Here is a 111,919-nt window from a genome sequence, read left to right on the forward strand (position 1 = left end):
ACTTTTCCCTCTTTGTATTAATCTCTAAATTCTGCACACAGACCCACCTGCTATCTATGCCGGTGTGATGTGAAACCCTGATGAAGACACGTGTGAGAAGACAGAGGGAGGCAAACGGTACTGTTAAAGTTGAAGCTTACGCCAGGTGAAAACTGGTTTGTTAGAGTTGTGTTTCCTCTTGCGCTCTCTGTCATAATCACTTGTTTGATCTGGAGCCAACAGTGTCATAACTCTCCTCGAGTGTCATGTGGGGCATATCTTGCACATTTCTTAACATTTGGAACAAGCCCCACTTTGTTCAACATTTTGACGTTATAATGCTCATCAACCCTCATGGTCTAACTAGTTACCTTTTACAATGGAAAAGACAGGTCCCTGACTAATCATGATGCTGCAAGCTCTTCTTCCCTTCCAGTAAGTCCTCTTTGGCCTCCGAGGATTGTACAAACACCAAATCAGACCTGGGTCAAGAGAGATTTGATGCTTATCACAGTTACTTAAGATTGGTGGGGATAAGAGCAGGTGTCCATGAAAATCTCTTAAGGGTGGTGATCAATCTTTTTACTCATTTATGTATCTTTTATAGTATCTAGGACCAGGCCTGGTCCGTAGCATCCACTGAGTGAGTGAAGGAATGAAAGCTCCAAAAATACCAACCGGGTAAGACTCTATAAAGGAGCTCAGAATGCAGGAGCACTGAAAGCACAAAGGAAGCCAGTGCAGAGAACTGATGGAGAAGATTATTAAGGACCACAGGGATGCAGCTTGCCACTGACCATGAACTAACCACCAGCAAGTGTGAAGACTAAACTTGACATTTCATATAGTGGACTATACAGATCTACCTCCACCACTAGAAATGTGGCCTTTAGCAAGTTTCTATTCTAATGTGTAAAATACAGGATCAAGGTGGGGATGGGGAACAGTTAATATCCAACATTTTCCCAGAGCTTCTCCCAGCACACTGGAACCCTTCACCAAAAGGTCCTATTCCAGCCTCTTTCTCTGGTGGTCTCCCAAGGCCCAGCTTGCTGTGCCCACCACATTGGTGTGTACCACTTCAAAGTCGTCTCCATGGTAGAGCTTCTGCCTGGAATCCCCACTGTGCCACCCCACCTCTCAGCTCTTTAAAGGGATTTTCCTTCCTTTCATCATCCAAGCAGCCAACCAAAGTGCTGATGTTCATCAGTGAAGTCCTGACATACTTTGCATGAAAATAATCCTTTGATTAATCCTTTGAATAATCCTTTGATTAGACCCACTTTTCTGGGTCTACCTAAATCTCAGAAGGGGACCCAGAATCTTCTAACACCCCCCAGAAGATTCTGTTGTGGGTGAGCCAAAGGCCACTTCTTGAGATGACATAGTCTGGATTTTGACCCTAGACAAGTGGTTCTTAACCTGGCAGTTTATGGATTCCCAAGAGACCTGAGGATAGAACTCAGGGGGTCCATGAACTTGGAAGTGGAAAAATACATCTTTATTTTTTATTAGTTCCAGCTATAATTTAGCATTTCCTTTAGTTTTGAATGTAGATAACACACTCAGTAGTATTAGTAGTACCTGTGACTTTGGAACCAATAGAAATCCTTCATATTCTCACAGCATGTTCCTGCTGCTGTAGACACACTGAATTCCATTTATATTCATCACTACTTTGAATTATGATTGTTGTTAGACTTGCCACTAGCTTCTGTTATTTAATCAATTAATAAAGCAGCACATATGTTACTATAGCACTATTTAAAAAAATTTTTTTTTGATAACTGGGGTCCCTGGGTGGCATAGTCTCTTGAGCATCTGACTCTTGGTTCTGGCTCTGGCCGTGATCTTGGGAACGTGAGATGGAGCTCTGGGCTCCATGCTTAGTGCGGAGTCTGCTTGAGACTCTCTCTCTCTCCCTTTGGCATTCCCCCCAGTTCTCTCTTTCTTTCTCCCTCTCTCTAAAATAAATAAATATATCTTTTTTAAAAAAAGATTTTGACAGGAGTGCCTGGGTGGTTCAGTGGGTTAAAGTGTCTGCCTGCGGCTCAGGTCATGGTCTCAGGGTCCTGGGATGGAGCCCTGCCTGCATCCATCGGCTCTCTGCTCAGTGGGGAGCCTGCTTCCGCCTCTTCCTCTGTCTGCCTCTCTGCCTACGTGTGATCTCTCTCTCTGTCAAATAAATAAAATCTTTTTGGGGCGCCTGGGTGGCTCAGTGGGTTAAGCCGCTGCCTTCAGCTCAGGTCATGATCTCAGGGTCCTGGGATCGAGTCCCGCATCGGGCTCTCTGCTCAGCAAGAAGCCTGCTTCCCTCTCTCTCTCTCTCTCTGCCTGCCTCTCCGTCTACTTGTGATCTCTCTCTCTGTCAAATAAATAAATAAATAATCTTAAAAAAAAAAAGAAGAATCTCTAAAAAAAAAATAATAATAAATAAATAAAATCTTTTTAAAAAAGATCTTTTAAAAAATATTTTGATAACTGTACCTTAATACCATCATGTGTATTTTATTTTAAGCATTTAAAATATTATTCAGGGGGCGCCTGGGTGGCTCAGTGCGTTAAAGCCTCTGTCTTCAGCTCAGGTCAATGATCCTAGAGTCCTGGGATCGAGCCCTGCATCGGGCTCTCTGCTCAGCAGGGAGCCTGCTTCCTCCTCTCTCTCTCTCTCCCTACTCGTGTCTGTCAAAAAAAATAAATAAAATTTAAATAAATAAATAAAATATTATTCAGGAAAGGGGGCGTCTACAGGCTCCACCAGACCAATTTTTGTCAAAGTTGTCAAAGGGGTCCTTGGCATAGGAAAAAAAAAAATGGTTAAAAGACCATTTTAGATAGAGCCAGTTACACTAAGGGACCAAAACCAATTTCTGTCACCCTTCTGCTCCCTGCTTTTTCACTATTGCCCCTTCCCAAAAGCCAACTCATTAGTCAGGTGGAGGACCTCACAAGAATTACTGAATTCTCAGGGCTAAAGAAGGAGCTGCCTCCCCATAGGGACTGCATCCTGAAAGTGACCTTGGCAAAGCTTAGGGGAGTCTGGGTTCTACTGAAGCTTCCCTTGGCCTGGAGAATTTGTTTATCTCTTCGTTTTCTCAATCCATCAGAGCCACTTTTCCTAGTTCAAAATCCTCTGTTTTGTCAGTATAAATATTGACTTGAGGGGGTAAGAAAACCATTGTAGATGAACAGAAACTTCCCAGAACAGGTCATGAGATACTCATCAGAAAGAGAAATTCCAGCAGAGAAGGACCATCTCCTGTGCTGTGTGCCAGCACCATCAACCTGACTTGATTTCATACACTGGCTGGCCCAAGAGTAAATAAGGAGGGTATTTCCTTTTGGAAAGAGAAGCAAAAACAAGACCATGCAAGCTGGCAAAATGAGTGCCCTAGGTCACAGGCTGTTTGGGCAGTGCCCACCAGTGTAACCATCCTGTGTTTTATAGACTTCTAAGTAGCTGCTGAAAGCACTATCCAGTTTACAAATGAGGAAGGAGCCTGAAACACAAGCATTCTGGCCCCTGACTCTGTCTACGCTGGTTGCTCTCTAAGAGCTGCCAGGGACCTGCAGAGTTTATCTGTGCCTCCACCGCCAGAAAGGAATCAGCATTCCTGGGGTTGTGGCTTAATGAAAATTAACGACTGGGCGCGTCCTGGGGACTCCCTACCCTTGAAGTCCTAACACCCAGGGCGGGATTTCTAGGTTGGGGGAATGCCCTACCTCCTGGCCTTGGTCAAGACTGGGATTTCTTAGAAGGTTGGGGGGCCGATCAGTGGCCATAAATCTTGGAGAACCTTCGCGGTTTTACAAGGGAGTTTGCGGGGGCTGCTCTTCTCCCTCTCGCCCGCTATTTACAACGCCAAAATCTCCGTGTTAATGGACCTGGGATAATGGTGTTTACTTTACCGCGATAAAGCGCTCGGCTCCCTGGGGGAGCGGCTGTAAAATGTCCTGGAGGTAGAGGGGAAGGGGGGCGCCGTAAAAACGCGCGCTGGAAGGGGCGAGGCACCGGCTTCTCTTCCAGGCGGGCTCTGCCCCTGCACCCGCTAGGCCCGCCTGAGCAGCCCGGGGCTCGCGGGTGAGGAAGGTTCCCACATAAATCACCAGCGCCAGAGTCTCGGGAAAAGGCGCATTTTTCATTGCTGGCTGCAGGGCAACTCCCGACAGCGAACGAGAAACAGAAGTTCTCTTTAGATAAACCGTTTACCGGAGCAAGCGCCCTGGCAGCGCGGTCCACAGAGCACAGGGCAACGTTGGGTCCTGGCGCTGCGCCCCCGCCAGCGGACTACCTTGCATAGGCCCCCAAGAAAACCCAGATCCTCCAAGGGCTGGCCGCACGTCTTCCCAGCGGGGGCGAGAACGTGAGAGCCAAGAAGGAAGAAAAAGGAGAACTTCGGGGTCTGGGGAGCCTGGAGAAGTGGTGCACCCGAAGACCTGAGAGGTCAACTGCGCATTCACCAGCTGTATGATCTTGAGCAAATGACTTTACTTCTCCGCACTCCGGAATCCTGCGTTATACAACGGATATAAGAAGTACTACCTTCCTAGTCTATGTCCAGAATTAAGAAATTATATCAAAAGCGATTTGTATAACTTGTAAAACCAAAATGGTTAAATGTCCATGAGTGAGCCTCGGGGGTTCTGAGAAGCCCCTGGAATTGCTGACAGAGAGCTGCATATGGCCATGCGCATTCTTGTGAGAAGGGGAATCCACAGCTTACCTCAGGTCCCAAACAGGTGCTCCAACCCCAAAAGGCGAAGGACTAGCTCACCAGTCCTGGCGTGTACCGCACGTTAGGGTTCTAGTTCCACGCTGGCTGTGAGCCCTTGCCCAAATTACCTGAACCTCCTGTTTCCTCCTCTGTAAAATGGGATAATAGTTCCTAGGATCGTCGGGAGGATACAAATGCTTGGCATGGTGTCTGGCACATAGTAAATGCTGATTAGATGTTAGATATTTTTACCCATCCACCCTGGCCCTGTAGTAAAGAGGTTTGGCTCTGAAGCCGTGAATCCCAGGCCTGCTCTGTTCAAGCTGAGGGCTACCAGAGCTTCAAAACCTTCCCCGGTCCTGAGTGCCAGCGAGCGTGCCACTTGCCGACTCTCGGACCGCGGCCCTTGCGCGGCGCGGGGTGGGGGCGCAGGCCGTGTTTTGCCCCAGAGTGCTCATTGGGCGTGCGGGTGCGCCCCTGGGGCCCGGTGCGGTGGAGCCTCTCGGGTTTGGGGAGCTGTGCGCTTGCTGGGCGGCCCGCTTTGAAGGCGGCTCTAACCCTGCCGGCCGCCAGGCGCCCGGGGCTCAGCCATAATCCGCGTTTGGAGGCCGAAGCACTAAGCTGGCCGCCACCGACTGGGGGAATCAAAGCGGCCGCCAGTCCTGGTAGCTCCAAGTCTTGTTTACTTGTTGACGTGTACGCACCCAAGCGGGACGACCTCGAGTTTTGAATCAGCCTTGAGAGGAGAGAGCACCCTCCCCCGCCCCGCTTCCCCCCTGCTCTCCCCCTCCCCCCAACACACACCCCGGGAGCAGGCACCTCCAGCCTCCACCCCACCGGAGGCCCAAGCTTCCTATCGCGAGCAGACACGTTTCCTTCCCTCCTAAGGTCAGAGGTCGAGCCCAGGAGGGGCCTGCTCCCTCTCCCCGCGCCTGCCCACCCCGCGCTGCCGTGGGCCGGAGCCCCGCTTCCAGCCGCGCCTTCTCCCCCACCCCCTTCCCAGCTCGCCATCCATTAGTGTAATCCGCTGTCCAAACACTGCGGCCCGGACGGCCAGACGTTGGTGTAAACAGAGCCGGGGGGGGGGGGGGGGGGGACAATTCAAACGATATAAATAAAATAACCATTAATAGCCAAAATTGTTCGATGAGCAGGAGGCCGAGCACCCTCGACTCCGGTCTCGCTCGGGTTTGTGTACACAGCGCGGACACCACGCATCTGTCAGGTAAACCGGAGGTCCTTGTCCCTGCCGAAATCTAAATCCAGCGCAGGTGAGGTCCCCGCAGGCGCGTCAGTGGCCACCCGGCTCCTGACACGCATAGGCCTCCACACGCACGCGGCTTGGGACAGACGCACACGCCCAGAGCGCAGTGTCGCTGGGGCTCGAGGTAACGTAACCGCCAGAGCCGGGCCCCAAACACAGCGCGACCAGGGTTAAGCGGCTCTTCTCCAATAATTCGCGCGCCTAAGTGTCCAGCCAGGGCCCCCAGGCGCCACCCGGCCCCATCCGTGGCTTCGGTGCGCTAGGGGACGCAGAGCTCACACCCAGAAACGGAAAGAGTCAGCCTCCACTAGCCCTGGGGTCAATAATAATAAACTAACATTTATTGAGCTGGGCACCCTGCTAAGTGCTTCACAGAGATAATCTCCTCTAATCCTCAGAGCGACCTACGAGGTAGGTACTTCTAATATTCCCAGTTCTCCAAGTCGGGAAAGCAGAGCTTGGCGTTCAGTTCACCCAGAGACAGAGTGGAGACAGGATTTGAACCCACCACTCTTCTCCCGGAAGCGTCCCGTGCACACCCGAGAGGCACGCATTTGCGCAGATTCCAACGTGCCTGGCTCCAGCGTGCCCCTGGCCCCGCGGGGACGCGGTGATTTTCCAGTGGGAAGTTGCTACTTCTGCAGAGGGCGTGGGCAGAGTAGTCTGAGATGTCGGGACAGAGAAGGAAGGGAGACGCCTGGAAAGCCAGGTAGCCCGTTCTGGGAGCCCAAAAGTTGATGGATCCAAACTCCCAGAGGACCAGGATGCCTGGGCCAGGCTGGGAGGAACTGCTCCCAGACCAGGACCTCCAGGCTAGGGAGTCAGCTCAAGCAGAAGTTCTGCTTGGAGCCAGGAGGCCTCAAAGTCCAGGTTCCTAGAGCTGGGCTGGAGTAGGGGCTTCGCTCCAGCCCACTCAAGCCTTGGAGTCTCAGAATGGCATCTAGCTCACAGGCCTGGCAGGATGGCATCCACCTCTTACCAGCTCTGTGACCTTGGGCGAGTCATTTCATCTTTGTGAACCTCAATTTCCATGGTTCTAAAATGAGGGGGAGAAATAGTAATATCTGCCCTGTGGGGATCTTGTAACAATAGGAAAGAGATCACACACGTGGAATGCTTTGTTCATGTGCAGGAGTTTATCATCATGATTAATATTAACTGCATGCCTGGTGCCTCAGAAGGCAGAGCAGAGGCTCGCTCAGCCCCTCTTCTTTTTGAAAAGAAAGCAAACAAGGATAGGGATGGGGAGAAATGAAGCAGCTCTGAGGGGGTGCTGATAGGGAGAAGAGGAGAGGGGGCTCCCCGCAGCTCAGCCCCACCGCCAAGACGTGCTTATCTTCAAGGCAGCTTCTATTCAATCCCAGGGCCTGGGGGCTGGGGATGACTGCTTGGGCCTCAGGAAGATTTGTGCTGGGGGTGGGCGGTCCACTACCCACGGCAGGAATTCACAAAAGCAAAGAGAACAGTGCCTGGGCAAGCAGTCCCTGCCTGGTGCACAGCCTGGTGACGCTGGGGCTGCCCAGGGAAGGGAGAGGAACAAAGAGAGGGAGCTCGGTGTGAAAGGCAAGGAACTTAACCTTAGGCAAGTTAGTCGCCTTACCTCTTAAGAGCCTCAGTTTCCTACACTCCATATATAAAACAGTGACATTAACGGGGCCATAGACAAGACCTGTTGCAAGAAGCAGAAACAATAACCAGGATGGACACTTAGAAGAGTTTACAACAGGCCTGGTGCCAGTCTCCCCTCTTCATACCCACGACTCTCCCAGCCCCGCCAAGGCAGCTTGCCCGCAGTCTGACAGTTTATGTGTGAGTGTGGAGGCTCTTAATCACTGAGCCTTACTGTGGGCTTGTAGGAAAGCCCTGGATGGTAGCCAATGTTGTCTACAGGACCGCTGCTTATGAGCAGGTTATTGCTGTTACTGTACACGGCAGTATTCTTCTACAGTTACTGCTGCCCCCTCCCAATCCCGAGAGGTAGCAGTCATTAAGTCTTCTGCACAGAGGAGGAAACAGGCTCAGAGAGGATAAGGGACTTGATTGAAGTCACACAGCAGAGTGAAAAGAGTGAAAAGATGAGAAACCAAGCGATTTCCAAGGCCAGATGGTTCTCCCATCCCAAAAGGGAAAAGGAGAGAAGCAGGAGTGCAGGGCATTGGGTTGAGGCCCGGTGGGAGAGGGACGCCCACCCGCCACTGGGGTAGGACCAGGGCAGCTGATTTATTTACATTCCTGTGTGGACACCAATTGGCCAGATCTTTATCTAAACATGATAACAATGACAAGAGTCTTTGGGGATTTGTTTACCGCTGCTAAAAATGATGCATTTGTGGGAGCGGGAAGCTGAGTCTGGGTGTGGGATTTCTTCGCTGCAGCTCTAGAGGGGAAGGAGGGGGAGCGGGGAGGCTAAGAGGAGGCTGTTGCTTCCAAGAGTATATGCTAAAACTCCAGTGATTAAGAGAACTGGTCTCCTTGTTTGGGGACAAACACACACACACACACACACACACATACAGACACACAAAATTTGATTGATAGTTTAATAATGCTTCCCTCCCACCCCAAGTAAGAAAAAGGAGTGCCAGGGAATCCAACTCCCTGATCTCTGCTCAGTGGAGAGGTTCAGAGCCTCTCTCCTTGAGTTAACAACCACCCCGTGTGTCACCCTTGGCATTTACATGTGCTCAGAGCTCTCTAAGTGCTTTCCTTCCATCATTTCTTTAATCCTACTGCAGGCCTATAAAGTCCAAACCATTATTACCTCTATTTGTAGGTGAGAAAACAGCTGCTTAGCAAGGTTAAGGGACTGGTTCAGGGTTACAAGACGACAAAATGACAGGACAGGGCTCCAAACTCCAGGGTCACTGCTTTGGCTCAAGACAGACACAGGAGGTGCGATCATGGTTTAGAGAAAACCACGTCTCCCCCCTACGCCGCACCCCAAACCCAGCTCTCCCTGCAGAAGACCCGTGTCCTAGGCACCATCTCTTACCCACGCATGCTTATGAGGTTTGCATGCCTCCTATTACAATGGGGGAGGAGCATGTAAAGTTTTTAAAAGTCTAAATTACAGAATAATTTCAGTGTGGTTTTATTACTTTCATGAACACACACAGTCATTACAACTCTAGCAATAGAACCTGTGCCCTCTTCTCTGCTGCTGTGGTCCCTGTGGGGCTGCTTAGTACAAGCCTAATTGTAATGATCCCAAAAATTGTCTGGAAATTGTATGGAAATAGTGTGTCTCATAGTCATGGAAGCTAGTTTTATTCTTGGACCATATAAACATTTCTCTCCAAACTTCATGTTGCTACTGGCAATCACATTATTGTGGTGGAAAAAAAAGAAGCGAGAGGGAGAGATTCAGAATGAGTGTCAGTCCAGCCCCCCTGTTTTGCCCACATTCTGAAAAAGCAGAGCCCTAATGTGGACTCTACATGGATGGGCACAGTCCTGAAAGCCTCCTTTCCCATGCCCATCCACACGTGCACACACTGATGTGTTCACACAAGAAAGCACGTTCCTTTTCATCTAAGGAGAAACAGAATTCCATCGAAACATACATGTCAGGACTGTGTCCATCTGTTGGAAACCCGTATTTATCAGAGTGATGCAACTATCATCGACCTCAGAAATGTGCTTGCAGATGGAACGGAAGAGGGTAGAGGTGGCCAGCTGTCTCCTACGCAGCTGGGGAGCCTGAATCACAGGGGAGAAGGCCCCAGACCCTGTCAGTGGCCCCACTGGCCCCATACCCAGCAGCTAGGAAGAGGGTAAAAGATTATAGGTGGGCTGAGAACCCGCTACAGAGTGTTCAGTCCTTGCTGCTGCTGGCCGGGTTGAGCCAGGATCCCAGGCTCTTCTCCCAGATTTGGCTCCTGCATTTTAAGGCAGTCCCTGAAACACATCCCAGCTGGGGTGATCTCAAGGTGCCTAATCGAAAGTGGGGTTGGCAAGAAAGAAACAGGAGGAAAGAACAGTTCAGTTGGATAGCGCTCCTGTGTGGTGGGGGGGGCGGTTGGAGGGGGCCAGCCCTGATCTGGGAGCCCCAATCTGTGCTCTCAAAGGATGTCTGGGGCCCAGACCTTTCTGTTGCCTTCAGCTCTGCTGTGATCCTCTCCAGACCGCCACAATAGTAGGAAACGGAGGCCTGGCAGGATCTGCCTGGAGCGGGGATTTCCATGGGGAGGGTGGCCCAGCCCTGCCACCTGGAGCCCCACAGACCCTCTGCAGAGATTGCTCAGGGTTGGGGGGCCAGAGCAGGGTGCAAGGAGTGTTCTTGTCACAAACGCAAAAGTGCTTGGGCATCTTCAGGTGCAGCTCTGAGGTGGAGCGTGAGAGGCAGAGTGGGAGAGGGGAGAGGGCTCTGGGGCTCAGGAAAGAGGCCATGCTCAACTAGTCTGACCCCCATCCTGTGCAGCCCTCAGGTGCACATATCAAACACCTGCTAGGGCCAGGGACAAAAATGCATGAAGTCTTCAGAGTGGAGGGAGGGTGGGCGCGCCATGAGACAAGATAGGGGGAAAGGAATAGATAGTGAAAAAATAAGAGTGGAAAAGGTAGGGAGGAGTGGACACAGAGTGAGAAAAGAGGCCCAGGATGAGAGGAGGAAGAGGTGAGGGAGAAAGGCGGAGTGAGGAAGGGAAGGGGTAGAGGAATTAGATTTGGGCCAGTGCAAGAGGAAGAAGCCCAAAGGGAAAAGGGTTGGCTGCAAGGGGTGAGAGGCAGACTGCTACGGATGTTCTGGGGTCTCAGGCTCTGAGGTGCTGCGGGGTTTCCGGATCTTGGGGTTCCAGGAGCCTCAAGAGGTAAGAAGCTATTTCTCTTCGCTTGGCAGGAGTGCAGAGAGTTTGAGAGGAGTCCCAGAACCTACAGGCACTTCCAAAGACAGAGGTGAGACCAAGCCTGCGTCTCCCAGGGGTACCTCTCTTTAAGGTCCTGGGCTCTTGGCCCCCAGCCAGAGAGAAGTGAACCCCGGGGCAAAGCCCAGCACTCTGGGCCCCAACCTGCATGGACAAAGTGCTGGGGCTTGGCGACAGGGCACCCAAGTGGAGTGAGGCCCGACAACCTTACAGGTCCCCACAGGCTTGCTGCTGTTGCTGCTGAACTCTTGACCTCCGACCTGACACACCAGAGTCTGCATAGGGCAAAACTGTGAAATTCAGAGGCCAAGAGTTGTGGACCTGGGCCCGGCTCCTCAGGCGAGTAGTGCTAGTGCCTTCGGTCCCTGTGGCTGTGTGCCCTGATGCACTGTGGCTGCCCGGGGGCCTTGGTCCTTTCCGGGTCGGGTCCTTGGCTGGGTCTGGTTCCGAGCAAGGCCAGCACCTGCCCCCCCAACCCCGCCCTGCAACATTCCTGCAGAGTCAGACAAGCTGGAACTCTCACCAGAGCAGTGGGAATTGTTGGGTACCCCCCCCACCTTCAAGAAACCAAGGGCAAGTGGGCAACTAGGCCAGCAGACCTGGATGCCCACTGATGGGGCAAAGCTTCCCCATGGATCTTGGGAATTGCTCTCCCCAGTGCGGACCAAAGACCGGAAGACCGGGACCTCCAGGTTGGACACACTGAAGACGGGATACGACTTCTCTTAAGCCACAAGAATGTGGCAAATATTTCTTTCCAAATGAGAAAAATCTTTTTCCTTCTCAAATGATTTTAAGTTATTTACTCTAAGTGACCTCCAGTGAGATCCGTGTAATGATTTCTATGTCCTAGGAAGCCAGAGTCCGTGGCTTTGTGGTTGAGAGCAGACAGGACTGGGAAGATTGCACTGGAAAGAGTTACGAAGAACCTCTGCTTCTTGGAACTTGATAACCACATTCCCCCGCCCATCCACCCTTACTGCTCAGAGATCTGCACAGAGCAAGCAGGCGCTCTGGTTTAAAAAAATTAATCTGCCAAAGACTGCAGCCGCTCTTCTGAAGTCAGATTATATTTTTAAAGGTCTATAGACATTGAAACTTTGCTACAGGAAGTTAAACTCACGCTAAAAAAAAAAAATAAAATAAAAGTTAAGGAATGCATCTAGAATTCCAGTTTAATCCCCAAGTTAAAACTGTTCCCGCGCACTGCCAAATAGCACACACAGATAGTACAAATAAGTGTCTGCATAGGCATCCTTCATATACGTATTCTTGTTTTTAAAAAATAGTGAATTTTCATTCAACAAAGTTAGGCTTTCTTGTGTGTTTTATCAGCAGAATAGGACTGGTTTTGTTGACAAAGTCTGTATTTACATTGTATTTACATTATCTTGAAATTTTTTTGGAGTGGGGGAGATACACGCAAGATAGATACAGAAGGTCCTCTTCTTGAGAAATCGAAACTCGCTTCCTCAGTAAGGGCCTGCAATTTACAAAGAACTACTTGCATTATTGAACTTGGACTGATTTTCTCCCAGAGAAGGGAAGTGGTGGGTTATTTAGAAAACTCCATTCCAAATACAATCTGGGAGAAATCTAACATTTATACAAACACATGCCAAAAAAAAAAAAAAGCAAAAATGCTCAAAACTCCATTTTAAAATCTCTCTTACAAAATTATCAAAACTTGGAAAAAATTCTTCTCAAGGAATTAGATTATTTTAATGCTTTCTGGGACTGACCTACTTACTTGCCATTTCTTTAAAAGTAGAAAAAGTATTTACCCTTCTCATAAAATACTATTGCCTCTAGATAGCTCAAAAAATTTGGAGACCTTTCCAATATCCTTCAACTAAAAAGCAAACCAAAACATAGACTTATATACCACCACCAACAACAAGAAAATAACAAGAACCTATTTAGTTCTACTGCCAAAGAAGAAATATGTCTTTTTTTTGTAAGATGCCATTGAATGGCATTTCTAGAAGAGCAGTAAAAAATGGAACATCCAATGAAACAAATTTACCTGCAATGTTCTATAGTTTTGGCTAGCTGTGTTCATTGCAGGATTTTTTCTCTACTTCAATAGACAATTACTTCTGACTGTGGTGCTACAGTTAGATTAGAAGCCATGATAACTTACGACTTTTTTTTTTTTTTTTGTGAGTGTGGTTACACAATTAAATGGTCATTTGAATTGTTGGAGGGTAATAACATAAGCAGTGGCACGTATAATGAAAATGATCTGTATCTACCTGTATTTCTACGTGTATTAATTAAGCAATTTTTGCGTAGAGAATAGTAACTTATGGGAACACATCATAGTTTTCAAAGAATAATCACATTTTAATTTGATAATGTATTGCAATGGTTAGCACGGGGCTTTTCTCCAAAAAAGATATAATGTTATGTATCGCTTATGCCTCTAGGCAACATCTCCCCCTCATAGAATTTGCCATCATTTTACTATGATCTTTACGGGAGGAGGGGGATTTGCATAAACGTGTACCGCGACAAAATCCTACCTATGGAGGCAGATACACCCGATTAAAATAACATCAAACGCTTCCTTGGTCGCAGCGATATCTACTTTATCTGACAGTAATTAGCTAAACTGACTGGAACGAAAACCTATTATTAGTGGAGCACAACTCCAGGATTTCAAAGATCCTCTTTTCAGACAAGAGAATGCAAATGCCCCAGAACGCGATCGTAACTAGATACACGTCGAGACCAGATTCCACATTCTGATTAGCGGCTCCCGAGAACCCGGCTGCTGCAGTGTCACTAGCGCCGGGCATTCCTCCGGGACACCGGAGCGCAGCTAGCCGCGCACACTCTCACGGCCGTCCAGGCTGCGCGCGGCAAAGGCAGGCTGCCTCGGTGCGATTGACCTGGTGGGCATCCTTGGTAAGAAACTCCGGGGCAGCGGAACCAAGACGGACCTTAGGGAACCTGAACAACCAGGAGGAGGGTGGCTGGAGGCGACTAAAGCCCCAGCTCGGGTCACAAGGCCAAGATCAGCTCTAGGTAGTGGGCAGAAGTCTCCTGCCCACTAGATCGGCCCTGAGCAGGGTTAGGGGTGTGAAGAGAAAGGGGGACCAGGGCACGCTAGGCCCTTGTGCTGCCCACGCTCTGGACCCTCACGGGCCTCCAGCCACTGGGGCCTGAGCTACGTCCCTGTTGGACGGGGGCTGCCAAGGAGCAACCCGGTCAGGAGCTGCAGAAGAGAACCTCTCAAGCCCAGCCAAGGGTACCCGGCAGGGTAGTGGTGGCAGTGGGTTTGGGGGAGAGCAGACCGTGAGGGCCTGGGACTAGGGAGCAGATAGCTTTCTTCGTACTCAGTCTGGAGGCAACCCTGCGCTCCTGGTAGCAGCGGCGGTTGCGTACTCCCAGCGCCCCTGGCCACGGGTCCTAAGATGAACCCCATTTTAGGGATGGACCTAGAGAAGGCCTAAGAACGAAGTGCTGCAGAGAACCAAGAGAATGTAGCAGAGAGAAACGCAACCTTCTGTTGGAAACTGGGGGAAGGGAGTTTCCGTAGCTTTTGTCCTTTACCATTTTTTTTTCCTCTTAAAATCACTCAAAACAACGAACAAAAAGAACACCACCCAAAGAGGTGGAAGAAATTGAGAACCAGAAACATTCTCCAAGATGGTCTAGCCCGGGGGGGTGGGGAATGGGAATAGAGGAGTGGGGCAGGAGCGCAGCTTCCTTCTTTTAGGCTCGCCTGCCAAAGCGACGCACACCCACTAGGACCCCCACCCCACAGGGCCGCGCACTCACCCCCACCTCACTCTGGATCTTTTGCGCCCGAGGGGTTGCGATCCGCTGCAAAACCAGGCGCCGCCTTCTCTCTGCAGCCCCTGGCCTGGTTTAGAGACGTCGGCCCCGCCTGGGACGTCAATAGTCTCAATGCCGAGAAGACAGGCACCCGGCGCCCCTGCGGCTGAAGAATGGGTGTACCAGCGCAAGGCCCTGCCCACAGAGGGTCTCCCCCACCGCCCGCCGGTCGCCGCCGCCCTAAGTACTCCCGGGTGCACGTGGCCCGCGCCGCATCCCAGCTCCCCGGGCGGCCTCAGAGGCTGACTCCCCGCACCATTTCCGCTCCCTCCTGAACAGCCCCGCCTCTCTCCCCTCCCGCCTTTTTCTCCTTGGCCTTGGGCACCCACAACTCCCAACGGCCGTGGGGCCCGCAGGGCAGTTCTCCACTTGCCCCCACTCCATCCCGTGGGTGCCATGCCCGGAGGCATTGTCCACCAGTCCCCGCACCTTCCACCCTCCCCTGCCAGCTGAGGCCAGTCTCCCCCAGCTCCACCATCCCGGCCGCCAAAAAATGCTTGGGGCGGCCAGGGGCGGATGTCGGGCGCCTCGATTAGGCTGGAACCGGTCTCTGTATTTTTCAAGGCCAGTGTTGCGCCTCGGTCTTTCTGTGGGCCCCACAGTGACCGCTGCTCCTCAGTAGGCGAAGCGTGGTGGCTGGCGAATGCCTACTGTGAGGAAGATGAACCCCAGCAATGTCCAGTTCCCAGAACGTCAGGGGACCCCACAGCTTCGCCCAGAAAACACCTGGGGGCCGCATGAGGGCGCCACATATGGGCTGGAGAAATTAGAAATATGCCTCAGAGGGTAAAAGCCTAGATCCAGGACCCGGGTCTCAATATGCAGAGAAGGCCTCCACAGCTGGCTCGCCTCCCCTGTGGCAGATACCGCTCTCAAGGCCTTACGAGGCCACCCGATGTGTGCAGCACTCCAGCCACTCCATCACCGATGCAGTCACCAAACACTGATGCAGAATGGTGGACTTGCGGTGTACTGAGCACCTAACAAGTGTGGGGCCCGGAGCTAAGCTCCCGGCATGTTTTGTCCTTTATCCCTGGCAACAACCCCTGAAGAAGTATTGGGCTCCTTTTTGTAGACAAAGAAACTGCGGCTTAGAAACACCCCAGGCCACACATCGATTAGGTCAGGATTGGAACCAAGACCTGTCTACCAACCAAGGTCAGTAACAACTCCGTCCTCCAGTCTCTCACATACCTGCTTATTGGGCAGCTGCAAGAGCTACTAGGACAAAGACAACCGGGACCCTGCCCCTCCCCGGGGTGGGGGCATAGTTTACCCCGGGCGACTAGGCCAGCAATATCTAGTACTAGGTGGGAAGTGATAAGTGACACGAATGTCCTTTACTAACATGAGCTGCAAGGTCAGATGCGGGAGAGACGACTTCCGGCTAGACGATCAGGGAGCGCTTCCTTTTGGAGGTGGTACTTGAGCAGAGCCTTGGAGAACAGCTTTCCACTCATGGAGACAAGGGCAGGGAAGGCATTCCAAGTGGAGGGAAGAGCTTGAGCAAAGTCAACAAGTCGGGAACAGACACGTTGCCCATCCATTGGTATACAAAACATTCCGTCTTCTTGGGAATCCAGAGGCCGGTATTTACAGGCCAGGACGTTTTCTTGCCCTGCAGCAGCTGGAAAAACCACGCTCCTGGGCCATCCTTCCTGGCAGTTGGCTCGTGGACAAGAAGCCTCCCAGAACTGGCCCTGGCCAGGAAGATACGGCCAGGCGGGGAGGGAATCGGTAGTTCGGGGACCAGGGGCAGTGCAGCCTCGCCCACAACGACTTGGACTTCGCGACTCTATACTAGTCCTTTATTTCTGGTAGCGCCGCAGCACCCCACTCAGTGGATGTGGGGGGCGTGGTCCACATCAGCCGGAACCAATAGGGAGGGAGGCCGAGGCGAGGGGCCCGCCCCCGACGTGACGCACGACCCCCGGACACAGGCTTCGCAGCCCCGGCCCCAGTCCTTGCAGTGGCTGTAACAAAACCCAGACCCCCAGGTCCCGGCCAATGGAGGCGATTTAGACTGGAGCCGGACCGCGTCTGTCAAAAGCCCGACTCGGCAGCAGCGGCAGAGTCCAGAAGGAGAGCTGGAGCCGCAGCGCTGCTTCCCCGCCCCCGCCGGGATTTATTGAGTATTTGGACTGGACAATTAAGTAGCCCTGATGATGTTACCAAGCCCGGTCACCTCCACCCCTTTCTCAGTCAAAGACATTTTGAATCTGGAGCAGCAGCAGCAACAGCACTTCCACGGCACGCATTTACAGGCGGACTTGGAGCACCACTTTCACTCGGCGCCGTGCATGCTGGCCGCCACCGAGGGGACGCAATTTTCTGACGGAGGAGAGGAAGACGAGGAAGAAGAGGGCGAGAAACTGTCCTATTTGAACTCACTAGCCACAGCCGACGGCCACGGGGGTTCGGGGCTCTGTCCGCAGAGCTATGTCCACACAGTCCTGCGAGACTCGTGTAGCGGGCCTAAGGAACATGAAGAGGAGCCCGAGGTCGTGAGGGACCGGAGCCAAAGTGAGTAGAGGGGGAAAGAGAACGCACCCGCACATCTGGAGCAATGGCGGAGCGCCCGCAAACAGCCCACAAACCTTGCCAGCACTGCTTCCCGCCCCCTTAACCTTTGGCTGGGGTCATGCCTCACCCTGGTCCACGACAGCTCCGCAAAGCACAGGTGCCTGCGAGGGAGCCGGGGCGGAGGGAGAAGGAAGAGGTGACCCCGACAACTACTCCTCCCGGAGAGGAGAGGCGATGCAAGCCCCCAAAAGAAGGGAAAGTAGTTCTTGCTGCCCTGACGCTGATAAGCAACACGGGCTCAGCTGCTGGATTCTGACAACTCACAGCATTTTTGTTCCTCCCAAGACTTAGACAAGAGCTCAAATCTCTTCCTCTTTGACCCTAGGGTGAGACGAGGTCTTTGAGGCCAGACAGACGTCCCCTCTTCTTCAAAAAGATGATCTAGGCAGGTTGTGTTGGCAGGGCGCAGGAACCTTGCTAGAGACAAGCTGGGTGGTTTCCTCACTTCTCTGCTTGGAGTTCAGTATCCCTGGCACCCACAGCACCGGCAGAGAGGGAGGGGATGGTCGGAGAGTGCGTGGGAACACAGTCCATTAGTCGCGTGCATACCGTTCACACCCCCGAGGCACTGGCCTCTTTTGAAAATTCATAATGTTATGCTTTGTGTGAAAAAACGCGCGGAACCTAGTCCTAGATCCCAGCCGCTCATGGGAGGTGAATTGGGTAGGGAGATCGGACAGCTGAATAAAACCCCTAAGGAAGTGTTTGTTTCTGAGGGGAGAATCGAAGAATCTCTTCCCCAAGAGGAGGCTTGATGTGGCAGCAGCCAAGGCCTAGACTCCCGACACTTCGCCTGGGCCTAAAATCGACACGAAACGGTCTAAATCAATCAAATTTCTTTTTCTCTTTAAGATAATACAGACATCGTCACGCATTTAGCAGGAGGTCTGTAGTCTTTTAAAAGCAAAAAAAAAAAAAAAAAAAAAAAAAAAAGTTCCTAAGCAATGCAGGAGGGTCACACTCAAGCATTTCCAAAACAGAAAGATTTATTCACGGAACTCACGCATACGGGCCCCCAACTACCAATATGCTTCACACCTTCCGCTATCCGTAACAGAGTGGAAAGCAGATGAGTTTGCAAACACTCTAGTTACTATGTAGTTGCAAACTTTCATCCCGAGAATCGTCATTAGCACGCCGAGCCCAACATTTACTACTCTCTTTCTCACAGATGCTCAAATTCTAAGCAAACCCGCACTAACTATCCCTCCCCGTGGAACGTGCTTCTGCCCACTAAGGGCGTTCTGAGGGTACTGGGGCTGTCGCAGGGCCCCATGGCGCCTGCGAAAGAAACCACAAACTTTCCAGAAAGCCCAGGCATTTACTACCGCATGCTCCGCGCTGCCACCAAAAGGGCCACAGCGCTCTGGGACAGGAGCCGCGGTAAGGCGGGGAACTGCTAAGGGACGCTGTTGTGCTTCTTCCGCAGAAAGCTGCCAGCTGAAGAAGCCTCTGGAGGCGGCCGGAGACTGTAAGGCGGCGGAGGAGAGCGACAGGCCCAAGCCACGCAGCCGCCGGAAGCCCCGGGTCCTCTTCTCGCAAGCCCAGGTCTTCGAGCTGGAACGCAGGTTCAAGCAGCAGCGGTACCTGTCCGCGCCCGAGCGCGAGCACCTCGCCAGCAGCCTGAAGCTCACGTCCACGCAGGTGAAGATTTGGTTCCAGAATCGCAGGTACAAGTGCAAGAGGCAGCGGCAGGACAAGTCCCTGGAGCTGGGCGCGCACGCGCCCCCGCCGCCGCCGCGCCGCGTGGCCGTGCCGGTGCTGGTGCGGGACGGCAAGCCGTGCGTCACGCCGGGTGCGCAAGCCTACGGCGCGCCCTACAGCGTGGGTGCGGGCGCCTACTCCTACAACAGCTTCCCCGCCTACGGCTATGGGAACTCGGCCGCAGCCGCCGCCGCCGCTGCCGCCGCCGCCGCCGCCGCCGCGGCCTACAGCGGCAGCTACGGCTGTGCGTACCCGGCGGGCGGCGGCGGCGGCGGCAGCGGGGGCGGCGGGGCTACCGCGGCGGCCGCGGCCATGCAGCCCGCCTGCAGCGCGGCCGGAGGCGGCCCCTTTGTGAACGTGAGCAACCTGGGCGGCTTCGCCGGCGGTGGCGGCGCGCAGCCCTTGCACCAGGGTGCCGCGGCCGGGGCTGCGTGCGCGCAGGGCACCTTGCAGGGCATCCGGGCCTGGTAGGGACGCGGCGGCTCACGCGGCGGGCGCCCCACTGCAGCCTGGCACCGCGGGACTGAAGCGCGAGAAAGGCTGGAACCCAGGGCCAGGTCTTCTCGTTAAAAAAACAAACAAACACAACCTCCCTACCCCCCAGTACACATGTTTCGCTCCCCAGGGCCCCGGAACCCAGCTCCGGCGAAGCCTGGGGAAGGGGGCTGCGGGACGAGGAGGAGGCCCGGGACCGGTCGCAGAGACTGTCTCAGAGGCAGAAACTCCGGCTGGGTGCCGGGGAGGACAGTGGCCCGGACTCTGGCCCCGAAGAGGGTGAGAGAGGCTGGGACTCTGGCTGCCGCTTGCTTCTTCCAGAGCAAGAAGGCCGTCTTTCCCCCTCGGCCTTCCCGCGGCCTCCTCGAAATGTCGACAGAAAGCCCAAGGACAAAAAGAAAAAAGAAAAGAAAAAAAAAAAGCATGAAGGAGAGAAAAATGGGTGTCGGGGCTTGAGAATCCCCAAGCCCCACGGACCCCTCTGCCTCTTTTGCGGCCCGGAGCGATTTCTCTTTTCCCTACCGCCTGCCCCCCGCAGCAGATACCTCGGCCTGGATCTCCGGATCGTCACGGTGTAGAACTCTGCGAGAAAAACCGGCGAAACAAGATCAAACATGGGGGGGGGGGTGCGCTGCGGGAGGGGGCTGAACAAATTTGGGAGCTGGTGGCCCGCGGGAGGTGTTACCAGGTTTCCTTTCTGTTTCATATTCTGTATTCAGCACATATAATATACCTATAACTATCCACACGCCGTGTACACACCCGCTGCCATACACTACAGGAGTCAATAAACAAGGTGCAATATTTCCAAACCATTGGCTACAGACTCTGTTTCCCCCCCACCCCCAGAAGTGGAGAGGGATCCTTTAGACAGGGAGGGTAGGGAAGGAGAAGGTGTGTAAGGGAAAGCAATCTTCCCCGGGCGTTCGCAGGCCTGGCCTCTCCTGGGCCAGCCCCGGGGGCTGCAAGTCTTGCGTCCTCTTGGTTTTGTTCATTAAATTTCTCTTTACTCTTGTGGGAGAACAGACCGGAGACTCGGGCCTTTTGAGGTCCCCGGCTTTGTAATCCCCCCAAGTTTTACCAGATGCTTTGGCTAGTGTCTTTGGGCCTGCGTTAGACCAAGACCGAGAGACTCTGCCCCACCTCGGAGGTCGCCAGGGAAAAGGAAACCTCGCCCCCTGGGCCAGCCGGAGGCGGCGCGAAGGCGGCTCCTTCAGCGGCCGCGGCCGAGGCCTCCAGCGCGCCCAGGGGCGCTGCGCCCCGCCGCGGCCGAATTCTCCCCCTCGGCCGCCCTCCCTTCTCCCCCGGCGGCCGCGGCTTTATGCGGCTCCTTGTCACTTGCGGAGAATGCCTGTGCGAGGCCTGTGCTGCCACACGGCCGATTGTGAGCGTGCCAAGGCGGGTGAATGGGGAGGCCTCAGAGCGCCGCGCCATTGTGGGGCCGGGCCTCGCTGAAAGGCGGCTCCGGGCCGGGAAGGTGCGGAAAGAATGGCTTTTTATTGGAGTCCCGAACAAAAGGTGTGGTAGGAAGGCGAAGTCCCCTGCGCGAACAAAAACCCCAGCGCGTCGGGATTGACGTCCCCCCCGAGCTCCCCATTGCTTCTCAGAGCGGGGGCTTTGTGTAGCAGTCTGCTCAACAGAGGGACGGAGAAATGCGCGGGGGTTTTGTTCCCCACTTTTTGTGCGCTGGGGGAGGGAGCGGCAAGGGGGGACGGGGGCTGGGCGGGCAGCCGGGACGGGCGCGCTGATTAGGCCGGCCAGCCGCGGCGCGGAGACGTTCAGCGGGAGTCGGCGGCCTGAATGCAGGGTCATTATTGCTACAAGTTTAGCAATTTCGCCCTTTCTAGGAGGGGGCGGGGGCTGCTAGGCTGCGGCGGGGCCGCCGGGCTGGGGATCTGCAGAGACCCGGAGGAGGAGGAGGAAAAAAGGAAGGGAGGAAAGGAGGGAGGCAGGCAAGGGAATCCTCCCAAACCCGCTGACCGCCCAGGATGAGGCTTGGACGGGACCAAAAGGGCCTAGCGGGAGGCTGGAGAGGCGGCGCCTACGGGGCGAAGACCCTCCCTCTCCTCGCCTCTTCCCAGGCAGAAAAACCCTGGAGTTGAGTGTGAGTTATCGTGCACCAGGTTGCTGGTCTCTCAGCTCCTTGCCGCCAGTTCCCTCCTCTCCTAAGCCTCCGAGGAGCTGGGACAACTCCTCCCACCACCCTTATCACCGCCCTGTCGCCCCAAGTCCCCTTCCTAGCGAGCCCTCTTCTGAAGCTATTATATTCCGGTGAGTTGCTTAGGCTAAGGGCTGGGGAGGGAATTCTCGCTTCCTAAGATGTTTCTCATGGCCTGCAGCCTCTGACCACTGATCCAGCCAGCCAGCCAGCCAGCCAGCCGTAATTTCCAGAACACCTGCTAATACATGTTCACTGGTACTGTTCTGGATGCTGGGGATAGTGGGGGGAAAAAAAAAGGCACCCATGTCCACAGGCTCATGGAGTTTATTTTAATGAGTGTGCCCAGGGACAGGGAGTTAGACAACAAAGAAGTAAATGTAAAAATAAGCAGATAAATTCTAAAAGGGAAATAGAACTAAGGGCTGAAGGGAGGGTTCTTTTGGAGTAGGTGATCAGAGAAAGCCACTTAAGTTGACACCTAAATGACGAAAGGGAAGCCAGTCCAAACAGGCCTTTGCTGTTGCAACCCCATTCCTCCACACTTGCCCTCCCCATGATACGGAATGCCCTTCCACCCCCATCTTTCTGGTGAACTCTTGCTCCCCCTTCAAGGCCAGGCTTCTTTCCTGAACCACCCAAGTGGAGGTAATCCCTCCCACATATATGCCACCAGAGTCTTAGGTACTTTCCAATACCACAACATCGTGTCATGCAAAGATTTATTTGTTTCTCTCCCTCCTCATGAGGTCCTAATGAGGTCATGGGCGACCAGGTTGACATCTTTTGTCCCCTGGGACAGATAACACAGTAAGTAGGAGATCATGCGACCAGAGTCCTTAAGGACCCTCCCCAGCTCATGCAGTGGCCCTGGTGATGTGAAGCTTCGGCACTGGGTGCTGGCTGCAAGGCATGTGCTGAGCTGGACTCTTAGCCCACCTGGGCGGGGCCAAGGCACTGAAATCGCCTGCAGAAGACACACAGCCCATGCAGATTCCAGAGAAAAGTCCTGCCTTTGGTACCCTGCAATGCTGCTGGGGACACAGCTTTCTGCAAGAGATTGTTACCCCTCTCCCTATAGCTCAAAACATAGGAAAGGAGGCTGAGAACTTGGAGATGACCTGATACCCTGGGCACAAAGTTTAGGGGTTGGGAGGGACACAGAGATAGGGAAAAGAGTGAGAACTCAAGCGGGAGGGGAGAAGAGCTGAGATGTGTATGATAAACCTGGGACCTGTAACGGGGACCCAGTTCCACTTCTCCAACTTTCCCTAGCTGAGGGGTATGGTAGGTGACCAAGAGCCTGCCCTGGCACTCCAGGACTGCTCATTTCCAACACTGGATTCCATCACCTGCGCTCTAGGAACCCAAGACTCTGGGAGCAGATGTCCTTGCTCTGCTGGGGGTTTCCTAAGTAAGCAACTCTTTTCCCCCCAGCCTAATCTGTTTCCGGCGGGCCTTGGCCTCTCGATGCTCCCAGCACCAGATCCCCACCTTCCTTGCCCGGCTTCCTCCCGGCCCGCATTAATCTTCCTCCATTCTGCATCCTCTCCTCTTTCGAAAAGAGGTGTGCGACCGTGGTAGAGGAAGCAGACTAGTTCTAGGGATTGGCTTCCACACAGTTCGCGTGTCTTGAGATACTTAAAGCCAGACTGAACCAACTCCCTCCCTGCTCACTACACTTCCCCAGAGCCAGCAGTCTCCGGGTATAAATAGCTCCCATCTCTCGGGCTAAGTTGTCGGCCATCGAAGGGTGAAAACTCTTGACCAACACAGCTACCTCTCTTTGAGCTCCCTCTGCAGGGGAAAAGACACACCCCACCCGCAAGCCCAAATTGCTGGTTCACTGAATAGTTTTGTGAGCCGGGAGGAAGAGTAAAATGCCTTCTAATGATCCGTGAGACTTTGAGCAGGTGAAGTAAGTCACCCCTTTAGCTTCTAGCTTCTGAGCTCTAAGGCAGAGAAGGATAAACCGTATGATTTCAGAAGTCACTTCTGGCTCAAACTCTCCTTATTTCTCTGAATGCATGGATAATCCCTCCCTACCCAGGGACTCTTGCTGGGCTCATGGGTGGGGGGGTACGAGGTGGGGGGGTCAGTGTTACTGGTGAGAGAGGTTAAGGCCAGCAATTTTTTCCTGCATCAGCCTAAGCTTGAGAGGAGTTAAGAGGTTGGCTCAGGAGCCAGCCTTCCTCCATTCTAACCTTAATGCCACCACAACCAGTAGTAGAGAATTTGAGTAAGTTAGGAGCACTCTGAACCTCAGTTTCCTCCTCTGTAAAATGGGTATAACACTTCTCTCATAGGTTTTTTTTTTCTTTTACCTAAGCAAAGCGCACAAATAGTAAGTGTGCAATTAAGTGAGTGTTTATATATGTAAACACTTACAGGACTCAAATTAAATGAGGTGATCCTTGTAAAAGCAACTTAGCACAGTGTCTGGTATGTCTCGGGCCTTGCACCCCTGGCGTTGGCCAGGCCGGCGTTAGCTGCCTTGTATGCAGAGAAGCCCAGGACTCAGTTCTGTCTTTGCAGCGCTCCCAGGTCCGCAGGGGGAGCGCGGCGGGCCCGGGGGATTCGCCACCCCAACACCGCGGGCACGCGTCACCACAGGCAGGCGGAGCTCGGAGAGCTTCGCGGAGGCTTGGACCTTGGAGGCTTCAGGGGAATTCGACTGAAGGAGAAGGTGCAAGGAGGTTCCGGGCGGAGCGGCGACCCTCCTCGGGCTCATCAGTGCAGGAAGAAAGGGTTGGGAGGGGAAACCTAGCCCCTCTCGGGAGAGCTTGCCCGGGGTCCGGCGCCCCGCTGCTCCGGGGCCCAGCCGGCGGGACCCTGGGTCGCGCGCCCCCGCGAGGGTGCGGCGGAAAGGCGGGCGCTTCACCGGAGAACGACGCGTGCGGGGGGCGGGCTGGTTCCGCGCCTCGCTCGCAGCCTCCCGCTCCGGCATTTACAGCTCTGGGCCGCGGAGCGAATTCCTGGGGCGCCTTCTCCCGAACCGACGGCCCGAGCCCCGGGAGGCCGGCGGACTGTCTGCCCGCGGAGTGCGGTGCTCGGCCGCGGCCGGGCCGGGCGCGAAGGGGGAGGATCCTAGGACCTGCGGCGGGCAGCGCAGGTGCCGCGGGGCCGGACACCGCCTCCCAGACAGGCCTGGCGCGGGAGCACACCCGCGAGCCCCGGGAGAGTTTGGCCTCCCCTCGCGGTGGCCGCCTGAACCTGCGGAGCCGGCCGTCCGGACGACACGACGCGATCCGGGCGCCCAGGTAGGACGCACCGGGGAGGGGGTGGTGAGCCCGGAAGGGCTCGGTGGGGAGTGCGGGGGAGGCCTCTGCGGGAGGGGGCACTGATCCCAAGGCCACATTTGCTTTTTTGAAAGGTCGCGCTCTTTCTCAGCCTAGGCTGTAGGTAACAGCGAAGTTTTCTGACGGGGCGTTTAGAAAATGTAACGAAGTATGAAACGCATGCAGAAGGGACGTCAGTGCACCAGCACTGGCTGAATCCTCTAATATTGCCATGAGACCAAATCCCGGTGCAGAAACAGAACATTACTAGCCCCCCCCTCCCCCGCCCCCGCAGGCTCCCTTGTGGTCACTGTCCCCACCGTCAAGGATAACCACTGTTTCTACCAGCACAGATTAGTTTTGCCTGGTTTGGAAAGTTAGATATGCGGAAGCCTGTAGTATGCATGCTTCTACGCCTGACTCCTTTCGTTTGTGACATTTATCGACCTTGCAGCGTGCACTTGGCGATAGCTCACTCTCATTACTTAAGAGTATCTCTTTGTACCAATGTGCGGCAAATGATTTACCCGCTGTGCTGCTGATGGGCCTTTGGGCGGTTTCTAGTGTTGGACTGTTGTGAATGGGGCGACCAAAGACATTCTAGAGCAGCATCCAGCAGAACTTTCTGCAGTGATGGAAATGTTCTCGGTCTGTGCTGGCCAATAAGGTAGCGAGCACGTGAGCTTGAAATGTGCTTGGGTGAGGAATTGGATTTTTAATTTTCTTAAATTGTAATTAAATAGAAAGTCATGCCTGGGGCAGCACAGTTCTAACACGTCTTTTGAGGACTGTAGTCAATGTTTCTATTCAGTTTACACCTAGGAGTGCAATCATTGTGTCGGGGAAATGAACACCAGCTTCCAGAGTGTACTGAGCGGTTGTCTCAAGTTGGAGCATCTATTTTCACCCCCACCGGCTGTAGCACCACGTGTTGCTTAACTCAATATTTTCATTTCTTTTTCATTTTAGCAATTCTGCTGAGCCTGTAGTTAAAATGAGGCTTTTGTTCGCTTTTAAGCAAGATAATGAAAATTGCCACTTATACCATAGTAAAGGTGATGATAATGGTTAGAGGGGTTCTTGGGGACAGAGCATTGGTTATAGGGTCTTAAGTTTACCCTCTATACCACCCCACCCCTGCGTCAGGCCTCCCACCCAGTCAACCTTCTCCCCTGGAAACTGGACCTGGGTTAGCAAGGCATTAGGACATTAGGAAGGGGCTGTGTGTTGGGAGGTGATCCATTTCCCTCAGCTCTTGTTACATTATGCGTCCTTCAGATCAACACCCCTCTCCCTTTACTGTTACTTATTGGAATATCCCATCAGAGGGGATGATGAGATTGCCTGGCAGGCTACAGCCATGGCACAAAAGCCAGATTTTGTGCTGGCTTAGTTTTAGTGTATAGCTTGATTCTGCTTTCTTTCTTTCTTTCTTTATTTTTATTCTGCTTTCTATAAAATGGCATTAATACCACCTCTGCTGCCTCACTGGTTTGCTGAGAAGCAAAGTAAACCCGAGGAGGCAGCAGTGTGTGTGTGTGTGTGTGTGTGTGTGTGTGTGTGTGTGTGTGTCTTTGTAGAAATTCTTTCTAAACCTACGAATTATCATGTGAATTAGGTATTCCTTCTTTACACATGCAGACACTGAGGCTGTGAGACACAGAACCACTCTCCTCTAGGCCACACAGATAGTTAACAGCAGTAACCCCAAGAGGACTTTCCACCTGTGCCACCGAAAACAGTTCTGACGTTTTTCTTAAATTTCCCTTCCGTGGGTAAACAGAGCCCTGGCTGGTACAGATCTTGAAATCCTGGATCAAATTTGATGTCCTCTGTGAAGACTCCCTTTGGACAGAACCAAAGTGATCATTAACCACTTGTGTGTGGCTAGTTAAGCAGAGGAATTGTTTGTTACGTTGTAATAACAGTGAAATTCACTTGGTGTGATACTAGTGAGTTCTTGGAAAGCTGTGTGCAAATAGTCTTTTGCTTGTGGGGAGGGAGAAAAATTGAGTACATTTCAATTTCATCTCTGGAATTTGTTGCCTAAAAGTATCCCAATATTAGTTATTTTATAAGTGAAGGATCCTTTTGAAATATGAATAATAACACAGCATTTGGGGTACCTGGGTGGCTCAGTCGGTTAAGTGTCTGCTTTCAGGCTCAGGTCATGGTCCTGGATCGTGGGATTGAGCCCCACATCAGGCTCCCTGCTCAGTGGGGACCCTGCTTCTCTTTCTTCCTGCCCATGCTCTTTCTCTTGCTTGCTTTCTCTAAGTTATCTTTTTAAAAATGAACACATTTTCTTTGTAAGATTGGGTTTTCAAGTAATAAACGAGCAACTCAAAATCATATATAAGATTCATCAACATTTCACATATATTTCCTCTTTTACTGAGAAGGGTTCTCGTGAAAGTTTCACCTGGACCATCTTGACATCTCAAGTTCTTTGGGAGGTCCACAGATAAGTTCTCTATCCAGTTGAGAAATAAGTAAAAACCCAGTGTCCCTAGTGGCTACTGGTGGATTCATTAGCTCGGGTGGGTTTTACAATCCCTGATCATTCGGTGGGGCTCTCAGAGAAGGGGTTTAAGAATCAAATGGGTTATAGATTAGATGAGCTTCAAAGGTCCCTTTCAGCCATGAGATTCTTTAAATCTGTTATATACCTATAGATCCAGCATAAATTTCAGCTGTGCTGGTGGGAAGCGCCTCAGAAACTGCCAGAGTCCAACCTCTTACTGATGCTGAATCCTGTGGTGCTACATCCCAGGCAAGTAACAGTCTCATGTCTCCTGGATCAACCATGGGCGAGAACCACTCACCCCTCCACTCCCTAAGTGTGAGAAAGTTCTGCCTTATATTCAGATGAAATCTTCCTCCTGTAGCTTCCATCAGAGGCTCCTCCTTTCATTCATCCTTTTTTTTTTTTTTTAAAGTAGTCTTTACACCCAGTCTGGAGCCCAACATGGACCCAACACGGGGCTTGAATTCGTGATCTTGAGATCAGGAGCTGAGCTGAGTTCAAGAGTAGACACTTAAGGAACTGAGCCAGGTGTCCCTTTCAGCTGCTCCTCCTTGTGCCACAGATGTCTACTCCTTCTGCATGGCAGTTCTTCAAGTATCTGAAGCCAGCCATTGGCTCCCATGATTCTCCGTGCGAAACAGCCTCAGTTTCTTTGACTATTCTCTGCTTCCCAGCCATTCTTCAGTGGATTTTCTCTAGCTCGCCCATTTCTTCTGTGCCTGGAAGGTTCTGATACATTCCCTACAGGTGGTCTCCTCCTCATCAGCCTTTGACTACTTCCATCTTCATCTTCCCATATTCTTCTGAGAAAGCTGAGGTCCACTGGGAGGCTCTCTTGCACAGGTCCCACTCTCCTCAATTTATGTTTTAATACCTTAGTCTTCAGAGGAATAAGCATCCATTCCCTCTAAAATAACACTACTCCTTAAAGCCTTGATATATTTTCTTTCTTACTTCTAGAAACGGTGCTTCTTATTTTGAGTTCTGAGATCCCTTCACCCTACAATTCAGTATTATCTGCCTTCCTTTCTTTCACCATGAAACATGTAGCAATCTTGTCATATTATCTTCTCTTAACACTGGTGCCCCTTCCTCAAATATCTTTCCTCCCCATTTTGGGTCAGATTTCTGAATATGTGTCTTCCCCAGCTACTTCCCTTTCCCTCAGTCTACATGATTCTTTCCTCCCAAGTGGTGAGTACTGATCTCACTTAAAAGTGTTTTTGTGGTCAGCTGGTTCAGCTGTTTCCCTGATACCTGGTTCCCTTTTCCAGCACTCCTGAGGAGTTAAACTCCTGCCATTCTCCCTTAATTATCTGAGATTCATTCTACTCAGGCTTGTGCTTTGTTACCTCTCTTCGGTGTTTGGCACAGTGACTTTTTTTCCCTAGAAAGTCTTATTGTGGTTTTGACACTCTGTACTATCCTGATCAATTTCTTTCTCAATGAGTAGTTATCTTCTTCCTCCAGCCCCACTTAATGGAGCCTCCAAGGCTCTTCTGGACACTTGCTGTCCTAAAGCTTGTCTGCCCACACAGCATCAACTATCACTTTTATACTAAGGAGCCCTTAATCTACACCTTTATCTTGGTCTCCCTCTGATGTTTTATTTTCAAATGCCAGGGGGTTATTCAACTTGTACCTGTACCTTTGTTGTCTCAAGGTCATCACCACTCCCCCAAACTACTCACATCTCAACTTTTGCCAGTGGCATCATCTTTCCTTGTTCTCTTCCCTTTGGTTGGAATCAATCAACGAATGAGTTCCCTGAATGTCTCTCTTCACTCAGAGCAGAAAGAGTGGGGAAACCTAATACATTTCAGAGACTAGGCTCTGCATATCCTCACCCATTTAATACAATAACCATCCTGAAAAGTAAGTGCCATCATCTATGTCTTATGGGTTAAGAAATCAAAAGTTGAGAATACAAACATCTTGCTCAAGGACTTGCCCAGTTTTTAAGTGACAGATTTCAGGGTATAAATCAAAATCAAAATCTGATTCCAAAGCCTAAATACGTTACTATAATGACCTCCTAATTTGTCAACTTGTCTTGGGCAGATTGCGGATAAAACTCAACCTCACACCAGCACCCGATTCTTTTTCTTCAAATGCTTCTTCATTAAAGGTACCTATGTCTTCTCAACAGTGCTATGGCTCTTCATTGTGGATAGGATCAAATGGACTTTCAAGACCACTGGTGAACCCTCATTACCATGTCTAATCAATGGAATTTCTCATTATTTGTAAATGATCTACACAGTCTTCTCACTGTACCTCTCCCTGACCCATTTATCTGCCATGCTCATTCCTGGGGACCCTCTGAGCTCTCACCCTTCTTAACTCCAAGTCCATTGTCCCCCAGCTATGAAAGCTTTTCCAGCTATCATGGCTCACAGTGATCACATGTCCCATTATCTTGACATAGACTTAATAGCCTCTGTTGCATAACTCAGTTTTTGATCCAAGTGGTTTTATTTATTGTCTCATTATCTCCATCCTCAATTATACCATAAGCTTCCTGAGGATAAGGGTCATATTTTATGCTTTTTTTCCCATATTGCCTACAGAGATAAATATAAATGAAATAAACATAAATGAAATCGAGGAGAAAATGCTCAGAAGAGTATTAAGGGTAATGTAAGTTAACTATATTATTCTTAAAAATACTGATGAGATAGACATTGGCAAAATTTATTACCTGATTGATATTGGGCACAGGTTCAAACAACAGTCAGCAGAAATTTGAGGGATTCAAGAAATAAAAGTCAAACTCAGAGTGCGGTTTCTTCCTCATCCTGTTTAACAACTCCTTCATGCCCTCTCATCATGAACGTGTGAAAGGAGAGGCACTTACATTTCCCACTAGATGATTGGCTTCAAGGACAAGGAACACTTGTTTGCCTGTTCAGTTATTTTTTTCAGCACCTAGTACAATGCCTAGAACATGCTGAATGTTTGATACACATATGACAAAACAATGAACTGGACATATGATTTGGAGCCGATGCCAGCCTTGTCCTCTTCTTGTTTCCCTGTGTGAGATGAGAGAATGTCAGAGTTAGAAGGATATCAGCCCAACCTCCCCATTTCAAGGGTGAGGAAAAGATCCCAGAGAGGAGGGTGTCTGACCCTAGGTCACTCCTCCTCTTAGATTCTGTCTAATCCAGTGTTTCCCTAATACTGGATTTCACTAACTCCCTCTTTTTCAATGTTCTGTCCCCACACCTATCCCCAGCCCTTCTTCCTCTCTGGCAAGTTTCCTTTCCCACATCCCCTCTCCTAGCTCTGCACTCTGCATGCCCCCATTTTGTGTTTAATGCTGTACAACAGTGTCTCTTGGGAATGTAAACAAAATACCTTCAAGGTTGTGAGCACACACACTTTAATAACATGTGACTGTTTGGGAGGAACACAGCCTCTACCAGGAAGTTACAGTTCAGAATCTCTTCAAGGGCTCTCTCTAGGGCTCAAATACCCTTTCAGAATTTCCGTGAGTCTAGAAACATAGAATTTTTATAATAATATACAATAGTTCAGCTGCCTAAAGTGCCCGGCAGTGTACTAGACAGCCTAGGAGGCTCTTGGCACCTCTGCAACTCCAAGTCATGGTAGGTCCATTTTACAGATGAGTAAACTGAGGCTCGGAGAGGTTTAGAACAACTTGTTTAAGGTTACTCAGCTAGTATCAGAGCAGGGACTTGAATTGATCTACTTACCTTGTCCAGAAAACTCTTTGGGACACACTGACCAACTGTTGGCTGCTTCACTTGGATACCCGCTTCCTCTACCATGGCTGCTCTTGGTAAGGTTCTCATCTATGAACCATCTCCATGCCCTGGCTCCATCACTGATCCCCTGTGCTTACCCTCTCTGGACCCCAGGAGGCAGGTCCTTGCCTGTGCCCTCTAGTGGTTGCAAGGAGATGCACGACCCTTTCAGGCGCTCAGGACCTCTTCAGCACCCTCTGGTGCTGGGGACCCAAGGCCATGTGGAGTTAGACTTCAGAGGTGCCTAAGTCTCCCAGGCTTCGCTGGACCGAGGAAAGAGCTGGATTCTCTGAGTCTTCCACTCCTGCTAGTCCTTTAAGAAAGACCCACTCATGTTTGACAATGGCCAAAATTAGATTAAGAGAGGGACTTGGCATCAGCCCCAAATTCCTCTTCAGAGAGTCAGCAAGAGCAGCTGACTCAGAGTCTGTATAATTGATATCTATTCTTAGTGTCCGCAGTTCTTTGTTCATTGACACTCCTGGGCCTGGTGTGCGAAGTCCCCAAACGTACTTACCTTGTGTGCTCTTGAGTAAGTCTCAGTCTTTGTGAGCAACAGCGCCCATCTGGAAATAGGGAACACCTGCCTCATCTGCCTCATAGGGACGTGATGAGGATCAAGCCAGAGAGCGAATGGAAAATGGGGTTGAGGCTTGAGGTGGTCTATCCTCTTCTCCCACTGCCATCTTGGGGACAGTGGAGCCCGTGTGTGTGGATCCAGCCTCCAGAGCTGCTCACAGTCTCTCAGCATTTCTTCAGATAAATAACAGACTTGCTCTGAATGGATTCTGGGTCACACAGAACCACTGGAGCCTTTGGGCAAATTAGAAAAAGCCATTGCTTCCTCCGAGTGGACATGGCTTTGCCTGGTCCTTGGCTTGGAGGGTAGATATGGGTGTCTCTTGGTCTGGGCACCCTTGTTCAGTGAATAACCCACACAACCAAACATGGGGACTTTGGTACCACAGACATCTCCAAATCCCTCTAGTCCCTGAATAACATGCCACTGAATGGACATGCCGAATGCCTTTACAGGTCACCCAAACAATCTTTGTTTCAGGAAAAATTCAGCAATAAATAGGTGGCGTGGCCTCTAAGCGGGGGAGGGAAAGGCCAGCCTTCTGACTGGCTTCGCTGACATCCTCAAGCGCTGATACACATGCTGCTCCTGTCCCTGCCTCTACAGCCTAGAGAGCTCCTCCCTTAACTGACTGCACTTCCCACGGTGGATTTAAGCCATAAGTCACTAGAAGCTCCAGGCAAAGACCTGGGTTGTGGACAGGGATGAGTTACAGACTTACCCTCGTGGGCAAGCAAGGACAAATAACCCTGTGGCGAAACAGCCCTGGTGAGCAGCAGGCTTATCAAGCTGTTTTCCATTGTTTTCTTCTCCCTCAACTCCTGGCTTCCTCTCCCCTTCTCTCCCCTCCTCTCCCATCTGCCTTCCTCCTCTGTCCTCTGCCTCTTTCTCTCTCAGCCTCTGTGGGTTGCTCAGTCTTCCCTCTCTCCCTTCCTCTTTCTTCCCTCACATCTCCTTTTATCCACTAACAGACTCATGGAATTAAAGAGTGCTCCATAACCTTATATGTTATATTTTTTGTGTTTAAAAATGAGACAACTCTAACCAGTCATAATTCTCTCGCAAAAATAGCAACTATGTTAAATTTAGTTCTTATTTGTATGCAAACAATATTACTTTTTCTGTGCATCAGTGATCTCTGATAAGGAAAAGCCCCCTCCCAACCTCCTGCCACAGACACACATAGTTTCTACAGTACTAGGGAGGGAGGAGGGAGGGAAGCCAGCAAGGAGGAGCTCCTATGATTAGCATCAAGGGGAAGTCCTCAGGATACCAACAACAGGGAAGGTTTATGAGAACACCGAAGGAGATCCGAAGGAGTTCCTCTACTCCACATTTCTTGCTTTGTTTCCAGGCTCTCCCCACCCACACACACCCCGAGTTTTCTAAAGAAGACAGAGATCATGTCAGTGCCCCCCAGATGGAAAAGAGAGGGCTAGAGAAATTACCTGATTTCTCCAAAGTCACACAGTCAGTTCATGGCAAAACTCTGAGTAGAACCTATTGGTTGAACACAACAAAGGTAAAAACACAGGGTATGTGATGTGGGGCTGCTGTAGGAGGGACCAGAATTGGAACAGCTTAATAAGACCCAGATGCCCCTTAAATGGAATTATGACCTCCAGGGAGAAGCTAGATCATTTAACCTACACTCATTTACCAGGTGGACAAAATCAGATTCAACCCCAAAGTCTATAGATTACATGTCAAATTCGCGTTCACACACGATATTTCACTCTAATGGAGGGGCCGGGGATAGGGGCCGTGGACACAGAAGATGATGGGCTCTCCTTTCAGCACTCAGCACACACCCAGCGCCTCCCTCGCTGACATGTTAGACCGCAGCTCCTGTTTCTCTCTGCCCTTCTGCTTCCTCCAAGGACCTCTGCAACAAGCCATGTGACCCCTCGTCCCCGTGAGGCTCTGACATGCAATTAGCAGGCAGCCATGCCGACTAGCTTTGAGTTTATTAAGTCCTGAATTCCCAGAGTACTTTGTTCACTTTCTTTTTTTTTTTTTTTGAACGGCACCGATGGCTTTCTGTATAATCAAAAAAAAATTTTTTTTTATTTTGTTCTAATTAGCCAACAACAAAAAAATGGTATGGAGTGTTTACCATAGCCAAGCGCTATGCTGACCACTAGGAATAGATACAGTACTCCAGGTGCCTTCTCTCCACTTGGTTATAGTGTCATGAGGGTGGGGGTGGGGGGGTGTTCATTTGTAAAGAACACTTCCCTCCCTCTGAGATGGGAAGTGATAACCTGTGGGTTGCACAGTATGCTGTTGGCCCAACATGGAGGGGTTAAGACAGACTTTTGGGAGGAGGTAAGCAAAGTTTTGAGGCATGAATAGGAGTTAGCCAGCATAAGTGAAATAAAGCTGTTTCCATAAAAAGAAAAGTGGGAAGCTGGTGGGAGAGGGGGTTAAAAGATTACTGGGGACAAGTGATGCTCCCTTGTGTCACTATGAATTTTTCCCACATTGAAATCCTCTCTCTGTGCTGTGGGAGAAATAGGTAGATATGCATAGGTTTTGTTTCAACTCTAGGACTTCCTTTGGCTTTAAAGCTTACAGTAAGGGAAGCTCCAGAGGAGACAAGTAAAGGGGAACTGTGTACTATCTGTTCAATTTTTCTGTAAATCTAAAAATTTCCTAAAAACCAAAGTCTTCCAGTTCTTTAAAAACCCTGCATTGGATTACTTAATAAATTTTGGAGGATGGGAGCAGCCAAAGTCATCTTCATTGTCACTGAGAACATGGACCTCCCTGTTCCATGGAGGTCTGACAAGGAGCCTAGCTTTCTTCCCATCCCCATGTCTCCCCAATCCTTGGTGTCAAGGGCACCACCCCTCCCCTGCTAAGGGCAGCCTGATTCGATCACACTTGGTCCCTTTGTCTCCTTCCCCCCACATCTAGAGGGTCACTGAGTTCTGTAGCTAGATTGTACTTTAAGCTCCCTCTGCAATCCATCCTTGCTATATCTCCTAGTCCTCTTCTCTGGAATGAGCCACGACCACTCTCTTTTTCCCAGCCTGGCTTCTTCAGTGGCCTCTTAAGTGGACATCCCACCTGTAGCAGAGTCTGCTCAGGCCCTAACAAAGTACCACAGGTTGGTGGCTTACATAATACAAATATAGTTTTGCACAATTCTGGAGGCTGGAAGTATACGATCGGGATGTTGGCAGGGGTGGTTTCTTCTGAGGCCTTTCTCCCTGTGTCTCCACATGGTCTTCCCTCCTTGCCTGGGTATCTGTGACCTAATCTCCTCTTCTTATAAGGAGACCAGTCATGGTGGATTAAGGCTCACCCTAATGAACTCACTTTAATTTAATAACCCACTAAAGTCGCAATCTGAGGTATCGGGGATTAGCTCTTCCATATATGAATTTGGCGGGGGTGGGGGAACACAAATAAGCACATAATTCTACTTCTATTCTTTTGTCCCTTTCACCATTTTTCAGGCAGCCACCAGAGTGATCTTCTGAAAATGTAAGTCAGACCAAGTTACATACTGCTTAAAAGACTTCTGTGGCTTCCCAGTGTGCTAGAGTGAAATCCAGACTCTTCCCCACGGCCTGCAAGGCATGGTCTGAGCCTCATGACCTCCCCAGACTATCTGTGCCTCTGCCCTTTGCTCATCATGGCACAGCCACAAGACCTTCCTCGAGTTTCTAAAACACAGTACATTCTTTTATCCTCTGCCCGCTCTTCACCTGACTGCCTTCTACTCAGCCTTCAGCTCTCAGAGACGACTGCCCTGCATGCCTGGTATCAAGATGGTGCCCACTGTGATTCTCTCTTCCGGCCCTCAGTTCCTGTGCTCGCCAGCTCTTTGAACAGGATAATGTTATTTCATGGTTTTGTTTCTTCTGTTGGTCTCCTCCACCAGTTTGCCAGCTTCCCGAGGACAAAGACCATTTCTGTTTTGTTCACACCTGTATACTTGTCCTAGCATAGTGCCCCAGAGGAAGTGCCCATCAACAGCTAAGAGAGTGACAGAGCGCATGGGGAGTTAGACTTTATTTTGTAGGCATGGGAAGCTGCCAAAGGATTTTTCACAGGGAAACAACATGGTCAGACACACTAAACTACAGAGATCACTCTGGCTACAGTGGGGAGGGGGAGGGTTAGGAGGATACCCTGGAGTTGGGGAAACTAGTTGAGGGACAACTGCATTAGTCCAAGTGAGAAATGATGAACTAGGATCATGGAAATGGGACAGAAAAGGAGATTGCATTTGTACGAAGTGATGTACAGATGTAAGAGGTGAGGTGGGGAGACTCCAGGATGACTCCTGGTTCTAAGGCTAGGAGAGAAGGTGAATGGGAGTATCTTTCATGAAAACTGAAAGAGGAGAGGAGAGGAGAGAGAATAGGTTGACTGAGAGTGTTGGGGTGTAAATTAGGACACTTACCTCCCTACTTAAAGGCTCCCCTTAAAGAGAGAAACTGTTGATATTCCCCTTTAAAAATGCCTTGCACATACTAGGCTCTCAGTATGGGGATGCCCCCCACCCCTAGGTGGGGACAATGTGTGCAGGCTCTTAGTCACATGCACAATGTCAGTTGTGGAGACACTCACACCTGCCCACAAACCCTAACACCCTGGGGATGCTGGTTCTCCAAATTCCCATGTCACTCATATCCTCCAGCCCTGCTCAGCCTGTTCCATTCCTGATGGCCACTCACCCTTTGCTTGTTTTCAGCCCTGGTAGAAACAAAGCAAGCCCAAAATACACCAGCCAACTGGCAAGTGATGAGTGATTAGCTGGCTGGCTCTAAAAGGCTGGAAGGAGGCAGCCTTTCAGTGCTAAGTGCAGTAACCCTAGCCCTGGGCTGGCTGTAATTCTAGATGGAGGTGGTCTGGGATTGGGTGTGGACAGAGCAGCAAGAACAGACCCTGGAGGTCCTCAGCCGGGCAGCGGGAAGAGAGTGCATCTCTGTGCAGTCCATCGAAAGTATGAAATTAACACTCAAATGGAGATAGAGGAGATGTGCTAGATTATGTGACAGGACGAGTGGTTCTTGTTACTAAGGGAAGGCTCTCTGCCAGGCTGAGCGGACTTTACTTAGTCTTCCTTCATGCTCCTCAGCTAAGATAAGGACCTTATTTACAGGGAGCAAGATTCCCATTTCTTTTTCCTTCACTTTATTTCTGCCAAATATTCTATAGCTCCCTGACTTGGAAGCTCAGTTTCCTCATTGATGAAGTGGGAGTCACATCCCACACCTCAAAGGGTTGTGGTGAGAATCTAAATGAGCTAAAGGATTTAAAGGAATGGCTGGCTTATAGGAGGCATTCCACCACCTGGGCAGTTAGCACATACTAAAACAAGTCTCTATTTTAGAAATACTGGGGGCATTGGAGAAATGCAGTCAGCTCTCAGATGTCTGTGGTCTACAGTGTGATTAGTATTTATGTGCTCATTTAAACCGTGCTCTAGGGAAGGTCAGTGCCTTAATGGAGAATATACAGGAGTGATTAGTTAGTATTTAATCAAATATTCACTGCTGCTGGGAGGGCATCAGCCATTAATATCTCCCATAAGTACCAGAGCATTGTAATTAGCTCAATTGGTGTATTAGGTATTCACTGGGAGAAAAATGCAGCTTGTTAACAATCCCAGTTAGAAAAAAAAATAAAAAATAAAAATAAATAAAATCCCAGTTAGTAGTAAGATTTCATCATTAAAATCAGTCGTATATTGGGATGCCTGGGTGGCTCAGTCGGTTAAGCATCTGCCTTCAGCTCGGGTCATGATCTCAGGGTCCTGGGATTGAGCCCCATGTGGGGCTCCCTGCTCAGGGAGCCTGCCTCTCCCTCTTTCTCTCCCTCTGCATCTGCCCCTGCTTGTGCTCTCTCTCTCACTTTCTCTCTCTTTCAAATAAATAAATAAAATATTTAAAAAATAAAATAAAATCAGTGGTATGGAAGATCTGCACATTGGCTAAGATAGTTTACAGTCACTCTCCACCCTTGGATGGTAGGAAAAAAGAATTTTTTGAGTTCTGTTCATTTCACCTTTCTGGACAGTACCTGAGGCTGCATTCTGACATGGTCCTGTGTCCAGCTGCGATGGCAAAGAATTTGACTAGCTTGAAGCCTTATGGTTAACTTAATTCTGCTTCTAGGTGATGGAATTTGCTAGAACAAGCCATGCCAGGTCTGGTTAGAGCTCCTGAAAGGACAGAGCTGTGATTAGCTTTCAGGATAGATTTTGTGTCTCCTCGCTAATAAAAGTGTGTCTAATGTCCAGGATGTGGTGGGATTGGATCTGAAACTTTCGTGAAGTTGTAGAGGGAGCAGCTGGCTCTCAGTATTCCAGAATGTCTACCATAACAACCGCATAATCTGTGCATAATTAAATTTGTTTAGGTCAGTTTACAACAGCTACTGTAAATATGTATCAGGGCTGAGGATTTCATTTAAACCTCAGAGCAAAGTCGGGAGATAAGTCCTATGATTATTCCTTAAAAAAAAAAAACCACACAAAAAACAGTAAACTCCAGTCCAGAGATCTCAATGTATTGTCCGAGATCACATAGCTAATTAGTAAAGGATCAGGATTTGAACTTAGGACCAGCTGAACCCAGAGACCCAGCACGTAGCCACTGCATGAGACTTTCCAATAGTATTTGAAAGTTTGACTTTGAACAACTTTTCTCCTTCCTCTAACAGGGTCAGTCTACTGAAGGCAGCCCAGACTGGGCATTCATGCCATATTCAGATGGCTCCCATCCCTCAGGAGTCTTTCTTCTTATTGACCAGACTGCTTCCTCATCACCCCATCCGCTGGTCCTGACTGCCCACTGGAGTCACTCGGAAGCCCAATCCTTGGGTCTTGACAGCCCTTCACCTATGTTAGGATGGATTCATGTGTCACTAAGTGTGCTTTCTGTGGGAGGACCTAGGGATGACAGATGCCTTGAGACGTAATGTGGGGTCTTTCCAGATTCTGCAGGTCTCCCCACTGGAAGCTTTGGAACCCAAGAGACTCTCACTTCACAGGAATTTCTTCTGTACTCTGACTAGCTTTCCAGAGTCAAAAAGGAAGATGCAAAACCTCTCTCCCTGTTTACTCTTCTTTTTAATTGAGCTATATTACACAGCTCTTTACATGACTGTTTTGTTTTTAAAAAATTCTTGTTGAAGTACAATTTATATACCATAAAATGTATATATTTTATACATTTTAAATGTACAGTTCAGTGATTTTTAATACATTCACAGAGTTAGGCAACCATCACTACTATCTAATTCCAGAACATTTTCATCACCCCAAAAAGAAACCCCACACCCATTTGCAGGGACTCCCATTCCCCTCTGCCCAACCTCGCAACCACTTTCTATCTGTGGATCTTCCCATTCTGGAAGCTTGAAGGATGTGGTCTTATGTGACCGATTTCCTTCACCTTGCATATAGTTATCAAGGCTCATCCGTGTTGTAGCAGGTGTCAGGATTTCCTTCCTTTTTGTGGCCCAGTGATATTCCTTGCATGGATATACCGCCTTTTGTTCACCCATTCATCAGTTGTTGGACATTTGGGTTGTTTTGAATAACATCGCTGGGGACATTTGGGAACAAACTTATGTGCGCACGTGTTTTCCATCCTCTGGGTCTGTTCCTAGGGGTGGAATTGCTGCTGCACAGCTTTAAGTGTGTGTCCTGAGGTATTTCATGTCAAGTTCTTTTCACACATAGAAGTTTCAGCTTGGGCTTGAGACCGAGGAGAGCAGTCCAGAATCTATCTCACCAACAACAGGGTGGTGGGGTCCAAGTCATCTGGAAAGCCCAGCCAGAATCCAACCAGCAATTCTTTTTCCTCTCTCCCATGCCCCGAGGGGATCAATGATTTCTTTAATTCAAAGATGCCATCTATTTGATATTTCAGAGGGCTAGAGTAGAGGAAGTGGTGGCAGAGAAATTTCTTTGGAAATTGACTGTAAAATACCTCTTGATTTAAAAATGGTAAGTTATGTTTGGAAGGGATTGTTAGACTTGGGGAGATTAATTATAGCCTTAAATTTAAAGGGTACCCTCAGAGTTGAGCCCAGCATTTTTACAGAGGAAGAAAAGAAGGGATCGTTCCTCAGTTTAGACGACAGCCATAGGCCAGCCCTTACTGCTGAGGCTGCCGAGACATAGAAGAGGCTGAAGGCCTTCCCTTGAGCTTCTCTGACACAGCCTCTAGGGACACCCAGTGGAAGAAGAGGTTACTCTGAGCTGCATATGACACTAAAGGTTAGGGATCTGCCTGCCCCTTCATCCTCTGTACATTGGCACCAAGGGGGCTCCACGTCTTTCCATAATGCCACAAATCACTTCACCTCTCTGGGCCCCAGTGTCCTGCTCTGCACGGTCGGGAAAGTGATCCCTTCCCTGCCTGACTCACTTGGTTGTTATTAGGACCAAACGAAATGAGATAACGAGCAGGTAAGCAGTCTTTAAAATGAAGACTACCAGTGGGGTGATAATTCATCGTGGGCCTGGATTCATTTAAACTCATGTATCGATTCATGCCACTGATGGTTTAACCTCAGCTGCGTCTTCCAGGAACTGCCACTACATTTTTATTACCCGTTATATGCTTCTGTTTGTCCTAAATCAGCCTATCTAACTTGAAAAGAGGTGCTTTTTTTTTTTTAAGATTTTATTTATTTATTTGACACAGCGATCACAAGTAGGCAGAGAGGCAGGCAGAGAGAGAGGAGGAAGCAATCTCCCTGCGGAGAAGAGAGCCCGATGCGGGGCTCGATCCCAGGACCCTGGGATCATGACCTGAGCCGAAGGCAGAGGCTTTAACCCACTGAACCACCCAGGCGCCCCTGAAAAGAGGTTTCTTAAGGCTTCCTCCTAATATACTCACTGCCTGCTGCTTCCTGCCTAATACTCACGCCTTCCTGGAACTGCCGTTTTCCCGGCAGCCTCCTTCTAAGGACTGTTTCAACTCGTGTGTGTTTCACTGAGCTCTCAAGGTCAGAACCTCAAGCCGCATGTACCATAGCCTGCTACAGATCAACTAAGCACTCTCCAGTTTGCCTCGAGTGCTCTTTCCAGCAGGGCCCAGCAGGCACCTTCTAAGATAGGAATCTTTCAGCCTTGGGGAAAGATTTAAGAACTTGAGGCAACTTCCTCCAAACATTCACTTGATGTCTCTTTCCACCACCATACGCCAGGCTTAGAAATGAGGCACATATCACTCCTTGATGTTCGAATGCCTTTGTAATTACCCAAGTGGCAAGAAAAGAAACTTGAAAAGTTAAGGGCACAACCCAAACTGTCCATCAGTGGGTGAATGGATACACAAAATGTGGGGCATACATATGATGGAATTTTATTCTACCTTAAAAGGAATGAAGTACCGATTCATGCTACAACATCGATGAACCATGAAGACATTATGCTGAGTGAAATAAGCCAGTCGCACAAACACCATATGATCTAACTTATGTGAGGTACTGAGAAGAGTCACAGTCACAGAGAACGAAAATAGAATAATGGTTACCAAGGGCTGGGGGGAGCAGAGAATAGTAAACACTAAATTTTAGATTATGTTTTGTGTGTGTGTGTGTGTGTGTATGTATATCACAAATTACTTATTCATTTGACTGGTTGATGGACATCTGGCTATTTGGCTTCTTTCCAGTGTTTGACTATTATGAATAAATCCACTAAAAAAAAGTTTAAGGCAGGAACATTTAGAAAGAATACTGTGACCTGGGAATGGGATAAGTTGGGTATCGAAAGCTGCCATGATCTTTCCACCTTTTTCCATGCCACCATAATGGCATCTGTGAACAACCGGGCCCATGCTCTGCTCTCAGAGGCATCAACACTGCTGAGAAGAAAGGCAAACAGCAGGCTCTTATGTGGGCTGTGCTCCAAAGGCATTTCACACTGATGCTAAAGCATGCTTACACTGGTCAATGTGAAACCATTAATTATCACAGAGCTGGTGGAATTGCTGTGAACCTGCACTCAGGTTAAGCAAGTGTGGAGTGATTGACCCCAGATTTGGTACACAAGTCAACGATCTACAAAAATGACAGAACAATTTGCTCTCATCCCATCAGTTTGATTTCACCGTGCTGGTAACTTCAGCTGGCATCAAAGAACAAGAGGAAGCAACACTCAAACACACAGGACAGAAAATCTTGGGATTCCTTTATAGGGATGTAATCCATCCATACAATACAATGCCTCAATGACCAACAACCAAAAAGACTGTTTCTTTACTGCTATAGGTATGCATGGTAAGAAGTCTTAGGTACAAAGAGTGAATAGTTCTGTATGGTGGGATTATGAATAATTTTCTTTCTTTCTTTCTTTTTTTTTAAAGATTTTATTTATTTATTTGACAGAGAGAGATCATAAGTAGGCAGAGAGATAGGCAGAGAGAGAGAGGAGGAAGCAGGCTGCTTGCCAAGAAGAGAGCCCGATGTGGGGCTCGATCCCAGGATCCTGAGATCATGACCTGAGCCGAAGGCAGTGGCTTAACCCACTGAGCCACCCAGGTGCCCCGAATTTTCTTTTTTTTTTTTCAATAATTTTCTTTTTCTTCGTAATTTTATTATTTATGGTACAAAAAGTACCTAAAATTGTTTTCTAGTGTATATCTCTGCTTCCCCCTTGCCATGGTAGAGAACTCAAAGAGATACGGGTTTTTCTTCTAATGATCTTACTGTTTCTTTTCCGTTATGTTTTTATGTGGTTACATGTTGAGAGGAGATGTGGCTCAAAAGTGGAGCCCATGGCCTTGGAAAAGTCCCTTAATCTCTCTGAGCTTCTGTTCCTTTACCCTTTCCATGAGAATAGTGATAATAATAACAACAGTAGTAAGACCTACCTTCCGTTGTACAGAGGAGTGCAGTGTGATACGGAAGCACGGGAAATACAACTGATGTCAGTCAGTCACTCTCCATCACAGAAGGTACTGACGGCATCATCCAGATTTCCACTGGAGGTGGGGTTGAGGGGAATATTTTCTACATCGGCCCCATTCCAGCCAACTATAATGAATTAATTGAAAACTGTTACCTCCACTGCCTTGCATTCCTCACTTTCTCATGCAAATCTTTCATGACTCAAAGGTCCTAGAGAACAGCCACTAGGGGTCATAATTTCACCACTGGGGAGTATGGGTCCAACCTGTTAACCCTCGCGTTTTTCCATCCAAAAGTTATGTATGAATCTAAGTATTAAGGACGCTTTCATATGGAGGGAAACTCAAGGTCACAGGCTCACCCTTCTGCCCCTTTATGGGTCTCCTCCCTTGCCTTCTTTTGTCCTCTCGTAAATGGCACCGGTTTCCCTCCACACAGTGGCAGGGCCTCACGAACTCAGCCAGACATTGCCAGAAAGGAATTTTTTCCCCGTTAGTGGATGGGGTGGCTAAATGTTATATGTTATTTCCAAGCACTGTTCAAGGCTGCTGTGGAGGACTTTTTGGTTTGAAGGACTTTTTTCTTTGCTTTGGCCCAGTTCAGGGTAGCTATCAAGGTCAGTAAACTCTCTGTTTCTTTTCCACCTACCAACTCCTTAGCTGGTGGTCTAAGACTATTTCTCAAAAAAAAAAAAAATCTTTTTTCATTGGGAGATGGACAAGCTTTTCTAATCAATCTATTATTGATGATGATACTTGTAGACAAATTCCTGCTTTGCTTCTCAGACTTAGAAGGCTCACTGCCCCTTCTCTTTCTGAAGCTAAGATTTCTAAAGACTAGCAATTCTCAGACTTGGGTATGATGGAGAATCACGTGGGGGATCGTGTTGAAAGTGCAGATTCCACCACTCCATACCCCTTAGGATAGCTATTATAACACTGAGGAAAAAAACGCAGAAAATGACAAGTGGTGGAGGGTGGAGAACCCTTGTGTCCTGCTGGTGAGAATGGAAAGTGGCAAAGTTGCTGAGGAAAACAGTTATGACAATTCTTTAAAAAAAAAAAAAAAAAATAGAATCACCCCTTGGTCCTGCAAGTCTGCTTCTGGGTGTACCCCCCATAGAATTGAAAGTGGGATTTTGAAGTGATATTTGCACACCCGTGTTCATAGCAGCATTACTGATGGTAGCCAAAAGGTAGAAGCAACCCCAGTGTCCACCGATGGATGAATGGATACACAAAATGTGGTCTATACCCACAGAGGAATGCTATTCCACCTTAAAAAAGGAATGGAATTACGACACATACTACAACACGGATGAACCTTGAAGACATTATGCTGAGTGAAATAAGCCAGTCACAAAAGGACAAATATTGTGTGATTCCAATCATGTGAAATATCAAGAATAGGTAAATTCATAGAGACAGAAAGTAGCATGGGGGTTACGAGGGACTGCTGGAGGGGCGATGGGAGTTGTAGAATTGGTACGGAGTTTTAGTTTGGGATGATGAAAAAATTTTAGAGATGGATGGTAGAGATAGTTAAGTACATTCACGATAGTCTGAATTCACATTATTGTGAGTGTACTCAATGCCACTGAACTATACATGTGGAAACAGCCAAAATGGTAATGTATATGTATATTTTAGCACAACGAGAAAATGTCTTTAATAAAGTTTTAAAGTGCAGGGTTTCGTACTACTGATTCCATAGGTCTGGATTGAAGCTTAGGAATCTGCCTTTTTTTTTTTTTTTTAAAAAACATGGACTTCCTGCCCAGCATAGAGCCCATTGTAGGGCTTGAACTCATGATTCTGAGACTAAGACCAGAACTGAGATCAAGAGTCCAACACTCAACTATCAGAGCCATGCAGGCATCCTGCAGTCTGTCTTTTTTAAGTTGCTGGGGGTTTCGATGCAGGTGGCCATGGAGAAACATTGGCATTCGGTACCCGTGGCTGCATTCATACTTCCGCAAAGCCCTGTATGAAGATTAGCCACCTGGACTTTAAAGTATAGGCTGCCACTTACCGGGATGTGAGAAGCCACTGGAGCTTTCTGGGCTTCAGATTTTTCATCTTTAAAATGGGACTAATAACCCTACCTACCTAATAGGGTCTTTGTAAAAAAAAGAAACTGAGGGGGCGCCTGGGTGGCTCAGTGGGTTAAGCCGCTGCCTTCGGCTCAGGTCATGATCTCAGGGTCCTGGGATCGAGCCCCGCATCGGGCTCTCTGCTCAGCAGGGAGCCTGCTTCCTCCTCTCTCTCTGCCTGCCTCTCTGCCTGCTTGTGATCTGTCTGTCAAATAAATAAATAAATAAAATTAAAAAAAAAAAAAAGAAACTGAGGAGTTGATATGTGCAAAGTGATTTTTTACATGATTCTAACACTTAATGGCAGGGTCTCCTTTTTACATGACTGTGAATATTCTCAAGGACCCAGGAAGCCATTGCAACTTAGTGAGTTTAATTAATGAAGCAGGGTTAGGAATTAGACGCATCTCTGACTCTGCAAAGGGTTTAGTGGTGAGGATCTTATCCCACCAGAAACAATGACATTCTGTCAGGTGGGGGAGGGGGTCATGATACATCTGATAGAGTTCTAGTGATTTTATTTTAAATTACTCAGGTGCATTTAAAAAAAAAAATCTCCTGAAAGAATTCACACTCTGTTAACAGAGGAATAGGATTTGTGGCAGAAGGTAAGGGGGAACTTTCACTTGTCATCCTGTTTGCTTCTGGGTTGTTGTGCTTATTTTATACTGTGAGGCTCTGTATGACTTTTGTACTTGGGGAAAACCGGTTTTTTATTAAGTATGAAAAGTGGCTGCCCTTTCCCATTCAAAACAGGACTGGCAGTAAAAACACAAATACCCATTCAAAATGATATCCCTACTGAATAACACGGCTGATGTTACCTTGTAATTAGCAAATCACAACGCATGTTGACATCCATTGTCTCATTTAATCTGTGGCACAGTTTGGGGAAGTAGGTAATATCTTACCCATTTTACAGCTGAGAAACGAAATGCACGGGAAATGCACGTCCCAGCTGCGTTTCACTCCCTCCTTATCCTCTGAGCGTTGCCCTTGTTTCACTTTGCTGTAGTGCTTCGAGCACTTACTCCCGTCCTACAATAAAATATATTTGGAATTCGTCCACTTGTGGATAACATCCTTCACTGAAATGGCCCAAACTGAAGAGGCTGTTTAGACATGAGATAGGCAAACCTTGCCACACTTGCCAGGTAGGAGCTCGTGCTGTTGTGTTCATTTGCCTCCGGAGGTCGTCATAACAAAATTCCTAAAAGCGAACTATTTCACGCATCTGTGCTTTAACAGAGCCATCATTTTGTTTCGTCCGCTCAGCAGGCAGAAACCGCATGAGATTTTTACTGTGCAGACCCTTCTTTCACAAAAGGCTGCCATGTCAGGTAGTGTTTGAAGAGCTGTAACTGCGTTTCCAGTTTGGGTAGCCTGAACCCCATCATCCAAGAGGAGGTATTCCTGCTGATACATGTGTTGCTCTTAGTGATCAGGAAAATCCGGATGGTTTTGTGTGGTTGCACTGCAGCTGCAAAGGTTTATTTGGATATTTATTGTTTAATGATGGGGATTAGTGGTCACAGGAAAATGCAAGTGTCTTTGAGTTGCCTCAGCCTTTGTTATCCAGGGGTCTCTCCAGGACAGGCTAAATAATTCACACAGCCCAGTTACCACGAAGGCAAAGAACTCCTTGCTCAAAAATTATTAAAAATTTCAAGATGGCAACGTCAGAGCATTAAACCAAGTGCAGGATCCTTTGCGAGTGCACAGGTGGTACATCTGTGAAGCCAGGCCTGGGTCTCTCTTATATTTAAAATGTGTTTACGTATTTGTAGATAAGATATTAAAACATTGAAAATTTTACAAGATATTAAAGTAAGCCTCGGGGCACCTGGGTGGCTTAGTGGGTTAAGCTTCTGACTTTGGCTCAAGTCATGATGTCAGAGTCCTGGGATAGAACCTTGCCTCTAGCTCCGTGCTCAGTGGGGAATCTGCTTGTCCCTTTCCCTGTCTGCCCCTCTCCCGCCACCCAAGATGGCCTTCAGCTCGTGCTCTCTCTCTTTCTCTCAAATAAGTAAATAAAACCTTTAAAGAAATTTAAAAAATAAAACTAAGTCTCTAGAGAAGGGAAATCTCTCTTAGTTGTTTCTTGTATCTTTCCAGAGATTTCTTTTATTTACAAACATACATACAATAGACAATATATTATCTACCCTCCTTCAAGACACATACATACAAATAGTAGCGTTCTTTACACATTGCTCTGCATTTTTTATTTTCTTAAAAATAGATCTTGCAGATCATTCCCGATAACCACATAATTCTTTTCCATGGCCACATAATATTCCATTCCGTATATGTAACAGTTATTTAACTAGTTCCTTTTGATGGATATATAAGTTGCTTTCAATGACCAAAAATGCTGCAACAAAAATCTTTGCAGATCATCTTTTTACATGTGGGAGTGATTCTGTGGACTTGTCAAGTCAAAGGTTATGGTTTGTTTTAAATTTTCATAGATCTTGCCAATTACCCTCTAAAAAGACTGTACAAAGATACACCCTCAGCAATACAGATTTTCATCAGATTTTTGGGTCTTTGCCAATCCCATGGGTGGGACCCAGTGCTTCATTTTAGCCTTGATTTTCACCTCTCTTATTATCAGTGAAACTGAGTATCTTTCACTGAATATCTGGGAGTCAGTCCGTTCTGTGATCTGTCTGTCCTCATGATTTCTTTATTGTAATTGCCCGTTAGTTTTTTTCTTATGACTTGTACAAATGCTTTATCCATTGAGGACATTTGTTCTTGGTTTGTGAGGTATTGAAAATACTTCCCTTGGTTGGTTTTATCTTTTGAACTTTGTTTTGCCATGCAGAGTATTTTTAAAATGTAGTTGAATTTGTCAGATTTTTTTAATGGCTTCTAAATTTTGTATCATACTCAGAAAGACCTCCACTCCCATACTTTCTTCAGGCATTTCTTTCATTTCATTCCTTCACATAAACCTCTACTCCATTTGAAATTTAGTTTGGTATGAAGTGGGGAAATGGGGATCCAGCTTTATTTGTTTTCCAGATGGCTACCTAACTGTCCCAGCAATAGTTGTTGAATAATTCACCTTTTCCAGCACTGATTTGAAGTTCTATCTTTATCTACCGTAAATTCCTATATGTGTTTGTGTCTATTTCTGAACATTTTTATTTCATTTACAAGAATTGTTAAGCATAATGTGTCAAAGAAATTTTTTTTCTTTGGTGTCTGGGTGACTGAGTCAGTTAAGCTTCTGCCTTCAGCTCAGGTCCTGATGTCAGGGCCCTGGGATGGCCTTACTGGGCTCCCTGCTCAGCAGGAAGTCTGTGTCTTCCTCTCCCTCTGCTCCTGCTCCTTCCTTGTGTGCATGCTCTCTCTCTCTCTCTCAACTAAATAAATAAATCTTAAAAAATTTTTTTTTCTAAACCTTTTTCTAGTTTGAGGAGTGGTCATAGAAAGATGTGGCTTGTCCAGAGCCTCTCAATTCAACACAATAATCCCTGGGCTAATATATGTTTACTTTGTAAGTATTTGAAGGAAAAAACATTATTATGATGGTTAAGAACATGGATTTGGAACTCAGATAGATCTGGTTTCAATCTCAGTTCCACACTTAGCTGTGTGACCTTTGGTGAGTTACTTGCCTTAGATTTCCTTGATTACTCGCCTTGATTTCTTCATTTGTAAAACAAATAAATATAGTACCTGTCTCATTGAGGTAGTTGAGAAGTAAATGAATGTCAAGTGCTTAAACCAGTGTCTGATGCATGATAAATTGTTATTGTTGTTGTTTGCCCATAGGGTGATCAACTCATACCTGCTTGCCTGGGGTCCCTGGTTTTATCACTATGAGTCCCAAATCTTGGAAGATCCCTCAGTCCTGAGAAAACTAGGACGTTTTGTCACCCATAACCCTATTGCTCAGTTCGGTGTGTGTTTTTTTTCCTCCATCAAAACCATACTACGCAATATCTACAAGGATTAGCTCAACTTTTATAGATACATCACAAAATGCAATTTTTTTTCATACACATAAAATCCATGCTCTTATCTCATTCCAGTTGAGTGTCCTCCCCCCTCCCCACCCCTCCTGGTCCTGGGGGCTTGTAGACATTCTTTGTCCATCAGAGTCTAATCTGGGATTTCCTCTGGCTTCCACGTGAGCCATGATCAAAGAGCCCCCCTTCCACTGCCAAGAAGGGAAAGGTGTTGGGAGAGAAGTGGGGGGTTGGGGTCAAAATAGGGCTAGACAGAAACACAAGGTACAATGACTCCAGGACATTGGAGTCTGGGAACACTTTGCTTCTAGAATAGAGAAACAGAACAGGATCCCCAGGTTTGACTTGCTAGAATGTAAAAGGACAATTGTCCTCCTCACTGACCATCCTAACTTTAGCACTGTAATAGACTAGTAGGATAGATATCACTGGGAAGGGAGCATGGTATGTGTTTATCAGATCCTGCCACCAACGCCGTGCCTACTCAGAGGAGGTGTCTGGCAGTTTCTGTATCCATCAGGACAAAAGTGTAAGGTGCCTGGCTGGTTGGAGGGAGGAGGAAAGAGGATTGTTTGCATTGAAGAAATCAAGCCTTGGGCTTAATTAGACTAAATTTAACAGTGCAGTGGAGAGAGGTCTGGACCAAAAGTCAAAAAAACTTAAAGCGAAGTTCTCATCCCATCTGTTTCTTGACTAACTCTAACCCCAAGGACACGTGACTTTCACAGAAGCCTGTGAATGTGCCCCATTAAGGCTCACAATACACGGATACCCCCGCATATCTTCCCATGCCCTCCATTTCTCCCTTTATAAAATGAAGGACTAAATTTGAGTCTTTCATTATTCTGTTGACAGTCTCTCTCTCTCTCTCTCTCTCTTTTTTTTAAAATATGTTCTACACCCAGTGTGGGGCTTGAACTCACGACCCCAGGATCAAGAGTCACATGCTCCACTGACTGAGCCAGGCAGGTACCCCCAGTTGACAGTCTTTATGGTTCAGTTCTAAGCACCACACTGGGACAACGGGATCCTGGCACACCAAGTTCCTTCAGTTAAGTGTCGTTTGAGAAAACACCATGTTCTGGGTTTCTTTGACTCCTTCCCTGGAGAGTAAAATGGTAGAAACAAACACGATAACAATGTGGAATCTGTTGTTTCAGCTTTGCCTGCATCCATTAGTCCTTCTTTTGGTGACTGTTCTTTGTTTTGCTTTGGGGAATCACCTTTCCAAATTGGACAAAGTCTGGCCAGTGAAGGCACCCCACCCTCCGCTCGCCGGAGAATGAGCAAGTGGCCCAAGTTCCGCCAGTCAGCTGCCCTCTCTCTGGAATTTGAATCTTGAGCCAAGTGATGTGAAGATTGAAAACAGAGCAGAGACATGCCAAAAATGTACCTTAAAGCAGGGGTTAGCAGACTATGGTTGTGAACCAAATCCAGCTCTATGGCAATATTGATAAAGTTTTATTGGGACACAGACAAAATCATTTATTTACTTGTTGTCTATGACTTTCATGCTACAATGACAAAATTGAGTAGTTACGTTAGAGACTGTCCCACAAAGTCTAAAATATTCACTATCTGGACCTTTGCGGTAAAAGTTTGCTAATCTCAGCTCTAAAGGATTTCCCATTAATTCCGGCTGCCTAAATCCCAGGAGCTATCCTGGTTCCTACCCATTTCAAAGCCTGGTTCTTCAGGTTTTCTAGTGAGCTATTCCATATTTTTCTAAGAAATTTCCTTCCCTCCTTCCTTGCTTTTGCTTAAGTTAGAGCGAGTTTGTTTCTGTTGCTTACAACCAAAGAAGCCAAATTTTTTGGCACTTAAATATGTTTTTAGTTTTAAAAATCATTTAGAGAAATAAATATTTTTCTTTTTAAAGATTTTATTTATTTATTTGACAGACAGAGATCACAAGTAGGCAGAGGCAGGCAGAGAGAGAGGAGGAAGCAATCTCCCTGCCGGGCTGAGAGCCTGATGCAGGGCTCGACCCCAGGACCCTGGGATCATGACCTGAGCCAAAGGCAGAGGCTTTAACCCACTGAACCACCCAGGTGCCTGTAGAGAAATAAATATTTGATTAAATTTTTCTATCTGGCTAAACGTGTCCATTTAATGTAGCACTGATGGGGAGGAACCATATCTCTGTGGAGCAGCACGGGTGTGGCAATGAAAGCAAGTAGTATGAGTATGAATGAGTAGAAAGAGGAGTGGTACTTTAAAAAATAAAATAGAGTATTTGTTTTAAAAATTTTCATTGCTTTGGTTTGTTTAAGCCACAATATTTTAAGTATTTTAAGTTTTCAAATAATGTTAAAGAAAAATATGAGATTTTCATGCTTAGCTGAAGAGAACACAAGCTTATTGGTTTTTTTAAAAGATGGATTTGTTTATTAAGGGGGGGCGTGAGTGGGGGGAGAGGCAGAGACAGAGGAGTGGGGAGAATCTCCAGTCGAATCCCCGTTGACCAGGGTCCACAACGTGCTGCTCAATCTCATCGCCCGTGAGATCAAGACCTGAGCTGAAATCAGGAGTTGGACACTTAACCGATGGAGCCACCCAGGCACCCCAAGTTTATTGTTTCATAGCAGAAATAATAATAACTGAATCAAGGAATGAATTTTGGGTTAGGAATTCAGAATTCTGGGGGCACCTGGGTGGCTCAGTGAGTGGTTGGGTGTCTGCCTTCAGCTCAGGTCATGATCCCAGGGACCTGGAATCAAGCCCAGCAACCCGCTCCCTGCTCAGCAGGAAGCCTGCTTCTCCCTCTCCCTCTGCCTGCTGCTCTGCCTACTTGTGTTCTCTCTCTTCCTGTCAAATAAATAAATAAAATCTTAAAAAAAAAATCCAGAATTCTGGGTCCATATTCTGCCTCCGGGAAGATAGCACTCTGTGTGTGAACATCACCTCCACCTAAGGTGATACTCAGTTGCCTTATGGTATAATTATTGGTGGAAGGAAAGGAGAGTACCATCACAGATCATTTCTGTAACCTGGGCCAAGAACCAGAGCCTGGTTGGTGCCGGTGATTTCAGAAATGAGTCCAGGGCTGATGCTTGCGTGAAGGAAGGAGACTGATCCTCTGGATTTGCAGAGCCCTGGAAAATACCTTCAGTGATGAAAAACATCTCGTTGGATTAGGCGGTCTCCAATAAGTAGGCGGATTATCCAGCTTCCTTCGTTCAGAACTGACTGGACTTGTTGGACGACTTCTTAACTGTCAGGAAGGAAGAGGGAGGGATGTGCATGTTAAATCTAGTGCAAATATGAAGCACGCTGAGTTGGAAGACAAGCTTCTTTCTGTGTATGAGCAGAGGATGACCAGGGGGTGGGAGGGGTTGGGGTTGGGCTGATGGCTAGAGAGGGGAGAAACCCCCAGATTAATTCTGAATGATCACATAGTCATGGGAGCCGGAGAGGCTGGTGGTTTAGGAAGAAGGGATAGAAAAAAAAAATGAAAAGGGAAAGAGATTTGGAAATAATTTCTTCCCTTTACCTTTCCCAGGCTCATAAGCATAGAAATTCTGTGAAACATGTTTGTTGAGCTAGAAGCCACTGTCCCTTGTAAAATTCAAGAGGTCTGTGAACTTGTTGGGGGGATAAAAGTGACATCTTTATTTTCCTTAACATAAAATGAAATCTGGTATTTCCTTCAATTACAAAATGTACATCACAGACCAGCTGTATTGGTGAAGCTGAGACCTGTCGCTAATAGAAATCATGGATGTTTTCATATTATGTTATTGTGTGCAGATCTCATGAAATATTTGTGTCCATCATTATTTTGGAATTATGATAGAAATTAGACTCACCATTAGTCTTGTTCTTTAATGTGCAAAGAAGTATGTATTATTACTATATTACACATTTTTATTTTGATAATTGTATTTCAGTGTAATTGACTTCTTTGGTGGTCCTATATATCTTATTGTATACATTGGAAAGTACGGTTCTGAGAAGGGGTCCTGAGGTTTCACCAGGCTCTAAGGGCTATGTCCCTGGAGCTCTGCTGTAGGGACTGCCCTGTGTGCCCAGCACCTTCCACAGCCCCCATTCCTTCCACTCTCTGATCCAAGCCTTTGAGAAAGCTCTGTAGAAACACGGACGAATGTTTCAGATAACATGCAAAGGGAGTATTTCAGCATGGCTCTAACCAGGTAAAAATACTTGGTCTAGTTCTTGTATGGGAACAAGAACTGGAAAATAATTAACAAAAATGAAACTAGCTCTGTTCACTTTTAAAGTGTTGTTACATTGTCTTTTCAGTACTGTTTGTAAAAAAGAGTGTGATCTCTTTTTTACATAAGTAATATATCTTCTTTGTTGAAAAATTATCAAATGTACATGAGTAAAAAGAAAAAATATCCAATCTTCCTTCGCCAGTTTTTAAAAACCATGCTGGGTTCTACGAAGTGTTTTAAAAAATGATACAGAGCTATATATTCTGACATGGCAAGATTTCTATCATATAGTAAGTGAAAAAGAAAAAATAGTACATAAAACAGAATTCTATTTTTTTTAAAACATATGTGTGAAAATGCCTAGGAGGGCACTGATCCAACAAGCATCGGTGTTTACAATTGGCAATTATGAGCTAATATTAGTCAATACCAGTTTTCTCACAGGAAAGGAAATCCTTCAAGGAGAAGCACAGTGTTGATGCTAGGATTAGCAGCTTCTCGAAGTCCCAGGTATATCCTGTGGCAGCCTGTAGAGCGGCTCCTTGGTCAGATGGCTGGTGTCTGGGGTGGGGGGTGGAGGTCCGCCAGGCACCCCCACAGAGACTCCTGGGCCGGGGCCTCAGCTTCACAGTCTGGAAGCCCCAGAAATTCTAAACACTTCCAGCTGCCTCAGTTAAACCCACCATCAAGGTGGGTCTTCCTGAAGTCGCCCTTCCCACCCCACCCTCCAGGTTCCTTTGATTGGATTCTGATGTTCACAAATTTTCTTGGGACTTTTTTCTTAAGGCTTTATTTTTTTTATTTTTATTTTTAAAAAGATTTTTATTTATTTATTTGAGAGAGAGAGGGAGGGAGAATCTGAAGCCAACTGCACTGAGCCCAGAGCCTGACATGGGGCTCGATCCCACAACTGTGAGATCATGGCCTGAGCTGAAACCAAGAGTCGGATGCTTAACCAACTGAGCCATGGAGGTGCCCTTAAGACTTAATTTTTTTAGAGCAGTTTTAAGTTCACAGCAAAATTAAGAGGAAAGTGAAGAGATTTCCCCCATGCTCCCCTGCCCTCACACGTGCAGAGCCTCTCCCCCTTTATCAACATCTTCTACCAGAGTAGCACTTGTTAGCACTGATGGACCCAGATGGACACAACATACTCACCCAGCGTCCACAGTTTACACTAGGGACAAACGTATAAATGACATGTGTCCACCATTAGAGGATCAGGCAGATTATTTTCACGGCCCTAAAAATCCTCTGTGCTCCACCCAGTCATACCCCCGCCCCCATCTTGGGACATTTTAAAGATGGCAACTCTAATTCCTAAAAACTGGACCCAGTCCCTTTTCATTGTCAGAGTGGGACTGTCAGCCCATTAAACCGAACACACATCCTGCATACCCCAGGGAACTGAGTGAGTCTGGTTGACAAAGGTGCAAATTGATTTCACCTGAGTTTGGCCCCGTAGATGTGGGTGTGCACTTTTAGGCATAACCACTGTGAGCTTAGTTCTCCCAGGCTCCAGGCAGGGCCTGATGAGACTGAGGAGATCCCGTCCCTGGACAGCTGCAACCAGGCTCTCTGGCCCTCAGCAGGACCTGACCTTGGACACAGGACTCGATGGAACACAGCTCTCTCGGCAGGTGTGTAGGACAGAGGAGTTGGGCTGACTATGGTCTGGTGCAGGCTTGTTAGGGCTTGAGAAGGCCACAGAAGCTGCCAGTCCTTTCTCTTAGCTGGGCTTCTCTACAGGCCCACGAGGCCTTGAGGCTGTGCTGTTTTCATTCCTGGCCATTATTCCAGGACAATGGATTTCTTGTCAGCAACAGTATTTCTTTATTCCTGAAAGACATGCTGCCGACAAGAATGTTTCACGAAATCCTTCCCTTCCACCTCTGACCTTCCACGCGAAATATACTGTCTTCCTATTCCCACTGCACCCTTGTGGTGTACCCAGGCCATTGGCATTGCATCAGAAACATCCAAGTCCTGCTTGTCTTATTATTTCCTTAACATTTTCCTTTAAATGTGCTCCCTTTTCTCTCTTTTACTTTTTTATTTTTTTTTTAAATTTCAGCGTAACAGTATTCATTGTTTTTGCACGACACCCAGTGCTCCATGCAATACGTGCCCTCCCTAATACCCACCACCTGGCTCCCCTAACCTCCCACCCCCCGCCCTCCCTTTTCTCTTAAATGAAAAAATTTTGTTAGGAACTAGGTCAGAAATATCTGTGGAATTACAGATTTAATGAGCTGCATTTTTCTGAATATATTAAAATAAATACATAAGTATGGAACAGTTAAACATTTTCCTATGGATCCTCTAAAACCACCCTCCCCAGGTGGCTCCCGCCGGTATATTCCAGCCCAGCCACAAGAAACCCTGGCAAGTCTGTAAATTCTTCAAGAGATGCTTCTGGGTCATCCGTGTCATTACTGTTGACTTCGTTCTCTGAAACCACTCAGTCTGCGTCTGTGGGCCAATGTGGCAGGAAGGAGCAGGTCATTTCACTTGAGGTCCCACCCTGGGAGTGGTGAGTTCCGTGGCGAGGTGCCCTCTTCCACTCAAAGTTAGATTTCCTTCATCTCTGGTCGTGAGAGACCCATTCTCTTACTGATCAACGATGAAAACAGGGTGAGGATTCTAAGCGGCTTTCCTCCCTGAGGCATGATGACCAGACAAGGCCCTGGAAAAGGGGGCCTCAAAGGCGATCGAAGCTGGGGGCAGCTATGCAGAAAGGATGGGCTTGCCTGACTGTCTAATTGAAGGACAGACGTTTGCCTCTTTTCACAAAGTTAACTGCTGGTTAACCGTTTGCCTCTTGTCCACAGAGAATTTGAGGTGTTGTAGGCTGTGAAAACCTGAGGGCTTTGTGGGTCCTACCTCCATCAGTTACCAGCTGTGCAACCCTGGGCAAATCCCTTCATCTGCCTGAACCTCAGTTACTCCCAGTAGAACAGGATTGGTGACATTTAGTCACACTTGCCTTATCTGCTGTCCAGGCTGTGGGGAGGATTAAATGAGCAAAGGAAGGAGTGACTGATCTGAATACTCGAAGGCAGGGTTCGCAACACTGGATGCACTTTGGAATTATGTGGTGGGGAGAGGGGTGACTTAAAAAAAAAAACAACCACCAAAACCAGTGCTGTAAGACCCAAACCCAGAGACTCTGATTGAACTGGTCTGGAGTGGGTCCTGGGTATCTGTACTTTGAAATGCGCTTCCGGTGAGCCTCGTGTGTAGCCAAGGTTGAGAACCACTTCCCTCAACGCATGCCATCCAATACAGAAGCCACTCGCCACAGGTGGTTATTTAAATTTAAATTAGTTTGAATTCACTACAACTTAAAATTCAGTTCCTTACACTAGCCACATTTCAAGTACTCAGTGACCACGTGTAGCTACTGGCTTACCATATTGGACAGTGCAGAGATGGACTATTTCTGTCGTCACAGAGAATTCTGTTGCCTCTTAAAGCATTGCCCATGTACCAGCAGAATCAGCATCACTGGGAGCTTGTTAAGAATGCATACTCTCAGGCCATTGCCCACCCCACTGAATCAGGATCTAGATTTTAATGGAATTGAACAAAATCTTTAGCGTCTTCTTCAAGTCTGTAAAGCACTGCTGTAAAGCATACATTCACTCTTTCAACCAATGTTTATCAAATGCCTGGCATGTGCCTTGTACATGTCAGGTGATGGAGAGTGATTAGGGAAAAAACAGCAGTGTCTGCCATTCCAGCTGGAGGAAACAAATAGTCATTGCGCAAGAAAACCAATAGGCAAATGCAGTTCAGAGGGACAAAAGTAATATAGGAGAATTTGCTAGAGAGGCACTCTAGGGGCAGGGCTGCTACTTTCATTTGGAAGAGAGTGTCAGGGGGCATCTCTCTAAGGACCCCTGAGTGGAGCCTGAGTAACAAGGGGTTGGCCAAGGGAAGATGTAGGGGTGGTATGTTCTGGACAGAGACATCAGCAAGTAAAATGCCTTGAAAGGATATTGCCAGATATAGCAAATAAAAATATAAAGATTTTTTTTTTTAATTTATTTATTTGTCAGAGAGAGAGGGAGAGAGAGCAAGCACAGGCAGACAGAATGGCAGGCAGAGGCAGAGGGAGAAGCAGGCTCCCCGCCAAGCAAGGAGCCCGATGTGGGACTCGATCCCAGGACGCTGGGATCATGACCTGAGCCGAAGGCAGCTGCTTAACCAACTGAGCCACCCAGGCGTCCCAGCAAATAAAAATATAAAACGTTCACTTAAATTTCTGCTAAACCATGAATAAGTTTTAGTTATCTGAAATACTGCATGGGACAGTTTTTTTTTTTTTTTTTTATAGAGTGTATTTGTTTATTTTTGAGAGAGAGAAGAGAGTGAGAGAACACAAGCAGAGGGAGCTGCAAAGGGAAAGAGAGAAGCAGGCTCCCTGCTGAGCAGGGATGCCAGGAACCTGGGATCATGACCTGAGCAGAAGGCACACGCTTAATCTACTGAGCCACCCAGGGGCCCCTGCTTGGGACATACTTATACTAAAAAATGTATGTGTGGTTAACCTGAAATTTGAATTTAACTGAACATCCTATATTTTATGGAGACCCTACCTTAAAGAGGACCAAGGAGGGAGCAGAGTTGGAGGGACAGAGGAGGAGCAAGCGGCTGGAATAGTCAGGGCAGGGTGCCACGAGGAAGGGTGGGAGGGGTAGCAGGGCCCAAATCTTGGGCTACATAAAGGCAAGTTTTAGAAACCAAATGGTCACCAAAGGACTGTACTGACCACTGCTGTTTCTTTCGCTTTGTGTAGTCATTGGCTTTACCTTCCTGCAACCCTATGGTTTCTGGGAAGGGCTTCTTGGAAGATGAACAATTGTCCAGGCTGTCAGGCCTGGGTGGGGCTGGGGGAGACGGCAGACCCCTGGTTGCCCTGCCCAAGCATAGCGTGCAGTATACATTGTTTGGTCTGAGCTTTTAAGTGCTCTTTCCCTGTTTGTTTGTTTAATTCCTGTGCTTTTGTATGTGATCCCCTATAAATCTCCCTCTCCTTAAGGACCATGTTTGACAACTTCATTTCCCCCCAACTGGAGACATTTCCCCTGCTAAGGGTCAAAAAGACTAATTACCCAAAACCGAGTATTGGAGACACCCTCAGGCCACCCATGACCCAGAAGTGCCTGATCCTGGTCATATGAATAGAGGAATTCAGTGAGAGCAGACCTGAGCACAGAAGCAGTGATGTCCTCGAACCCCAACTGTATTCTTATCAGAAAATAAACTCCTGACCCCTTCAACAACAATAAATGTGGAAGAGACCATAAAGGATCTTCCGTTCAGTTTAGTTTACATGTGAGGAAACTGAGGCCCCGGGAGGATCATGATTTGCTGAAGGGTCCCACATAGATGATAGGGCTGGGACGTAAGCTCAGAACTTCCTAAATCTCTGTCCAGTGCTCCCTCCTCCCAAGTTGGGCTTGGTGTGGGGAACTGTGGGAAAGGCAGCAAAACAGCGGCTGACACTCATTGAGTGCTTTAACACTTAGAAAGCCCTTCTCTACATTATCTCCTTCGAGACAGGGACAGTTTCCATTTTGGAAGCAGGGAAGCAGGAGCTCAGAGAGGTTAAGTGACTTGTCCAGGATCACACAGCTGTTAAGTGACAGAACCTGGAGTTAAAATCCAGATGCAGGCTCCTTGGTCTGTTTCCATTATAATGTGGAAAAAAGGAGGAATGAGAGAGCAGCATACTCACCACCAGTATTATCAGAGGTTGAGAGCCGGCAGGTGGGAGGGAAAGGTGGCCTGAGAAATGAGAAAGAAGATTGCTTGCAGGGAGCCTTGGAGGCACATGGCATGCATCATCCCCTTCAACTGTCACATCAGATTTATACTTGAGGAACTGAGGCTTGGAGAGGTTGGTTTGTCGCCCAGCTGGTTAGTAGCAGGGCTGGGACTTTGATCCAGATCTGTCGAATTGAGAGTCTCAGCAGGTCCCTCCTGGGTTTTTGGGGGGCCGGTGAAAGTGCAGGATGAAACAGGACAGCACAGAGAACATGCAAGAAAAAAAAGACCAGGAAGGCTTACAGGGACAATGAATGATCCTTAGGGCGGTGGGGGGGGGGGGGGAGGACAGTGTGTGGGGGGTGTGGAGCCTCTTCCTCCCTCTTGCTTTCCCCTCTACTCTGCATGCAAATATTGTCCCAGAAGCATTAGCTAAATCCCCTCTTTTTAAAGTCTGTAGATTTGCTTGGGGGCTGAACTGCAGCTCTACTTGCGTTGCTAGTCGGTTCTGTCCTTGGAACTGCAGTACTCTGGCCCCCTGGCTTCTCTGGCCACAGCTAACAGGGCCTTTCCCCTGAACTGCCCCCCCACCCTCCAGCTTCCAAAGACCACCAGCATTAGGCAGGAAACAGAGCTGGATTGTCTTGTTTTCATGCAAGAACTTGTTCCATCTTCTCCTGTCTCCCTCCCCCCACCTCCAGGTTCTAATTTTGTTTCCAAAATAATTGTGAGGTTTTTCCCCAGCTGAGGGTCCCTGATTGACTAGTAGTAGGGAAATTCCTACCAAGGCTCCCTTATCTTTTCTAGTCAACCATCCTGCTAGTCTGTTGTTGGAGGCTGGCATCATTAAGTCTTCTCATTTGCCCGGGTACCTAATTCAGTCCTGATGAGGAGTAGGTTCACATTAATCTTTCTGCCCTGAATTGACAATGCAAGGGAGTAAGAGGTAGAATTATTCTGTGGGGCTGTCATCACTAATGTTTCCCTTGTTTAGACATCTTTTGTAGCCGGGGAATCTCTCAAGCCTGGCGTCTAGGACATTCCTCAGAAGCCTCCCCATTAGGCGAGTCACTGGATGACCCTCTTGTCCTCTGGGGGAATGCTGGGAGTCGGCACATCTGCTCCCGGGGCTTGGGGTTCACACGTGGTCAGTGAGCCTGCTGCCCACCAGCCAGCTGCCACGTTGCTTCTCATCATCGCCCTTGGACAGTGTCTGTAAGCCTCAAAAAAATGAATGAAAGTATAAGTCCAAGGGAATATAAAAATGTCAGAAAATGTAGTTAATATTTACTCTGGGCAGTAAAAGGCCAACATTTGGGGCATGGGGGTGGAGGGTCTATGGGGATTCTTCCTATTGTTCTTGCAATATATCTTCTTGATATCTGAAAACATCTGAAAATAAAATGTCTTTTAGATAGATGGACAAAATCCATTTTGCAGCCAGATTGAGTAAGTGAGCAAGAATATGAGGAACAGTGTGGAGCAGAGGCAGGAAGCGAAGTGGTTAAGATGAGGGCCACAGGGTCAGGGCCAATGGCGTTGGTCTGTTGCTTTCCACCCTAAGAGCTGTCATACCTTGAACAGGTTACTTAACCTCTTCAAGTTCCAGTCTTTATCATCTGGAAAATGGGGATGTGAATGTCGACCTCCCTAGAATATCAAATTACGTGAGATAATGCACGTAGGACGATGCCTGAGGCTTAGTAGGGGAGTCACTACATGGTAGGAAGAGGGCAAAAAGAGAAAGTACAAAGTCTTTCCTCATCCAGTCTCAATGATTTCCCAGTCACTGTCTTGTGATCCCCACACCCAATACCAGACACCCACTGCCTGTTGTACTCAGCTCCTGGCTTTGACTGGCTGTTTTCCAGGTGGTGAATTCCCCCAGAATGTTTCCTGACATTTCCAAATGGTCGTCTTAAAGGGCCAGCAGGAAGATGCTTATGGATCCTTCTTAGCTTGTGACCTTGGGGCCATAGTCATTCATTCATTCATTCATTCATTCATTCAACAAATTTCACTGGGTAAGGGTAGTGGGAACTGTGGACCAGCCACTGAAGTTGGCATGGGGATATAGCACAAAACAAAATTGACCTGGTCCTTGACCTCCAGCTGCTTAAATTCTAGGAACTAGCCTTTCCCTATGGTTTTCTCTGGCTCCTCTTCCTGACAACACCCAGTCTTAGTCATTCCAGAACGCAAAACCTCCTTTAGTGCAACACGCAGACAGCTCAGGCTCACAAAGCCACAGGAGGCAGGGCACAATAAGATGTTGGCAGTTACTGGGCCGGATCATTCTTTAGCTGCCCTTGTTGGGAATAATTCGGCCTTGGGAGAAATGCAGGGTAGCCCGTGGTATGAAGCCCAAACTGCCTTCTCTGCCAATACTCAGATGCTGATTGGCTGCCCCACCCACCCGACTTCCATGCCCACTGTACTTTTTAAAGCTAGTCTCTGCCCTAGACTCTCCCTTCCTTCTGTCTGTAGTCCCTATCAGTCTGAAACCCTTTTTCCAAACAGCTTTCCTTTGGTCATCAAATAAGCCCTTCACCCGCCCCCCCACCACCCTGCCCCACCCTCACCCCGCCTCCCCAACCACAGCCCTGCTACCCTTCCAGCACCACAAGAGTTCATGCTTCCGAGGTCTTGGAGACCAGTTAATCACGAAATCAGCATTAGCAAACCTGCCTAGCCTCTCTATCTGGCGATTTTTCCATCCATTTGTTTTACAGGAAAACTGGAGTAACAGTACAGAACAATACAAACTGAAGGAGAAAGAATTTCATCTCTCTTACGCTCTTCTGCATTCATAACTGTTAGTAAACCTCTCATTTATAAAAACTGTTGACCATCAGTGTTCTCGAGAATGTATTGCTATCGTTTCCCTTTAGAACGTTACTTCAATGATATTTATTGAGGACTGCTTATGTTTGATGACCTATAGAGGAAGTCTTATATATTTTTCACAAATAAGACCTACAATGCCAAAAAAATATAACTAAGTATACACTAAAGGAAGGACTCCAGTGAGTTCTGTATGCTGAGATTGGAAGACTCAGTCTCTAAAAGGTGAACTCTGTGTGTGTGTGTGTGTGTGGCCAAGCAGGGGGAAAAAAAAGAGATTTAACAATTACTTTGTGATTTTTTTTTCAATATCATGAAAAATAAGTCTCCATGAAAAAGAAAAAAAAAAGGAGCCCACCCAGGTACTGGACTCAGACACAGTCCAGGTCTTATGCTCCTTTCTACCATGTACTTGCTAGTAGAATTGGTATAAAAATGAAAAGAGAGAATAGATATAAATTGATTACCACAGTGCTTCAATAAATGGTAGCACAGACTGTGACCTGTGTGCCCCCAAACCTATTCTCTTCTCTTAGTAACGTAACCTTGATTTTCATCTGAGCACATAGACTTCCTTGCAGCTAGGTGCAGCCATGGGACTAGACCAATGAGTTCTGAGCAGAAGCATTGCATGCTACTTCCCAGGAAGTCTCCCTAAAGAGAGAAGACAGTCTTCATCATCCTTCCTCTGCCTATTACTGGTCTGGACTCTGACTGTGATGGCTGGTACCCCAACTGCTATATTGGGGCATGAGGAGGAGGACCACACTCTGAGGGTGCCTGGCATTGCAGAGAGCTAAAGAGTTTGAGTCCTTGATGAGCAGGGATCTGCCATTCCAGTTTTGGACTTCCTGAGGATTTCTTTTCATAAAGCATAAATTACTTTTCTCATATCTAAACCATTATTTTTTTAGGTCTTCATTTCCCTAAGTGAAGCTAATCCTAACTAATATACTATAATTATTATTGTCATCATTATTTTATTAGCACTGGCCCACAATCCTGCTCACTCACAGCTTCCTTTTTTAGGCCAGTAGGAACAGCAGTGAATTTTAAAATAGCACAGTGAATTTTGCCTTTGTTCTGGTCTCTGTTGCCAATCTATTCGTGCCTTTAATGTGGGGGCCCCATATCCTCCTGGTCCCCACTTCTTTCCCTCCTCTGTTTCCCTCTCTTTCTAAATTCCTGACTCTGGGTCTTTCCCCACTTTCTATGGCTTTTCTTGAAGAATTCTCACCTGAAGTACCCTAAAAGCAGAGGAGTGTTTGGATTAGGTAGAAAAAAAAGAAAAGCATTCCAGGTGGGAGAAAACATAAGCAAAAGGGAAGAGCAGATGGAGGTCATGGGGGGGTCTAGACAGGAAGTGGCAGTAGGTTTCTGCTGAGGGTGGTAGGAGATGAGATTGAGTTGGGAAAGTTGGAAGGTGGGGAGATGGGACCCTATTATGGAGGGTTCTCAGGGCCCAGTAGAGGAGTCTGGACTTGATCCCAGAGGAAACAGAGAGTCACTACACGTTACTTAGAGGGGGCAGCGACACGAGGCAAGAGATGTTTCCAAAAGAATGAATCTGGCTGAAGTGTGCAAAACAGATTGAAGGCAGGAAGAGCCTGGAGACAGGGAGACCAGTATAAATCTTCCACCCAGTAATCAGATGGCCAAACATTGTCAACAGACTTTGACAGGGGCCGTATGAAACAGCTACATTAAAGTGTAGTGATTTCAGTTAAACAGATGAAGAAGCCTTAAACAAAGTCTTTCCCCAGAACTTCTCACATGGAGAAAACAAGCAAGCGTCCAAACAGTGAAAATTGGTTCAATCCTTTCGGAAAACAGTTTGGCACTATGGATCAAGAGCCTTAAGAATGTTCACACCCTTTGACCCAGTAATGCTACTTTCTGGGAATGCTAGGGAAATAATCCAAACTGGAGACAGAAAAAAAGAATGCATGGAGATCTTAATCACAGCACACTTAATAATAGCAAATAATTAGAAACAATCTAAATGCTCAGCAGTGGAAGGATGGTTTAAGCACACTGTGGTTCTCAGTTACATGTCACTCAGCCATGAACTCCAAGGAGTAAGAAGACCAGACAGATGACATGGAAATGCTTGTGACATCACTCGAGGAAAACAGGATACAAAATATACTGAATGTATATCACACAACAAACACCCCAATTGTAGAAAAGTAGTATTCTGAATTTCTCTTGGTTATTTCATTAAAGTGAGAGGACTATAGATTTTGTTTCTTCTCTCTTTAAAAAATGTTTTCTCTCCCCAATATGCTTTTGTTACATCTATACTTTCAATCATAGGGAATGTCAAGGACAAGTCATACTATTCATTCTTCTCTGAATTGTTTGGCTTGATAAGAATAACTATGTATGACTTTTATGTTTTTTTAAAGAAGTGAGTGATTTTTCAAAAACAAAATATATTGATAAATATGGAGAAGCCTTGAGAAATTCTCTTGTCATCGCAGGCATAGACACTTACATTCATCTTCTCTATGATGTGGTTTAAAAAAAAGGTACAGGCTGTCACGTGTGTGTGCGTGTGCCGGCGGGAGGGTCTGAGTTTGAATCCCACCTTAGCTGGCGACCCTGGCTCCCTCATCTGTGAAATAGGGAATGATGCCTTCCACGCGTAATTACTGAGGAAATGAAGGGAAAGAAAGTACAGAGAAAGAAAGTGAGCGAGATCTCCTTAGCACAGTGCTTTGCACTTTGGAGACCCACAGTAATGGTGGCTTTGAAGACTGAGTGCTGTTCTGTTCTCGGTTCTGCTTTCTGTATCTTGCAGGTGCGTAGCTGTCAGTTTATGGGGTGACTGTCCGTGGAGGGAGACAGAGCTCTGAGCAGTTTCCTCAGCCTCAGTCACCTCATGCCTCTGGGCCGCTGCCACCCTGATGTTTTGACCACCCCGCCCCAGGCAATTTTGCCTCCTTTATCTGCCTTCACAGTGCTTTCCCCTCTGCCAGGACCATGCTTTTGTGACAGTACATAATGACCTGATTGTACAAAAGCAAGTTTATCTTCAAAAGGATGTTTTATCCTCCATATACTCAGCCAGTACATGTTTAAGAATGGTTTTATGTCTTCAGGGTTTAAGGCTGGAACGTAAAGTGGCCTTTGTGTGCTGAGATCATTCTGCTATACCTCCCTTGACCCCAGCTTTGTGCAAGTCCCAGGGTACAGCCCTGTGCAAAGTGGCATGGGTCTGTGGAAGATGACGTACAGTTCTAAAGGGCCACTGAGATTAGAGAGAGAGAGAGAAGGAAGAAGACAAGGTTGACTAGGAGACCACGTGAGGCAGAGCAAATTAATGGCAAAAATGATTTTGGAGGGTGCTAAACAGCACCCTTAATCTCCCCAACATCCTGCTTATGAAACTTTTATACTCAGCCATCTTTTCTAAGTTTCTCAAGGACTACTTAAGTGTGGGAACCCATTTAAAACCTTATGAAAATCCAGGGAGATGATGTTTATTGGCTCTGCATGGTCAGCTAAGCCTGCCGGTCTGTCCAGGGATGCCACGGATTGCCTCCCTGGCGTTCCCAGCATGCCAGGCGCTGATGCTCTGGGAGGGCGGAAGTCCCCTTCCTTCCCCACCCTGCATTCTGTTCTCGAGCCGAGGATGTGGCCAATTTGGGAGTAAAAACACCGTATGTGACTCTTGCAGACATTCTGCCCCTCCCAAAAGAGGGAAACCGAGAGAGATGGAGCACTGGGTGTTATATGCAACTAAACAAGGGGGCCTGGGTGGCTCAGTCATTAAGCATCTGCCTTCAGCTCAGGTCATGACCCCAGGGTCTTGGGATCGAACCCCACATCGGGCTCCCCACTCATCGGAAAGCTTGCTTCTCCCTCTCCCACTCCCCCTGCTTGTGTTCCCTCTCTGGTTGACTCTTTCTCTGTCAAATAAATAAAATCTTAAAAAAAAATGAATCATTAAACAATACAACAAAAACTTATGGTGTACTATATATGCTGGCTAACTGAACACAATAAATAAATGAAATAATATAAATTTAAAACTCAGTACCAAAATTAACAAAAAAGAGAAAGAGAGAGAGAGAGAGAGAGAAAAGAGAGAGATGGTCATTTGAGAGAACAAATGTGGGCTTGGGACCGTCTTCTCTCTGTAGTCCCCCCCACCCCCCAACAGCTGCCCCTGGCCCTTTTTGGCTCAGGGCTTGTTCACTGAGACATCCAGTTTCATTTTTCAGTCAGCAGTGCTGTGTCATGAGCTGACTTAGAAGGAAGGCTGTTGAATTCCCTGCACCAATCACCTACTAGGTGTTTAGTGACATTTGGTGAATAAATGAATGCATTCACACGTGAACTAATGAAACTTTCGCTTATTCCCACACCACTTGTTTTCTTTCTTCCCATGTTCTAGCTCCCACTGGCAGAGGAAGAATTATGGTGATTCGTTACAATGCGTCAGGACGTCTTTCCTGGTTACTGACTTTAAATCTTTTTTTTTTTTAAGATTTTATTTATTTATTTGACAGAGGTCACAAGTAGGCAAGAGAGGCAGGCAGGGAGAGAGAGGAGGAAGCAGACTCTCCGCGGAGCAGAGAGGCCGATGCGGGGCTCGATCCCAGGACCCCGGGATCATGACCTGAGCCGAAAGCAGAGGCTTTAACCCACTGAGCCACCCAGGCGCCCCTCCTGGTTACTGACTTTAAAAAGAATTATGACGGGCGCCTGAGGGTGGCCTGGGGGAGGGGGACAGGGAGAGGGTGGGTGGGTTATGGACACTGGGGAGGGTATGTGCTATGGTGAGTGCTGTGAAGTGTGTAAACCTGGCGATTCACAGACCTATACCCCTGGGGCCAATAATACATTATATGTTTATAAAAAAATTAAAACATTATTTAAAAAATTTAAAAAAAGAATTATGACTTTAAAAGGAAAAAAAAAACAACCCTAGAACATTATTTAAATACAAACAAGAAATCTGAATTCTATAACCGTGTGGAGCAGCACTGCCCAGTAAATGGGAATCCCAGTGCCAAACTGTATGTGATGGGAAAAGTCTATTTTCTTGGAATAAAAAGAGAAAATAAGGAAGGGAGGAGGGCAAGGAGGGAAGGAAGACAGAAAGTAGGAGAAAGGAGCAGAGAAAGATTGAGGAAGAAATGTGAGTTCTGGTCCTTTGGCTCCAGCTTGGCCACTCATGGCTTTGTAACCTTGATCGTCAGTCTTCCCAAATGAGCTGTTAACAGGTCAGTTCTCAGACTTTATGAGCGCATCTCAGTTGTGGTGGTGGTGGTGGTGGGTGGTTTTAAGTCTTTGCCAGGATGGGGGTGAGACAGATATTAAAAATGCAGATTCCTGAGCCCTGCCCTCAAAGACTTTGACTCTGGCCTGGGACCCTATGAAGCAAGCCATTTGGAGAGCTCACTTTGAGAAAACAGGACCCAGTGGTCTGAGAGAGGATGAGACTCTGACTCCTCAAGGGACTGGGACAGTATTCCTCACCTCCTGGGCCAGCCGCTTCAGGGCATGCTCTAGCTCTGGTTCAGATGGGAACGACTTGTTGCTTAAGTGCTCGAGGCAAAGGGAATGGCACTTTAGCCTCTTAGAGACAAGCAGACTCAAGGTCGCTTTTGCTCCCTGAGTTGTCAGCACTTGTTAAACGGGACAGGGATGAATTCAAGTGCACGGGCTCCCTGGATGTACTCACGCGTGTTGGGGAGGGGGAGGACAGGAACAGGACCTCCCACAGAGGGGTGCTTTGTGTACCTTCCCCTGCATGCTCTCATCTCACCTTCAGGGCATAGATTTTCACCTTCCTTTCACTGTCGGGGAAACTGAGGCACAGAGCCTTCTTGCCAGAGCATACGCCGTTCTTCATTGGCACCCTCAGAGGAAGATTTCAGATCTCCTGATTCCTAGTGTAATAATGGTTTCCCCAGTGTACCATGTTGCAGAGAACTAACTGTGTATTTATTAAACGAAAGGACTGAGGAATTATTAGCAATAAGTTTCTAACACTTCTTAGCCAGAACAATGATAAAATTCCAGTGTGGACTGCGATTACTGCTCTAATGAAATTAATGATGAAAATTCCTGGGCGTGCAGCCTGTGCAGTCCAGTCTTGTGGTGAGGGGACGCGGGTGTATATCATATGTATTTGCATACATGGGTTTTTGAAAAGAGATGGCAAGAGATATATGAAATGATAACAGTGATTATGAATAGTGGAATTACAGGTGATTTTTATTTTCTTTATACTTTTTATGTGTTGATTGTATTGGTTATGTTTCTATAATGAGTCTTTTTTTTTTTTTAAGATTTTCTTTATTTATTTGACAAAGAGAGACACAGCGAGATAGGGAACACAAGCAGAGGGAGTGGGAGAGGGAGAAGCAGGCTTCCGGCAGAGCAGGGAGCCCGATGCAGGGCTTGATCCCAGGACCCTGGGATCATGATCTAAGCAGAAGGCAGATGCTCAACCGACTGAGCCACCCAGGTGCCCCAATATAATGAGTCATTTTTAATCAGAAAAAAATATACATTTAACACATCTCTGTTTATAGATACTTGAGAGTTTCCAAGATGCCTTCACAGATTTCTTAGTGGGTTTTGTACTTACTGCATAAAAGTACTATTATTTAATTATCCCCATTTGCAAAGGAAGTAACTTCCCTTGTGTCACACCGCATAGCTTATCAGAGGTGGACTGTGACACAAACCCAGATCCGCCAGCTGATTTTCCCATTTCTTTGCTCCCTAAGACCCTGTGTTTGCTCATTTGTTTGAGTGAGCTCTGGACCCCTGCTACCAGTTCATGCACGAGCCTGTGGTCTTGCCCTCACTTCTCCTCCCTCACGTGGCCTCTGCCTCATACAAGGAACCCCAAAGTGGGTCTTTCCCTGCATTTCCACCTTCGCAATGCTGGGAGAAGCCTTGCAGGCAGACGTCCACACATTGGTGAGATGGATTCTTTTACTCCCCCTGGGGCCTGTTGAGACAGGAGTGTGGGTGCCCCGCTGTGGGGCTCCTGGAGGAAGGCCAGGAGGGAGAGAGAGAGGCGAGTGTCCCTTGCAACACTGAGGAGGCTGAGCCACTCTTGCTGTCTGGAGGGTGACCTGAACCTGGCCCACCACGCTGCCCTGGATGCTTGGTGGCAGAGAGAAGGGAGGAGGTGACACTGAGACCGTGCCGTGCTTCTTGGAGGATGCCACTCCACCTGCCTGGGGTTGGTAAATGGCGCTCCTGGGTGGTGTTGGGTTTCTTTCCTTTCTATAAACAACGAACAGACCCTGGACCACAGAACAATGGACTGAGTCAGGGGAAGAGAAGAGAGCAGTGTGGGGGTGGGAGGGCGGTGTGGGAAGGAGAGGGGCCCGGGCACACATCCAGTCCCAAGGGCAGGCCCTGTGTGACTCGACTGGCCAGATAACTTTTATATGCTTGGTCCCTTTTTTTTTTTTTTTTTTTTTTACTTAAAGATTTTTTTTTTTTAAATTTTATTTATTTGACAGAGATCACAAGTAAGCAGAGAGGCAGGCAGAGAGAAAGAGGAAGGGAAGCAGGCTCCCTGCTGAGCAGAGAGCCCGATGCGGGGCTCGATTCCAGGACCCCGGGATCATGACCTGAGCTGAAGGTAGAGGCTTTAACCCACTGAGCCACCCCAGGCGCCCCAGGTCCCTTATTTTTAAAAATGGCAATGAGGTTCATGGTGTCAAGGATGATTTTTCTTGAAGGATTGTTATAAGGTTCAAATTGATTCACTTGCTCAACCAATTATTTATTATCTGTTTGTTCCAGATCCCGTTTTAGGTGCTGTGGGGAGAGCAGTAACCGAGACAGAAGTGGGCCCGGTCTTCATCTGGGGAGAGAGACAACAAACAGGTAAGTGTAAAATCAAACTTCAGACTGCTGAGTTCAACAAGAGACAGAAAGCTAAGTAGAAGGCATAAAGGTGTCGAGGGAGCTATTTTATTTTATTCCATTCCATTTCATTTCAATTTATTATCTTTCAATCTTTGTCATCTCTACCCCCAGCATGGGGCTCAAACTCACAACCCCAACATCAAGAGGTGCGTGCGCTACTAACCGCACCAGCCAGGCTCCCCAGAAAGCTATTTCAGACAAGGAGTTAGAGGAGGACCTCTCCTAGGAGGGGAGACTGGAGCAGAGGCCAGGAGACACGAGCGAGCGAGCCGGCGGGTATCTGGGGAAGCACATTCAATGCTGAGGGAACAGCAAGGGCCACAGAGTGGGGTTTAAGCATGACAACGGATGTGACAGTCGCAGCCTATAAATGGGAATAGATGAACCCTCCAAAGTGGCCATTTCTCACAGGCCTCTTGACTCTCTGACAACGAACAAAGAGGTGAGCAGTCGCAGAAAGACAAGAATTACACCTGACATTCCACTGGTCCTGGGGTCCTACCCTCACGCACTATCACAGGAATAGGCTAAAAGAAAAAGAGAGTACTTTCTTCATGCTTCCATTAGAGCCAGGAGCATCTTACATTTCATGATCTGTTTATATTCTCTCTCCCCCCAGGGACATGGCTTCCGGGGGCAGGAGTGGCCCTGACTTCTCCGGGATCCTGTGGGGGGGTGGTGAGCCATACAGGCTTGGAAAGCGTGGGTTGGAATCCTGCTTCTGTCATGTACTTGCTGTGTGAGTTCAGGCATGTTTCTTGTCTTTCTGAGCCTTGGTTTCCTCATCTGTGAAGTGGAGGCATTTTTATAGACAACCCATGGGGCTGCCATGAGAATGAATAGGGCCTTGAGTATAGTAAGTACAAAGTTATACATTGTTCATCGACAGTGCCCACGTTCCAGATGCCCGGCATATAGTAAGTGCTCAATGCATTTTGTGGAATGGGAGCTTTAGCGTAAGAAAATGCTGCACGAAGACTTCCATATTCTTCTACAGCTTTTGCCAGGGGATCTGCGGTGCCCCCAGGAGGGACACAGCCATTGTCTTGGAACACCTACCAGACAGGCCAGCAAGCTAAATCTCCGAATTGAACTCCTTGCTCCAGGGCCTGTTTTAGTCTCATTCTCAGATGGAAAACATGTCCAGCCGCTAGCTTGATAAGGACAGATACAGTGCCTGATCTCTGCCTGGAGCTAAAAAGCAGCCCATTTGCTTCCCACCTGGCTCTGGTTGTCTTCCAGCTTCTGCCCATGGGGTATCCCCTCAGCCCTCTCTGGAGCTCCACGTGGGCCTGGTACTCACCCCACCTCGGTGCCATGTTGCAGTCATTTCTGTGACTTGTGGAAAGCAGTCTTAGAATCAGGTGAGCCGGGCAAGTGATAGAGCAGAGATCTGAGGATATGGCCAGATGTAAAACATACCTTACGCTCACCTGTTCCCAAGGTGAGCCCAGCAGCAACCCTCTTGGTTCATAATAACCCGTGTCATTGTGCGGCGTAGAAAAACTGAAACAAGTAGCTCATGGGCCCGGAAAAGAGGATTTGAAGGGAAAGGGGGAGAGCATCTCAAATGGAAGAGTAGGGTGCGCATGTGGCTACAATTGGCTAATGGCAGGAGGCACTGAGAGTGGGAGTAGATTCCGAGGGGCCGGAGGGAACATCTGCAGAACAAGCCCTAGGCAAGTGTCTCCCCAGGGATTTCCTCCTTGCTTGCTCCAGTTCCAAGCAACCGCCAGCATTTTGCTTGCTTTCCTAAGACCCAACCCTGGCATGAAGACATAATGGTGACCTTGAGAGCTTGCCCTCCCTCTGTCTTGTGCAACCTGATGTAATGCAGATGGAATGTGTATCTTCCCCCACTTTTCTGAGTCAGGAGCAGGGGACTGGAGTGGTTATGTCTTCTAAAAGATGGGGAGGTGACCTCATCTTTTAGGTCACCTTGCCCTCACCTCGACTTCCATTCCTTGGGTTCTTTGTCCAGGCAGGCTAGACTCAGCTGAGTGACCCTTGAGTGAGCCACATTACTGACCTTTGGTGAACCAATGCCAGGAATTTGGTGTGTTTAGATGAAGTGGGCTGTAGATCTAGGCCAAAGTGACATTTGACTCTGGAGGGCTCTGTTAATACCTTGTACGTGAACTGAGGGAGAAAGTAAGGTGTAGGGATCCCCAAAATAAGAGTCCAGAGTGTTGGCAGATAGCCCTTGGCTGAGTGGCTGTGAGTGAGGGCCTTCACCTTCTCTAGTGTTTGTTTTTTCTACTATAAAGTGGGGATAATTCCTGATGCACCGAACAGACAGGGTTCTTATGAGATTCACATTTGAGCAAATTTACAGCATGTGATATTGAGTGGTAGAAAGTACGTGGTTTCCCTCATGCGGTGGTTGTGAGACTCAGCCAAGCAGTTAACTCAATGACCAGCACATAATAGCTGCTCAGTAAAGCATTATAAATAATTCTCAGTGTTGCTCATAGAATTCTATATGGGCACATGTGATCTTAGTCCACAGAGCCATATAAAATGTGAGTGGTGATTTTCATTTTTATTATCTGTGTATATGTATCTGTGTTTACACTGCTACCTGTTCCAGTCCAGGCAGATACTTCCCATCCCGGTGATCTTAGTAACACCCCTGCTGTTCTCCTTGCATTTGCAACTCCCCAGTTCAGCCCCACACAGTCTCTCCCTCAAACATCATAACCATCACATTATTCCTCTTGAGGAACAGTGTCTTTTATGGGCATGTGACCTCAGCACCCTCCAGATCGATCTTTGATGCAAACCCCCTTCTCTGCTGGAGGATCAACCATCTCTGCCCCAAACCTCTGCTTATTGTTGAGCTGTCACTGCCAAGTGGAACACCCTCATCTCTTCTCTTATCTTTCCTCAGTTTCAGCCCTTTCACAGCATGTATCAGCTCTTTCCTTTAGGAGACTTCCCCTGGTTTACCCACCCCACAGATCACTCAGCGTGTATGGGCTCAGTTTGTGTTCTATGATTTTGCTGTGGCCTGCCCATGACTTTCTAGACAAGCTTTGAGCCACGTGGCACAGACTAGGTTTATGGTTTCTTCTGGATTCCTGGCTGGCCCTTAGTGGGTTGTCCTTGACACATCTGAGGAGGTTGTCCTTGACCATGAGGCTTGCACCTCATTATCTCCATTCTAGACCGCTCTTTTTTTTTAAAAAGATTTTATTTATTCATTTGAGAAAGAGAGTGAGAGACAGAGAGAGCACAAACAGGGGAAGAGGCAGAGGTAGAGGGAGAAGCAGACTCTCCACTGAGCAGCGAGCCTGATGCAGGGCCCTATCACAGGACCCTGAGATCATGATCTGAGCCAAAGGCAGACACATAACCATCTGAGCCACCCAGGTGCCCCTCCCCCCTTTATTTTTTAAGATTTTATTTATTCATTTGGGGGAGAGAGAGGGAGCAAGGAAGAGAGAGAGAGAGAGAGAGAGAGGGTCCCTCTTTAGCAGCAGAAGTTCCTTGAGGAGCAATGCCACCCTTACATGAAACATCTATGTCAGATGCCAAGGTGAGTTCCTACCTCCCACCACACCCAGGGAAAGCTTTCAACTCATGCCTGCAAATGGTAAACCCTGCCTGACTCACTGCTGTCCTACACAGGTATAATTGCTCTTGTTCTCTAATTTAGCAGGGACCTTGAAACCACCTTGAAACCACCCATGGACCTTGAAACCACCTATGCAAGGAGTGTGTCAGAGCCTTAGGTCAATGTCTCTTCAGCATGCTGAGAATTTTCTCCTGGTTTAGTTTTCTGTGTATACCTATAGATAAATGCTCATGCTAGGTTCCCCTTCCTCCAAGCTACCTCTTGTACTCTGGTTTGGTTCTAGGCCTTCTTTGCAAAGAGCAGTCGTGAGCTCCATGTGCAGGTTTGCTCCCAAATTTCTCTTCCCTCCTTTGGTGTCTCTTCACTTGGCATTTGTGTGTGTCCTTGGCACTTGGCATAGATACAAGATAAATAGAAACTTGTCTTCTTTGGAGAATCTTATAAGCTGGTGAAACTTTCTCCCCCACTGGTAAGAGACTTCTAAAGAGGGCCTGCCCCTGGATTTCTGCTTTCTTCTCTTGCTCCCTAAACATTTTAGGTTAAAGCTCACTTTAAGAATATTTTGAAAGCTGTGGATTTTCTCCCCAGGAAAGGTACACACATATCTAATAGTTTGCATTAAATTGGTAGACCCCCCGACCCCATCAAATCCATCCACAAACCCACAGGCCCTAGGTAAGGAATACTTCTCCTCTTAAAAAGTAATGAACAAGGATGAGAAGAAGGGAAAAAAAAATCCTCAAAACCACCTAAAAATGCGACATAAATAGAAGTGAATGAACCTAACTCTATTTCAAATAAATAATACTACCACACTGAAGGGAGAGTAAACAAACAAACAAAAACCAGTGAATATTGAATTCTAGTTGAAGGACTTTTTCCTATAGTGGTATGGGTTAGCAATCCTAAAAGTTTTTAGTGTGCTATGGAATTGAGCAATTGAATAAATATATTGAGGTTAATGGGAGCCTATTCCTTCTGTTGGAGAAGAGAGTTACAAAGATAAAGAGAAGGAACACTAAAATCAATCTTATGGTAATGAATTAGAATGGGAGATATCTGTATGAGTTCATGGTTGTATGTGTGTACAGATATAGTAATAAGATATCAATATCAACTCATATTTCTTAGTTCTGTCTGCTAAAAGTCTTAGAAGTAGACACTCAGTAGCACTGAGCACAGCTGGCAGCTAGCTCTTGTTTTCTAAATACCTTTCATCAGTAAAAGGAACCAGGACTTCTTGGAGAAATGGCTGGTTTCAGGGCTCAGAGAGAGAAAATACAAGATGAACCTAGATATCATGTTGTTCCAGAAATTAAGGAGGTGCTAAAAAGATAGTAGCAATATGTCAAAAGGACAGAGGAATCAGAAGAGGATCCCACTGGTCAAATCTGGGGCAATCTGAACATTAAATAACAGTAGTTACAATCCCATGGTACATTCTTTGAATAAAATAAGAATCTAGGAACTCATAGCATCCAGAATATATAAAGAACTAACACAACTCAACACCCCAAAAATAAATAATCCAATTTAAAATGGGCAGAAGACACAGATTTCCTCCAAAGAAGACATACAGATCAACAGACACATGAAAAGATGCTCAACATTACTCATCATCAGGGAAATCAAAACTGCAATGAGATATCGCCTCATGCCTGTCAGGATGGCTAGAATCAACAACATAAGAAGAAACAAGTGTTGGGCGCCTGGGTGGCTCAGTGGGTTAAGCCGCTGCCTTCGGCTCAGGTCATGATCTCAGGGTCCTGGGATCGAGTCCCGCATCGGGCTCTCTGCTCAGCAGGGAGCCTGCTTCCCTTCCTCTCTCTCTGCCTGCCTCTCTGTCTACTTGTGATCTCTCTCTCTGTCAAATAAATAAATAAAATCTTTAAAAAAAAAAAAAAGAAGTAACAAGTGTTGGTGAGGATGTGGAGAAAAAGAAGCATTTGTGCACTGGTTGTGGGAATGTAACTGGTTCAGCCAGTATAGAAAATAGTACGGAGGTTCCTCAAAAAGCTAAAAATAGCGGGGCGCCTGGGTGGCTTAGTGGGTTAAAGCCTCTACCTTCAGCTCGGGTCATGATCTCAGAGTCCTGGGATCGAGCCCCGCATTGGGCTCTCTGCTCAGCAGAGGACCTGCTTCCTCCTCTCTCTCTGCCTGCCTCTCTGCTTACTTGTAATCTCTGTCTGTCAAATAAATAAATATCTTTTAAAAAAAAAAAGCTAAAAATAGAACTCTCATATGATTCAGTAATCATGCTAGTGGGTAATTACCCCCCAAAATACAAAAACAGTAATTCAAATGGATACATGCACCCTTATGTTTACTGCAGCATTATTTACAATAGCCAAATTTTGGAAGCAGCCCAAGTATCCATCAATAGATGAAGATAAAGAAGCTCTCTCTCTCTCTCTCACACACACACACACACAGAGGAATATTATTCAGCCATAAAAAGACTGAAAATTTATCATTTGCAACAACATAGGTGGAGCTAGAGAATATAATGCCAAGCAAAATAAATCAGAGAAAGACAAGTACCATATGATTGTACTCATATGTGCAATTCAAGAAACAAAGCTAACAAAGGAAAAGAAAAGTAAGAGTGAGTGAGAGAGAGAGAGACAAACCAAGAAACTCAACTATAGACTCAACTGTAGAGTCTGATGGCTACTGGAGGGGAGGAGGGAGGAATGGGGGAATGGGTGGAGGAGACTAAGAGCACACTTATTGTGATGACCACTGAGTAATGTCTAGAATTGTTGAATCACTATATTGTACACCTGAAACTAATATAACACTGTATGTTAACAATACTTGAATTAAAAATTTTTTAAAAAGAATGTATGAGCTCATACTAATGTAAATAATAAATAAATAAGGGAGAACTCTCTCTCATAGAAGAATATTAACGAGTAAATATAGAAGGAATAATGAAGTTAGAATATCATCCTTGTGCAACCATTAATAATAACCGGCAGAGACAAGAATCATCAGTGGATGCTACAACTTGGAAGTTTGATGAAAAACAGGATATTTACATGAGCAGAAAGCACCTCTCTACAAATTGCTTCCTAGCTACAAAGGGAAAATGATTAATTCTACAGTGGGTTAACCTGGTGAACACAACAGTAAACACTGGGTCAGTTAACAAGACCAGGCAAGAGACAAACTGACCTTATGTGCCTCCTGATATGACGCCCTGAGAAGGAGTTGGTGTCATTTCTATGGTGTATCTGCCAAAACTCCATAGCCTCGATCTAATTGTGAGGACCCATCACACAAACCAAATGCAAGGCCATTCAGCAGAATAACTGGCCTGTAATCTAAATTTGAAAAAAAAAATCGAGTTCATGAGATTAATAAAAAGCTGAGGACCTGATCTCGATTAAAGAAGACTCAAAGAGATATGAACATGTGGTAAGTGATCCTGGATTGGATGCCGGATCAGGGGGAAGAAATAGCTATGAAGTAGGACGTTGTTGGAACAGTTGGTGAAATTTACATATGAACTGTGAGACAGATAATCATTTTGTATCAGTGTTACAGATACACACATATGCACATCTACGTGCCTGTGTACGTACGTATTTCTGCACACACGTTCTCTTGGGCACAGGCTGAAGCTGCATTCACAGCTGGAATTTCTTCTTCAGGCAAACTTCAGTTCTGCTCTTAAGACCTTTCAACTGATTGAATGAGGCCCGCCCAGATTATCTAGGATAATCTTACTTACTTAAAAAAAAAAAAAAAACCACAACGAAAAACTGATGAAATCCACAAATACCTTCACAGCAATGTCTAGATCAGTATTTGACTGAAATACTGGAGACGATGGCCTTGCCGCCTTGTCACCAAAAAACTGCCCATCCCATAGGCCCAGCATCTACCCTGGGACCCCTCCCTGCTCTGTACAGGTTTGTGAAGTGAAATGGTCATTCCTAATGCCAACACCATTTTCCCAGGCAAACCTCAGTGTCTGACCACAACAGTACCTGCATCCCCCTGTCAGCAGGTGGTTTTCAAGCACAGTGCAGGGGATGGTACCAAAGAGGCATGATTCTACAGGTTCCCCAGTCTGGGGAGACGAAACACAGCCAGAGGAGTGCAAGACAACCTACAGGTTCATTCCCATACCAGTGTCTGAACCACCAAGTCCCCTTCATCTTCTTGTAACTACCTTTCCTAGGTTCCTCTTTTCTAGATGATGACAGCTCCTTGGCCAGAGCTCCCGTGTCTAGCTGGCTCCCCGTCCAGATCACCCTAGGCCTGGGCTGCTGGTGGAGTTGTCCTCAGACATGACTTCAGTCATCTCCCTCCCCGCTTAAGAACCGCCAGCGCTCCTCATTAGCTGCCAAGTCAAGTCTGGACACCTCTGCCTGGCTTTCGGGCTTTCCCAGTCTGACCCTCCCTGAGTGCATGACAGCTGTCTGCAGAGTTGTGAAAGGCCGTCAGAGAGAATATGAATTAGTCTGACTCCGTGCTGCTCCAGCAGGCGGAAGGTGATCCTAGGTGCAAACTACGGGGAGACCTGGGTGCCTCAATAGAAAGAATTATTCTCCTTTGTTTTTGGTGTGTGTGGATGTGGGCTGGGGGGATGGGGGGTGAGGCAGTGTGTGGGAGGCTCTGATGACGGGTGAAATATTGTGCACAGCACCCACGGGACTTCTCTATTTACCAGCCTCACGGGGCAGGAAGTCACAAAATACTGCATGTCCGGTCTAAACACCAATCGTGTGACGTTTCTGATGGTCTAGACAGACTATTGTTCAACAGGCCTCCTAAATCAATGAGTGGAGACAACAGGAGGAATATTTTAGATTCTCAAGAAAATACGTATTTGTTCTGATTGCATTGTGTTTGTGTGTTACACTGGGGTTCGAGAGATCAGTGGGAGCCCAGTGATGCAAAGCCCTGTTGGCCATGGTGAGGAATTTGGCAACTGAAGCAGGCCAGCGATGTGATCCTAGAATGGAAGCAGGAGACCATGAAGAATGAGCTTTCTAACAGCAGTGAACTTGGCAGTGATGTCATGGATGGCCTTGAGTGGCAATGAACTCCCAGACACAGGAATGGTGAGTGGGGAACCCCCTCTCAGGGATGCTGCAAAGGGAAGTGGAGCTCCAGGAGGGATGGTGAGCAAGATGACTTCTGAGAACCCTCCCACCTCTGACATTCTCCCGGGCCTCCCGCCCTCCCCTCCAACCCCACATCTCCAGCCAGGATCTCTTCAGCAGCACCACCAAACGGACTCCCCTCCTCAGAACCCTCTCTGTAAGCTAGCCTGCTCCCTTTCTGTCATTCAGATTCTACCTACCCACAGCAGTGCTCTTGACAATAAATTATTACAAGGGCGCAACGAGTGATAGACAGAATAAGCCATTGTACAATGGAATGTTGGGTGGCTATTTATATTGAAGTGTTGGAAGATTTAATAATGTGGAAAGATGGGCACCATATACTATCACGAGAAAGAAGCTGGTTACAGTGTGACCTGAATTTTGAGTGTTAACCAAAAAAACAAACAAACAAAAAAACCAACATAGAAAAAATGCTGGACAATGAATACATCAAATTATTGTCATATTCTATGGGTAATGGGATTGGAGGTATTTTCTCTTTATCTATTTTTAGAAATTGTATAAAATTAGCATGATTTGACTTTTATTGGCTTTTATAAAATTATTTTTTAATTCTATTCATCAAAGCCATGTCTTTCCCAATAACTCTGACCTACACTTACCTTTTTTGTCTCTAAATCTTCTTGTTGGTTCTGTATTATCCACTACATGGCTGTATTCTGTCTTGTGTTATTACAAGACTGTTTCATTCATGTTAGTCTTGTCTCCACAATTAAGAAAAGTTTTCTCTGGCTAACCTGTGACTTCTTTTCTTGCTTTAGCATAGAGGTGGGCTTTGGCATGACTTCTTGCATGGCATGGCATTGTGCATGTGCATTGTGCAAGATCAGTATCTTGGTCCTGGATCCTCAAGGTGCCACATGACCTACATGGCTTTCCAGAGAGGCCCTGGACCTGAGAATAACCCAAAGGCCCACAGCTCTCAAGGGAGTGGAGGCGAAGCTTGGCTTCTGACCCAGGCATTCAGGAACCAAGATTGTTCAACCCTCTCACACTATGCTGTCTCTATCCGCTCTAGTGACTGGATGAAGAGACCTGCAGAAACTAAGGCCCTGTCCAAATTCCAAACCAATGGTCCTCCAACAGGTAGGGCACAGCTGGAGATTGGAAGGTGACTTTTGCGTTCTTTTCTCATTGTTTGCGAATGACACTAGAGCTGAGAGAACCTTCAGTGACTGTCGTTCTTTCAAAAAGTTACCACGTATTCTATTCTTAGAAAATGGTCATATTGACACAGTGCCTACTGTGGTCTGCATACCATGCCGATAGCAGCTCTATCCGGCCAGCTGAAGAGACGAGGTCTGGAGAGGCATGCCTTTGTTCTCACATTCCATGTGTGCTGGGAGGCAGTGACTCTCTTACATTTTTACCAGAAAACCCTGTGAAACGGCCTCTGCAACGATTTCATCGTGCCCGTTTCGCTCCGTAGTCGATTCAAACTCCAGTGGCCACCAGCCAGCCGTTAATGTCTCTCTTTTCCATCACTACAGCAGAAGGGCAGCATCGCTTACTTAAATAAGGCTTAGAACAGGAGACCCTGCTGTTTCCTTGACAGTTTTTCTTCAAGTGTATTCAGACACGATTCTCCACAGATACTTGTCGGGCTGTCAGGTGGAAGAAGGGTAAGATTTATTCTGTAACAGATTTCTATTGCTTCTATAACCCTAACATCACGCCAGTCTGGCACCTGCTGTCTCCCTTGCCCCAGTCCTGGTGCAGACCACCGTGCAGCTTCCCATCAGGTCTGCCGGCCTGTCCAGTCTTGCTCCTCTAATCCTTTCTCAGAGAGCCTAAGTGATCTGTTTAAATTGTAAATCTGATCACACCACACCTCTGCTTAAAACCCTGTAATGCCTCTGTATTGCCTTCAGGATAAACTCTCAACTCCTTAGCATTGCCTTTAAGACTCAGCCAGGTGCATGCCCTGCCCAGGTTGTCAGCCCTACCAAGTCCTTTGCTCACTGAACCCTCAACACTTGTTATCCTCTCTTACCTCTCTTTTCTAGGTCTTTGCCTAGAACATTTCCCCTCCTCTCTTCACCTAGTTAGCTAATTTGCCTTCCAGAAGTCACCTCAGATATCACTTCCTCCAGAAGCCACCCTTAGTCACCCAAGGCCAAGGCTGGGTGATCTTACACATTTCTTGTCATTTTATGTTGTAGGTACCTGTTTACATTTGCCTTCCTCTCCAGACAATAAGCTCGTCGATGGCTGGGATGGTTTTATTTATCACCATAACCCCAACATCAGTGTCTGACACAGGGACACTCAACAGTTACTGAAAGAATGAATGAATGAATGAATGAATGACAGATGACATAACAAGGATGGCAGATGGGTATTCTTGGAGGTAGATTTCCATTCTGTGTACTGAAGAACTTATTAACTGGGGATATCCAAACGAAGAAACCGTCCAACCCATGAAGCACAGTGAAAGCCCCACCCCCGAAAGTCTCCACACAGAGCCCAAGTGGCCGTCAGGGGAGAGCTTCTTCAGGAGATGGGTTGCAGTACGTGCCCTCCGCTCATTTCCTGTCTGGAGAAAGGCACGATCAGGTCCACTTCCGGGAGCAAAAGATCTGGGCTGGGGTTTCAGTTCTGTACTTGCTATGAGAACTTGAGCACGGGATGGCCTCTCTGAGCTTTTCTTACCTGTAAAATAGAGGTGATGCTCGAACTGCCTACTTCACAGATTTTGTGAGAACCAGATGAAGTCACATACAGTACTCTGTAAAAGCCTTCAGGCCAAATGGAAAGTATTATTATTTGCCACATAATCTTTTTTAGGTCTTGCAGCTTCACTGAGTAACTCTTGTTCTGCAACAACATCAGAAAACAAAGTGCCATGTGGGGAGTTGGACTTTGGCAGGCAGAGCTGAGACAGCAGAGAAAGCTAGCTCTTCTGTGCCCGGCCACGTCCCAGGGAAAAGTGGGAGTCAAGAGTGCCTGTTTAGCCAGGATCTGTCAAAAGCCATTGTTCCTGCCCTCAGAGAGATTCTTTGAAGCCTATTACTAAAACAAAGGGAGTAGGGCTCCGAAGTCCTAAGTCACTGTGTAAACCAGCAGAAACCCAAACCACGGACAGACATACGTGATAAATCTTCCCTTTGGGCCCCTTGATTTACGTTTAAAGTCAAGAGCAGTTGATAGCATTTCACTTCCCCTTTGGCAAAACAAACCCAATGAAACCATTTAATTTAAAGGCTTTTTATTAGGAACCACGGGAATGAGCTGCTTATCCCTCTGTAACAGTCTAGAGCAGGTCGTCAGGCCCAGGAGGGAGAGAGGTTATCAGAGGTGCTGTGGTGTGCTTTGCTGCATTGCTCAGGGCCCGGAAGGAAAGGTGGCGGCAACAGAGGTCGGCAGGAACTGGGGTTAGCCAAAACACCAATAGCCCGGGGAGAACCCTCTCCCTTCCTTCCAACTCCACGCAAGGCTGGAGCAGGCCAGGAGACAGAGAACGTGGCTGCCTTTTCTGCTGCTTCACTTCACTTGCTGGCCCTCCACTCTTGTTGCCGTTTGGTGATTAGGTATTTGAAGAACTCATACACAGACCACGCGATGGCTGTGGAGGGGATCTGGTAAATTACTCTGGCCTGCACCCCTCGGAAGTAGGCGGTCACCCCGCCTACTTGATACACCGTCCTGAAGGCACTTGCCATGCCTGTGATGTGTCCCGTGATGTTTGAGTTCAAGGCCAGGGACTCCTGGGTGTTGAGCAGTGTTTTGCAAACGTCCAGTGGGGTCGTGGCGGCGGCAGCGACGGCTCCTGCACAGGCTCCGGAGAGGACGTGGGAGCTGGGGCTGTACCGTCTTTGGGGGTTAAAGTGCTCCTGCAGGAATTCATAGGTCATGAAGTGAATGGCTTGGAAGGGAACATTCATGGTTAGCTGCGTGGTGTAGCTACGATAGAAGGCGCCGGCCCCTTCATTTTGCCACACTGCCCGCACACAGTCTGTCACCCGGTGGTATGGTGAATTGTACATCTGCATCCTCTGCTTGACCACTGAGGGTGCCACCAACAAGAAGGAAGGAAACGATGCCAGCCGTCAACGGGGGAGCGAGGGTATCCAGATTCAGAGTCCCAAGTCGGCGGGTCGGCCATCGGAGCAGAGGGAGGGAAAAAAATATGAGTGAGCTGTCAATAATACGTTAATGCATTCTTATCTAATACATTCAGGTTTCCCTTTTTTGAGAGGGGATAGGATAAGACTGGTAAAGAGCCAAAATATAACAGACCCACTTCTATTAGGTTTTCTTTAAAACCAACCAGTGAGGGGTGCCTGGGTGGCTCAGTTGGTTGGGCGTCTGCCTTTAGTTTAGGTCAGGATCCCAGGGTTGGGATGGAGGCCTGCACTGGGCTTGCTGCTCAGCAGGGAGTCTGCTTCTCCCTCTGCCTCTGCCCTTTCCCCATTCACCCTCTCTCGCGCTCCCAAATTAAACAAAATATTTTTTAAAAAAGCAACAATAAACACACAATATATGTATGATTTAGAGACTCCAGAGGGTTTCCTTGAAGTAAGTACCTACTACTATTATCTTACCCTTTCATAAAACTCAAGACAAGAAATGACTCAGTGGTAGTAAACATAATAATGAACGGATAGCCCTAATCTGCATCCTCAGGTGTGCAGAGCACCCAACTCTTATGACACGAGGATGGTTAATCCTTCTACAGGCGAAGGGCTACCAAAAAGGAAACAAAATTCTTAACCAAGAAGGACTGTGGCTTTAGTTTCCAAACATCTGCTCCCTCAAGTGGATAACATGATGTGAACTCTGGATCTCTAGCTTAGGTTTGGCCCTTGTCACACCATGGCCTTGCCCAGACAAGTAAAGAACTAGAACTTAAAGAACATGGCAACCACGCTACCCCTTCATATTTGAGTATCTCACCCTCCACCTGGAAAGCCGAGATCCAAGTAGCCATGTATGAACTGAGCTCTACAATGTACCCTTTCATTCCTATTTCATCTGTCTTCATTTCAACAAGAAAGGCTGGATTTTTAAAGGTTTTAAAATCATCCATCCTTCACCTCTTTGAAGAAAAGTGGAAATAATCTGTTAAATTTTCAGATGAGATCAAATCCCCTACAGAGGAGACTTCCAGGAAGGCCCGGGAATAGGCCTTCTTTTTTGAGAAAAGCCCCAAAGCCAATGAACTCTCAAGGAGTTTCCTTCCTAAGGGGCGCCTCCTCAGTACCCACAACATGGAGGGGAGCGCCCTCTACCGGTAAGATGCAGTAGCACAGCAGGATTTCCCACCCAAACCAACCACGTGCTCCCTGGCTTTCTTCTGCAAACCAGAAATAAAGGAAAAGCCCGGAGATGCAGATGCAGCTGCCCACAGAGGGAATGGAGGCAGAATCATTACCTTCTGCTGGATTCATGGCTGCATCATGCAGTAATGTTGCTACACACCCGGCCGCACCTGCAAAGGAGAAAACAACTGCCACATATAAGGCCAGGAGAGGTCAGGTGATTCACTGAGGCCTGGCGGGGGGTGGGGGGACAGCTAAGCCAGAGTAGGGACAGGGAACGTAGGAGCCAGTTCAAAAGATGGGACCCCACTACTCCTAAACCCCCGTTCAGAGAAATGAAGATACTTGTTCCCACCAGCTTAGTTAAGGTCACCAATCTCCATTCCATAGGCATAATAGGAAGGCCCAGAAGAGCCTAGGAAAACAGCCCAGATTTTACAGCCAGTTCTGAGAATAAACAGTTTATGCCCCAGATAGGAACCAGATCCACTGCGGCCAAGGGATGCCAGCGTCAGCTGCCTCCAGCGGAGGGAGAACATGAGGGGCGGCGGGGTGGTCAAATTTGCACCACAGCATCTCACCTCCCAGCCTGCCACCCCTGTGTTGCCCAGTCCATCTCCACAGATTCTAGTATTTCTACGACTAGACCTTTCCTTCGGGTCCTGAACTGCCATATCCCTCACCACTCCCGTTCGCTCTCAATTTGGTGCTCAGTCCTCAAGCACCCGGCTGCTGCCCCTTCCGTTCCTTCCACATAACCTCCAACCCTCTGGTTTCTCTGTGCAGAAGTCCCTTGGCTCCAGCCCAATTCACATGTTGAGGCCTGGTCATGTCCTCAGCAACTCAAACTGCCTCTGGTCAGTTAGGGTCCTGAAAAGGTGAGGCAAAGAGCTGGGGCTCCATTAATGTCTTCCTTGGGTGGCTGGGTCACCTCTGATCCTGCCCCGAAGAGCAGGACATCACCTGACTATCAGGAAATACACAATGGCGGGGGTAGTCCGGTGTGTCTCCACATTACTGGGGCATTAGAAGATGGTGCAGGGAGATGAGTCGAGCTGGTAGGTAAGGGAAGATACTGTTAACACTTTGTTGAGAAGGCCCCCAAGGAGGGGTGGGGTTGCAGGAGCCCCTTGTCCAAGAACTTCAGATTTGGAAGTCCCTCCCCTATAATCTGGCCTACCCCAGCCCAGAGCTTCAGCTCCAAACCATGCTGAGACGGGAAAGCACGGACAGCAGCAAAGCCCAGAGAGTTGAGAAAGTGGGGGAACCAGCACAGGAAGGCTCAATACCGTTGGCAATATGGCTATTGCCCCCAGGGTGGATTACATCACTCAATGTCTTTTTTAACTTTTCATAGCAGGCAAAATAGAGGGCATGGGCAGGCCCCGCGCCCGTCGCTGTGACGTTCAGCCCCCGCATAGGCCTCCACAGCCCCTCCGTTCTTATAATCCTCCAGAGCGCCTCCAACACATTGCGGTAGCGGGCGGCTGGGTCCGGCTGTAGGCTCTGCATCCGGGTCTGAAATTACAGAAAGAAGTGCAGGGTCAGCGATGCCAACTCCCCATTCAGCTTCCCGACTTCCGACACTGAGGCTGTGGGCACTTCTATGTGGAATCGTACCAAGGGGCAGGAGTGCCGCCTGGCTTCCACGTTTACTTCCTTCCAGATCTGCATCCAATCTTTCCAAGACCTGGACCTTTTTTTTTTTTTTTTGCTAGTCATCTACAAGGGGAACACCGCTGTTGTCTTTGAGGACATCACTGCTTGGGACGTGGCCCTGGACTCTGAAAGGATTCAGAGCCTCAGCAACAAATACCAAGCCCGTGTTTCAGAAGAAGTTGCTTTTGTGCCTTAATAATCTCAGGCCAAGTTCTTTCCCAATGTATTTTGAAGTCAACTATTTTCTGTCTACAACATAGTTTATGCATTCTTTCTGAAGATTGATCTGTTCAGCACATACTACACTAATGAGGATAACTCATCCTTTGTTAGATCCTTGATAATTATCTGAGTTTCTCAGATTACTTGGCATTGGCACCTGGGCCTGTAGGTTAAACTCTTGGCAAAGGCAGCATCTGTAATCGATACTGCTCTAATTTCATGGGAAAGAGCATTTAACCCGAAACTATGAAAGGTGGAAACCAACTTAGTTTCTAAAACTGAAGGGATTTCCAGATCTCTAATCCAAACGGAATGAATCCCGAAATTGGTATCCAATAATATCAGCCTTCGTGAAACATAATCCATGGAATTTCCAGAAGATTCAATGACTGAGACAAAAATACATGGTAGACACTTTGTATAATGCTAGACAAAGTTGGACTGAAATATAGGAAATGTATCTTTTCAAAACATTCCCCAAATCACAGACCCTCAGGGGAAGGGTGTGTCTCCTAATGAAAATCTCTTGTCTGTTGATCCACTTCAAGATTAAGGTAGTATGGAGATGAACAATATAAAATCAATGTCCAGAGCCTGGAACAGAGTAAGCACTCAAGATATGTCTGTTGAATGAATGAATGAACGGCTGAATGAAAGAACAAATGAATCTTAGCTGTCTGCACCAGTTCACAAAGTAAAGAAGTGGGCTATTAGTGAGTCAGTAGGGGCAACTAATGCCCAAATGCAGTTTAAATTCCTACTTCATTCCAGTTACTGATTCAATTTGAACCTTCCTTTTGGCCATCTGGAATCCAAGAGCACTGCCGCTTCTCAAGAGCATAGGGGAAAACAATTAACCAGATTAACAGGTCCTAGTTAGCTGTAAGCAATCCACATTCCTCTGAAGTTATTTTCTCCTGCTCGCTACCGACAAAGAACTGGAAGCTTAAAAGATTAATACTAAATTCAATCATAAATACAGTATCATTTATTACAACTTGACTCATTCTACTTCTCAAAAAATAAATAAATAAAACACCATAAATTTCCAATAAAGGATATGCTTACGACAAATCTTTCACATCACGCCGAGGTACAGAATCCATTAGAGGAGTTATTCGTGACTACAGGTCTTTGCTGGCTACAGCTGCTAATAAAGATAAACTGGGCCTGGTGGCTTAACAATTGTGTTTCCATAGGTTTGTTTGAAACTGATCTTGTACAGGGACAATGTTCAGAAATTGCATGGCTCTGCTGAAGTCAGTGGCATTACCAGCCTTGAAAGGTCTGGCCTCAGAGACTTAGAACCTTTCACCCTCAAGAGAAACCTGGACTGAAAGTTACTTTGAACATTTTATACACACCTTTACATCTAACACAATTCTACTTACACCCTTATGGAAAGGACCCAGGCATAAGCTAGGCCAAATATAAAAATCTATATGGCTCCCCAAAGGAGTGAACCAATAAATCTTTCTTTGGGAGAAAAATGAAATCTCTACAAGTTTACGAATAGCCTTTAATTATTTAGAAAAACACTGGCTTTGAAGAAAATCCAGGGGCGCCTGGGTGGCTCAGTGGGATAAGCCGCTGCCTTCGGCTCAGGTCATGATCCCAAGTCCTGGGTTCGAGCCCCACATCGGGCTTTCTGCTCAGCAGGGAGCCTGCTTCCTCCTCTCTCTCTGCCTGCCTCTCTGCTTACTTGTGATTTCTCTCTGTCAAATAAATAAATAAAAATCTTAAAAAAAAAAAAAACTGTCTTTTGAAGAAAATCCAAATGAACTAATAGGGAGATAAGTGGTTTGGTAAAAGAACAAGCCAAATTTGAGTCAATTGAGTATGAGCCTGAGTATGAGCCCCTGCTTTGTTAGATGTGCGGTCTTGGATAGATCACTTAGCCAGAGTTTCAATGTTGTCATCTAAAACATGAGACTAAGAATGGGTCACGGGGCTGTCGTGCAGATTCCAAGAGGACATGTAAAAGCCACTGGTAATTTATGAAGCACTAGAAATATAAGGTTTTATTTTTTTTATTCAAACACGATTCTTGGGCGTATTTGTTCATACCATAGAATTTATAGATGATGGCACTGTTGTCTCTTGTATACATTTCACAAATGTGCATGGGCAACTAACTGGTGCTTAGCCACCAGTAAATTAGGTTTAATTTTGTATTTTTTTGTTTTTACTTTAAAGTTTCTCTGTGGCTATAATGATTTTTATGTCCAACTATTAATCTGGAGGTCATGTTTAGGGATGAGCACTATTATGAAACTCTGTGCCTTGCTTGGATCTGTAGATCTACTTCTGGGAAGGCTGTATGGAAGGCCTGAGAGTCAGACTGGGTTCAAATCATGACGGTGCCACTTAGCTTGCTTCCTTTTCTTCATCTGTAAAATAATGAAAATGGTGTATACTTTGTGAAATTGCTTCAAGGATTAAATGAATAATTTTATGTAAGGCACATCAATTAGTGCTTGGCAAACAAGAACAATTGCCCTTTATTGAATAATAAGTATTATTAGATACAAGAAAGTCAAATAAGCCAATGTTTCTACTTCCTAACTTTTCACTGGTGCATGTGTATAGATAACCATTTGCATCTGGAGTTTGGAAAAGATTTCCCTTGCTCTTTCTCTCTTTAACTTATTATGTAAGTAGATTATTTGTGATCCCAATACAGAGCCAAAAAGTAGCACCTTGGAGGCAGGTGGGTGCTTAGCCAGATGATTTTGAGATGATTCTGACTACTTTGGTTCCAGAGCCTATCCCTATAGATAAAGTCTGGTGTTTGCCTCTGAGGCTCATAAAAGGAAAACTGGAATATATTTGGACTCCCAAACCTCCCTATTACGACTATGTAAATAGTTGGCTGAGTAACTGTGGCCTAGCGGGTTATGGTACGTTCCTCCCAAGGATATTTTAAATCAACTTGACCCTGATAAGTAGCTGGGGTGCACAGGCTTGCATGCCAAGAGGCAATGCCAACTTTCATTTGAAAACACTGTGGCTGCTGTTTAGGCTCCAACACAGTTACCTGCCTCTAGTCTTATGGACGGTTGGGCTGCTCTTCTTCTCCACCACCATTTATGGTAAAAGAGGAACTGGGAAGCCCTGGGACAAGTGAACTGGAAGTCCTTTCTGAAGGAAGAGATTTGAATTTTACTTTCATGTCTGCACAACAATGTCTAACATCCTACTGACATTAAATCCTACCAGTCTCACCTAGCTGTTCCCTCTAGTTATTTAAATCTCAGTATTAATGGCAAATGCAAATGACTCTTCTAAAATATGCTTTTGTATCTTTGAAGACTCTTGAGCATTTTTTTGCCTCTGAATCAAATAATTATTTAATACAGGACTTTGAGGCATGACTATAATGTCATATGACTAATTTTTTAAAAACAAACACTTAAAAGTTTGTGTAAATGAATAAGAACTGTTCTTCAAAACAGTTACCTTGGAAGGCTAGAAGTAACTTATTCTAGCAATGCCGTGATTATGCAAAATATTTCTGGAACTCCTCTTTCAGGAGAGTTCCCTCAGTGGGTTTATCAGCCTCAAGAATAAATCAGTCTTCTTGCTTTCTGGTGCTACCTTCTCTTTGTTTTCAATCAGTATTACCCATTTTGATCTTCTGCCTTATTTATCATTTTTTATTCCGAATGGTCTGTTACTAAAAAAACAAAAAACAAAAAAACAAAAAAACCCCAAATCCATTTTGTCACACGGCAAAGATTTGCCCTCTTTCATATTTACCCAAATATTCTGCAAGCATTCCTAACAGAGGAATCTATAAAATATTTATAGTAACATTACGCAAAGATATTGAATAAGGAGACAGCCTCCCAAGGTAATGGAACAACACTTAAGTTGATAAGTTATAGTAATATTTCTCAGTCACATTATTACGTTGTATTTTTCAAGTCATTAAATAATTTTCACGGCTTTCTTTGATCTAGTTTTCATTTGATACCCATCCTGAAACATAGCACCCTAAACCCTGCTCTCTACTCACAGTCTAAGTATAGTGAAGTTACTTTACTTTGCAGTTAGGTCATTTTAATTTTTGGATATATAGCATTAACAACTCACAGTCATTCAACCTAGACTTTACTACATAAATGTCAGAATCTTTACTGGTACTTATCCACTTTATATTTTAATACTGTTAGAGCATTAACCATCCTCTTACTTCTCTCGCATGGATTTTACTATTTATTTCTATTCCTCTCAACTGACAAATGTATTTAAAACTCTAGTATCCATTTTAACCAAGTGCAATCTACCAGTTTCAATAGGTATGGCCCTTGGTAGGAGTTGCCTTGCAACTTGCTAGAAAACTATCAACTCAGAGTCATTCAAAAGCTTAATGAGTACTTTCCCTATTTCTTCATCCACACTACCAATGAAAACATGTGAGAGTGCCAGAACCAGGAAGAAGCAGAAAAGATAGACTTCCTATTTCCCAACTCAATACTCTCTCCTTTTGAATATGTAACATTTTCCTAATTTGAGGGAAAAAACACACTTCAAAGAGCTGTGAGGATACTGTTTGACTATAACCCCAACATTTTAAAGGAGGCATCAGTCTGTCGATACATTTATTTCAACAGCCCCCTTGAATTTACTTTTCATTCAATCTAGTTCTCACTTTCAGAGATTGGTACCTTTGCTAATGCACAAGAATAAGAACTGTAAAGAAAAATCAGCTCCTCTCTTCACCTAACTTTCTTCCGAAGCACTTGACTTCTTTACCCACTTATCAGTCTGCTTGGTTGTGGCTGCAGTTAGTTCTTACTTTCACAGGAATCATGCCGGCATGTTGATCCCAGTTCATTTTCAATATTATCATGCTTTCCTTCTAGGCAACTTTTCCCTTTTGTCAACTTCAGCTGGCCAAAGAAATACACTGTCAGGTCCATCTCTTGTTTGAGGGCTGCACACACAAAAATCCTAATCCCAGCTTAGTTTTCATGTTCAGGAAATAGGTGGGGTATCATGCCTGATGCAGAGAAACCGAAACCTCTTCCTGAACGTGGTCTTTCCCAAATTACTTCCAGTCTAGAACTATGAATTCTCACTGCACAAATGATTTCCAGTCACTCGTGGGTTAAGATTTAATAAGTAAATGCTCTATCTAGCTGAGAGATTTCAGATTTCGGTTCTGCCCCCTCACTTTTAAGGGAAGACACAGCAAGAAGCTTGTAAAAGCACCTGCCACAGAACATCTCAAGCCTTTAAGATTCTATTCAGGGTCTGATTCACCCCAGTTGGCTTCACCTTAATCAAGTTAGTAGCACTTACCTGTTCCATCCCATCCCACCCTATTCCTGTTTAGTCCCAGCTAGGATCCGGGGCCTTGGCTGACAGATTTTCTTTCCACAGTCCCGATTCAGATCTCACTGACGGTTAGAAATGGGTCCTGGTTCCTGGCTGGGTTCAATCCCCAGCCCGGACCTTGCTTGTACGGAGTATCGGTCGAATCGTGCGGCGATGGCAGGGGCCAGGAAGAAACCCATGTCGGCTCCGGCTCTCGGCCGGGATCCTGGCTCTGGACAGGACCCAGGGGTCGGGTCTGCCTCAGGTCGGATTCGGAGCCGGTCCACGTCTCACCTTGACGCAGTCGATGGGATACATCACGCAGTGCTCCAGGATCCCTGCCACGGCGCCCGCCACCATGTGCGTGGTGACAGTGGCTCCAGCCGGCAGCGCCTCGTAGTCCGGGCCGGTGTCCGGATCCTGCCGTACCGGGGGCCTGCAGGCCCCGGCCTCCCCGCCGCCGGCCCCCCGACCCACGCCCCGCTGCAGCCACCCGTCCAGCAGCGCCGACTCCCCGGGGCTCCGCCCCGGCCCAGCCGCCGGCCCCCCCGCCACACCGCCAGCACCCCGCCCCTCCAACTCCATCCACCCGGGCCAGCTGCGGCGCCCACCCTCGCCGCCGCTGCCGCCACCGTCCCCCAGCCCCGTCGTGTCCGCCTCAGGCGCGGCCCAGAGAGCCCGGGGCCTCCGGCTCCCGCTCGGCCCATGAACACGCCCCCCAGCCAGCCATTGGTGCGGCCGTCAAGGCAGCCCCGCCCCTTTGCTTACGTCGGAAAAAGATGTCTGTGGTATTAGAGAAGTTGCCTGTCATTCCTCCGCCCTGCGGCGTTGCTACGGTTTAGATCCCACCCCTTCCCCTTTGATCTTGGGAAGCTTCTTGTTTATTGGCCATTGATTGGCCAACATGCAAGAACAGCCCGCCCACCGACTTTTCTGGAGGGCGAAGGGAAACTTAAGGCTGAACTTTGATAGGCTCAACCACTCTTGATACTTTGACTGCGGCCATTGGCTATCACCACGTCGGGATCCGATTGGCTACGGGAAGAGAGCGAAGAGCCCAGCGGGTAGAGGGACCGGATTTGGGCCACAGACTGGCGGCTGGGGAGCTGCGGGCGCTGCATGCCGGATGGTCTCGGGAGGGGGTGGGGTGGTGCCAGGCCTTCAAGGTCAAACCGTTGCAGTCAGCCGTTAGAACTGCGTTCGAGCGCGGGCCCCAAATCCCGGGACACGCGGGTCACGGGCGGGCGGCGCTGGCCCCAGAGCTCTGTTCCCGCGGGATCTCGGGCTGGCGTGAGGTGGAGCCAGCTTGGGCCGGGTATTCCCTGGCGCGGCCAGCGGGCCTGTCCGGGAAGCTGTTGCGACATGCGGGCGGAGGGCCCTTAGACTCCGGTTGGATCTGGCGTGCTGTCCCCCGCCCCATGCCGCGCGCGAGCCGGCTCCTGAGGGCTCGGTGCTCCTCAAGCCCCGGCATGCCGCCCTGGGCTTGCACGCGAAGTCGCCCGGTATATCCCGCGGGTGCTGAATGAATGAGTTCTCCGGAGCCCGCTGTCGCTGGGTCCTGTGCCAGGCCGAGAGCTGGAGGCAGGAAAGAGATGTCGAAATGGGGCGGGATGATTCAGAGATGACAGGTGGAGAGGCCGGTCTGGAGGCAGCTGCCAAACAGCACAGAAAGTACGGCGATTGTGGAGAAGCTCGGACAGAACAGCTTTTTCCTGCACTTACGCGCGGATGACCACCACTGCCTGGGGGAGATTACCTTTTGTGATAAGACCGCTGTTCTTCACAGGAGGGGCAGTCTGAGTCTGAGAGCTGCACTCACTGGTTAATGCCGGCTATTTCCAGCCGGGAGCACCACCTCCTGGGCGGTGACGTTGCGCGGGAGCTACACGAAGGCTGCTGGCTCCGTTGAGGAATGCAGATCTCTCCTCTCCTCCGTCGTCCGTGCTTCAGTATCCCTTCTCCGGAGTGTGTTTACCCAAGCCTCCCCCGTTTCCAGCTCTGTTCTTTCTACCTATTTTACCGAGATGACGATGCAGTTGTCAACTTTTCCATCTCGTTATAGCTGTTAAGAAAGAGGCTTTCTTTTTTCTTTAAAGCTTAGCCCTTCTCTGAGCCTCGGGGCGGGTGGTGGTGGTGGTGGGTTTGTTTGGTTTTAACTGTTTTATTCATCTATTCTCTTCCTCCTCAGCAGTGGTTAATAACCTTTGGGCCCGGACCTTTGCGAAAGTAACGAAACTACAGACGCTCTTCCCTCCACTTCCCACCTGCCATGCACACACCTAGGGGGCCATTAACTTTAGGTTAAAAACCCTTCTCTACATCTTCTCTCTTCTCTAGCTCGCTTCCCTTGAGAAATGAATAGATCTCCCCAAAAGATAAACCACTCAACCCTGCTAGAGTACTAATTCCCTCTACTGCCAAACTACTGCAGTAATGAGCTATACCTGCTGTATCCTTTCCTTAATCCCCACATTTAAATTTTTTTAAAAATTTTTATTTGTTTACTTGAGAGAGAGCGTGAGCAAGGGAAAGAACACGAGCAGGGGCAGAGGGAGAAGCACACTCCCCATTAAGCAAGGAGCCCCTTGGGGGGCTCCATCCCAGGACCTGACATCACGACCTGGTCAGAAGGCAGAAACTTAACAGACCGAGCCACTCAGGTGCCCAGCCCCAACATTTTCACTCATTTATCCAGTGACCATAGATGACCTTTCCAAATGTAATGGTATTTTTCTTATTCCCTCCTGCCCCCACTGACTTATCCCTCACTGAAATACTTTCCTCCCTAGGAACCACTCTATTCTACATTTTAGACTTCTCAATCTCCTACATTTCTCTAAACACCAAGGGAAAGCATTGCTAACGTTTTAATGCTTTTTGTCATCTTCAATACCTTAGAGAAACTTACCATTCCAAATCTGTTTTCCCCATTGGGCCTGTATTTCCCTCCTCACATACTACTACTACTACTACTACACTACTACACTACTACTGTTACTACTGCTACTGTATTTCCCTCCTCACATACTACTTCTGCTACTACTACACTACTACTGCTGCTGCTGCTTCTTTTTAACTTAAACTTCAGTGGACATACAGTGCAATATTGGTTTCTGGAGTAGAATTCAGTGATTGATTACTTACAACACCCAGTGCTCATCGCCCACCTAGCCCACACCCACCCACATCCCTCCATCAACCATCAATTTCTCTATTAAGAGTGTCTTATAGCTTGTTTCCCTCCTTTTTTTCTTTTCACCTTTCCCATATGTTCATCTGCTTTCTTAAAATTCCACACATGCATGAGATCATACGGCATTTGTCTTTCTCTGACTTATTTCACTTAGCATATTACACTCTGGCTCCATCCATGTCATTGCAAATGGCAAGATTTCATTCTATTCCATGATGAGTAATACTCCATTGTATATACAAACCATGTCTTTTTTATCCATTCGTCAGTCAATGGACACTTGAGCTGTCTTCATAGTTTGGCTATTGTTAACATGCTGCTATAAACATCCAGGGGCATGTGTCCCAGCGAATCTGTATTTTTGTGTCCTTCAGGTAAATACTTAGTAGTGCAATTGCTGAACTGTAAGGTAGTTCTATTTTTTTTTTAAGATTTTATTTATTTATTTGAGAGAGATACAGTGAGAGCATGAGCGAGGAGAAGGTCAGAGAGAGAAGCAGACTCCCCGCGGAGCTGGGAGCCCGATGCGGGACTCGATCTGGACACTCCAGGATCATGACCTGAGCCAAAGGCAGTCGTCCAACCAACTGAGCCACCCAGGCATCCCAGGTAGTTCTATTTTTAACTTTTTGAGGAACCTCCATACTGTTCTCCAGAGTGGCTGCACTAGTTTGCATTCTTACCAGGAGTGCAAGAGGGTTCTCCTTTCTCTGCATCCTCACCAACACCTGTTGTTTCTTGTTAATTTTAGCCATGCTGACAGGTGTGAGACGGTATCTCATTTTGGCTTTCGCTGATGATGAGTGATGTTGAACATCTCTTGTTAGCCGTCTGGATGTCTTTTTTGGAAATCTGTCTATTCATGTCTTCTGCCCATTTCATAACTGGGTTTTTTGTTTTCTGGGGTTCATTACATACTTCTTTTTTTTTTTTAGATTTTTTAAAATTTGTTTGACAGAGAGATCATAAGCAGGCAGCGAGGCAGGCAGAGAGAGAGGGGGAAGCAGGCTCCCTGCTGAGCAGAGAGCCCATTGCGGGGCTGAATCCCAGGACCCCAAGATCATGACCTGAGCCGAAGACAGTGGCTTAACCCACTGAGCCACCCATGCACCCCTCATTACATACTTCTTAACTGAAGTTTCCATGTGAACATTCAGTAAATATTTATTGAGGACCAGCTCTGTGCCTGGTACTGTACTTGAAGTAGGTGACACAGGACATAGTCCATGGAGCTCTCATGGAGCTTACTTTTAAATGAGGGGAGGGGGGTAGACAAAAATACCAGCTAGCTCTGGGTACTATTCTGATAACTGAAATAGGGATATGTGATAAAGTGTGACTAGGTGGCTACATTTTTGGGGCCAGGGAAAGCCTTTCTGAGAAAATGACACTAAATGATAGGCAGGAGCCATGATGAACCCAGAGAAGAGCATTCCAGAAGAAACAGTAGATACAACAACCTAAGGTGAGAACAAGGTTGGTGTATAAAGGAACAGAAAGCCAGTGTGGCTGGAACATGGCAAGAGAAAGGGGAAGTGACATGGGATGAGACTGGGTGAACATCTACCTTAATTTCTGGCATGACTCAGCATGTTCATTCCAAACTTCACCTTTGAACTTCCCACCCCAACCAATTCCTCCAAAATTTTTCTTTTATACCCAACCAGACTCTAAAGCTGGGAGTCTTCTGGAGCTACCCTTCAGAAATATTCTGAAATGTTTCTTTGGTTTGTGCTTTCCTTTTCCTTCCTATTGATATACTTTCCCAGTATCTGTTCCCTTCACATGTATATTGTAATAACCTTTGAATGTCCTCGTTACCTCTGGGATCCCCTGGCTTCATCAGTATTTTGATTCCCACTCTTTCAGGTACATGGTAGGATTGTTCTTCCCACCTCCTTAAAGATAGGCATGGCTCTGGATTTGGTTTTTTTTTTTTTTTTTAAAGATTTTATTTATTTGACAGACAGACATCACAAGTAGGCAGAGAGAGAGAGAGAGAGGAGGAAGCAGGCTCCTTGCCGAGCAGAGAGCTCGGTTCTGGGACTCAATCCCAGAACCCCAAGACCATGAGCTGAGCCGAAGGCAGAGGCTTAACCCACTGAGCCACCCAGGCATCCCTTAAAGTTGTTTTTTGTTTTGCTTTGTTTTTTGTCAGAGAGAGAGAGAGAGAGCACAGGCAGGCAGAGGCAAGGGAAGAAGCAGGCTCCCTGCCAAGCAAGGAGCCTGATGTGGGATTCGGTCCCAAGACAATGGGATCATGACCTGAGCTGATGGATTTGCTTTAACTGATGAAATGTGAGAGAAGCATGAGAGCCACGCACCGACTGGTGATGTTTAGAAGGAACCATCAGCCTGGGGCCTGGTGAAGATGAGGGAGTGGAGTCTTCTGCTCACCAGCCCTTTCCTCCCAGATGGACGTTCACCGTGAGTAAGAAAGAATCTTTGTTTTTAAAACAGATTTTAGGATTATTCCGTAGCATAGCAAAATATAGCCCGCTCCCACTCAGACTTTAATGTGATATTAAAGTCACCTGAAGAATTTGTTAAAATGCAGATTGTTATTCTGTAGTGGGGCCTGAGAGTCTGCATTTCTTCTAAGTCCCCAGGTGGTGCTGATGCTGTTAGACCCTGGACCACACTTGGAATAGCAAGAACCCATCCCGACTACATGATATACCACTCTCAACCCAACTACGCACACTACCCTACATCTCACCAGCACTTACACTTTCCTAAACCAATTAGCAAGCAAAGAAGTTTCTTGGAGATATTTTTTTATAAGCCCTCAGTAGCTCCCATACATGCAGCTCCTCAGTTGGGCTTGGCAGAATCTTATTTTCTTATATTCCTAGGGTAAGCGTTTCCATATTTTCCCTTCTGTACTGTGTTTCTTGTTTTCTACCTCGACCTATGAGACCATTCACTGTTTCACTACTGAGTCTCATTTATTTTCTCTAGTAATAGAAACCCTGAGTTTTAGCTTGGAGCTAAAAGTCCAGCTGAAGTCCATTTTCCCCCAGCTTCCCCTACAGCTAGTGTTAGCTACGTGACTAAGTCCTAGCTAATGAGATGTGAGTGTAAGTGGTGTGAAATATCTGGGTTCTACCTTTAAAAGGAAAGGTTTGGGGACACCTGGGTGGCTCAGTCATTTAAGCATCTGACTTCAGCTTGGGTCATGATCTCAGTCAGGGTCCTGGGATCGAGCCGCACATTGGGCTTCTCACTTAGTAGGAATCTGCTTGTCCCTCTACCCTTCCCCCAGCTCATACTCTCTCACTCTTTCAGATAAATAAATTCTTTAAAAATAAATAAATAAATGGAAAGATGGTGTTCTCTGAGTATTTTTTCCCATGTTCTCTCTTCTTGTCATTTAGAAGACAGACCCAGAAGATGTCAATCATTTTTGGGCCATGAGACAAGGCCCATTCTTGAGGTGGCAGAGCAGAAGGTAGAAGAAACCTGCTGCCTTTTGGGCAGTAACAGTACCTTTGGACTACTCATGTTCTGGTACATGAGAGAACTTGTTTAAACAGTTGCTGTTGGTCTGAATCGTTGTTACAGCATCAGATTTATATCCTAATGGACATATCTTCATCCCTAAAATGCATTTCCCCTTTTGTTCTTATGAAAATTCTCATTCTTGAAGGTCCAAAACAAGTCCCCCTACTCCTTCCAGCTTACCTGACCATCACCCTCTTCCCCTGAACTGCCATCCCATGTGACCATATGAGGTACATGTATCATACAGAAGGAGATTGATTCCAGCAGCCACACATGAAAATAAGACTGACTTCTTTACAGTCACTTAAAGCAAAATTGGTTCCTACATTATGAAGAGTAGACCCTAAAAGCTGTAGGAATTCAGAGATGGGCAGTCAGTGAGGACAGAAGGGAGAAGACATAATGCGTTTGAGCAGTTCACGGCAGGAGAATGTGCACAGGAAGGTGCTCCAAGGAGGGTGTGGAGACAGGTTCAAGGGAATCAATTTGTTATTCCTTGTCTTCAGCATCTTTGCTAAAATTAATCTGAGAAAGCATTTGAGGCATCTCTCCTTTCCTTCCTCTTGTTTCTTTGTCTGTCTTCCCACCTTATGAAAGAAGTGTGCCTTCGCCTATCCAGCTTGTTACAGTTCATTGCCCTGGGACATAAATTTCCAGGTAGCTGAGCGGTCCTGGTCCTAGCAAGGCTCCCTTCAACCAAGACACAACTAACTGTAGATTTCAGGTCTTTCTCCAACTTACATATATTTTGATTAGGGCAAAAAATGGCTTTAGAAATGGATATTTTCATCCTTGTGGGATATCTGGTGTACATATGTATCGTACAGTGGAGTAATGGGTTTTTAACCACATCACCTATTCCAACCCCTATTATTCCCCTATTATCAAAGAATACATTGTTTCTGAGGGAGACTCCCCTTAGAATAAAGCAAAAAAGAGTATAATTAAATGTTAAAGGTTGTAGTGCCTTATTTCATTCAGCTGACACACTCCTGGTAAGGTCTGTGTCTTATCTATTTCTCTTGGGACAAGGATATTCAAGACTTATAAAAATGTATGCTGGGAAGAACTAACATGCTACAAAGTGCAAGTCTCCCTCTCTAGTCAGAAACAAGAAAGCTGAGTGATGCTCTTCATTTGCTCACGTCTCAACTTTGGTCTCCATTTTATATCTTGCATAATTTCTAGAAGTATAGGGAAAGTCTGTTTAATTTTCACAGATTGGCATCTTGCCTTCAAGTAGAAGGAAATAGGTCAAAAGTAAATTCATATTTTGTTTTATCTTGAACATTTTATTCAGGCTTGTACTAAAAACATATTCATTTTCTTTTGTCAATAGACTATTGGCTAAACCATTTCATACCCACTGGGATGGCTATAATCAAAAATACAAACAGTATGTGTGGATGAGAATATGGAAAAATTAGAATGCTCAGATGTTGCTGCTGGCACTGTAAAATGGTTCAGCCACCGTGGGAAATAGTTTAGCCGTTCCTCAAAAAGTTAAACATGGAGTTACCACGTGACCCAGCAATTCTGCTCCTCAGTATATTGAAAAGAAGTGCTATAAACAAGCATATACATGTGTTTGTTTAAGTACTTCTTTTCAATACTTCACTTTTCACAGAGGCAAAAGGTGGAAACAGTCAAAGTGTCCATCAAGACAAGAACTGAGGGACGCCTGGGTGGCTCAGTTGGTTAAGCAGCTGCCTTCGGCTCGGGTCATGATCCCAGCGTCCTGGGATCGAGTCCCACATCGGGCTCCTTGCTCGTCAGGGAACCTGCTTCTCCCTCTGACTCTGCCTGCCATTCTGTCTGCCTGTGCTCGCTCTCTCTCCTCTCTCTCTCTCTGACAAATAAATAAAATCTTTAAAAAAAAAAAAAAGACAAGAACTGATAAACAAATTGTGTACATACACAAGATGAATACAATTCAGCTGCAGAAAAGAATGGAGGAGGGATATGTACTGCCATGGGAATGAACCTTGAAGATATGTTAAGTGATAGAAGACACTTATAAGAGATATCCCGAATATGTTGCTCTATAGAGACAGAATACAGACTGGTGGTTACCAAGGCCGGCAGTGGGGGTCGGGGGGTCATGAGATAGGAGAAGGTGCTTAATGGGTACAGAGCACAACACCTTTTGGGGGTGATGAAATGATTTGGAACGAATAAAGGTGTTGGTTGCACACCACCATAAATACACTAAATGCCACTGAATTGTTCACTTTAAGGTGGTTTAATTTCATGTTACATGACTTATGCCTCCATTGTAAAAAGGGAAGATTGGCTAGCACCCCACAGATGAGCTGAATAAACTAGGACTTCATTATCCTCTCAAATGCTTGTGCCTCTGTAACTCCAAACAGCAGCTCTACACAGTCATTATATAATTCCTAGGTTGCCTCACACCGACTTGAAGAAAATCTACCTTGGACAAAAGTGTAAGATCTGGGCAGCAATTGTTAATGGATACAAAGTTTCTTTTTGGTTGATGAAAATGCTTTCAATTTATACTGTGATGGTTGCACAACCCTGTGATTATACTAACACCCACTGAACTGGGTGAATTTTATGGTATATAAATTACATCTCAATAAAGCTGTTCTTAACACACCACAATGTCTAATCGAGATACGTTGAAGAGTATCTTCTTCTGGAACTCCAGTTTCATCATTCTTTAAGCAATAAACTGTAACCCTTTGCACATCTATTTTTTGAGGGGGTAGTTACTGCAACCACACCATTCTTGTCTCTTAAAGTTTCTCCTAAAGGATTTTGTTTGTGAAAGAAAAAAAATCCAAAACAAGAAAAATTACTAACTTTGGTCCAAGAAACAAACATAATCTCACCTCTGACTCACAGGCAGAAATTCAGAAAAATTACTTTGCTTCACTGTTTCTTGTCTAATAGTTTCTGTTCAATTCATACTCAAATTGAGTTGAAACAGACACAGGAAAAAAATATTATAGTCACTCTTATCTGGGCACTAGTCTCCTTATTGCCACTCATTTTCATTCACATTTCTACATTTCTATCATATCCTTATTACTTTGACGGGAATGTAAATTCTGGAAATAATGCCGCCAAACAATTATTTTTTACACCTTTTTGTAAGCCCTGCACCTACCTGTCATATAATACCTTCTCTTCTTTTTTTATTTGTTTATTTCCACAAAGTAAAACTGCACTCTCTTTTTTAAAAGATTTTATTTATTTGAGAGAAAGGGGGGGGCATGAGCAGGGGGAGGAGCAGAGGGAGAGAAAATCTCGAGCAGATGTGGGGCTCTATCTTATGACCCTGAGTTCATGACACTGAGTTCATGACCTGAGATGCAATCGATATTCAGATGCTTAACCAACTGAGCCACCCAGGCACCCCTAAAACTGTCCTCTGAAAAGCATCTACTTATGTCCCTGGTAAGACAAAGTGTACCCCCAAAATAATTTAAGATATAATGTCCTGAACTTGAGGGAACTGCTTCATTTAATTAGAATGTCTCCTTCTCAGATAGTGACATGTTCTTTTAATTCTGTCAAATGTATAATTTAAAACTGTTTAAATCTTGAAAATACAAACCCATATATAATATTTTTACTAAGCCAATTTCTACCTATCTGTAATGTCTCAAGGTACTTTATTTATTTATTTTTTAAAGATTTTATTTATTTGACAGAGAGAGATCACAAGCAGGCAGAGAGGCAGTCAGAGAGAGAGGAGGAAGCAGGCTCCCTGCTGAGCAGAGAGCCCGATGTGGGGCTCGATCCCAGGACCCCGAGATCATGACCTGAGCCGAAGGCAGCGGCTTAGCCCACTGAGCCACCCAGGCGCCCCTCAAGGTACTTTAATATGACCTAAATAACTGAAAAAGATCTTTGTTCACAATCAACAAGAAAAGTTATGAAACACAATTTTGTGGGGTTTTGGCTCCAAAACCAGAATAGCTTTAAGCAAGAGAGAAACAAGAACAACTAATAGTCACTTGACTTTGGTGTCACTTCCAGAGACTGAAAAAATGATTTCTCAAATAAGTAACACATCCTTTTGCAATGAAATGGTTCCTAATCCTTTGACAAAATTTAAGAAGGTGGAAAAATTGTGACAAAGATTTGGCAAAACGCCATTCATTATCTGTCTTTGTTTTGTTTTGTATTCACTTATTTGTGTAAAAAGGTTACTTGGTACCTACCTATAGCAACAACAACAAAAAAAGGGACAAGAATTGGTGATGCCGTCCATCCCACTCTATCAAAAGTTAACAGTCATCTAATGATGGATGGTGTAATCTAAAGTGTTCTAAAAGCCCCATCCACCTATTAAGAAGTACAGTCCAATAAAATTTTACTTTCTTTTTAAAGTAGGTTCCCACTCAGCATGGGGCCTAACGCGGAGCCCAAACTCATGACCCCAAGACCAAGACCCGAGTCAGATGCTTAACCAAATGAGCTACCAAGACACTCCTTACTTTTATGCAGGTAATTATTCATTCAATCCAATTCAATCATTATTTCCCTGATGCCCCCAGACTGATCAGTTTCCCCATCACATGCCTCAGGTCCTCTACTTTGTAGACGCTAGTTATAATTTTGCATAGTTTTATAAAATTATTTCATTCATGTCTGTATTACTAATAGATGGTAATCCCCATCAGGGCAGGGAACATCTTTTTACTTTCTTTTTCCCCTGCACTTCAAGCATTGTACTTCAAGCTCTGTAAGTACTTGGTAACATTTATTTGAGTAATAGACGTTGATGGATCTTGGTCCTGAGCTACTATGTCTCCCCTTGAGTGGTGGCAATGACTCATCCAGTGAGTTCCAGTTCTTTCGCTGGCTCCCTCCAACCCAAGGCCTAACCCTCCCTGGTGTCCTGGCAGTTTTGATCAGGGATACCACCCAACAGGGTGCTAGCAAAACTCATTGCAGTCCTAATCTTGGCATTAATTTTGGGAAGCACTCACGGAAGAGACAGGCCCTAAGGTGAGTTCACAAGCCAGGACTGGAAAAAACTCATGTCACTGCTTTGTAAGAGTTTATTAAAAGGTCACATTTGAAATAAGATCTTAAAGATATGGATAGTTAATTAAGCTAAGTCAGATGGGGGTGGTAAAAAGGCGTAAAGGAGATAAAACGTTCTGGACCAGGAGAACACCATATTGCCAAAAGTCCCTAATGAGAGGATTGGGAGAGTGATACAGGGCTGGGGGAAGCATAGTTTTGAGATAAGCCTGGGAGTAAGTAGGGGCCACACCCTGAGAAGTTCTAGAGTCATGTTAAGGGAATCAGTTTATACCTTAAGAAAAATGGGATCCCATTGTGGAATTTTAAGTTTAAGTGAGATAACCTGGGCAATTTTGTGTTCTGGAAAGAACACTTTGTCTGCAAAGAAAGAGTGAGGTCAGCAACCCTGGAAGTTGAGCCATTATTCTTATTTTATGGATAAGAAAATGAGTGTAAATGAATATAACTTCTTCAAGGCCACATAGTAAGTGATGAAACCAAGCTTCAAACACTGGTCTGAAAACTTAACCACAGCCTGCTGCCTTTCTAGAGAAAGGTAATAAACCACCAAAATAGAGTTAGTTAAAATGATTTTTTTTTTTAAGATTTTATTTATTTGACAGAGAGAGATCACAAGTAGACAGAGAGGCAGGCAGAGAGAGAGGAAGGGAAGCAGGCTCCCTGCTGAGCAGAGAGCCCGATGCGGGACTCGATCCCAGGACCCTGAGATCATGACCTGAGCCGAAGGCAGCGGCTTAACCCACTGAGCCACCCAGGTGCCCTAAAATGATTTTTTAAAAAAGTTATAAACAAGAACCTTATTCTCTGACTCCTCCTGACTTTACCTTGATCACGACTGTCAGAAAATGAGGAGGAGCTGAAGTTCCATGACTTGACCTAAGGTTCAGGGACCTCATTTGTAAAATGGTAATAATGTGTATTTTACTGGATTGTCTCAGGATTCTATCAGAAAAAGAATAAAGTTCTTTACTCTAATATCAGTCATATAGTTAGAACTTGACAAAGGTTGATCACTATTGCTATCATTATAATTATTATTATCCGTTTTTCCTTTTTGACTCTCCATCCAGCTATCATAGAAATCGCTGGCAACCTGTTACCTACCTGCTGACGAAGAGACCATGACTAGTCATTGTCCTTTGCTAGACTAGAGCACCAAATGTGGGATATCTCACAAATAAGCCTGCTTTTCTCCAAACAATAATATCCTTACTTCAGGCCCCTGTCATGTGTATCCTCAATTAGTGTATGAACTGCATACCATAAAGAGTTGATTTAATTATCTTTAATTCCTTAAGTAAAATGGATGAATTACAAAACTTCCCTTGAATATTATCAAAGAATGTAATGGCCTATTGTCCATGACATACAAAGAAGATAAGCTATCAGCAGGGGATGAGGTTTGGGTTATTTATCTAAGTAGATATGATGTATTTTTAATGCTCTGTGGTGTTGAATCCTTTATAAATATGGCATATATTCTCAAAGTAACTAGCCACAGTTATGGAGGCAACAAACATTATTTTTTTTATATAAAGATTTTATTTATTCATTTGACAGACAGAGATCACAAGTAAGCAGAGAGGCAGGCAGAGAGAGAGGAGGAAGCAGGCTTCCCGCTGAGCAGAGAGCCTGATGTGGGGCTGGATCCCAGAACCCTGGGATCATGACCTGAACCGAAGGCAGAGGCTTTAACCCACTGAGCCACCCAGGCACCCCAACAAACATTATTGACAATAGAAACAACATAATTACCAACAAACAACAAATTATGGCAGCAGATGTGGGTCTCCAACCAATGAACCTTGAGGCCTTGATTTATCAGTGTGATTTTCCTTGTTGTCCTCTGGGTCCAATTCCCATTTTTTATTCTTTTTTATACAGGCACATCCCTGACCCTCTTACCTGGTCTTCTGCCTTGTCTGATGCTTGTTTCTTCATTATGTCCTTTTAATTAATCAAATCTTTTCTCTTTACCCCTTAGACTTCCTTGCCTTTACAGCTTACTCATTCCAAAATAACATATAAAAGCCCAGGCATTTACATTAACTGTAACAAAGGGGTTAAGCTAATATTTCAGGTGGTGAAAATTATCCTTATAGTGACAAAGATAAAACTATTTCACTTTTGGATTTCTTTACCTCCCTTTGAGTTACTTACTGGGCTTCTGCTATATGTCTGCCCGGCACTGTGCTGGGGGACTAAGAAGGATGAGGAGAGATGGAGAGTGGAAAAAAAAAAAAAAAAAGGAATGAAGTGAAGTCCTCCTTTGCAAGAAACCTGCACTTGCTAGTGAAAAAAAACCCATGTATGCATTATAACAGCCAACATTTATGACGGGCCTACTATGTACCAGCCAATGTACCTATTCTTTCTTTTTTTTTTTTTAAAGATTTTATTTATTTATTTGACAGAGATCACAAGTAGGCAGAGAGGCAGGCAGAGAGAGAGGAAGGGAAGCAGGCTCCCTGCTGAGCAGAGAGCCCGATGCGGGGCTCGATTCCTGGACCCTGGAATCATGACCTGAGCTGAAGGCAGAGGCTTTAACCCACTGAGCCACCCGGGTGCCCCATCTATTATTTTTTTTTATCCTATGTGGTTGTAAATTAGTCATGTGCTACTCTGTGACAAATTACTATAAAGCAAAGTGGCTTAGAGCAGCAACAAACATTTATTACCAGTTTCTGCTGGTGAGGTATAGGACAGTGGTTTAGATGAGAGGTTAGGGCTGGGCATAGGAAACGCAAGTCAAGACATCAGCAGGATATGCAGTTACATGAAGGCTTGACTGGGGCTGGAGAATCCACTTCCACAGTGACTCACTCACACAGCTGTCAAGTTGATACTGCCGGTTGGCAGAAGGCCTCGGTTCCTCTCCACATGGGCCTTTCCAGAGAGCTGCTAAGGGTCCTCATGACATTGCAGCACACAGTACCACATTCTTGGCAAATTATTCTCTTAGCTTATAGCCATTCTAGTGGGTACGTGGTAGCATTTCCTTATAGTTTTAATCTGCATGTCCTTCATCACTAATAATGTTGAACACCTCATGGGTTTATTCGTTATCTGTATATCTTTTTTGGGTAAGTGTGTAATCTTCCACTTACAGGGTTGTTTATTTGTTTGCTCTTTTTTTTTTTCTTACCATATATTACTTTTGGTGTCCAGTGTTTATAATACGAGGGCCAGAGCTTTCTCCCCAACTCAAGTGGGAGATTTTCGATTGACTTGTGAGGCCAATAGGGGTCTTTCTTCTTGTCTGATTTGGCTTCTGGGAAGACTTCGTTCAGGTCCTCAGTGGTCATCTGATCAAATGAAATTACGTTCTTCATCTTCTCCAGCTCTTTTTTCATATCCCTCAATCCTGGCCTTTGAGAGAGATGAAAACTCAGCACAGCTTTTCATATCTTCTTTTTCTTCAGCATCCACCTGAACGGTATATTTTTCCTCTGGCACAAGAAACTTCAGGGTATTAAATTTCTTCTCAAAGCCATCTACCAAGCCAGTTATAGGTTTTCAGACTTTTACTGAAGGTTTAGGGGTTGTGGAGAGGATTATAATATAGCACAGAACTCAAAACCCAACCCTAGAAGTCAATACTATTATCTAAACCTCCTGGACTACTCCACTGTAGGGACTGTGGTGATTTAAAAATAAATCTGGGGGCACCTGGGTGGCTCAGTGGGTTAAAGCCTCTACCTTCAGCTCAGGTCATGATCCCAGGGTCCTGGGATCGAGCCCCATGTCGGGCTCTCTGCTCAGCGGGGAGCCTGCTTCCTCCTCTCTCTCTCTGCCTGCCTCTCTGCCTACTTGTGATCTCTGTCTGTCAAATAAATAAACAAAATATTAAAAAAATAATTTTAAAAATAAGTCTGCAGGGGCACCTGGGTGGCTCAGTGGGTTGGGCCTCTGCCTTTGGCTCCGGTCATGATCCCAGGTCCTGAGATTGAGTCCCACATAGGGCTCCCTGCTCAGGGGAGAGCCTGCTTCTCCTTCTCCCTCTGCCTGCCAACTCTGCCTAATTATGCTATCTCTCTGTTAAATAAATAAATGAAATATTAAAAAAAAATAAGTTTCCAAATTGATACTTCTCCCTTCAAAATGTGGAGCCTAATTGCCCTCTCCTTGAAAGTGGGCTGGGAGTTAGTGACTGGTTCTTTATTTTTATTTTTTTATTGTTATTTTTAAAAGATTTTATTTATTTATTTGACACAGAGAGAGAGAGAGAGAGAGAGAGAGAGAGATCACAAGCAGACAGAGAGGCAGGCAGAGAGAGAAGGGGAAGCAGGCTCCCTGCTGAGCAGAGAGCCCGATGAGGGGCTTGATCCCAAGACCCTAAGACCATGACCTGAGCCAAAGCCAGAGGGTTAACCCACTGAGCCACTCAGGTACCCCTAGTGACTGGTTTTCAACAAATAATATGTGACAGAAGTGAAGACATGTGACCTCTGAGGCTAGATAATAAAGGGATAGAGTTCTTGCCTGGCACTTGCTCTCAGATGGCTCTGGGAGAAGCCAGATGCCATATCATGAAGACACTCAAGCATCCCTGGGAGAGTCCATGACATGAAATGCAATTGTGGCCTCCACGGACAGCCAGTATCCACTTGCCATGGCCATGCAAGCATGCCATCTTAGAAATATATCCTTTAGCCCCACTCAAGAGTTCAGATGACCCCAGCAGATATCTTTACTGCACTCTAATGAGAGCCCCTGAGCCGAGCTGCTCCCACATTCCTGACCCATGGGAACAAAGAGATAATAATAATGCTTATTGTTGTTTTAAGCTGCCAAGTTTTGGGGTAATTTGTGGTGCAGCTATAGAAAAATAATGCAGGGGCGCCTGGGTGGCTCAGTCAATGAATGTCTGCCTTCAGCTCAGGTTATGGTCCTGGGGTCCTGGGATTGAGTCCCGAGTTGTGCTCCCTACGCAGTGGGAAGCCTGCTTCTCCCTCTGCCACTCCCTCTGCTTGTATTCCCTCTCTTGCTGTCTCTCTCTCTGTCAAATAAATAAAATCTTTAAAAATTGTCATTGTTCTCTTTAGTCTTGTCTTCTAGCACCTTGCACAGGTCCCTCTTTTCCTTCATGTCTTTTTCATGTTGTCTTACCAGGGCTTCCCAAACCTAGTCTCTAGTGGGAATGCTCAAAATCCCGCATTTTATTAGGCAGAGCCATCAGTCTTGTTGGTCTAAACCTCTTCTGCCTAGGCTAAGCCCAGGGATCCCACTTTTGTGGACCAAACATACAGATTAAAGTTCATAAACCTAGCTACTCTGTCTTCCCACCAGGCCAACTAGTGACACCAGGCCACTCACAAAGCTGCCAGGTTTTCAAACAAGTATTCTTGCGGTCACAGGAGCATACGTGAGCAAAGTGCTACAAGAGCAGAGAAAAAGAAGCACCCAGGCAGACTGGGGGAGCTCACGGGTGACATGTGAGTTGGCTTCTGAAGGAAAAGCAGGAATTCATTTCGTAAAGAAGTGAAAGAAAGTCATTTATGCGGAAGTAATAGCCAGTACCAAGGCTCAGAGGTAAGAGAAGGCATAATTCTGAAACTGCAAATATGTCAGGGTGTGGGTGAGAATACCTACTGGGGAGCCAGAGGATGTTGGGGCTAGATCTTATCAGGTACTGGAAGCCACATGTATCATTTAGGAGAGTACAGGTGACAGAACTACCTGATTCAATGGGCTTAAAAATGAGAGCAGTAATGAATTTAGTATCTCTAATAAGTCCATAGGTAGAGCTTCTCCTGTGTTCATTAAGTTAGCAACAATGTTAATGATGTTATCTGTACTTCTATTCTGTTATTTCTAGGCTTCCCCCCACCCCCACCCCCTGAGTCTCCCACCCTATGGTTCTAAGATGGCTACAGAGGCTCCAGGCCTCATATCCTTAAGATTACTTCTGGAGGCAGAAAAGGGACTTTCTCTTCTTACTCTCATTATGTAAACTTTTTATACTCTTTATAAGTTGGATAAAACCTCTCCCAGAAATGTTTCCCCTCTTCCTCTCGTTCCTCCCAACAGCTGGCTTCCCTTTGGTATCATTGGCTAGAATTGCATCATATTCCCAGGCTCAATATTTGGTTAGGGAGTGGGACACCATGATCTACTTAGACCAATCACAGTTTACTCCCTGGGGCTGCTGTTGGAGCCTGGCACTCTTTAAGCATATGGCCAAGCATAGCAGTGTGGTTATAAGAATAAAACTGGGATTCTGTTAAGAATTGAGAATTAAGAATTAAGAAAAGAGGTTGTTGGCTTTTTGGGTGGCAGTCAGCAGAATCTGCCACACCATACCAAGGAATCTGGACTGTATCCAGTTGGGATGGGGAACCACAAAGATGTTAAAACGGGAATTAGCATGATTGTATTTCACTATATCGGAATGGAGGGGTACTAAGGAGGGACATGAGTCTGGAGGTAGGGTCACCAGCTAGAAGGCTTCATCAGAAGATTTTGGAAAGGATTTTAGAAACTTGAATTAAGAACGGCTAGTCATTAACTGGATGAAATAGGTGTTGGGGAGGAAAATATTTTCTATTTCCCTCAAGATTCTCTTGGCAGACCTAAGAATTAAATTGACATGAGACAGATTAACAGGAGAAAATAAAATTTAATTACATATAGATGGGGCTTCCACGAGACTAAGGGGCCTACAGGTAGTCAGGCAATTGAGGCTGATATGCCATTCTGAGCTGGGACTTCAAAGGGAAGGAGGACAATTCACAGGAAGATGAAAAAGAATAAGTGTTTGTAAACAAATGTTTGTTGAGCCATATAGAAAAGATGGGACACAGAGAGGAATCTTAATAAAACGACTTTGCTAAGTTCCTCCCTCTGTGTCACACCTAGTTCCATATTATACTGTAGTTACTTGTGGTGCTAGCTCCCTTCCTGGAGCAGGTCCTCTATCCAAATTCTTGTAGGCAGGTTGGGAGGGGTGGTTTGAAAGGCTCTTCTTGAGCCTTCTGTTTGTTAAAAATAATCAGCCTAAAATAATGCACATGCAAAAGAGTCCCCTTTGGGGGTGGCAAATTTTGCTCCCCTACAGCAGAAAAGAAGTAGAAGGAAGAGATTCTAAAATGACTTGCAAATTTCTACTTGGGTGGATCACAGGGTAGTTCATTAAAGTTGGGCATATAAATGGAGGAGGTTTGGGTGGATAAAGTAAGAGTGGCAAGACAATGAGTTTTGTCATGGGCAAGGAGGTGCCTACAAGGCACACGAAGAGAAGACAGTAAACTTGGAAAGGAGAGTGAAGATGACAGTACTTCAACTCCTTTAGAGCTTAAGGCAGGATGGTGTGTGGAATGAAGGAGAAAGGAGGGGAAATAAAGTGATACAGACAACTGATACCAAGTGTGGGGCTGGTATGGCTGATTTTGCTCAGAGCTGGGTAGAGTCAAGGACTTCTTGAGAAAATTGTAAATGTAACTGAAGGCAAGGCTTTGAAAAGCAGTTAAAGACCAGTTTTGAAATATGGATTTCTGTAATTTGTTTCAACATGTTGAGAGTTACAGCAAATGAGATGGGGAAATGATCTCAACCTACTTCTTTTGGCCTCCTGACTGGAAACCTCAGAACTCAGCCCTGTGAGCTGTTAATCAGATAAGCACTGCAGGCTTTTGTAAAGAATCATGTTTTACAAATTCCTGGATGCATATGGACTTACTGAAGGAAGTATTATCCAAGTGCAATGGACAAAGAAAGTATAATGAAGTATTGGGATTAAAATATGGATTTCTTTTCTGTTCTATAACAGTAGTTATTAAACATAAGTTAGAAGATGTTTCAATGCACCTTAGCTCTAAGTTAATATAGATCATAAGTCACATGGATTAAGTACTATTTAAAACATAAATAGGAATTCTGTTCCTATGCAAAAACACCCATTTATTGAACCACTGGATTTTGAAATATACATAAGTTAGACAGAATGGCGCAGTTGGCAGGCAACCTCAGGAATTAAATATATATATATTCCAAAACATTTGTTGAGTTTTTCCCATGACTACCCGAGCTGAGCTCTGGAATAATATAAACACCTGATATTTGTATAATTTTGGAGTTAATCCTAACTTTATGCAACTATTCTACCCAATGTGACTTTTGGAGGCCCAGATAAAATATAACACCTGAAGCAGAGTAGGGAATTAAAGGACAAAGAAGAATAGAACACTGAGAATCAATGGAAAAAGTTAAGTTAGGAACCGAATCCAGGCTGGGAGGGAAATGGAGGGAAGAGCCTGAAAATATAAACTGGACAATGTCAGACCACATACCATTAGAATTGTGACCCATGACCTCTACAGCAATCAACCTAGAGCTCTCACTACTGCTCACTATCGGCTTCCCCGCCTTCTCACTTAGGATCAATCAAAGAAAGCGGAATATGCTCCCCACAATCACATGAGATGCCCTTCTCCTAGTAAGCCCACCCCCAGCTTCCCTATGCTAATACTCTCAAATCAGAGCCTACATGAAGCCTTCCTCCCCCCCCCCCCCGCGCTCCAGTTTAAGCTTTCCCATTTCCCTGACAGTCTTTTTTTTTTTTTTTTAAGATTTTATTTATTTATTTGTCAGAGAGAGAGCGAGAGAGAGCGAGAGAGCAAGCACAGGCAGACAGAGTGGCAGGCAGAGGCAGAGGAGAAGCAGGCTCCCTGCAGAGCAAGGAGCCCGATGTGGGACTCGATCCCAGGATGCCAGGATCATGACCTGAGCCGAAGGCAACCGCTTAACCAACTAAGCCACCCAGGCGTCCCTCCCTGACAGTCTTAAGGTTCTGTCATATATAAGTGTTGACGGTTGGCTGCCTTTTTATAGTAGGTATAGGACAAATAGCCTCTTTTTGATCCCAGTGGGGTGGTCTTTATTTATTTCTACATTCATTCCCTTATTTGTTATACATTAGGTGTATTGTATGCGCCTGACAATACCCAGCCTTGCTGTGGAAGCAGATAATCCCTGCCCTCAAGCATATTCTGTCGACTGGGACAAAAAGACACATAAATTGTAATTCAATATGGTAAGTGAAACAACATGCATATATTACGGGGTTGTAAGTCAAGGAAGGTTTTTAGGGGAGGTGACCCCTAAGCTAAGTGGTAAGGAATGAGTATGATTGGCTTGGCTAAGTGGCCGGGAAGGATATTCAAGGCGGATGGAAGGGTGGAGAAGGCAGAATGAACAAAGCCTAAGAGGGCAGAAGCCACGGATGTGCGTTGTTGAAGCACAGGAAAGAAGGTGAGGAGCCGCAGAAGAGGCTGCATGGGCGGGTCCTGGATCGCCCTGTGTATGCCACGTTTGTAAGGGCTTGGACTTTATCCTGTCCAAAGGGCTCCCTCCTGGAAATGACAGAAACGGTTGGTGTCAGCTAGGAAGAAGAACATTAAGGAAACATTCATTACCTCTCTATGTATTACTGTCAGGTCCGAGAGGGCAGGGGCACAGGGGCTCACGTCTGGCACACAGTAGACATTCAATGAATGTTGAAGGAATTCGGTGTAAACGATATCGTCCCCCATTTCTGTTTCTCTAACAGGACAAAACAAGGAAGCGAGGGCATAAGTCTGGGAGGCTATAGG

At 46.5% G+C, this 111,919-nt stretch overlaps 3 protein-coding genes across 6 annotated transcripts; 2 read left to right on the forward strand and 1 right to left on the reverse strand.

Moving 5' to 3' along the window:
- Positions 1–16,644: 16,644 nt before the first annotated feature.
- Positions 16,645–20,257, forward strand: NKX2-3 (NK2 homeobox 3). Its single transcript, XM_047703169.1, has 2 exons — positions 16,645–17,186; positions 18,676–20,257. The coding sequence occupies exons 1-2, from the start codon at positions 16,826–16,828 to the stop codon at positions 19,419–19,421; spliced, it is 1,107 nt and encodes a 368-aa protein (XP_047559125.1). The 5' UTR covers positions 16,645–16,825; the 3' UTR covers positions 19,422–20,257.
- A 1,912-nt stretch (positions 20,258–22,169) lies between these two features.
- On the forward strand, positions 22,170–74,536 carry LOC125084403 (collagen alpha-1(I) chain-like). The gene is made up of 5 exons (XM_047701633.1): positions 22,170–22,251; positions 24,011–24,863; positions 69,300–69,383; positions 70,045–70,164; positions 73,084–74,536. The coding sequence occupies exons 1-5, from the start codon at positions 22,170–22,172 to the stop codon at positions 73,157–73,159; spliced, it is 1,215 nt and encodes a 404-aa protein (XP_047557589.1). The 3' UTR covers positions 73,160–74,536.
- Positions 74,537–81,334: 6,798 nt separating this feature from the next.
- SLC25A28 (solute carrier family 25 member 28) lies at positions 81,335–91,318 on the reverse strand. Of its 4 annotated transcripts, XM_047701882.1 has the most exons (5): positions 90,902–91,024; positions 88,323–88,426; positions 84,694–84,922; positions 83,518–83,574; positions 81,335–82,149 (listed from the first exon to the last, which is right to left on the reverse strand). In XM_047701882.1, exons 3-5 carry the CDS (start codon positions 84,914–84,916, stop codon positions 81,632–81,634), a joined length of 798 nt encoding a protein of 265 aa, XP_047557838.1. In that variant the 5' UTR covers positions 84,917–84,922; positions 88,323–88,426; positions 90,902–91,024; the 3' UTR covers positions 81,335–81,631. The 4 variants fall into 4 exon arrangements, with proteins under 4 accessions (XP_047557838.1, XP_047557840.1, XP_047557839.1 ...); XM_047701884.1 differs by lacking the exon at positions 88,323–88,426 and having other exon boundaries at positions 90,902–91,318; XM_047701883.1 differs by lacking the exons at positions 88,323–88,426; positions 90,902–91,024 and adding an exon at positions 86,354–86,820.
- Positions 91,319–111,919: the final 20,601 nt, after the last annotated feature.

This window comes from Lutra lutra, chromosome 14 (genome assembly GCF_902655055.1).
Source record: "Lutra lutra chromosome 14, mLutLut1.2, whole genome shotgun sequence".
Taxonomy (NCBI): domain Eukaryota; kingdom Metazoa; phylum Chordata; class Mammalia; order Carnivora; family Mustelidae; genus Lutra; species Lutra lutra.

Coding starts and splice junctions, on each gene's coding strand:
- NKX2-3 (XM_047703169.1), top strand. CDS start 16,826: ATGATGTTACCAAGCCCGGTCACCTCCACCCCTTTCTCAGTCAAAGAC. Junction 17,187..18,675: donor CGTGAGGGACCGGAGCCAAA/GTGAGTAGAGGG, acceptor CTTCTTCCGCAG/AAAGCTGCCAGCTGAAGAAG.
- LOC125084403 (XM_047701633.1), top strand. CDS start 22,170: ATGCCCTTCCACCCCCATCTTTCTGGTGAACTCTTGCTCCCCCTTCAA. Junction 22,252..24,010: donor CCTGAACCACCCAAGTGGAG/GTAATCCCTCCC, acceptor AAATTAAATGAG/GTGATCCTTGTAAAAGCAAC. Junction 70,165..73,083: donor TTCTGTCATGTACTTGCTGT/GTGAGTTCAGGC, acceptor TCTCTAATTTAG/CAGGGACCTTGAAACCACCT.
- SLC25A28 (XM_047701884.1), bottom strand. CDS start 91,192: ATGGAGTTGGAGGGGCGGGGTGCTGGCGGTGTGGCGGGGGGGCCGGCG. Junction 83,575..84,693: donor CAATAGCCATATTGCCAACG/GTATTGAGCCTT, acceptor TCTCCTTTGCAG/GTGCGGCCGGGTGTGTAGCA. Junction 82,150..83,517: donor AGCCATGAATCCAGCAGAAG/GTAATGATTCTG, acceptor TGGCACCCTCAG/TGGTCAAGCAGAGGATGCAG.